This window comes from Tenrec ecaudatus, chromosome 4 (genome assembly GCF_050624435.1).
Source record: "Tenrec ecaudatus isolate mTenEca1 chromosome 4, mTenEca1.hap1, whole genome shotgun sequence".
NCBI lineage: Eukaryota > Metazoa > Chordata > Mammalia > Afrosoricida > Tenrecidae > Tenrec > Tenrec ecaudatus.
The window spans coordinates 108,219,843-108,364,021 of record NC_134533.1 but is presented as its reverse complement, the minus strand read 5'-3'; the positions used below and the strand labels follow the sequence as shown (position 1 = coordinate 108,364,021).

General features: G+C 46.4%; 2 protein-coding genes across 2 annotated transcripts; both read right to left on the bottom strand.

The window, feature by feature from the left end:
- Positions 1–41,961: 41,961 nt before the first annotated feature.
- On the bottom strand, positions 41,962–51,845 carry POU2AF3 (POU class 2 homeobox associating factor 3). The gene is made up of 7 exons (XM_075547817.1): positions 51,839–51,845; positions 51,278–51,555; positions 50,919–51,066; positions 49,872–49,966; positions 45,580–45,634; positions 43,987–44,216; positions 41,962–42,333 (listed from the first exon to the last, which is right to left on the bottom strand). The coding sequence occupies exons 1-7, from the start codon at positions 51,843–51,845 to the stop codon at positions 41,962–41,964; spliced, it is 1,185 nt and encodes a 394-aa protein (XP_075403932.1).
- Positions 51,846–63,073: 11,228 nt separating this feature from the next.
- On the bottom strand, positions 63,074–98,627 carry POU2AF2 (POU class 2 homeobox associating factor 2; the record flags this gene model as incomplete). Its single annotated transcript, XM_075548754.1, is given in 4 exon segments — positions 63,074–63,475; positions 66,050–66,348; positions 69,799–69,841; positions 98,514–98,627. Coding segments are annotated over 4 exon segments (858 nt in total), but the record flags the coding sequence as incomplete, so codon positions are not given.
- Positions 98,628–144,179: the final 45,552 nt, after the last annotated feature.

Below are 144,179 nucleotides of genomic sequence, written 5' to 3'. Positions count from 1 at the left end.
TACGCCCTTTTGGCTGTGTGTGTGTGTGTGTGTGTGTGTGTGTCTTCATCCTGGTTTCCTATCAGAAGCACGATGTGATGTACGCCCTTTTGGCTGTGTGTGTGTGTGTGTGTGTGTCTTCATCCTGGTTTCCTATCAGAAGCACGATGTGATGTACGCCCTTTTGGCTGTGTGTGTGTGTGTGTGTGTGTGTGTGTGTGTGTCTTCATCCTGGTTTCCTATCAGAAGCACGATGTGATGTACGCCCTTTTGGCTGTGTGTGTGTGTGTGTGTGTGTGTCTTCATCCTGGTTTCCTATCAGAAGTGCGATGTGATGTACGCCCTTTTGGCTGTGTGTGTGTGTGTGTGTGTGTCTTCATCCTGGTTCCTATCAGAAGCACGATGTGATGTACGCCCTTTTGGCTGTGTGTGTGTGTGTGTGTGTGTGTGTCTTCATCCTGGTTCCTATCAGAAGCACGATGTGATGTACGCCCTTTTGGCCGTGCTCCTTCAGACTGGAGAGGACGTAGAAACACTCCGTAAGGAGGGCAGGTTGGCAGAAAGCAGCAGAGAATGAAGTGCTTTACAGCGTGGCGAAGACTTAAATGGCAGCTGTCTCCTTTTGATCTTGAGGTCAAACGCCCTGACTGCCATCGTCCATCTACATTTCTCCTTGGTGCATTTTGCTAAGATAGAAACACTTTCAATAATGATTTTTCAGAGCCTTTTCTGGGCTGGGGTGTTTTTTTTTCTCTCTTATCAAGTTAATCTCCTTCAGCATCCAGCCCCACGTCACGTCAGGCAGTGCCGCTCTGGAAGGAGCTGATACTTGTCTTGTTGACATTGCCACTTGATCTTCTGTAGGAGAAGATAAAACCAGCTCCCGCTGGGCCCACAGAGTCTGGGGTGGTGTGCTGCTGAGAGCACTGCCTTCGCATGGCTGCTGACTGATAGGATGGAGGTTCAAGTCCACACAGAGGCTACTCAAAAGAAGCCCTGGCAATTGATTCCAGAAACATCAGCCACTGAACACTCGGTCCCACCCGGGGTCCCCACGGATCAGAGGTGACGCCTCAGCTGGTGTGGTTTTCCGTATTTGTAATGCCTGGCATCCTGTTCTCTGAGGTCAGTTGGCTTCAACCACAGGAGTTGGGGTATCTGAGAAGAAGAGGAGGGTTGTTTTTCAACCCTGTGCAGAAGTGAAATCACTTGGGATGTCTTTGTAACTTCCATCAAAATGATTGGGTGGGGCCGGGTAAGCAGGGTGAATGGAAAGGCCAATCGAGGGGGTAGCTCAGATTTGCCCGTTCACTGGGTAGACAGGAGTGAGTCATCGCCGAAGCAGGGAGAGAGAATCCCATGGCTGGAGCATGTGAGAGTCATGCCTGAAGCGGCAGAGAAGACACCAGAGGCCACAGCACTGAGACCCTGAGCCTAAGCAGAGAAGGGATGCAGAGACCGTGAGGCAGAGCATCCCATGGACCCATGGGGACCGAGGCCAAGTATCCCCATGACTGCAAGGCTGTACATCAGAGGGAAATGCCTTCCAGCATGGCTGAGAAGAGCATCTTGGGACAAAGAACTGTATCCTGATGATCTTGTAACCTGCCAGCTTCCCACATAAAACCCCACACCCATGAGTGTTTGCTGTGAGTTCTGTATGGCCATTGCAAACATTATCGCACCCAGCAGAGGAACAGAGTGCTGTTGAAGAAATGTTAGACTCAGAATAGGGAGAAGAAGGCCAGAGGAGGGAGGCATACGTGACCTCTGCCTTGTGACTATCAGCCTGGTATTGATGTGGAGTTCAGTTCTTGTACCCCTTTTGTGTAGCCAGTGGAGGCCATGTATGCCCCTGATGCCATGTCTTCAATCTCATTGCCCTCTCTATTACTCATGGTATCAGAGTGACATCTCACAGTGCTGAAAACCCAGGGATGAGTTCTGTCATGAGCTGTTCCTCACAGGCTTTCATGGGGCATCCACTGGAGCCGAGGGCTTGGGCCACAATGCAGGGCTCTCTGCTCCCAGGAAACTATCCCTTAGGGCCAGCACGCACCATGAAATGGAAAGTTCACATCCCTAGGCAACTCCCCTTTAAGACCAGTCTTGTAAAGAGAAACAAGTGCTGCTGAGTCTGTGCCAACTCCCAGGACCGAGAAGAACCGCAGCACAGGGGTTTCCAGGCTGTGCATCTTTATAAAAGTAGAATAGCGCATCTTCCTCCCTCAGAGTAGCTAGTAGGTTTGAACCTCAGACATTTGGCTTAGAAGCCTAGTGACCAACCACTGTGCTACCAAGGGTCCACCTTATTTGTCAAAGTGAATACTTTCGTTTCCCTTGGCTATGTGAGTTCCTAAGAGACTCTGAGCTCACTGCTTTCATCATTAACTGCTGCTGGAGTAATTATCATTTACTAGTCACCTTATTCTGAGGCATGTCTTCTTTACAGATTTTGGGGAGGTCAATGATACAGTGAGTTAGCTCAATTTGGATTATTTTCTTTTTTGCTTATTTTCACGTAGATCCTAACCCATTGGGGGTGGGGGAGGGGAGGGGAGAGATTTTGTGAGGCTCAGCTTTAGGGGAAGATCTTTTGAAAGTTTACTTTTCACTAAAAACCCAGCTCTTACCCCGTGGGTCAGAACCACCTGGAGACCCTTTGGGTGTCAGAGTAGAACGGGCCGCCATTGGGTTTTGATGGCTCACGTTTCAGAAGCCAATCTCCGGGCCTTTCTCTTGAGGCACTTGGGGGAATACTCAAACCTCTAATCTTTAGGTCAGCTTCCAATCACATTAACCCCTCTTTTGGGATCTCCAAGCTTCAAAATGCAGAGAGAGGCCCACTTGATGTCCATCGGTGCTTTATATGATTCTGACCCACAAGGCTGTCCATTTCCGGCATAAAATGGTGGAGAAAGTATGAGGTGGGTAGGTGCTGAGATGAAGAAGCAGAACATGTACAGACAGAACCACACTGCCAAGGGGTTCCGATTCTCTGATCATCAGGCTGGACCCATCTTCCGTGGACGCTTGAAGAGACGCTCTTAAACTACATTTGAGCGTCTGGAAACCAGGGGCCATATGATAGCTTCTTGTGTATCACCTTCCGTCGTGAGTCAAATACACCGCACTCAATAATGTCTCTTTGAAACGGAAATTCTCTATGACATTTCACCGCTCCTAAATATTGATATGGATGCTTACAAGTTGATGAGGTAGGGTTTATTTTCTTGGGATTTTAGATAGAAATCTTTCTTGAGATTCTCAGCTAGAAACCTGGATAGAAACATCTATAGGCTATTGCTTCTAATCTCTGTGTGTTTCTATTTACGGCTATGGCATCTGAAGAATGAATTTTATTTACTCATTCAATATCTATTTTACTTAGGAGAACCTGGACCAGGCAAGCACCATGAATTATCACAGATACCTGTTTGAGACCGTTTCAGTATGAGTATGCATTTTCCTATATGCATGTTTAGTTATTTATAAGTTGTATTGCTGAACCATTTTAAGAATATAATATGCATTATAGAACAGTCACAAAAATAAAAAAATGAATCAAGTAAATAGAAAATAAGTCAATAATTATTTTATGTATGAATAGTACAAAACCTTTCAGTTTAGATTTCATGAAACTAAAAATAGTATTTCAGGGAAATGTAATTATGCTTCATCCTTTTTAAAAATCTTTGTGCTACATCGGTTGGAAGACCTGTATTCTATTGTTGCAGGCGTGAGTTGCTGAGTTGTCATTCTTCACTGCTGAGTGTGTATTCCACCGCATGACTATGCAATGAATAATTGATCAAATCTCGTATTGATAGCCACTTGGGAACTTCTAGTTTGGGGTTATTATGAATACAGCTGCTATAAATATTCTTATCTACTTTGTGTGTGTTTAGACATATATATATTTACTTTTCTTGGCTAAATAGATAATAGAATCATTGGCTCATATAATAGAACTAGGAATATGTTTAGTTTTATAAGAAAACTGATAGATCTTTTTCCCAAGTGGTTGTGCCATCTTACATTCCCACAGATCCTATAAGAGAGTTCTGGTTACGCCACATCCTCTCCTACTTCAGTGTAGTTCATTCTTGTTTTTATTTGCATTTTTGGATGACTAATGGTGTTTATATTTTTCAGGTATTTATTTGCTGTTCATTTGCCTTCTTTTGTGAGATGCCTGCTCTAATATTTTGACCGTTTTTGAACTGGGCAGTTTGTCTTCTTATGTATACATGTTGTTCTTGCTGCTGCGGAGTGCCACTGAGTCATTTTCAACATACAGCAGCCCGTGCACAGCATAACAAAATCCCGCCCTGTCCGCACCGTTCTCACAGGCACCAGTTGGAGCCCATCGTTGCAGCCCCGGTGTCACTCATCTCCTTGAGAGTCTTCCTCATTCTTGCTGCCCCTCCACTTTACCAAGTATGACGTCCTCCAGGAACTGGTCCTCTCCCGATACTATGTCCAAACTCCCTGAGATGAAGTCTCGCCATCTTCCCTTTGAAGGAGCCTTCTGGGTGTACTTCTCCCAAGATGGAGGTGTTTGTTCTGGCATCCATGGTATTTTCAATATCATTTTCCAACAGCATAATTCAAATGCGTCAGTTCCTTGGTGGTCTTCCCAATTCATTGTTCAACTTTCACGTGCAGATGAGGTGACTGAAAATACCACGGCTTGGATATTATGTATATATAAACTTTGTATATTTTGAATACAAGTTGCTCATTAGATAGATGTTTGGTGAATGTTTCCCACCCAGGCCGTAGCTTGCCTATTGATTATTTTTAATGATGTGTATTGATGAGGATTAATTTAGTGTAGTACAATTTATCAGTATTTTTTTCAATATTTATATTTAATTCTATGTAAGAAAACTGCCTGGCCCCTAGTTGTGAAGATAGTTTCATACTTTGCTTTAGAAACATGGTGATATTATTTTTCACATTTAAATCTGCAAGAATCAAGGTTCATTTTTCCCAATATGGATATTAAGTTTTTCTAGCACCATTTATTGCTAAACATTTCCTTTCTCTCATTAAATTTCCCCAATTGTTTGGTTGAAAATTAAATGACTGTTTAACTGTTACTCTATTTCTAGACTCTATTTTCTGATCTATTGATTTATCTATCCTTATTCAAGCACTATGTTGCCTTAATCATTATAGCTATGTAGTACATCTTGAAATCAGTAAGTCCTCCAAATATTGACTTTGTAAATTTTGCATATTGTTTTCCACTTTTTAAAATTTATTTATTTATTGTTGCTGTATCTTACACCATCCAATGTATCTGTTCACTTACCTTCCTGTTATTCGTTCCCCTCAATTGAGGTTATGTAGTCCTCATTGCTATAGGTTTCCTGCCCTGCCTCTTTCTGTACCCTCTGGGAATCATTACTCCTGATACTATTTCTCAAGTTTATCTATTGTGGGTTTAATGCATCGAATAATCTTAATTATATAAATGAACATACGCAGGTATCACAAAATTAAATGAGATAAACCTAAGACCATAATAGTAAGGGGAAGAAATATTAAAGAACTAGGGGATAGTTATGTGTTTCATCAGTGCTATACTGCACCCTGGATATATCATCCCTTTCATGTGGCCCTGACATGAGAGACTGTAATTATCTTACAGGTGTATTTTGGGTCTTCACTTTGTCTAGGCTCCTTCATGTCAATTTGATTGCTTGTTTTTGAACTTCTGATACCCATTCCAGTCCAAACCTTGTGATCATACAGTTTGGTGTGCTTCTTCCATGTGGACTTTGTTATTTCCCTGCTAGCTGGCCGCTTGTTTAACTTCAAGTCTTTAAGACCTCAGATGCTATATCTTTTAATACCCAGGCACCATCAGCTTTCTTCACCACATTTGCTTATGCCGGGCACTCTGCTTTTAATGTGACCATGTTGGGAAGGTGAGTATCACACAGTGCCACATTTTACAACAAACCATTCTTGTACTGAGGTAAGATTTAAGTAGAGGCCCAAAGTCCATCTGCTTCCTTGTATTTATTTTTGTATATATATGTATGTATATATACACACACACATAGACAAATGCATCTATCTTTATATATTTACACTTATACCTATATATAAATTTAATTTTTACTTTCTTGTTCTTTTCTTTTTCTTTCCTCATGCCCACTATCAGGTTTACCCACTGTTCACCTCTCAATAATTCCTCTCAGATACATTTTGATTAACCAAACACCACCAGGAATGCTATACACGCCTCACCATCAATTTTAGCTTCCTTGTTATTCCCCTGGCCCTGTCGTTTTTGGCTCATCACTCCCCACACCCCTTCTCTCCCATTGCTCCTTTCCTCCCTACCCCTGGAATCGAACTCTTCAAATTTTCAAAGCAAGCCTCCATTTTTTAAATGATCTATGTGATTATAGTGTATATTATAGACATCTGGGGAGGAAAAGGCAAGTAGCTTTGACAGTCAGGCTACTTGTGCCAGTCCAGGGAGGAGGCTGCATACTTTACAAGTTTATGTCTGGCATTAGAATTGTCCCATGGGCTGTGCGAGGGACTGCAAACCACAAGAGCAGCAGTTTGAAACCACCAGCTGCTCCCCGGGAAAAGGATGAGGCTTAATGTTCTAGTAAATATTCACAGCCTCGGAAACCCCAGGGGCAGTTCTACTTTAGGGTCCCGTAGGATTGCAGTGAATTGGAATGGATTCGATGGTATGAGTTTTGTACTGTGAAGATTGGCTCATCATTTTATATGCCTAGCTATTTTCCCTAGCTTATCTTGTTTTCTTTTTTAAATCATTTTATTGGGGGCCCATACAATTCTTATCACAATCCATCCATCCATCCATTGTGTCAAGCACATATGTACATTTGTTGCCAGTTAGAGTTAATTAATGTACTTGATCTTTCTCGATCTTTACAAAGAACCACCGCAGGCTTTGTCAAGCTGGCCTTTATAAATTTTGCACATTGGTTTTCACTTATTTTCTTCATTTATCTCTTCTTCTTTTCCTTCCTACTAATGCTCTACTGAGTTTAGACAAAGATTTCTCAGATTCGGCACGATCCACCGACATTTTGGACAGGATAGTTCTTTAGGGGGAGGCTGTCCTGTAGAGTGCAGGATGAGCAACCCTGGCCTCTACCTACATAATGTCGGTTCCTCTTCTCCACCTAGTTGCAACAATAAAGATGTCTCCAAACATTGCCAAATGTCCCCTGGGAACAGAATTGCTCCTGGGTGAGAATCGCTGCTGTATCTTTTCAAGATCTATTCTTGGGTCACAAGACCCGAGCTGATACAATTAGGTACTTGACTTCTAGTCCAGAGGTTGGCAGTTCCAAACTACCCAATGGTGTGTTGAGTGACAGGCCTGGTAAGCTGCTTCCAGAAGGGCACAGCTTTGGAAACCTATGGAGCAGTTCAACGCTGCCCATGTGGGATCGCGGAGAGTCAGAGTCAACAGAGGACGATGCCCGACACCAGCAACAGCGAAAACAACGCCCTGAGGTCAGTTTCCTTTAATATGTCTTTGCTTTCTTCTTATATGCATTTTTAATAAATCATTTTACTGGGGGCTCTCACAGCTCTTATCACAATCCATACATCAATTGTATCAAGCACCTGTACATATGTTGCCCTCATCCTTTTCAAAACATTTTCTACTTGAGCCCTTGGTATCAGATCCTCTTTTTTCGTTACCTCCCCCTTGATAAATTATAAATTATTATTATTTTCATATCTTACACCTTCCACTGACTCCCTTCACCCACATTTCTGTTGTTGTCCCCCTGGGGGGTGGGGTGGGATTGGTTACCTGCCAATCATTGCAATTGCTTCCCTCTTTCTCCCTATTATGTGCATTTAAAACCTGTACATTTCCTTTCAACATTGCCCTGGCCACATTTCAGTAATTTTGATATATTGAATTCTTGTTTGCATTTAAATGCTAACGTTTTCTGAATTTCATTGGTGTTTCTCCTTTCATCTGTGGGCTAGTAAATGTGTATTGTTTAATATCCAATTTCTAGGTATCTAAATATCATTGATTTGCAATTCGTTTCGAGTGGGAGAGACTACAACTCTGCATGATTTCAATCTTTTGAAATGTATTGAGACTTGTTTTGGAGCTCAACCTTTCTTGGTGAATGTATCATGATCTACTTAAAAGAAAAAAAAGAGTAACCTTTGCAATTGTTATCATTGTTGGATGTAGGATTCTATAAATGCCAATGTCGTTAAGATGCTCGCTGGTGACAGGTCTTCTATGCATGTCCTGATGATTTCTGTTTGGTTATTTATGAATCACTGAGAGGAGGATCCCAAATTATCCATGGCTGTGGATTTATTTTCCCATTTAATGCTGTCAGGTGCTTCATGGGCCTTTAATTCTGCTAGCAGGTGCATACATAATTAGATTGCTATATATCCCTTACCAATGGACCCTTCATCATTATGAAATGTCTCCCCACCCCCCTTTATTTCTGCTCATATTCTTTGCTTCAATGTCTACTTGATCTGATTTTAACATAACTCCTAAACTGGCTATTTTCTCAATAGTTGTGGCACTACTTTGTAAGCAGAAACAACACTATGTCATTTTATCCTTATATAGTGCATTTTTTTGAAGAGAGCTAGCTCCTGTGCTGTCTTTTGATCTTCTCAGCAATCATAAAGGCAAATGATGTTCTTCTCTCCATTTTATAGAGAAGAAATGGAGTCCAGTGGAGTCATTAGTGAGGGCCAGCATGTGGTTTCTGGGTTTCTGTCTCATTCCAATGCCTGGGCTCTTGGCCATTATGCACTGGCATTTTCTGCCCAGATAAAGATGAAGGAAAATTGGAGGGACCCAGTAGCCATTGAGTTGACTTTGATTCATGGCAACCCCAGGTATTTTGGAGTACACCTGCACTCCATAGGGGTTTCAGATAGCTGATTTTCACTTGCAGATCGCCAGGTCATTCTTCCTCGGCACCTTGGGGGTAGACTAAAGCTTCTAAATCTTCAATTAGCAGCTGAGCATGTTAATCGTTCATAGCACCACAGACATGTCAAATGATAAAGCCCAGAATTGATTCTGAGTCATTGTGACCCTTCAGTTTCTGACTCATAGTGACCCAGGGGATTTCCAAGACTGTCCATCTTCAGCAGAGCGGACAGCTTCCTCTTTCTCCCACAGAATGACTGGTAGGTAGGTTTGAAACACTCACCTTTTGGTTAGCCTCCCAACATCTCACCACAGTGCCACCAGGCTCCCTGGTCAAACGGCAAGTGAGGCAAGTGGTGGGCACATGTGTGGAGAAAGTGGCTTATTTCCCATTGTCTGAAGACACGAGGGCTCCCACTTGGGCTCCAGGACTCAAAGTTGGCTCCGAAGAAAGAGCATTTGGTTATGAAACGCGGTGAGACCCTGCTAGGGTGACTGGGATGAATGGGATCACAGAGAGCTCTGCGTATCAGAGGAGGGGCTGGGCTGCCAAGCTCCTTGTCATAACACTCGTCAGTGGTCATCGGCTCTTTGTTGTCATCTGTTGAATGTGGCCCAGTTCTACCTGGAGGCAGAGAGCTGGATAACATGATTGCTTGTTGGTTATCTTCCCTCTGATTCCCCGACTTCCTCATGGAATCCACAGAGAAGCTGACGTCTTGAGCTGTTGCTCAGATGAGGAAATGGACTTTACCTGAAAGGAGCCTTCCTTGCCACTCAGCTGGCCTCCTGGGGCTTTGCTGCCCTCAATGGTGCCCTGGGACTGAACTATGGTGGTTTTAGTTTCCTGAGGAAACGAGGCAGTCTACCCCTTTTCCCATGCCAGAGTGGCATAAATGGCTAATGCACTCACGTACTAAGGGAAAGGTTGGAGGCTGAAATCTACCCAGAGGCACTGTGGAAGAAAGACCTGGCGACCTTTTTGAGAGACACGAACCACTGAAAACATGATGGAGCATACTTCTACTCGACACGCAAGGAGCTGCCATGAGGGGCAACTTTTTTATTGTGAAGCACTGCCATTTCTAAAACAAGCTGTGGGCCTCCCTGTTTGCATGTCTTTGACCTGCTCCCTTTCTCCTTGTTGACTCAAGGAGAGGTCAAGTTCAAATACCCACTTCTCTGGAAGCCCCTGCCATCTGTCAGTCAGACTAAAGGCCAGAACTTGGGAGTGAGTCAAATTCAAAGCTCGTTCCCCTTCACGGGGTATCCTTCATGACTTTGGTCCCCTAGAGATGAAGACAAACACCCTGGGTGAGCGGTGTGCCTCCTCACTGTGTGCATCGACCTCTGCTCATGAACTTGTCACGGTCTTGGGAAACATCTTTGCATTGACCAACAAGGTCTACTTTTGCTCTTTGGAGAAGGCTATCAGGCAATTCCCCTGTGGCTTGGGGACTTGGAAAGAATCCTGGCAGAAGCAATTTGCATGATTGAGACTTATCTCCTGGATGATACAGTGCCTGCAATCTCAATGCAAATACAATCTAGCTACAATTAACTCCAGGCTTAGGGGACTGGTCTTGGGTGATTTCTGGGAGTCCTTGAAAATGGGCAGCGTGTTCTATTCCTTAGGACAGAAAAATTGTAGACTGAACCACAGCCTCACTTGGTGGGGTTAAGAATTATGCTGGAGTGAGCTCCCAATTCCTCCCCAGTTGAAGTGACGATTAAGGACTTGAGGCAACAAGGGAGGAAAAGACCATTCTGGTGAGCTGTACGCCATTCATCCATGTGTAGGCTTCATCCCAGCCACATGGACCCCTTCTCCTGTTGTCCCAGAAGGCTCTTCATATTTAATGAATACTATATAGTGCTTGAAGGCGTAGTGGTTACAAGTTGGGCTGCTGACTGCCAGGTCAGCAGTTTGAAACCACGAGACGCTCCTCAGGAGAAAGAAGGGGCCTTCGACTCCAGTAAGGCGTTAGTCTTGGAAACCCACAGGAAACTTCTACCTTGTCCTGTAGGATAGCTAAGAGTCAGCACAGACTACATGGCAGTGAGTTTTGAGTCTAATGCTAACCATTGTTCTGAGTCCTTTACAAATGACGCATTTCATCCTTAGACGATCCTTAGCAGTCTGGCCCTGGAGTCTGTAACTGGCTAAGCAGGTGGCCTGGGAGGTCAGACACACCAAGTTTCAAATCTTGGTTCTGCTACTGCTTAGTAGCAATGTGACCAGGGGCACGTTTCTTGGTGCCACATGAGTCCCAATAGCTCCATCCAGAAAATGGGCCCTTAAGGAGACCATACAGGTAAAGTATTTGTCTAGAGCAGTGGTTCTCAACCTGTGGCCGTGACCCCTTTGGGAGGGTCAAATGACCCTTTTACAGGGGCCACCTAAGACCATCAGACAACACATATTTCTGATGGTCTAGGAACCGAGACACCGCTCCTCTATCCATCTCCAGGGGGGCCACCCATAGGCAGATATGCCCACATATGAGTAGAGTACCCCGAGTGAAGAATGTTACCCTTGCGACACCAGGTTTCAAGACAAAATTTCACTTATTTGTAATTAGAAACAAATATTTCACAGTATATAATTAGATATTGTTTTGCGATTAATCACTATGCTTTATGCTCAATTTGTAATTATGAAAATACATCCTGCATATCCGATATTTATATGACGATTCTTAACATTAACAAAATTACAGTTATGAAATAGCAACAGACATAATTTTATGGTTGGGGGGCACCACCACATGAGGAACTGTATTCAAGGGTCGCAGCATTAGGAAGGGTGAGAACCACTGATCTAGAGCTTGACGTCTTGAAGGATGGGTGGCGCTGATAAGGAGGAGGAAGAAAACGGCTCCAAAGCCCTGTTGCCAAATGAAGCTCTCACCCCTAAATTGAAGACTGTTCACCGTGTCCCAGAGGAGGTCCCGCATTTACAGCAGTCCCCTCTCACTGGCCCCCAGCACCCCCTCCAGCAACCTGATGCAGGTTGAAGAAAAGAAGAGATCAAAGATTGGCGCTGAACTCGAGATCTAACCAGAAGAGATTTAGGACTTTCTGCACAGAACACTCGGTCTCATGCACTTAAGCTTTTGATCAGGTTCTCTTCTGAGTCTGGGGGAGGCAGAACGCCCTGGCTCACACCTGCGGAACAGAGCCCTCACCTGAGACCATTTAAAGGACCGGCGCTCACCACCCTTCCCAATAACCATCCCTGCGGTGAGAACCCCTGGTGGGGAAGACCTCTTTGGCCTTCGTGAGCAGGAGACTCAGGGTGTGGGCGGGGTCTTTTTACCTCCTGCTTTTCCTCAGGGACATTGGGAGCTGTGGTGGCGTCATGGTTAAGTGCTGGCCTGGGAGGCACACAGTCAGCAGGTGGAACCCACCAACGGCTCCTTCGGAGAGACACTGGACCTTCTGCTCCCGTAAACAGCGACGGTCTCAGAAACCCAGAGGGGCTCCTGATGAGCCCATATGACTTGACAGCAGTGCTTTGTTGGTTTGTTTCCTCCAGGGAGCTATTCATAGTCCCATTTGATCCTTTTGCTGGGTGACAAGGACTGCAGTGTCAAGCTGGGCCTAGGGGGCCACGGTGTCCCCGGGGAAAGCCACTCGAGGGGCCAGGGAGACAGAAGAATCTGCAGACCAGTCTGTGGCATGGACGACAGAGTGAGCAGGGAGCTGAAGATAACTATGGCAGCTTCCTGACTTCATATTGAAATCCTAGTGGCTTAGTGGTTACGAGTTGGGCTTCCATCCCAAAGGTCAGCAGTTCAAAACCACCAGCCTCTTCTTGGAAGGAAGACCAGGCTTTCTCCTCCCACAAACAATTACAGTCTCAGAAAGGTACAGGGGCAGTTCTACCCTGGTGCGTCGCCGGCAGTATGTTTGGTTGGGGTTCACCTCACATCAGGCTGGTCTTCTGATCTCCTTGAGGCCTGGAATGTTAGCCTCCCTTACACCTCCTCCCTGCAGGCACCACTGACTGCAGGCTTGGAAGGATCTGGCTTTGGTCAGCTGCCTCAGGAACCAGCGAGCCCCTGAAATCAGCTCCTCGCCCTTCACCCTCAACCCACATGCCCACAGGTTAACCGGCTGGTAGAAAGTTAATGAGTGATTTATTAAGTTCCACAGGTGACATTCCTGCTAATTTCCCCCGCCCCCACCCCCACCCCCAAGCCCAAAGATTGAAGGAAACTTTAATTTCAGGGTCACACAAGTCAGAGAATCCCCAAAAGCATAGCTTTGGATTCAATGTATTCCAGAGCTGTTGCACGACAGGCATGGCTCCGGAGAGAGGCGATGGCGTGCGGTACGTGAGATTAAGTTGGGTTCTGCAAAGCCCCTCAGGAACCTAGTCTCCATTGATAAGGCAGGCTGAGCTACTGTCAATATTTAATCAGGATGCAGCGACTCGGCTCTGTAAAGGCAACCCTGCAGGACCTGTGTTGGCAGGCGGCTGAGTGCCAGGAAAAGTATTAGTCCTTCGGCCCATGTTTTAAGGGTAAGATTACATAGTTATTTCCCCCAACTCAGGCACGGGGTTCAGCTGAATATGCTGTGTTAGCTGCAAGCCGCAGACCGGCAGCCTGAAGAGCAGTGCTGGCCTTCTGCACTGAGCTAGGAGGGACAGAGCCTGGGGTCAGCCTGGGGCCCTCAGTGCTTACTCCCCTGAAAAGGGTCCTTGGTCCCCCAACTGGAGGAGTCTCTGGGTGTTGCAAATGGTTAAGGACTGAAGGGTTGAAAGTCTGAATCTACCCAGAGGTACCTCATCAGAAAGTCCTGGCCATCGACATCTCAAAGAGCAGTCAGTGACGGAAGCCCTAGGGAACAATTCTACTCTGAAGCACAGGGGGATGAGTCGGAACTGACTTGATGACAAGAGTTACATCTTCCTGGAAGTCAGAGGACCTTCCCAGACACCCTCGTTCTGACTGCACCTGTTCCACTCGCCTCTCCTGTTCAGTCAGCGCTCGGTAGAGCCACCCAAGCTGTGGCTTTATAGGAGGGCAGGCAAGCTTTCTTTAAGTTTCTTTATTTGCATATTTGTTTCCAAATAGGAGTCCTGGTGGCGCAGGGGGTTACACGTTGGGCTGCTAACCGCAAGGTCAGCAGTTCAAACCCACTGGTCACTCCATGGGAGAAAGGTGAGACTTTCTGCTCCCATGGTGATTTACAGCCTTGGGGAGTGGAAGGGGCCATTGTACTTGTGCTAGGGGATCGCTGTGACTTGGAATGGGATGGCACTGAGGGTTTTTTGTTTGTTTGTTTGTTGAGTTTACAAATAATTCTTTCCAGGGTTTTGGTTTCCCCCAACTGGGTGCAATCTCCTGATTTCAGAGAAGAGGGATTTCTTGGGCTCTGTCAATGGCGGGATGCAGGTTGGATGTTCAAGTCAGCGTGCTGATTTTCTGCTCTGTAAACGTCCTCTGATCTCAACAGAGAAATACCATGGCTCTTGCTTCCCAGTCATGTGGTTGCTAACGGAAAGGCTGGAGGCTGACTTAGAGGGGCCTCCGAAGAAAGGCTTTCTGCTGTCCTTCTAAACAACCTGTGGGCCACAGACTGCCCTTCCCTTACAACGTGGTGCCGCCATAAGTCAGGGCCAACTCCACGACAACCGGGCTGTTAGTGCGTTTTTATCCTCTTGGAGATGGCTGACTCTTCCAGTTCCCCGTCTACCTGCCTCCCGTGATTGACACCCTGGGCCTTGTGCTGGGATGTGAAATATGCCCCCAGACCCCTGGGAGCTCCCTGGTACAGATCGATGTTCTTCTCAGGGCAGCAGAAGCAAGAAAAATTGCCAAGCATTGTTGACCACTTACTATTTTCAGGACCAGGGATAAGCATTGTATGCATTACCTCATTGGGCTGACAGTGAGCAGGACAACCATAGTTGCCAATGAGGCTATAGACATCAAGAGAACTTATTTAAGGCCACACAGGTGTTTGGGGAGCCAAGCTCTGAGTCCACACAGCATCCCTGGCCACCATGTGCTAGCATTTTTGGATATGTCATTTCAACACGCTATTTTACATTTATTTTAATTGCACAAATAACATGGTGTTATACAAAAATTAAAGATTAGTATCCCTTGTGTAGGGCCATGTACACAGGAAACACCTGATAACAGCTATGGGGTAAGAAGATGACTATAGGGAGGCTCGGGATGGTCTTCCCTGCACCGTCTTTAGGGTCAGTTGCCACCTGCTTGGAAACAGAGAGCTGGACAACAGGGCATGGACATCCAGGCAATTTCAGAGCAGAGATACCAGCCTCACATCATGGCCTTGAGTTGACCACTCATCGGAGGAGTGGTCGACTGTTACATAACTTGAGAGTCATCACTTGCTAGAGAGAATTACAAATTCAACAGAAATGCTCTTGATGTTTTCACCTTTGAGCTAACTTTTCTATTGTCACCCTTTCTTCCTAACAGTCAGATGGTGTGATAGTTAGGTTTATTGTGCCAACCGGGCCAATAGGAACATGTAGGATTAATCAGGTCACAGTTTGATTGGAGGGCAAACAGATAAAAGGCTCTGCAAGGCCTGCCCCCCACCCCTTTCTTGTTCTCTGGTGACCAGAGCCTGCTGGAGCAGGTGTGCTGCTGCTGCTTTAGCTAGTTCTCTGCCTCAACCTGTGAACTACACTACCTATGGTCCAGGCTAACCGTGGATCATGTCACTAGAGCTTGAAGCTCCATCAAGACCTGCTTCCCCATGCTGCTAGTGTCTACATTGCTTGAGCTAGAGGCTGGTGGATCCTGTCACCTTCATTGCTTGCATTCAACATTCCATCCAGATATTGAGCCTGTTTCACTCAGCTCCCGAGCTACTGACTGTTGGTAACCCACCCTGTTGCCTGCTGCCTGCTGCCTGCTGCCTGTGGGAAGACAGTGCTTGTCTTGCCACAGGGAAGACTCTGATGTCTGCTTCCTTGACCTTGGACCCAGCAGCCCACATGAGTTGAAGGACTTCCAATATATTAACTGTTCCATGGAAGTGAGTTGAACTCAACCCTGTGATATGGACTAATTAGCTGTTACATTCCTTCTCGCTGTATACATCTATCTATCTATCTATCTATCTATCTATCTATCTATCTATCTATCTATCTCTCTATCTATCAAATCACACGTGTCCTGGTTTTCTCTAGAGCACCCTGCCTAACACAGATGGGAATGCTGAGAACACGATTCCAGGGTGGCTGGCTGCTTCTGTTTAGTCAGGACTAAAGTGGGCGCTGGTATGCAGGATTTTCCATGTTAAGATAGGGCATGCCCTGAGCAAACCAGAAATGGATCATGCTCACCTGTCCCTAAACACTCTGCCCTGAGGCCTAGGGCTGACATGCAGCCTTTTGGTCTTGGGTTGATTACAAGCCCTACACCCTTGGCTCTGACCCCAAGTGTCTTTTCTTATTCTTGAACTTTGTGTCAATCTCCTCTGTGCCTCAGTGACCCTATTCCTCCCTACAGTCTGGGAGTCAGACAGCCCTGGAATTCAACCCTTGGGGAGGCTATTTGACTCATTTTTCTCATCTGTTTATTATAAAAGGACAGTGTGTTCATACAGACAATGTTCTCAGAACTTTATACACACCATCAACTGGCCATTCCTTACAAACAACCCTGTAAGGGAGAGATCACCATCCCCCCAGGTCATGACTTTGGACACTGAGGGGCAGAGGCAGTAAGAAGAGAAGCCCCAAATTGAACCCAGGCAAGTCTTTTATTTGTTTGCTTGTTTGTTTCAGAGTCTATGGTCCTATCTATCACAGTAAGTGGCCTTGGTAAAATGAGGCTGCTGTTACTTTACTTCTATAGTTGAGATCCTGGGAGGATAAAAAGAGGTGTAGTATTATTGGAAAAGAGTTGGATGGTTTTAAAAAAAAAGAGTTGGATGGTTGAACTGCTAAGGGAAAAGTTAGCAATTCAAACCCACCAGCTGCTTCCAGGGAGAAAGACAGGGCTGTCTGCTCCTGTAGAGAGTCCCAGCCTCAGAAACCCTATCTAGGGCACTATGAGTTGGCATTGACTGGGTGGCAGTGGGTGGGATTTGTGCACAGCACAGACACCCAATACTTATTAATGGCCTTCGTGCTTTCGCTATCACAATGCAGCATGTGGGTGCCAGCGAGCTCAGGGGAATGCCTGTTTGATGCCTCAGTATCCTTTAGGAGTGAGGAGTGAGTTTTCAGCAGTGGAGTGGGACGTGTGCTTTGTATATGTGTATTTATAATGGGGAGGGCTGGTGGCGGTGAAGGGGTTCCCCCAGCCACCAGCATTCCTCTGTGTATCTCCAGGTCAGACCAGAGCCAAACCTCAAACAGACCCAGGAACGTGGAGAGATAAGAAGACACAGCGCTGGCCTGTGAGGAACCTTTATGAGCCTGTCTTCTGCCCCTGTACAGTGCTCCATTGCCCCAGAGGCCACGTACTGTCTTTAAGACATAGAAACAGTTAGGCAGTGGTCCTGTGGCCATCTCACCTGATTTCCAGCTCCAGTTATCGGTCCATCTGACCTCGGGGTCAGCATGAGCTGACTGAGCTCAGGGTGATAGGGTGCAGGTGGGGCTCCTGTGCCTGTCTTGGCTGGTGCTGACCACCAACATCTTTGGGTGTCAGGGGCTAGCATCCAAGTGCAGTGACGAGCACTCTGGTGCTCTAGCCTCAGTGAACTTTATGACACTGGCCACTTGGTCCCTCTCAGCCTCAGTTTCTTTATTTCTGAAGTGGGAGAAGTATTATGAACTGCTGAGCATCTGGTCCAGCTGAAGGTGCTATCAGAGGTCATAGGCACAGGGAGGGAGGTAGCTCTTTCTCCTTGGAATCACATCCCGTCTGGTCCGAACATTTGGCATTCCTTGTTCCAGGGGCCACCATCTCTGAACACCTGCTCACTCTTCATTAAGCTAAGACACCTCCAGGAGGCTCTAAAGGACTACGGGGCTGGTCCCAGTCCTGGGACCCTGGGCTTCGGGCACCTGGCAAAGCCAGGCCAGATTCCTTTTCCAGAAGCCTTAAGAGGGGAGGCCAGACTTGGCTAAGCCTTGGACAAAGGAGACTGTCTCCCTGAAGGAAAAGTGCTCCAATCACTGGAACCGCTGTGGTGGATTCCCGTCAGTTCTATCTCCTGGGGACTAGTCTGGGCTTGCTTTGATTGACTTTTTCTTTTTTTTTTGGCTTTCAAGTTATAGCGTATGGATTTCTGAATTTCAAAGCCCTCCAGGGAATATGCAAATAGTTAAATTTGAGGTGGAACAGACAAGTGGAATCAAACACTCCAAAGCCAGCGCTGTCCTGATAGTTACTGCGGTGAGGCTGGGCTCAGGAGCAAAGTTGCTTGTTCCTAGAGAAATCCTCTGGGTCTCTTCCATCTTGTGGTGTTTCAGGTGGCAGGGCTGAAAAGCAAAACACGGATGGAGAAAATTCTAAGAAGGCTTGCCTCCCTCTGCTTTAGAGTGTGATAGAATGGCTTCTGAGTGGGGTGCCAGTGGGTTCTATGTTGGATTGCTCACTGAAAGGCAGATGGCTCAAAGCCACCAGTCACTCCGCTGGAGAAAGCTGTGGCAGTCTGCTTCCAGAAAGATTTGCAGCCTCGGGAAGCCTGCAGAGCAGTTCAGCTGTGTCATAGGGTCACTGTGCAGAATGGATGGAATGGCAGTGGGTTTGGTGTGGTTTGTCTATCAGGAGTAGGTTGGGCTTGCCGTTTAGACCCATAGGTGGGTCTCTCTTGGCGACACTCGGACCAACAGGAGGATGGACATTGACCAACTTGGATTGAGCCAATGGTTGAAAGCCTAGGCTTTATAGACAGACAGACAGACATGGATTCCAACCCTAACTTTTCCACTGGCCTTATGATCCCTGGCACTTCACTTAACCTAGACGTGATTACTTATAAAATGGAAAGGAAAGCACACTTGTTTCTTGTTGCCAGGGTGAAAATACATAATTATGTAAATCACACAGTATATATGACATAGTACTTACAAAAAAATCTCAAAGAGGAGTTTTTAATCAATACATTTTATCCATAATATGTGGAGGTATTCTAACCCACCATAATTGATGGGCCATCTTGTGGTCTCAAACGCTGCTGGGTGCCCTGGGAGGAGGGAGGCTACATGAAGACCAGCCTTGACAAGCCCTGGGAGAAACAAGATTTACCCACCAAGAGAAGAGGATCCAAACCACCCCAACCCACCGCCATCCCACCCATTAGACTTACTCTCCCCTCTAGGGTAGAGTAGAACTGCCCATGTGGGTTTCTGAGGCCGTCAGTCTTTATGGAAGTAGATAGCCCCATCTTCCTCCCGAGGAGTGCCTGGTGATTTCGAACTGTTGACCTTGGGGTCAGCAGCCCAATGTGTGACTCACTAAGTTACCAGAGCTCTTGAAAAAGAGCCAGGCCAGTGTTTAATAAAATGTTAAGTAACAGGTAAGTGCCTGATGAATAGCCAAAGGTTGGGGTTCAGGTGCCACAGAAGATGGCTAGAGATCGCTTCTGGAAGACCGCGGCCTTGGGAATGCTACAGAGCAGTTCTGCGCTGCACTTGCGGGGTTGCCTGGATTTGGAACAGACTTCATGCGCTAGCAATTGTAATTAAGATGCTGAGTTGAGGGGGCAGCTGGTAAGAGGAATTGAAATGCCAGGAAGAGAGGCTACTATGAGGCGCAAGGAGGTGCCTGGCATTTACAGAGCTCTGACTACGTGCCAGGGCTCATAGGACTGCGCCCTTCCATCCTGTCATTCTCCTGGGAGATGGCCATCATGACTGTTTTATTTCATAGGGCACCAAGGATCAGAGATGTGGCATAACTCACCCAAGGTCATGCAGCTAGAATTGGCAACGGTTGGCATGGACCTGTATGATGGAGGGTGGGCTTGGGCCGGACTTGAAGGCAGAGGTGAAAGGGGGAACTTTGTTCCTTGGTTGGCTACTTTGGGTCAAGAGGAGGCACTGTGGAGGCAGAGCAGGGCCTGTCATGCCTGGAAGACTTCAGACATGGGTGCTAGCCAGTGCTGGCAGGTGGAGCCCACATTCAGCTTCAGCCTTACCGCAGCTCAACAGTGAAGCCAGACACGCACTCTGCCCCACAAGTTGCCAGACATTTGCCTTCTTATCGGAGTGGTCACATTCCATGGTCAAGTGGACACCTGGGTTGCCTCTGACGGGGTAGAGCCACTTCAGGCTGAGTGTGCATTTGCATTGCTGCCTCTCCTGGGAGGTTTGCATTTTGAGAATCTGGTCTGGCTACAAGGGGTCCGGGCACCATGAATATGCTCCTGAGCAGCTGCTTGTTGACAGCGGTGAGCCAGAGGGCATCTTGGGGCCAGCCCCTGCTGTGGGGCAAGAGGACAGGGTTTAAATCTCATGCTTCCCGTCTGCATGGCGGGACCTCGGGCTGGCTACCTCTGGAGGCCTCAGGTTCTTTTTTTCAATAAAATGAGATTGTTGGGGAAAAAAATCCTACCTTGCCTTTCGTTGTGAATATTAAACATTATAAAGAGCCTGCCTACCTCCCTTTTCTAGTGCCGGCTGCCATCCAGTCGACCCTGGCTCAGAGGGAGGTCACCAGAATCTTCTTTGAGGTGCCCTCTGGGCGGACCTGAGACCGCAACTCTTCACAGGAATCTAAAGGCTCATCTCTCCCCCCCAGTTATGTTTCCTGATGGGGCTCAGATCCATTTGAACGGCTTCTGGAACGTGGAGCGTTCTGAGCGCTCCCATGGTGCGCAGGCCATGCAGAGGCAGCAAGGAGGGGAGTGGCCGAGAGGCCTGCGTGTTTAGACCTGGAGGAGCACCAGCTGCAGACCCTGGAGTCCCGGAGGGCAGTTTTGCCGAGTTTGTGCTGGTGGAAATCCCGTGAGTCACTGGCCTCCGCAGGAAGGGTAGTGTGATGCAGGAAGGTAGTGTGATGCGGATAAACCTTTGCCCCCTCAAGATCTTTGGCTGGGCTGCACCTGGGCACCAGGAGCATTTAGCTCACATGCTGGGCACTGCTGTCCCAGCTGGGAGATCTTAGCGAAGGTCCTGTGCGAATGCCCGAGCGAGGTGCTGCTCACCGGCTGTATCCAGGGAGCACGAGGAAGAAAACGCAGCATGCGCCAGCCAGGCCTGGGCAGGAAGCCTCAGTTTGCCTGCCACCTGCACGTCCTGCACCACTTTCTCCTCTTCTCTTGGTCCCTTTGCTCTGGTGAGGTTTGTATTCCTTTGTGCCTAGCTTTCCCTTGTGGATGACAGTAGCCCTGCGGGGCTGGAGGTATTGTGAGAATGGTGGCAATGAGCAAACCAAAGTGCAGATCTCTGCAGTAATGTGCCCAAGGTCACACATCAGAGAGAGAGAGAGTGAGAGAGAGAAAGAGAGAGAGCGAGAGAGCCAGGCTGGGAACCAGGTGTCACATAGGGTCAAGGTCCCTGGGAAGAGCATCTCAGCTGGTCCCAGCAGTCCAGTGTGAGACCTTGAGTCCTCCTTTGGCTTCAGAACTACTTGGATTTCCCAAATAAAATTCCTGTTCTCTGGTGATACCAACTGCATATTTGCATAAAATATCTCTAAGAACAATCTCAGGCCCAAACCCTGACGTTTTATGAGAGTTGGCTAATTATATGGGGCACCCGTGGTCGGTGCCACGGAGCAGATGGAGCACACTGATTATTTCAAGGGCTGTAAAAATTCCCCAGTTGGCTATTGCCAAAAGACTTCTACTGTGGCCTTGCTGAGAAGACACTTTATGGGGTCAGGGTGGGCCTGCCTTCATGGAGCATCTACATTTTGATTCATCCTGGAATCAATTTTATTCTTACAAGCCTAGTGGAGAGCTCTGAAGCCCCAGATAGATAACAAACTGCAGAGTTGGGGGAGAGGGTGAAGAATGGATCTGGTTCAAAGGAAGCGCCTTTAGAAGAAGCAGGCATGTGGATTGAATCCCATTGCGTTTTCCTCCAGCAAGTGGGGCAAGGGTGGGTTGTTCAGTGGTTGGAGATTAGGTGTGGCTTTAGTGAGTGTGTCCTTAACGCTCTTCCTTTCCCTTGGTAGCCTGCGGAAGCCCACCTCATGTGAGGTGAGGTACAGATAGGTATGCAGGGATCTGCAGGGTGAGCTACACCCGGTTGGGAAGTGCTGTTCTTTACAAATTAGCTCCGATTGAACACATCTAGGCCCAATCACTATGACACTGGAGAAGTTGGACAAGAGAGGCAGGGAGAAATTCTCTCAGCCAAGGCACAGGGGTGTGACTGAGAGGTTGGGAGGCTGCTGACAGGGCTGGGGCTATCTGACCTCATAGTTTCAAACATTTCCAGGTCTGACCCATTCCCTCAGCTTTGAACACAGAGTATAGCACAATTGTTCCTTTTAAGAAACCAGTCAGAGTATTAAGAAAACAGATCGACAGTGGTCCCCTGCCCAAGTACTCCCTCAACACAACACATTGTTCTAACAATTTGGCAGTCTGAGATGCTCACCTTCCTGGCACGATAGCTGAAGACAATGGGTGGATAAGCAAATGTGGTGAAAAAAGCTGATGATGCCTGGCTACCAAAAGATATAGTATCCGAAGTCTTAAATACCTGAAGTTAAACAAGCAGCCATCTAGCTGAAAAACAGCAAAACCCACATGTAAGAAGCATTCCAGCCTGTCCCGACTCAATCGCTGAAGATAAATGGGTGCATAAGCAAAAGTGGTGAAGAAAGCTGATGGTGCCCGGCTATCAAATGATATAGCATCTGGGGTCTTAAAGGTTTGAAGACAATCAGGCGGCCATCTAGCTAAGAAACAACAGAGCCCACACAGAGGGAGCACACCAGCCTACCCCGACACGAACGCTGAAGACAAAGTGGATACACAGGCAAGTGTGGTGAGGAAAGCTGATGGTGCCCAGCTGTCAGAAGATATGGAATCTGGGGTCCTATAGGCTGGAAGATAAACAAAGGGCCATCTAACTGAGAAACAACAAAGCCCACGCGGAAGCCCAGCCTGTGAGATCACAGACATCAAAGGGATCAGGTATCAGGCATCAAAGACCAAAAAACCACAAAATAATGGCATTGTGAATAAGGGGGAGTATGGAGTGGGGAACCCAGGGCCCATCTGTAGGCAACTGGACATTCCCTTACAGAAGGGTCACTGGGAGGAGACAAGCCAGTCAGAGTGCAGTGTAGCAATGATGAAACATACAGTTTTCCTTTAGTTCTTGAATGCTTCCTCCCCCCCACTATCATGACCCCAATTCCTACCTTACATTTCTGGCTGAACCAGAGGACGTACACTGGCACAGATAGAAACTGGAACTATAAGGAATCCAGGACAGATTAACTCCTCAGGACCAGTAGTGAGAGGGGTGATATTGGAAGGGTGGAGGGAAGGTGAGGGAGAAAGGGGGAACAGATGACAGGGTCTACATATAGCCTCCTCCCTGGGGGATGGACAGTGGAGAGGTGGGTGAGGGTAGACGTTGGATGGTATAAGATATGACAAAACAATAATAATTTATAAATTATCAAGGTTTCGGGGGAGGGGGGAGAAGAGACGGAAAGGGAAAAATGAAGAGCTGATACCAAGGGCTCAAGTAGAAAACAGGTGTTTTGAGAATGATGATGGCAACATGTACAAATGTGCTTGACACAATTGATGTATGTATGGGTTGTGATGAGAGTTGTACGAGCCTCCAATAAAACTATTTAAAAAAAAGAAACCAGTTGGGGTGGGGGCTGGATCACCTACTCCATCTAAGGCAAAGTAGAAGCATGCATCATAGAATTGACAATGGCTGATTTTTTTTTTCTGGAAGTAAAGCATTAGGGCTTTCTTTCAGTTTCCGCTGGTTAGACTCAAGCTCTCCAACTTTGCAGGTAGCAGCTTTAATGAGTTGCATCCAACACACACTTCCCCATTACCAAACCAAACCAAACCGAACCAAACCAAACCAAATCAAATCGAACCAAAGCAAACCAAACCAAAGCAAACCGAACCAAACCGAACCAAAGCAAAGCAAAGCAAAGCAAATCAAACCAAACCAAACCAAACTGAAACAACAACAAAAGACAAGCTCACTGCTGTCAAGTCAAAGCCAACTCATTTTTCAAGCCCATAGGACAAAGTAGAACTGCTCCCTAGGATTTTTGAGACTATCCATCTGGAGCAGACAACCCATCTTTCTCCCATGAAGTGCCAGGTAAGTTTGAACTGCCCACCTCATGGACAGCAGCCCAATACTTAGCTCAGTGTCCCACCAGTGCCCCTTCATCTGTACCCAGAGATACCCCTTTAAGAAAGGATTACCTGATTTCTGTCCTTCCTAAAACAAGTAGCCAATTCCCACTAGATTCCTCTTATCCTGGCTTCTGCTGGGGGTTGCTTTCTTTTCCTGGGATTGGGCAGGATGATCCCAGAGTGATATTTGAGTATCCTTACTTTTTTGACCCCATCCCTTTCAAAACTCAGCGTTTGTAGTGTCTCCTTGGAATAGAGTACAAAACAAAATTTTCTTTCTTCTCCCTTTAGTTCCCTTCTCCTTCTTAGCATTCTCTTTTCCTTCTTTTAACCTCTCTTGACTTCTGGGTGGTCTTCTTCCTCTTTCCTCTCTTCCCCCTCCTGTTTCTACTTGCCTTTCCTACCTTGAGACTGGTCCCTGTCCTCTGACTGTCTTGTCTCTCCACCAGGACTGCGGATTGACTGAGAGCAAGGGCCTGGTCCTGAACTTGGGCCTGCCGTACACTTGGACTCGACCAAGACAATGCAAAGATTGCAGAATTCGTCAACACCCCCTTCCGTGAGACTCTGTCCTTCCTGGCCTGTGACTGCTGCACAGACCAAGGCCTGCGTGCTCCCCTTTCCGCACGAAGCATCCTGCTGCATTGCTTGCTCTAGTTGTGGCCACGGCAGTCATTGGTCGTTGCTGCTCTTGCTCCTTGGCCCAGTGTTGTCCAAAGCTGCTTTACTGGAGCTGCACAGACGCAGTCTTCGAGGGAACAAGGGGCCTTGGACGGCAAGTCGGTGAGGCCAAGGCTCCCACTTTCCCTGTTGACATCCTAATTCTCAGTGGCTGGAAAAACGAAAAGCATCTCACTGGCTTGCGTTTCTGAGTCTGTCCGCTTGAACACAACAACACCCAATGCAATTGAAACCAAAAATGAAATTCTTGACCTCTGCCTGTAGGATATGATTGTATTCTTACATGTACCATTATCTTGACAGTAAATGCTGGATCCTGGCTTCTCATCACTATGAATTGGTTCTACCATGCCCAGTTGATTGAAGTGGGGGAGACAAGAAGTAAGTCTGCATGGATTCACCGGAAAGCTGAAGGTGGGGTTAAATGCTTATGATCACTCTCCTTTAGTCCTCTCACCCTGTAGGAGCCCCTATGATGTGTGTGCCATTTTTCAAAGGAGCAAACTGAGGCCAGGGAAGAGGTAAGCATGTTACCCAAGTTGACATGCCTGCAGATTCGAATGTGAGACTGAGTCCGGCACTCAGGTTCTTGGTCTACCCATGAAAAAGCAGTTACTGTTGAGTGGACTCTGGCTCATGGGACCACTGCTGTGCTCCCCAGAGTCTGTGGTGTCTGATTATTTTGGAAGCAGACAGCCACGTCTTTCTTCCCAGGTGCCTCTAGGTGGGCTTGAACCTCCATCCTTTCAGTCAAATGAGTTCACCATTTGCACTACCCAGGGATTCTGTATGTATTGTCCTCCCTCCCAGAGGGAAATCTTAGTTTTAAAACTTCAGACAGCTTTCAGGAATCAGGCCCTATGGTCAGAAGCTTCAACCTAGAATGAGCTTTCAAGATGAACAAACAATGACAGAGTGTAGAGATGTTTGCCTTTCTTTTACAGGCTTTTGCTAAGCTAGCCCTGTAAAAGGATAGTATTTACAGGAAGGCCCACCTTTACTGGAACGGGTTACCATATGAGATCAAAAGGGTAATGTTTGCAGAGAGATCAACCTCAGGAGGCAAGAAGGGATAGGAAAAAGGAGGAGTGGAAGCCAGGAACGCAGGGAGGAAGTTGGGAGGGCACTGTGACATTGGGGGGCTTGCAATCAAGATCACAACCCAAAGTGTACATGTATTGTTGAAAGTCAAACCACCTTGCTCTCTAAATGTCACTTAAATCACCCACACCGCAATTTTGTAACCGTGCTATTGGCTTCAAGATGCTCAAGGTTGGGCGGCTATCACACAGCGTGAGGAGTGATATCGTGCCTGCGGTCTGCACCGTCAGCAGTACGAAACCACCAGCCTCTCCCTGGGAGAAAGACGATCTTTCTACTCATGTAAAGAGTGACAGTGTTGGAAACTCACAGGGACATTTCCACCCTGTCCTATCAGGTCTGTGTGCATGGGCATGGAGTCAGTGGCGGGGAGAAGGGTGAGATCACTCGCTGACACTTGTGAGTGCCAGGGGGCCATGATCAGTAGCATCAGCATCAGGAGGGAGCTCGGTAAGAACCAAGGATCTCAGGTGTTCTCCATTCCTCCTCAATTCGAAGCAGGACCTTGACAAGACATGAGCCCCCATCCCCAGCTGTTCTCCAGTGCCCCCTTCCCTGCCCCTGCCCCTGTGGTCTGTGCGCACAGGAAAGAGGAAGAAGCCTTAGGATGAGCTGTGTGGTCCAACCAGCTGGGCTTGTCGAGGTCACTGACTCACAGTGCAGTCCATCCTTTTGTCTACAGAAACAGAGACTGTGCATCTGGTAGCATTGGTAAGCAGTTGGCTGCACTCTGCAAGCTGAACAGTTTGAAACCAGCAGCCTCTCGGTGGGAGAAAGACAGGCTTTCTACTCCCATACACAGCAATTTTTTTAATGAAAAACTCACTGTAACCACAGAGACCCTTCCCAGGTGAAGTCAGTAGATGCCGTAACTCCCAGCAAGTTGCTCAATGCTCACCTAGCATGACAAGTGTGTACTACAAAAGCTCCACCCAGCAGAGCTTTTTTTGGGGGGTGGATACTCCCTCTAACATATGATGCAACTCAGGATACTGATTAACTCACAACACCTGATCATTTAAAAATACTTCTTTGTAATGGTGGCATTTACCTGACACCAGATACCTAGGCTCACTTCAAGGACCCTAGACTCCCCTGGCCATTACTTGTTTGCAGTCCCACACTTACCGACTTTCCAAAGCAGTTCACAGTGAGTCCGGTCCTTCTAAGTAGGTCAACAAAAGCATGTAGACACCTGTGTGCACTTACTAGGAGAATTAAAAACAGCAACCTTTTACTAAATGCTTCTATTTAGAGTCAATAGCGCTTTATTTGCATTTCGATGAGTTTATTAATTTTTGGTACTTCAAGTTTTACATCTCCTCTGATTTGTGCTAGAGAAGAGGATTTCATGTGGGATTGGGAGGCCCTATCGACAGAGACCATTTCCTCACCACCTGTGCACCCGCCGAAGGCCAGGGGTAGCACTTTGTGTTCAGCAGCGGTACCCTACTGTCCACTGAAGGTACAGATTAGCAACTCCTCACGTGGTGGTGACCCCCTAACGATAACATTATTTTCATTGCTACTTCATAACTGTCGTTTTGCTTCTGTTATGAATCATAACGTAAATATCTGATATGCAGGATATATTTTCATCGTTACAAATTGAACATAATTAAAACATAGTGATGAATCACAAAACAATATGTAATTATATGTTGTGAAATATTTATTTCTAATACCAAATAAGTGAAAATTTGTCTTGAAGCATGGTGTAGCATGGGTAACAGTCTTCACTCTGGGTACTCATATGTGGGCGTATCTGCTTGTGGGCAGACCTACCTGGAGACGGATAGAGGAATGGTGTCTCAGTTCCTAAAACCATCAGAAATATGTGTTTCCTGATGGTCTTAGGCAACCCCTGTGAAAGGGTCGTTCGACCCCCAAAGGGGTCGTGACCCACAGGTTGAGATCCACTGCTGTAGCACAATGCTACACGTTTGAGTGGCTTAAAAAAACAACCCTCAGAAATGAGCTTTCTCACCATACGAAAGTCCAAACTAAGGTCTCAGTCATGACCATTTCTCCTCCGTCAGTAGGCCTGGGTGTTCTTCAAATGACCTCTGTCTTCCCCTAGAAGCCTGAACTATCTTAGAGGAAAAGATCACAGGCTGTGGAGTTAGACCGGTTTGGAAAATGAATCCCTCCACTCTGTCTAATTTTTGTAATAACTCCGAAGTGTAGTGATTAGATCTAGAACCCATGCTACTCTGGCATGATCTAATTACCAAAACAAAGATCATCCTAGCTCCAGGTAGAATTATAACTACAGGTGTGGAAGCTAGTATGTCAACACATATTTCAGGGTGACAAACTCAGTAGCAGTCTTTTCGTACATTTTTAGGACATTTGAAGTTAGAATTCACTGCCATTTTCACTTACGACACAGCAACATTGAAGCAGTTCCTTCTTAGAGGTTGCGACGATACCCTATCAAGGTATCCTACTTGCTCATATGTTGGGCACTGTACTTTGCTGCCGAGTTTCCAAGCTAGCATGCAGCTGTGAGAGCCAATGGCAGCCCCATTCTCTCGATGGGCAATGGGAGGAAGAGTAGGCCAGCTGTCAGAATCCCCCACTCCAGGGGAATTTTAATCAGATAGTGCATGCAGATTATCAAGCAGAGGACAACAAACACGTGAATTTATTCTCAAAGCGCAAGGAGAACGTTAAAAAAAAATCAGATAGGAAGGGGAACCTTTCCCAAAGGAATAATGTTGCTTCATCTCAGACTTTGGTATTATAATGTCCACAATCCCCTTTCCCACCAAGACAACCATATGCCCTCTTGACCCCACCTCATGGAAGATTTGAAAAGGTCTAGTTGGGCAGTTGGGGGTGAGCAGTGTGACCTGCCTCCGGGATGACACTTGTTGTGCCCTTCTTGTGATCAGTGTAAGAGGAAAACCACAGTCCACCCAGCTGTCCTCAATAGCAGTTCTGAAGGGGGTGAGTTTCACTCCACTGATGTAGGTGCTTTGGCGAGGAAACCATAGCCCTGACAAGTTAAGGCACGTCCCCAATATCAGGCAGAAAATAAATGGTGGACCTAGAAATCCAACCCGCTCTGTCTGGTTCCAGAGCTCTATAACTCTGGGCCACACTGTTTGGGTGGGAAAGGCAGAGGCGGTGAAAAGCCTCTCTTGTCCACCTGGAGGGAGGAGGACTAGAGAAAGGGGTGCACCTTCTCCCACAGTGGGAATAGCAAGGGACGCCAGGACTCAGGCTCCACGTGGCTACCCAGAGCAGCGGGGCTCAGGTAGGTCTTCCACAGGTGGCCTCCCTCAGTTAATCAGTGTGTACCCAGCTGGGGAGAGGCAGAGGGCCAGGACCCAGGGTGGCACTGACTGCTCACTTGGCAGGGGCCCCTCCTCCATCCCTTCCTTAGTCACCCTGGAGACTGGAGGAGCGATGATGCCTTAGAGAGGGGCAGGTAGCTTGGATTCTTCCTGATACCTGCTGGGACGTTCCGGGAAAAGAGGGAAGACATCATGTTTTCTATTTTCACATTCTCAGAGCTTGGCTGAGAGTGAGTGCTTCAACCCCTTGACCGAGAGGCATGAAGCCGCTCTTGGGAGAGTCCACAGCAGTCCTGCGATGTCAAAAAACCAGTTGTCATTGAGTTGGCTCTGACTCAGGGCCACCCCAGCTGTGTCTGTGTAGAACACGGACACAGTGATTGTTCAATGGCTGATTTTTGCTTTTCTCCTGAGACACCTCTGGGTAGACTCAAACCTCCAACCTTTGGGTTAGCAATGGACTATGTGAACAGTTTGTGTCATCCAGAATTCCTGCAGTGTCTACTGCTGCCCAGTACATCACGGGCAGAGGACACAGGCTGCTCGTGAGGACCTCACTCCTCAAGCTCAATGCAAAATGGCTGGAGCTGATGTCCCCATCAAGGGAAGTTGGTTTGTGAGGCGGGAACAGGTCCGTATTCTCCTGAGGCGACGTGCAAAAACAGATTTACAGAGAAGAGAGAGCTGCTTGGGCTGTGACTAGCTTGGACTGTCCCTGACCCACGGCTGTTGTCCGCACACTCGTCCAGATGTGCCAACTCAACAGAGGAACCATGTCAAAGCCTGGTGTCAGGATCGGGCACCCGAAGAAGGAAGAGACATTTCTGCTGCTTAGCCCAGGATTTCAGACGAAGACACTGACTCCTCTGGAGAGGGAGTGAGCTAGTTCTTCCACCTGCTTGGCTCAATGGCTTAGTTGGAATTGGGAGCAGTGTCTCCTGGGAGAATGTGCCAGATTCTACTCTCTGCCAAGTGTCCCCAGCCACTGGGAAGTCCTTTGCAACAGGACAGGAAACAGTCACAGTCACGTGGAGAGCCAGGGGAAGATGGTGAACACTTGTTTCCATAGGACCCTGGCCTGATGACCCTCCAGGCCAGAATTCTCTTCTAATAACACTAGTCAACACGGAGAGATCATTACTACGGGTAAAGCACTGTGCTATGCTTTCTTTAAAAAAATGTATCCTAAAAAAAGCCCTTTTCCAAGTGCTGCCTGGTATTCCGTTGTGTACAAGCACCAATGTTTATGCATTCTTCTACTGATGGACATTGAGGTTGTTTCCGCCGTTTGCTGTTGTGAACAGGGTTGCGAGGAACCTGCGGTGCCGATGTCTCTGTAATATGGCTCTTGATATTTTTTTTTAAATCATTTTATAGGGGGCTCCTACAATTCTTATCACAATCCATACATACACCCATTGTGTCAAGCAGATTTATACAATTGTTGCCATCCTCATTCTCAAAACATTTGCCTTCTACTTGAGCCCTTAATATCGGCTCCTCATTTTGACCCCTCCCTCATGAACCCTTCATAATTCTTAAATTATTATTATTTTGTCATATGTTACACTGTCTGACATCTCCCCCCACCCACTTTTCTGCTGTCCATCTCCCAGGGAGGAGGCTATACATAGATTCTTGTAATCGATTTCCCCTTTCCACCCCACATTCCTTCCACCCTCCAGGCATCGCCACGCTCACCTCTGGTCCTGAAGGGGTCATCTGTCCTGGATTCCCTTTGTTTACAGTTGCTATCTATACCAATGTACATCCTCTGGTCTAGCCAGATTTGTAAGTGTAAGGTAGAATTTGGATCATGATAGTGTGGGGGGGCATTTAAGAACTAGAGGAAAGTTATATATTTCATCGTTGCTACTACCCTGAACCCTGACTGGCTTGTCTCCTCCCCACAACCTTTCAGTAAGGGGGTGTACAGTTGCCTACCGATGGGCTTTGAGTCTCTACTCTTCACTCACCCTCATTAACAACGATATGATTTTTTGTTCTTTGATACTTGAAACCTGATCCCTTTGACAGCTTATGGTCACACAGGATGGTGTACTTTTTCCATGTGCGCTTTTTGCTTCTGAGCTAGATGGCTGCCTGTTTATCTTCAAGCCTTTAAGACCCCAGACGCTATATAGTTTGATAACAAGGCACCATCGGCTTTCTTTGCCACATATGCTTATGCACACGTTTGTCTTCAGCGATCGTGTCGGAAGGTGTGAATCATGGAATGACAATTTAGTAGAACAACGTGTTCTTGCATTGAGTAAGTACTTGAGTGGAGGCCCAATGTTCATCTGCTATCTTAATACTAAACCTATAAATATATGCACATAGATCTATTTCCCCACCATCCTATATAAATATATTTACATATGTACATGCCTTTATTTAGACCACTATAAATATCTTTTGTCACCAAGTTCTTTCCTCTATTTTCTTTTACTTTCCTCTTGTCCCACTATCATGTTCAGTCTTCATTTGGGTTTCAGTAATTTCTCTCGATTACATTTCCCTTGCGGAATCCCTACCAGGCCTCTCACAGCCTCCTTGTCATTAATTTTGGATCACTTGTTGCTCCCCTGTCCCTGAGTTGGCCAATACCACCTCCTTAATCCCCCTCCTCCTCTCCCATGTCCTCCGGAGCCACTGGTCCCATTGTTTTCTCCTCCAGACTATTCATCCAGCCTGCCCTATCTGTAGAGATAATAATATGCACCAAAAAATCAAGGCACAGCAAGACAGGTGAGGAATGAGAATACAGCAATGATAACAAAAAAGACAACCAATGACCCATAAAAGAATAAATTAATTAAAAGAAAAAAGAAAGATAAACCTGTAAATAGATCAAGGTCTGAGTTTTGAACTCTAGGCATGTCCTCAGTCAGGTCTGATGGGGTGCCATGCTCTGGTCCCAGAGACTATCTTTTGTACTCCCTTGGGGGCTCCCTGCTCTGCTCCCACAGCTGCTCTGCCGTATGCCTTTACTGGTTTGTCTTGCTATCACGGGGTCAGTCCGGACTAGTCCTGACACTGAGTCTCCAGTGTTGTCCCCCTGAGGGCCCTAGGCCAGCAAGGGACAGTGTGTCTTCTAGTGGGATCAGCCATGTTGTCCACTCTGTGCATTGGCTGTTCAGAGAGGGGATATCATCCTCCAGACCTGGTGGGTCAGGATGTGCTCCACTCTTTCTTCCTCCCATTCATTTGCTCCCGTGTTCCCTGATCAGACATGCCTCTCTCCCCCAGCTGCAGATTCAGTGCCGTTGGCTCTTGCTCTTTTAGGACAACTACTCAGCTGAGGGTTTGCGAGATTGTAAGGAATTTCTATTCCCAGTTGTTTGAGGTAGCGTCATATCACTTTTTGCAACATATTTATAACAGTGGCAGTATACATTCATAGTCCCACTGTGTATGAGGATCCCATATACTCTCAAGGATTTGTGATTTTCTTCCGTTTGTTGTTTAACATGGTCTGTGTAAGGTGGTATCTTGTTTTTGTTTTCATTTGCATCTTCTCGATGGCTCCTGATTGTGAACCATATATACATATACCATATATATATATTTGGATGTCTTCTTTGGTGACTGTTTATGTCCTTTGCCCACTTCTTAATTGGGTTATTCTTTGTTTTCTTATGGAGGTATTGCAGTTTTCAGTAGATTTCAGATATCAATACCCTGTTTGTTGTGTCTTTGTCCACAGAGTTCTCTTTTTACTTATAAAAAATCATTTTATTGGGGCTCTTATCACAATCCATCCATCCATCCATGGTACACACTTGTACATTTGTTGCCATCATCATTTTCAAAACAGTTTTTTTCTATTTGAGCCCTTGGTATCAACTCCCCATTCCCCCCCTCTCCACCCACCACTTTCCCTCCCTCCCTCCCTCATAATCCTTTGACAATTTATAAATATTTTTTTCATATCTTACACTGACCGATGTCTCCCTCCACCCACTTTTCTGTTGTCTGTCCCCCAGAAAGGGGGTTACAGGTAGATTATTGTGATCATTTCCCTCTTCCTCCCCCATCTTCCCCTTCCCCTCCAAGTATCGCTACTCTCGTTATTGGTCCTGGATTCCCTGTGTTTCCAGCTCTTATCTGGACCCGTGTACATGCTCTGGTTTAGCCGGATTCTTTTTACTCTTTTGGTGTACTTAAGTGTCTCAGTCTTAGTAGGTCCCGGTCATCAATTTTGTCTTCTGCTCTGCATGTTTCCTTCAGTCTATTTAACCATGGCTCTATGCCTTGCAATCGGGCTCTTAAATTAGTTCATGTTTTCTCATGGATAATCTTTATAGCTGTAGGATTTAGATTTAGGTTTTTGAGTTTGCTTTTCATACCTCACATGGGTTGAGATATGAGTCCTGTTTCATTCTTCCACAGATGGAAATCTAATTTTGTCAGCACCACTTGTTGAAGAGATGCTCTTTCCCATTCGATGTTTTTTGGCCCTTTGTTGAGGATCAGTTATCTGTAGGTGGATGGGCTTTCTATTTTATTTTATTGGTCTATGTATCTAGCATTATACCGGTGCCAGGCTGTTGAAACTACTGGGGCTGTGTAATAGTTTTTGAGGTCAGGAAGTGAGAGGCTTCCTACTTTGTTCTACTTCTTAAGAACTTCTTTGTTTATCCTGTGTCTCTTTCATCTCCATATGAAGTTAGTAATCTGTGTTTCCATTTGTTTAAAAGAATGAAGTTGGGGCCTGGGTTGGAATTGCATTGTATTTATAGATTGTTTGGGGCAGTATTGATATTTTCATAATATTAAGCCATCCTATCCACGAACATGGGGTATTTTTCCATTTATGTGTTGCCTAAAATCAGTGATGAAACCATGAAGCATCTGAATGGGCCTGGAGAACATCATGTAGAGTGAAATTGACCAGCTACCAAAGGACAGATATCACACAAGACCGGTGTTATAAGGGGCAAAAACAGGAAAAATACTTTCACACCTAAGGACACAGACTTGGGAGTTTTCAAGAAAGCAGAAGGAAAGGGAGGGAAGATTAAAAAGATAGCTCAGACGGTTGACGGATGTAAACTTGGGTGAAACAGAAGATGGTGGTTCACAAGAGGGAGAAGAGAAATCAAGCAGCAGGTGAACGGTAAACTAGTGATTACTAATCATTAAACACTAGTGACTAGTAGTTTAAACTGTTGAAGACAAAGTTGACGACATCAAATGTAAATCCCCACCTGATTTACAATAAAAATATTGTTAAGAGAAAAACAGCTTCTTTCATTAACCTTAGCCAAAGGTTGTACTTTGTGTATTTCTGTTTTGTTTTTTAAACTCTACCCTCACTCCACTCACTACTATTGTGTTGATTCTAACCTGTAATGGCCCGTAGAGTTTACAAGATGCAAATCTGTATGGGACCAGACAACTCCATCTTTCTCCCGCGAAAAGGCTGGTGGGTTTGAACTGCCAACCTTGTTGTTAGCAGCCTGATTCCTAAGTCACACTCAGCCACCTCAATAATTAGGGACCCCGACCTACCCCCTCTGCTCCCAGACCATCAGCTCTTTGTCACTAGTGCGGTATTTTGACTGTAATCCACAGGTCAGTGGAAGAGACTGTACAGCAGAGCACGGGGCTAAGAAAGTTAAATGGCTTCTGTGCTAAAAGGTGATTGTGTCCTTGTACAGATCACTTTGTCTCTCTGGACTCAATTTCCTCACCTGTGAAATGCAGGATGGTTGAACCAGGCCACTGGTTTCAGCTCTGACCAAAACAAACTCACTGCCATCAAGTCGAAGGTGACTCAGTGCGACCCTATAGGACAGGGTAGAACTGCCCCTGTGAGTTTCTGAGACTGTAACTGTTTAGAGGAGTAGGAACCTGCTTCTTTCTCCCGAGGAATGGCTGGTGGTTTCGAACTGCTGACCAACACATAGCCACTGCACCACCACGGCTGCTGGTGTTAGGGTCCACAGGGTAGCAAATCCAGGAATGCCTCCTGCATAGGAAAGTGAGCCCCTGGTTGTGCCGTGAGGTAAACAGGCTGGCAATTCAAACCTACAAGCTGCTCGGAGGGAAACAGGTGAGGCTGCCTGCTCCTGTGAAGATGTCCCAGCTTGGAAACTGTAAGGTGAAATTCTCCTCTGTCCTATAGGATCACTGTAATTTGGAATCAACTAGATACATAGGAACACAGGCCTACCCACGTACTAAATAAATGCATGTAAAAATAGCACAAACCAAGTAAGACCTACTGTCTAGGCAGAGGTATTTCCTCAATGCCTTGCTCCTGGCTTTGGAGGTAGGGGTATTGGGGGAAGGGCACATGGGACACGATGCACTATTTTTGCAGCTTCCTGTAATGTCAAAATCAAGAGTTAAAAAAGCGAGGGCTCTAGTCCCATCCCAGAGATTTAAGTCTAGTGGTTGGGGGCTGTGTGGACAGTGTTTCACACCTCCCGCAGCTGATCGGACTGTGCGGCCTGGCCTGAGAACCACTGAACTCCATGATCGCCAGCCACCTTTCCAACCCTAAAATATTATCAGTCAAATGGATCTAAACCCTTTTTGAATCGATTTCGGTGTTCAGTCTGTAGGGGTAGCATGTTTTTAAGAGTGCCACTCACTGCGCAACCACTTCCTTTTGTTTGCCCTAAAGTTACCCCTTATTTAAGGCACCCAAGCTCCACTCTCTTCTACTCTCCAGCATGGATGCCCTTCCCATGAGCCCCGCCTCCCCTGGGGCTACCTCTCACTCACTGCAGATCACCTCCTGCAAGCTCCGGACCACAGGCACCTTCACCAGCTCCGGGTGGATCTCAGTAGAGAAGGATGGTCATCGTGGGTAGGCCTTGCTTCACGGTCCCTTCCTTTTTATCTGTCTGCTTAACGCCCTCAGCCCCCGTCCCCGGGCTCGGGCATGTGCCAGACTTGACGGGACAGTCGGGATGGCTGCTGTTGGGTGCTGTCAACTTGATTCTGACTCAGTCACCTCTACGAAGGGAGAGAACTGCCCCAGAGGGTGTCTTGGTGGTAATCTTCACGGTAGCAGGTCATCAGGTGTTTCTCCCACATGGCTGCTGAGGCTCTTGTAGTCGGTTTGCAGAGGTGGGGGGGGGGGCTGTCAAATAGTATGCTAACCAGGTCTGAATTTACCCTTCCAATGAAAAGGCCTCCCGGAGGGATCCCACCAGGGACACACCCCTATTTCTTACTCATCTCCCTTGGCTTCTGCTTAGACTTCATTTCAGAAGAGCACTCTTTTATTTTTTTTGGCATGGCCTTGGGTGGTTCAAAGGATTCATGCTCTTGTCTGTTAACGCAACCATTGGAGAATGGAGTCCATTCAGCGGTGCCTTGGAAGACAAGCCTGAAAAAATCTACTTGAAAAATCAGCCATGGGCTCGATTGACCTGGAAGGCCACTGGTACTAGATGGGTGAATGGGGACCAGCTCCCAAACCGATCCCTCCCGCGGGGGCCCCAACCCTGCATCAAGGCACATCTATTCTTGGAATCGGTGTTCTCCAATCAGGACGGAGGAGGCAAGGTGGTGGCTTCAGTAGGACAGTCCCAGGTGAGCTCTGGCACAGCAGGGCCGACACTGGCAGGTCCTGATGATCCAGCTGCTAACTACTGGACTCTCTCATCATACACACACAGACACAGTACGCTAAAGCAAGAGAAATACTGTTCGGAAATACAATGTGATATACACAGATGCCTGCCCTCAGTGAGTTTGGGGGTGCCTTGTTTAATGTGAAGTTTCTACATTTTGCCTAGAGCTGCCTTCAAACATAAGAAATGGGGCCAATTAACCACCTTTTAATGCACAGAGCCACTTGGCGTTCTCTGAACACATGGAGACCTAGCCCACAAGACTTAGAGATACCCCATGGGTCCATCATGCCAAACAACGACCCACTCATCAGTGCTCAAATCCTGGGTGGGATTCGAAAGTCTAGTGAAGGGCGGCAGAGTGAGGGCTACTGACTTCTCTGAGCGCCCTGGCCGGCAGGTTGGGCTGGGGGATGGGGCGTGGGGTGGGGGATTCCACAGCTTTGAGGACTGGGAATGCAGCGAAGTCCATCTTGCTTTGATCTGTCTTAGTCAACACTTCCTTGGCTTTCATCGTTACTGTTTAACTTTCATTTTTCTAGACTAAATATAATGGTTTTATAAAACATTTTCTATCAAAAGGCATCATGGCCCTGCCGCATCATTTCAACTCCCTTATCTATGCCTCCCCCACTTGATGTCCACCCACCTGCAGCCTGGGCTGCCTGCCAAGACTTTACTGCCGTGGGCCACGACTTTAGGTAATCATTTCCAAATGTTTACTACCTCCAGCTTTGTCTCATCTGAATTCTCTCAGCTGCCAGGCTTGGCTCCTAATTTGTTTCCCAAGAATTTGAAACACGGTCCGTTCTACGTGGAGTGCTCACAGTTTTATAGTTTTGAAAAATCACATACTCCTTTAATGTCTGACTCTGCATTTTGAAGGCCTGGAGTCAGCCTTACACAGGCCAACAGCTTGACTTGCATTTTGTTTTCTTTGTCTCTTTATTGGTTCTGTGTGAAAACAATTAGTCATTCACTCAGTCTTCCACTTATAATCTTAGCCATGCCTCTGTTGTTCATGCGGCTCGTTAGATTGATACAGGTGACATGTTAGGCCAAGGACCAAATTCCAAGTAGTTGATTCCTTTCAGAACCATGCTTGGAAAGTTTACTGGAGTAGCTAACGGAAGGACAGACAGGCTAAAGCCTCGGCTTTATCATTTATAAAAAATGAGGACGGTATTTCTTTTATGTGGTTGTCTGGTGAGGATTACATTAGAAACTGCATTCGGCTCTGACCGACTGCAAGGATGTAGTCTATGTGATCTGTTTGTCTTGTGTTGCTAGTCCTCTCAAGGTGTCCATGGGTGGTGGGAAGGTTTAACAGACTGGGCTGCTAACCGAAAGGTTAACAGTTTGAGTCAACCTTGCAAGAAATCGAATTCCCTGAACATCAGTCGTTGGCTGATGGACCGCAAATCTACTCTGACACACGAGTTCCCTGTGAGCCATTCACTGGCAATATTTTTCAAATGACAATACAGACTTGAATAGGTTGGTGTTTTTCAAGTGTAGCCTGCCTGGATCCAAATCAACTTGGGTCTGTGGAAAACCTGCATAAGCCTGGAACCCACTGCTGCCCGACTGACTCATGCTTCCTTGCACCGAGGCTCTTTAATCCAGGTTCCACGATGTGGACTATACCGGGGGGACACGCATTTCTCTGCCAAAGGCCACTCGGACATTTATAACGTCATTTGCGGGTCACATTTGCCTGAGAGTTCATTAGCTCACTCCTACGGTGATGGCTGGAACTGCTTTCCTTTGGTGAGGTGTGCGATGTTAGCGGTGGTGATGAGCTCAGCAGCATTAGCAAGCCCAAGGGCTGGACATTCCTCACCCCCATGAGCCTCCATGGTGCCCATGCTGATGTTTTCCCTGCCGACACAGGACTTTGCATGCAAAGCCTGGCTGCTAAGAGGATGGGCAGGCAGACCGAAGCAGACCACTTGTCATAGCCTCCTGAGGCCAGAGGCCACAGGTCAGAGGTAACATTAAAAGGACGGCAGCTCAGAATAGGCTCTTTGGGTGCCAACCACTGGCCATCTTTGAGCTCTTTGCTTTTGGGGGACAGCTGCTGGGGTGGAGTGGAGGTTATGCCGAGGCTTTGGGTCCATGTGACTAGATATTTGTTGACAAGAGGCCCGATTCCATTTAGTTTGGCGCTATTAAACTTTTCATTTTATTGGCATTTCAGAAAGGCACCAGCTGTTCTGTTTTCCTGGTACAGCTGCTGATGAGGCAGGCTGCAACTTGCTCTGTTTGCCCAAGCCTTAGCCGTGGCCCCAGGCAGAGGAAAATCAACTGGTGTCATGTTGAAAGCACATCCGTCTGTCTCCTGGCAGGAAGAGGCACCGAGGTGGCGGTTACTCAGCTTCGTTCCCGAGGTTGCCAGAGCTTGGATTCAGCAAGTTGTCATCCTTGGCATCTTGGTTGGTGGAGGGCAGGCTGATTTTCTGGGGCAGTCTTAGTTAATGATGGCGACACATCTTTGTGTGCAGGAGGACGCTGGGGACTGTTCGCTGAATAGTCTTTCGCACAAGGCAGCTCAAATTCCCCAGTGCTGGAGAGTTAGTCATGAGCAGGGGTCTGCTGTTGCTTGGCCGTGTGCGTGGGACAGGCTACTTCACTTTTGATCATGCGGGAGACAGCCCTTAGCCCGATGTTGCCACCCAGATAGGACTCATACCATAGTGGCCTGTGCTAATGGGGCCGGCATGGCCGAACCCTGGGATGTGTAAAATTCTCTGAGGCTTCACGTTGGGATTAAGTCCCGTGTTTTAATGCCCTTGGCAAATGGGATATGGAAAGATATCTAGTTGAGTCCTGGTGGTTGTAGTGAGTGGTTGTGCACTGGGCTGTGATCCACATGGTTGGCAGTTCGAAACCACTAGCAGCTCCTCGGGAGAGACTAGGCTTTCTACTCCTGTAAAGAGTTATGGTCTCAGAAACCCACCGGGGGTCACTATGAGTCAGCATTGACTTGATGGCCATGAGTGAGAAACGCCATTCAAGAAACCCTGGCATGCTGTGGGTACAAAGCGGTAGATGCAAGCCCACCAGACGCTTCACGGGGGAAAGAAGAGAGTCTCTGCGCCTGTAAAGATCTCTAGTTTTAGGAACCCTACTCTGTCCCATAGGGCTGTGTGACTTGGAATTGACTTCATGGTAGCGGGTGTTATCCATCTGCAAAAGTGCGTCACTAAGTATTGCTACTCGGGTTCCAGTTCCTACGTGCATGGGACACATTGAAACATGTCCCTTCGATCAGTGACGACTGGCTGTACCCAAGTTCTCTCCGTAATGGTCCCATCAAAACAGTAGCTTTCTGGAGAATCTGGTGAGTCCAGTCAATTTATGTCAGAGAGGTGAGCGCCGAAGGTTACCGTGACTCTCATCGCTTGGCTTAAAGGACATAGGGCGGTCCTGGGGCTGATTATAAAGACTTATTAAGAAAGTTGGAAACTGTATTTGTGAGGGAAAGGCCAGGGAAATTGTGCCGATGAATTTTTCCTCCTTTTTTATTATCACAGTGAGGATTACAAGGTGCTTCTGTAGGGTTTGTTGCCAGACCTTCCCTCATCCACCCTGTAGCCCTGACCTTGTTATCCCCATAGATTTCTCTCTGTCCCTGAGACCCAAGTGCAGTACAAAGGAACACAATTTGAGGCCTTCCAAGCAGTAGCCAGTTTTACATAGTATAATCGAAGAGGGCAGGATTCTTCTGGGAAGGGTTGTTAATTGCCGGCAAGTCAGATGTGACCCACAGTGATGCTTCGTACAATAGAACAAAGCACTCCCTGGTCCAACACAGGGGCCATTCTTGTGCGTCTTTCTAGGTTTGAACTCATTGGTGTAGCCACTCTGCCAATCCGACCCACCCAGGGTCTCCCCCTTGTCTGCTGTCCCTCCATGTTACCAAGCCCGATGCCGAATAAGGGTGTGTACCGTGGAGCAACGTCAGAGAGAGGCACAAGTAATTAGTCTCCCATCTCTTACATTGGTCAATGAGATGTTCCCATGACCAAAAAGCACATCTTACCACAGCTGTGTAAAACCCTGACTGTGCGGTAATCGTTACGGCTGTTTCGAATATAAAACAATGAACTCTCCTCCTCGCATCACTCTAGGTCAAGGGTTTGCAAGTTTACAAAACAAGACCTTGAAAGCCCAAATCCAAGTTCACTGCTACGGAGTTGATGGTGACACACGTGACCCAATAGGACAGGGTAGAGCTAGCTGCCCGTGAGCTTTCAAGACTGTTAATCTTCACCAAAGTAGAAAGCCCCGTCTCTCGCTGAAGTGGCTGCTGGTTTCGGACTGCTGCCCTTGTGGTTGACAAGGGATTAGGATTCCTGTAAACAATGCTTTAGCGATGAAAAAGAAAGGGCTACACGTTAGCTGCAGGTGAGGTGTCCCTTCTGGTGAGACGAACAGCTCACTGACTAATGTACATTATGGAGAGCAGCCATCCGTAGCTGTCTTCCTCTGAGTCTGCTCCAAGACACATACACTCATTTGAACCGAGGCTGCTCTTCCATTCTTGTATCATCGTGGCTGAGTCTAGCCTCCATCCCATGGGAGCTAAGGTTTCTCAGCACATCAACTAATTCCAGCCTCATGACTAGGCAAAAGGAAACCTCTGAATTAGTACTTTTTGATTTCTAGAATGAATCGCTAATGTTTTAATCGATCGGGAATTATTACCAGAAAAAACCCCAGAAATGAAGCAAAACACACACACACACACACACACACACACACACACACACATTAAACAACCAACCAACATTTAGAAATCCAAAATTATTTATTAGTAAAAAAAAAGAAGGAGAGAGAGAGATTTGTTCATTACGGAGCAAAGTAAAACAAGGGGAAGTTCCCTATATACATCTGCCCTGGAAGCGACAAAGTAGGCGTGGCAGTGTGGGGGGATCTGAGGGCCCTGGACCTGCGAAGACTCAGGGTCAGGGCATGGAAAGCGGTGACGTGTCAATTGCCCTTGTGACGGTTTGTTAATGGACTGCATATTTCAAGGCGTCATCTAGGTGTGGTAGGAAAGGGGGTGAAAATGCCAGGCCTTTTGCACTCCGATGTCGTTCGCTCGTCTCTGTTAACTATAGCCGATGTCACAGTTTGTTTCCCTTTTGTAGAAATCACTGGCTGCTGCTGTGGAGGAAGCAAAGTCCGTGCAGTCTGTGTTGGGATAGGAACAGTACTCGGAGGCCCGCATGCTGTCCACGTGCTCTGTCTCACAAGCTGCGCAGTAACACATGGGGGCGGGGACCGACGAGAAGCAGTTGTACTGGGCGTGCGAGGGCAAGTGATGGCAGGAGTAGTCTTCCAAGGGATACCCACAATTCCGGGTGTCCAGAGACAGGGGAGATGCGTAATTCTCTGGAGCGTATGAAGGGAGTTGAGCTGGCGAGTAACTGTAGTCCAGGGAGCCAGAGAGCGTGGAGGAATCTGAAGGCGATCCTGGGGTCTAGAGAAATAAAAACCAAGGGACAAAGAATAGCTTTAGACAGGATCAAACGAACCAAATAGCGCACTAACGTAGAATAAGACGATTAGACCCAAACAAAATGAAGGAACAAAACCAAGCACCAACCCAAGTCTGCAGGAGTAATCTTAGTTGCTGACTCCATGATTTCAAGACAGCACATTCTCCATTTACCTATTTCTTTTCCAACAACACATTGCCTTGCTTCACTGGCTTCCTTTGTTATCGCCATACTTTAGAGGAGGCTTTGTTCTGAAACCACATGCTCCCATTGTGCACCTGCACATCGGATCTTGCTGTGGGGCACAATGGAAGCTGCAGGTGGAACAGTGGGGACTTCTGTACACTCTGATCATGGAGGCAGCGGCGGCCACCAGGAAGGGGGAGTGGGTCATTAATGAGACTGAATGTTTGGGACACTTCAGTAAACAAAATGGGGGTGGTTACGACTTGGGCTGCCAACGTCAAGGCCAGCATCTCAAAACTGCCAGCCGCTCCAGGGTAAAAAGACAGGGCTTTCTACTCCCGTAAAGCATTCTGGCCTCTGAAGCTCATGGCACGGATCTCCTCGTCGGGTCTCTGAGTCAGAGGGACTTGATAGTAGTGAGCGAGTGCACATCTACTCATGGAAACCTCCCTTCGGTTTAAAAAGGGCAACACATGCTCAACCATTTGACATGCATCCAGCAGACATTCATCCAAATTCTTTCCAAGATTAGAGCTTCCTTGATGCTAACTGTGTCTGGACCAAATGAGTTCTGGTACCTGGATGGCAGACCTAAAGAACCAGCCAAACTCCAAACAAACTCACTGCCAATGAGTCAATACTGACTCACGGTGACCCTGTAGGGCAGGTTAGAACTGCCCCATGTGAATTTCTGAGACTCTTAACTGTTTTCGGGAGTAAAAAGCCCTATCTTCTGTAGAGCAGCTGGTGGTTTTGAACTGCTAACCTTGTGGACCACAGTCCAACTTGTAACCACTATGCCACCAGGGATCCAAGACTTAGCCAACAGAGCTAACCCAAGCCAGCAGTGACAAAACCAAGCTGAAGGTTACTCTTAAATGACAATTTGGTACCATGTCCAAAACACTGCCACTGAGTCAATTCTGACAGCGGCCTTATAAGACAGAGTAGGACAACCTTGGTGAGTTTCTTTATGGGAACAGAATGCCTCATCTTTATCCAAAGGAGCAGCCGGTGGGTTTGTACTGCTGACCTTACTTTTAGCAGCAATGCGGAACCCATGACATCACCTTAATTCCATTTTCAAGAACTCAAATTTCCACTGATCAACCTCTGTGTTGGGTTTCCTAAGGGCCACAGGACAAGTCAGTGATTTCCAATTAACAGGTGTCTTAACTTCTCCATTCCAAAAAAAAAAAAACATTCCATAAATATTGCTAGGAAGTCTCTTTTTATTGCCACCTATCAGTTTCCTTGGGAGTGACTTACTTGGGAAGTCCTAACTACGTAGGTGTGGCTTTTTCTACTCCCTTTGCTTAAAAAAAAAATGGTCCCCTGGTCCTTCTGCGGATTTCCCTCCCTCCACAGAGGATGCTAACTCCCTTCAAAGCATTTCTAAGCCCATGATAAGGAACAACTGAGTTTTGTAAAGAGCGGAGCGAAATTACCAGACTCTGGTTGAAGCAGAAAGGGGCGGCCTGGGAGCTGTCTGGGAAATAATGTGATGTGCTTTGCATGGAATTGAGCGAAGGGTCCAGGTGTGTCTCCATCTGAAGGTAGGAATCAAAGATCTGATCGATGCAGCTGGGGTTGTCTTCGCAGGAAATCCAACTGGAAAACTCTCGGGGTTGAAAATAACTGGGTGTGGAAGGAACTGGTTCAGGCTCAAAAAACAGTCCTAGAGGAGAAATGAAAATGGGAGACCTTGGTTTAGCTATGTGCTCACAGACTCTGAGGGAGCTTTCTCCTATAGTCTGGGTATTTATCACCTCCAGGGAAAGGGAGGCTTAAGAGTTCAGGGGAAGTAAGCTGGCAGGCCATTTGGAGTTGTTAGCTGCCTTGTTAGAGTCCTAGTGAAATGAATCTGGTAGGTCTTGTGGAAATTGGCTATAAAACATGGCTGGGGGAAAGAGCAGAGAACGATGACCTGACCTGTCCCGAGTGATCGAGTAATGGCTTCAGCCTAGACTTTCTTGGACTATAAGGGCCAACATCTAGCCCTACGTGCGGTTGAAGCACATCTCTCTGAGGTAAATTAGACGAGTGTTTGAGGCTTGAAGAAAACTTCTGACCCTGTAAGGAAAGAATTCTCCTGATTTAGGCTTTTTTCCACACTCCGTAGCTTTAAATTCTGAGAAGAGAGTTCTAAGAAGTGGTATCAATAGCAATGCACCCTTGAGAAATCGGGGCTGGAGATTACACGGTAGTCCTGCTTGTTTTGCATTACATAAAAGCAAGACAATGATCTTCCTGAGCATGCCCAGCCTATCCTACAATGAAAATAACCTGTTCAACACCAAACAAGAATAATTCTGCACACACCACAGCTTCTGGATTTGATTATTAAGAGGCCCAGTGGGTCATTATGATCGTCAATTATTCCACAGAGAGAGATTTGGAGGGTGTCCCTCACAAGGGGCAGCAGGGCACTGGAGTCTCCTGAGTCTTAAGGTTCCTTTAAGGTAAGTTTACGGCACACACTCATACGGTGCTACCATCAACATAGGTTTCCTTATATGTGACCTCCGCAGAAGGCTCAGCTGTTGAGTGGCATAGGTAGGAGTGTTTATGTAATAGTTCCTTCGTACTGGGCTGAGAAAACTTACACTGTTTGAACTATTTTCTGGGACGAGAGAAAGGAAGGGGAGGGAAGCCCCTGTCGGCTAGAAACAATGAACAAGAGCAAAGAGCATGATTCTGGTGTCTCAGGGTGGTCTGGAGCCCACCCACCAAGACACATTATAACGTAGACCACATTTCTGAAGCAAACAGTTCTGATTTTTCAGTCTAGGGACTTGGTGCTGAGGACCTGGAGGGAACGGGAAGAATGAACCCAGACGACAGGAGAGACAGCTCAGAAGACAACAAAACGTGAACTTGTTCCCTCGCTGGGCTGGCATGTGGGCACTGTGCCTTTTGCACCCTCTGATTGGTTGGAGTCCAGTGAAATGGTGGTGCCTCTCTGAACCCCTGGATCAAGCCCTTCGAGATGGACTTTTGAAATTCGTTTTTGAGGGAACTGTGATTGTGGCTGGACTGACCTGCAGAAGATGGTACGGCTGCGTCTGCAAGCTGGGCACTGCTGCTCCCGGACAGCTGCCAATGCAAGAACAGAATCATCACGCCACAGGGAAAGATGTTGGATGCAGAAAACGCTATGCAGAGAGCGCGCGGGCATTGTGGCGTGAGCCGTGTTTCCTCTGCTATAAGGTAAAGTCATTCTTTCTTTCCAAAAGCGCTGCTGGGCATGGCATTCAATCAAGGCTCTCTGTCCTGTAAACTAATTTTAATATTGGTGTGGGGTTCTAGGGGGTCCCTCCCCATGCAAGCCCTCCAACTTAAAATGGAAAGGTAATTGATTTTGATTTTAACCCCACGGAACTGTGAAGAGTTGTTAACAGCCAGCTCAGTACACAAGCCTCACGGTGACTTAATCCTTCACCGTTTGAGAGAGAGGCAATCATTTTCCTCAAACATCTTTGTCTGGTGGTTTAACCTCGAGAATTGTTGTTTGTTTTGTTGCCCCAAAGGCAACCATTGCTGACCGGGCTGTCTTCTGACTAGCCATGCCCACAGCTGCTTCTTCTCTACCATCCATTTAAATAGAAAATGCTGCCTCAAAACCGTCATCAGTGGGCAGAAACCTGTCGATGCGCTCCCCAGTGGTGGGGAAATATTTAAACTCCTTATCCCCCCCTTTATACTATATTTTAGAAAAATTTCTTTTCCCCCCCTTTTACCACTGGCTCTAAACACTTGAGGTTTAAACAAGGGCTCCTCTTGACTGTGTAAAGGTATGCAACCTGCCTTTTACACCTGAATTGATAAAAGTCATGCAGATTTCTTTCCACACACTACCCCCCCCTCGCCCCTCCCAGTTGGTTTCAGCTGGTGCCTTTAAATTTTAAAGGGAACCTCATCCCTCTGTGATTCTGAGCTGCCAGGAAGCCAAGCTTACCACCACACCTCTCTCTTGGGTTACAGGGCGCTCGCTCCGTACCCAGGCTGCACGGTCTGCCACTGCTGAAACAGGAGGTGGTGGTAATTTTGAAAACGATCCATGCTGTAATGTCATGAACCAGGAAGCTGGAATCAGTTACCAGCTCTTTATGCAAATATTTGGCTGCAGCTTGGGCGAAAGGACTTGGAAGGCGTGGGCTTTAAAAAACCGGCTTGGAGCTCGCGTTCACCCCATCCCTCCCCCGGATTGGCCTGTTTGTCTGCCTCCCCACGTTATCTCCCTGAGGTATGTTTACAATATCCTACTTGATATTATCTTTCTAGCCACGGGCTCCCACAATACAAAGAAAGGCACCTCTTTATGGTTTCAAACTGCACCCAGATCCACAATCTACCATTTATAGAAACACATCAAGGCTCCTTCAAAGTGGGGGTGGGGGTAGGGGAAAGGGGTAAAAAAGCCAGAAACATAAAGGTAAATTATATCTTTTGATAAGTACTTATTCCAGCTTTCCTTTGCCCTACAGGTACAGAAGTGTGTGTGTGTGTTTGTGTGTGTGTGTGTGTGTGTTTGTGCGCGTGCGTTTCTGGTGTGTCTGCAAACCGATCTGGCTGAAGTGTGTTTTTGTAATCAAATGTACCTGTCCGCTGGCACACACACGGTTCTGCTGGCACTGCCTATGCCGAGCGCCTGATCTTTGGCCTCAGTCTAGGATGCCCATTCACAATTGCCTTCTGACGCTATCAGAAACATGAAGACAAACTCTTTCCTGCTTTTAGCAACATTTGCAAAAAGTTAACTACCTTCTTGGCTTAGGGTTTCCCAAGGCCGTCCTTTACCGTGGGAACCTATTGGTGGGCATCTTCATCTCAGAGTGGGCATGGAATGACCCCTGCTACCTGCCATTCACAGGGGCTGTTCGATCCTGTCTTAGAGGGTCGCTATGAGTAGGAATCGATTGGAGGGCAGTGAGTTTGGCGACCTGCTTTTCTGTTTGGTTTGATTTACCTGCCACTGCGGGTGGGGGTGGCGCACGGAACACATGGTTAAACATTCCAATATAGGCAGTTTGCGCCCACCCAAGAAGGCAGGCCTGCTGCTCTACTCCTCTGCACGGCCAGTCATCCTGCACACTTGGGGTCGCCACCAGCTGGATAGACTTAATGACACCTGTCAAGGACTTCCACGATCCTGACCGCAGACTTCTCAGCATCCACGCTCCTCCAGAAGGCTCTGAGGGAAGGGCTTCACGGCTGCCTCCTGTATTTAAATGACCCGTATTCACTCTATATGCCTGTGACGGCGTGGCTGGCCTGATGTTCCAGGAAGCAAAAGGTAGCCGGGACCTTTCTGCATGTTCTTGTAAAGTATCAGTTCAGGCAGACTGCTTTTTTTCCTTCTCCAGGGAAAATGCAGAAAAAAACCATATTGAAGCCAAGACTGCTTGAGGGCTCCGAAACGGGTGCTCACCTCGCAGAAGCTGTCTAAGGAGGGGGGGAGGGAAGGCAGGCGGCTGAAGAGACCAGAGCAATAAAAAAAGGTCATGGCCAAATGGGGGCTATTTCAAGTGCATCTGAAGCCAAATTCTACCCTGTACATCCAAACTTGTTAACGAGAGATCGTATTTTTTGCCGTGAACAGTTTGATAGTTCTGTGCTTTGTTTTGTTTTCCTGCTCCGGAAGCATCCCTCAGTTTCTTTGTACCTGGTTAGATTAATTTTACAACCATCTCTGAGTTACAGGGGATGAGGCTTCCAGACACCTGCTCCCTGCACCTGAACTTGCAGAAAGATGAATTGTTTCACGGGTGGAAGGCTGTCGTACACTAAGACTATGAAGACTTTGGTTCTATTCTTAGCTCTTCAAGACCTTAAACTTCGCTGTAATAAAGACATATGGATCCCTGATTCCTTACCTGACCTGGTTGGATCAGAGGGAAATGAAACTGTAGAGGTGCGCAAGTGCTTTAAGGGAAGAGCCACTGTAAAGCCGTCTTCAAATGTAGGGACGTTTTCCTGTGTCTGATGAAATACTGGTGGTATCTCCAGTAAAGGCAGACCCTAGGCGTGCTGTGTGCCATACCTCCAGGCACTCCTATCTGAACTCTAAACTCTGAGCACTGGGTGCCAGGGTACATTCTCTGCATAGTTGGCTGCTAATCCCTAGTTGGAATTTTGTGTTAGTTGCCATGCACAGGTAATTATAATAGCTAACATTAAGCACCTAGTCTGTGAGAAAACACCTGTCTAAGTGCTTAGCAAGCAATACCCCATTCAATGCTTACAAAAGCCTATTATCTCCAATGGGAAGAGGAAGTGCCAAGATTAGGGAGAGTAATTTGCTCACAGGATGGAGGAGTTGGAGGAGCCCTGATGGCATAGTGGGTTAGGAATTGGGCTGCTAAATGCAGGGTCGGGAGTTTGAACCTGTCAGCTGTTCCTCAGGAGAAAGATGAGGCTCTGCTCCCATGAAGAAGTACAATCTTGGAAACCCACAGGGAAGGCCTACTCTATAGGGTTACCATGAGTCGGCACGGGCTGGATGGCAGTGAGTTTGGGTTTCTGGGGGAGCTGAGAATCTGACCCAGTCTCTCTGGTTCTAAAACTTGGGCTCACAGCTCCTGAATCATGAAGACCAGTTTCAGGAAGAAAGGGAAGCTGGGTGTGACACCCAGACAGCACCCGGCCCCAAACCCACTGCCGGACAGATGCCAACAGGCAATAGAGAGGATCAATCTGAAGAGGCAATTTGGTCTGCAGCTGTTGGGACACTGGAGCCAGTCCTTAATGAAGCAATTGTTTGAACAGCAAGACTACCTTCAGGGGAGAGAGCCCCACTGTATTTGACCCTGATGCTGTGTGCCTTTGGTAACAGCTATCTGCTTTTTCAGAAGGTATCGAATGTGTCGGGGCACCTTTCTGACTGTCCAGATCCGTCTGGTGATAACCCAGCCCTGCTCAAGGCCAAATTACACCTTCAGGACGGGGCTCTGGATTCCAAGGGGTCCAGGGATGGGGCTCCTAGTGGCTATTGACGTACAGAAAAATGGCCTCACAAGTGGAGTTCTAGTAGGTGCTACCATTGGAAGACTGTCTACATACAATGACTTGACGTGTGTGTGTTCTGTGTTCCTCCTAGAACAACAGCCTGTTGCCTCTGGCTGCTCCTCTCCCTCCAGGGGACCTAAAAGCCCAGAGGAGGTCAAGATCATGACCCCTAAGTGCTCTCTGTATCTTCTTGTGGAGAGCTGGGATGAGGCAGCACAGAAATGACAGGGACAGCTGAGGCAGGCTGGGTTAGGGGATGGTCACAGGGGATTAGGGGGACCTCTGCGCCCTTCCTGACAAGGGGTGAGTGAGGAGTTCTGCTTACGGTTCCCCCGGAGGCTGCCTGGTGTGCCCGCCTCTGCTGCAGCAGCTCCTTCACGGTGATCTTCACGCGGACACCTTGATACACCTTTGCTTTTTCTGGGGAAAGGCAAATGGAGGCATTGGTCAGACACACACTTGGAGGGTCAGAGTGGGCAGTGGCCACTTGAGAGACTATGGCACCTGCAGCCAGGTTGCTAGGTCTGAAGAACGCGCAAAAAGTCAGCGGGAGAGAAACCCAGATCTCTCAGACTTGAAAAGTGAAGAGGCTGGGGCAGATCTCCAGGCCTGCTAGGACCGGCCTCCTCCTGGAAATCATTGGGACCTCAGCCGTAAACTGACAGCACACAGGTTTCCCTGCTCAGAAATGTGGAGGTAACCCCTAGAGGAGCTCCCACCTGAGGCTAACTAAGCCTGGGGACCACCAGGATATGGGTCCGGGGCCAGAATCGGGGAGCCCTTTCTATATAGGCTGACCTAGCCCATCTCTCTGTAATGTTCCTACTGGGTCTTTGCTTCCTTCTCCAGCAGGCCAGGCGTGGCTTGTCTGGAAGCTACGACCTCTAGGTGCCCTTGGTCTGGAAGCCAGTCCTGGCGGCTAGCGGCAGGCAGGTAGTTTGGGCAAGACCTGGCCATCGCCCGGTGAGGGGCTGGCCAGAAGTGACCCCAGGAAAGGGGCCGGCCCCAAGGATCACCCCCTCCTTTGGCATTGTCTCTGGCGGGTCTCGCCGGGCCCTTTGCCTGGCTTTTCCAGGCCTCCATCTTTTCCTCCTCCCTCTGGCGTCCCCCGCTGCCGCGGGCTCTCACTTCTGCTAGTCTTCCCCCCACCCCTCCCTCTCGGGCAGGCCCTTTCTCGGCTGCGCGCCGCCCCAGCGCGCGGAGACTCCGGGTGGAGTCCGCGCCGCTACAGCGCCTGGGAACCGCTTCGTCCCCAGGCTCCCGAGGTTCACGGGCTCCTCTGGGAGAACTCCCCGGGAAGGGACCGCCACCTGGGCTGGCGGGGCCAGGCCTCCTGGGACTGGCGGGCTCGCGGGAGCAGCCCAGCGCGCACCGGAGGGCTCTGTGGGGACGGAGCCCCGGTGCGCCGGGAACCTGGCCAGCCGCGGCCCCGGCTCCCGCGGAGCCACAGTGAGTAGGTTCGACCGGGCTGCTAGGCCCAGCCGGGCCGCCAGAACTTTCCCGGGTGCCCTCAGGACCCCCTAGATCCCCGGCCCAGACCTGGACCCGGGAGAGCGCATGCACTCGGGGAGGGGTCGAGCCTCGCGTTCCTCCAACTGAGAGTCCAGCTCAGGGCCGGGAGACGGGTGTCCAGACCGGCAGCGCCTCGCCTGGTCACTATGGGGACCGCAGCTGGACAGCAGTGAGCCCCCCGGGCCACCTCCCGGAAGCTGGGGGGTCTCCCCAGGAAACGAAGTTGTCTTGGTCCTCCTCGCCCAGCGCCAGGGCAACCCGCGCCGCCCCATGGGGCCTGGGCGCCGCGCCCTGCGGGCGGGCCAGTCTCCCCGCAGCCTGCTCGTCCTGGTCGGGGCTCCCAGGACAGCGAGGTGCACCTCGGGGTCCACACAGGGCCGCCCAGCCCCACACTGTGCGCACTGGGCGCCCTCCACGGGTCCCAGGCTCAGCACGAGCCTCTAGCTCCCCCCGCTGCCGCTTCTGGGCGCGCAAAGCCCGCGCCCGCCGGGAAGTCCCTGGGACGCGACTGGGGGAAAGTGGAAGGTTGGGCAGGGGACGGGGTACACGGGCAGCCGACGGTCGGGCTGGATCGGTCAACGCGGCCTCTGGGCCTCTGCCCTAGGGAGCAGGCGCCGAATGGGAACTGCCACAGCGTGGCCTTTACCCGATCCCGGGCCCTGACTTGCACGCCCTGACTTTGTGCCTCTCTGTTCCATGCAGGAAAAGCTGTGGGAAGTAACCCGGATCGACTCGCCCCCGACCCGGGGGACCCTGGCCCAGGAGAAGCAGTGGAGTTACCGGACATGGTGGCCAGCTGAGGCTGGGTCGGTGGCTGGATGCTGCAGCTGCCGGGGTTCAGCGCCTGGCAGGGCTCCTGTGCAGGAGAGAAGCAGAGATGCAACATTTTTAAAGTTTCACAAAGCATCCGGCTGCACCCGGGCCCCGGGAGCAGGAGACAAACAGAATTAATGTTTTATACCTTCGGGTATAGGTTTGAGATTTTTCCCCCTCATGCCAAGTATTTAAAACCTCTAGAAACCCATGATTTGACAATCAATGATTGCGCGATACTTTCAATTTGAATATTCAAAGGGCAGACAAAATGGACTGTCTTCTGCAGAAATCTTGCACACAGGCACCCCACAGGGAGTCCAGAGAAACAGGGAGTGAGACCCCTTGGGGTCTTGGTCTTTGCTTTTATTGTATTTTGAGCATTTTGTCCACCTTCTCACAGAAAGAGCAGGTGTTCTCAAAGATGCTCTCTATTTCTGCCCCGGAGGCAAAGCCAGCAGCCCCGAGGCACTGAGGCTGCCCTCCAGGACCACTTGAGTCAGGCTGGCTGGCCAGAAGGCTGACTACAGCCCCCCCATCTTCATTTTAAGGGAAAATCTCAGGTTTCGGGGAGTGAAGATGGCAGTCAGGGGGTGTGGCACCACCAAGAGTGACTGGGCCCAGGTTGCAGGCCCCAGGCCCAGTGGCGGCCAGCGTTCTTCACCTGGTCTCCTTCTCACTACACCTGGCCACAGGCAGGCATCTCCCCCTTTTTATTCTGCTCTCTGTCTGGGCCCGAACACTGGAGTTTCAGCACACTGCCTGCCCATTGAGCAGGGGGAGACCTTGGCCACAGCCTCTGACCTGGGAGATTTTCTGAGGCCAGTGGCCCCCTCAGGGTGAAGTTCCCTCTCTGTCTCCCTCTGAAGCCAATCCTGCCTTTTTTTTTTTTTGACTACAGGAAAGAATGCTGGGAAGTGATCACAAGCTCTCCTCCTGACTCATTTTAACTGAGAGATCAGGGATCGGTGATCACAACTTCTCCCTTTGGAGTGAGCATTTGGGGGGCGGGGGGGTCTCTTGGTCCTAGCCTGAACCCTCACAGGCTTGGGCTTGTGTTGTGTCTTCACCAGCCACTCACTGGGCAGCCTTCCTGTGGCTTAGAAGCTGGAGAAGACAGGCATGGTCCAGAAAGGGAGGGAGAGGAAGGGCAACTTCCCTCATAGCCCCGCTTCTAGGGAAGGAGTTCCAGGAGACAGAGGGAGAAGGGGTGCAAATAGGCCCAGCTTTTCCCAGCATGCCAGGCCAGGCGACAGGTGATGGGCCTCTGAGTTCTCTGCAGCACAAAGGTATAGTTAGCCTCAGAAAGCCATCTCAAAGCCCCCCACTGTGTGGGGCAGGGAGGAATGTTGAAGATGATGATGAAATGGGGCTCTCTGAGAGCAGAGTCTGTGCTGGGCAGGAGACACTCCCGCTGTGTCCTTGCGGGAGAGGGTCAGGGATAGGGAGACTGAGGGGGCAGCTGGCAGTAGAGGCCAGGATGGAGTGTGGACTTCCCAAGCCAACTGCATTCTGTCAACCTCTGAAGCCGCCTGCACCTGCATCCTGGATCTCCCTGGTGGAAGACAGTGCTGAAGACCAGATCTTAGGAGAGGGATGGATGCAGGGAATGGAGAGAGCCCATAATCCCTCTCATCCCCGCCTGGCCTGGGCACTCCTCACCCTGAAGGACCAGGGAGCAAAGTAGCATCTGAATCTGCCCACTGAGGCCCAGCCTGGAACGGGGGATGGCCTCTGGTCTTGTCCCTTCGCTGCCTTTTCTCTCCTGCCCTCTTTTTCGCTTTACTCTGATTTCTCTGGATGTGGTGTGTCCTCTCCGTCTTCTTCCATGGAGCTTTGTATTTGTAGTTGGCACTGACTTGGTACTCTGCAGGCAGCCAGGCTAGCAGAGAGATGAGTTCTCCATAAACCATGGCATCTGTGGGGACAGCGAAGAACTCTGGTCCTTTGCCCCCCAGAAGTCCTTGCCTGAGCCTCATGGCTCAGGCAGAGGCCCTTGTTTCAGGGGTGGACAGTCACTTGGTGGGCACTGGTGCTGACCAACAGCTTTAGACAACTGGGCCTCTCCAGGCCAGAGTCCTGCTTTGAGGAGGAAATCCCTTCAGGAAGTTTTGGTCTCTGCTGTTTGATCATTCCATACCCGTAGCTCCTGTGTGGAAGAACCATACACCAAACTTAAGGGGGGTGGGGAGGGGGTAAAGGAGACTTTTTTCTAGCTCAATCCCATCAGACCACCATGAATAGGTGTTTGTGTGATGAAGATGGATTAACAAGATTTGCACTAAGACATACCCCGCCCCCGCCCCAGGTATCCACCAGACTGGATAAGCCTTATAGACAGCCTTTAAAAGCTTTGGTTGATGGGGTGCTTGCTATCTATCAGGCACGTTTATCAGACAATGCCTCCATCTCAAAATGAGGAAAGGGGTGTGAGGAGGTAGGCAGCATGCCTAAAATGATGGAGCACATAGGCAGCAGAATTGGGATTAAAACATTGATAAACCGGCCTCCAAAGCCCTTGTTCTCCACCACCGATGGGGTCTGCCTGCTTGGCCGTTTTCTGACAAAGGCTGCCAAACCCTTTTCAATACATAATAACAAATCCCCTATTCATGCACGGGGTCAAAAAATAAAGCAGGACAACCCCCCCCAAAAAAAAACAACCTCAAAAAACCAAAACAACCAACTGAGTCAATTTTGACTAGAGCTTCTGAGGCTGTAAATCTTATCATGGTCAAGGCTTCCTCCTCTTTCTCAGAAGGAGCAGTTGATGGTTCTGAACCAGGGGCCCTCAAACTATGGCCCGCGGGCCACATGCCGCCTACCGAGGGCATTTATCTGGCCTGCTGGGTGTGTTTTTCCGCCGCTGCCTGTCCTGCTTAGCAGCTGACTTGTCCAGTGTGCATAGGAATTTGTTCATAATTTTTTTAAAACTACAGTCTGGCCCTCCAACGATCAGAAGGACAGTGAACTGTCCCCTGTTTCAAAAGTTTGAGGACCCCTCTCTGAACTTGCTGGTGGGTTTGACTGCATGGCAATCCAATGCTTACTAAACTTCCTAAACGAATGCATGTAGATGTATGGGTGGCACTGCATTTTTTATGCTAGTTCCTCTTTTTCTGATTTATTCGATTTATTCAACATTTATGCTGTTGGGTTTCCTAAAGTTCATCTAATGACTCACCCATGAGCTATGAGGTGTATCAGCAATTCAGCCGTAGAGAATCCACCGGCCGTGTAAGAGACCTGGATTCAGTCCCAAGCCAGTGTACTTCATGTGCAGAGACCACTCAACTGGCAGTGGAGGTGAACATGTGGTTAGGATCCTGGGCAGGGTTCAGAAGAGCCGCTAAATTAAAACAGACTAGGAAGAAAGACCTGACTGTCGACTTTTCAAAATCAGCCAATGGAAACTGTGGATCACAATGGTTCCATCTGCAACAGATCCTGGGGTGTGTGTGTGCTAGACTGGATGGTGTTCTGGTCCGTGACTTGAGGGCTTCTTTGAGTTAGAGGCTGGCAGCAGCTAACCACCACAATGACTTATTACTAGCCTGGGAAAGCATTCCCTGTAAGATATGTAAGCATACTTCTTAATGTTGTGCACATGACGTATTTTCGGGATGCTGTTTGAAGCCACCAGCCCCTCGATGGGAGAACTATTAGGCTTTCTAGTCTTGTGACCATCTCAGAAACCCACAGAGGCAGTTCTACCGTGCCTTGTAGGGCTGCTATGAGTTGGCACAGACGTGATGGCAGTGATGTTGAGTGGGTGGCAGACTAGGCAGCACCCTGATAACATTGTTCTGTAAGGGCAGCGAATGCCAGAAAGTCGGAGAGAAGGCTGGCCAAGGTGAGTGGGAGGCTAATTATGCTAATTACATTGGATGCCCCTGACACAGGGAACTCTTCCTTCTTGTCAGCAGCAAGGGTGTCTGACATGATGACCGGATCGTCTCTTGGGGATAGTCATAAAAGACTGGGGGGAAAAACCCCAGAAAGCCATTGTGGAGTTTCAACGGGCTCAACGTGCTGGGGAATATAACAGAATCTGGGGGTTCACATGCTAGGAGGGGTCTCACTGCAACGAGCTGGCTGGTGGTGGTCCGCTTTGGGTTCACTGTTTGGGCTGAGCACTTGGGCCACAGTAGATGTCCATTGTATCAGTGGGCACTCCCGATTGGATGCTGTAACCCCAATGATCAATCGAGCCAAATCCCAGTTAGGTATTTACTGAGCACCTGATGTGGTGTCGAGCACAAAGGATAAAGAGATCAATCGGCTATAGTTTTTCCAGCAGCGCTCTGTGAGCAACATGGAATACCTCTCCTCCTGCATGCAGACGTCTGCTTTTCCATTCTGGGTGTGCTGGGTCCCCTCATGTGTTCAGCATAGACATGAGCATCTCGAGTCTGGCCCAGTGCCAAGTCCCTGCAGACCCCAACCCTTCTCTCTCTGAAGCTAACACATCTCACAGCTTCTGGACCCTCCTCGCCACCGAGTGGAGAAGCCCTTGGGTTTGTGACTGACCCTCTTCTTAAAGCCAGTCAGCGCCTAGGATGATCCACACGGGATGCTTTTCTTGGTTAAGGTCTAACCAGGATACTGAGACTTTAGTGCTGTCCTCTGTGCGTAAACGACGCTGCAGGGTGTTAGGTTTCTCCTCCAGATTCAGAAAGCACGGGACTTTATTGTCTATAGACATAGACAGTCAAGACGCATGCACGTTCAATGGGAGGGAAAGGTGTAGCGTTTTCCCTCTAAATTTGACTACCAGCTCCAACTTCTTTACTGATGCAAAGTACTTTCATCATCTTGATTTGAGACACTGTTACCAAACGACGTGGTAAATATCAAGTTCCAAAACTTGAATACCTGGAGGAAACAAGGGCATATTAGGCCTTAGAGTGAACGTTTGGTTCTTATGGAAATGACCGGGAAGCCTATTAAATGAAGGTTATTGAATAATGTGCGACCAATAAGTCTCTACCGGTGAGATATATTCAAAGTTTTAACTTTTCTTCATGATGCTTCCATGGGGACAGCATTTAATCATTTATCATTTAAATAAGGAAACAGCACCGCACACCGCTATCAAAGGACATCTTTCACTTAAAAATTATTTAAGACATAAAGCCACCTGTGATGAAAACCTGTGACTACATGTCCAGGGCTAAGAAATAGAACATCACTTCAGCTCGAGTGATCTTTACTTAGGATTAACTTTTCAAGCACTGAAGCGTTTGGAGCACTCCGCTAAAGACATTCGGCTAGGGGAAAGCTTGGAAGGGAAATCGGCCCATTTTCCTAATATTTAAAAATCATTCTTAGTATTTGTTTTTTCTTCATTTTTTTCTTCTCATTTTATAACTTGTGAAATTCTTTACTTTTCTTTTGACATTACAATATCTTACAGTATATAACAAATTTAGGGGGTTATGGTTTATTAGGGATTATAGTTAGCAGATACTGCTGTATGAGAGACTAAAACATAGCCTGTTGTCATCATTTATAAATAACCCAGGAAGATTTTACAGTCTTGGACACTCACAGGGGCTGTTCTACCCTGTCCTACAGGTCCACTGAGTCAGAACTGACTCGATGGCAGTGAGTTCTTTTTTTTATATGTTTAGTGGAAGATTTTATTATTATTAGTCCCACTTTTGAGGATTCTAGACCCTGATCTATATGGCATATCTATTTTAATCACACCAGGGATAGTGCTAAATATAAATATAAATAATATTTATTCAGAAGACCCCTTAGCAAAATTCATATGTGTGTTTTTTTTAATTCATACTGTTGAAACCTGCCCACCATAGGTGACTGCCCTGGATGAGTCCCAGCTGACATCCTTTCAGTGAAGAGCACTTAACCATTGTGCCACCAGGGCTGGTTAACATCTGGCTCTAGAGAAGTACAGAACCATATAAAGGCCCAACTCACTGACATCCAGTCATTGCTGACTCACTCTGTGGCTTTCCAAGACTAATGGTTTACGGGAGTAGAAAGCCCAGTCTTTCTCCTGTGGAGCTGATGGTGGTTTTGAACTGCCGACCATTTGGATCTCAGTCCAATTTGCAATTACTTTATGTTTTCGTTAAAGAGAGTCCTCAAGGGAAGGAGTTATGAATGGTTCACTGTGTCGCCAGTACCTGGTTTTGAGCCCAGCACTTTAAAGATGCTCAGTCAATCTTGATCAAATCTTTATCAGACCACTCAGATGAATCATAATTAAGACCTTGATTCAGAGGGTGACAAGTCTCTGAGATCAGTTTGTGCAAACTCTTTAGTCATTTGTACTTCTTAGCTTTTGTCTCTGGGTATTCTGACAACAGGTGGACAGTGACTTGCATTAGGGATATTTGTCAAATGTCTAAATAACTGATTCCTGAAGGTTAGATGCAGCACCTATATGCAATATATTGCTAAGTTGTCGTTAGGGGCCACCGAGTCCGTTCAGACACAGTGACCTTCTGCATGACAAAACAACACCACCACTCAGTGATCCGTTTGCTGTTCTGTGGTGACTTGCATGGCGCTGTGAGGCTGGACGCCGTGCCACTGGTATTTCAAACGCCAGGAGGGCCACCCTTAGTGGACGGGTTTCAACAGAGCCTCCAGACTCAGACAGACTAGGAAGAGGGAAGACATGATCCTTCTGGTAGGCATTTGCTGGAACTGAGATAATGCAGTATGATTAAACCGTGGGTTTCCTTTGTTATTTTGTTTTTTTAACACGTGACTGATGTTTTTATTCCAAATGGATACTTGTAACTATTAAGAAATGAACCACCACGAAAGATTTCTGTGTGTGTGTGTGTGTGTGTGTGTACACACACATAGGACAGATAGAGGGAGAAGAGGGGAGAGGGAGAGAAGGTCTGTGTAAGGTTATTAATTTCTTTCCCTTTGTGGAACTTCTTTATAAAGGTCTTTAGTTTTCTTGCTCTACCACAACAACACCATTGTATTGTATTATTTAGCTGAGCCGCGGAGAGTCATCCTGAAGGTTGAAGCGTTCCTTCCATAAAGGCGGCAGGGCTGTGGTTTTCTTCTCTCCTTCGCGGGGGTTGAATAGCATTGGGAGGGAAGCATGCACCCTTCCAGCCGCGTGCTAGGCTGTCCGTTTACAGGGCTCTCCTGACCAGGATCGGTAGGACAGCCGTGCATGGGCAAATTTCCTTTTCCGTTTTTTTTTTTTAACTTTTGACATTCTCATTTGGTCAGTTTTCTAAATCTCTGCTTATTTTTCACCTGGAACACATCCCGTGCCCTGGCAGGAACTGACAAAGGTGGGCTTGTGAACCGCTCTGCATCTTCCCTGGCTCTCCCAGGGAGGGGAGTCAAAGTGTAGCAAGTTTAGGGATGGGGAATCTCAGTGGAGTTGTTGTTGCCAGTCAGTGTGTTGTTATGAAAAGAGACCAGCGAGTGAAAGAGAATGAGGCCTGGAGTGAGGAAAAGAGGCCCTTGGGGGAGGCCCATGGTTGACACACTTGGCCGCTAAGGGGGAGGTATGTGTTTACCTGCCGTTCTGAACACGGCCATTGAAACCCCGATGAACACAGTTCTTCTCAGACACAGGTGAGGCTGACAGCCAGTGGGGGAGTGAGCGATGTCCTAGGAAAACATGCATTCCCAGGTCTGTAACTTTGCAGCTTGCGTCGAACCCAGTGAACATACATGTCTCATAGAATCCTCTTTGTATGCTAAATCTTCATTCTGAAATTTTTCAGCTGCCATTTGGAATTGGACTGCTAACCGCCAGGCCAGCGGTTCAAAACCACCAGCCACTCCGTGAGAGACAGATGAAGCGTTCTACTTCTGTGCAGTTACTGTCTTGGAAACCTGCCGGGGGTTGACCTACCCTATCCCACCGTGTCCCTATGAGCTGGAATGGACTGCAGGCACAGAGGAGCTGGTTTTTGTTGGCAGACTCCCTGCCCTTGTAGATAACTGAAACGTATCTAACAGCGCATCTCCTTTCTTACGTAAGTTAATTTGCAAAACACACAGAAGACCATACGTAGAGCTCCCTCACTAAATCCATGGAGCACCCCACAGGTGTTCAAGAGCCAAGTTGCTCAGGTATGTGTCCATGGTGTCCGAGAGCCATCGCGCCCTCCGGCGGCCGCGAGGAGATAGCAGGATGCAGGAGTGGCCGACCTCAGAGAAGCGAGCATGCCTGCCATTTAGCGTTACCATCCCACCAACAGGAAAGCTCTTGACGGGACCCGCCATTCTGATGCATACAATCGCTGCGGTGTTGGGTGCACCTTGGCAGCACACGGTGAGTCGTGGATGGCTATGGCGATTCACACGTACACAGTTGAGACCCCTGGACCCAGACACGGGCCCGGACCTCGTAATCTTTCATTAGATACGACGGCCCCCAGGGGTTGGTGGGAGCGGAGCGAGAACTGCAGCCAGTCGAGCAGGGAGAGGGACACCCAGCAGCCAAGGAGCACACAATCATTCCTCAGTCTCTCCTTATGGCCGAGGCAGAGAAAGGCCTGTGTGTCCAGCATTTCTGCTGGCCTTGCATGCATTTGAAGTTTTCTTAGAAAGTACCCAAAACCCTGGAGAAGAGGAATATTAATGATTTTCTTTTACCCAAACCCACACTCAGGGCCAACCAATCGATTCTGACTCAAAATACCCCAAGAGGTCAGGGTAGAACTACCCTCTGAGGGTTCCAAGACTGGAACTCATCTTTACAGGAGTGGAAAGCTCCGTCTTTCTCCCCCAGAGTGGCTGCTGGTTTCAAACTGCTGACCTTGTGGGTTAGCAGCACGAGTATCCACCACACCAACAAGATTCCATATTTGCTTTTAAATGTGAATTAAATTCATTACTTGAATTTCTGGACTCCTACCGAGCTGGCATAAAGTTTTCACTGGTCCTTTTTTTTTTCTTTTCTTTTTTTCCCTTAAAGAAGGTGAACACCATGTCCTTCTTCCTAGTCTGTCTCAGTCTGGAAGCTCCACTGAAATGTATCCACCATGGGAGATTCTGATGGGTTTTGAAACACCACTGGCCAAGCTTCCAGCGTCACAGTAACATGTAAGCCACCACAGTGCGACAAACCGACAGCGGAGTCACGGACCAATAATAACATCATGATAAATGGAGACGGTGTTGAAGTTACCAAGAATCTCATGTTACTGGGCTCCATCATTGACACTATGTAAGCAGCCATCAAGAAAGCAGACAATGAATTGCATGGGGCTAATCTGCTGCAAAAGACCTCTTTGATGTACTCCAAAACAAAAACGTCTGTCACTTTGAGGACCAAAGTGTACCTGGCCCAAGCCATGGTATTTTCAATTGGCTCGTGGGCATGAGCACGTGGGGCAGTGAATAAAGAAGCCTGCAGACGAATGGACAGGCCGAATGACGGCGTTGATGAATACGGACGCACCCATGGACGGCGGGAGAAGAACCGGACCTGTTTTCAAGAAGCATCGCCAGAAAGCTCCTTGGAGGCAAAGATGGCTGGACTCTGTCTCACATCCTTTGGACATGTTCTCAGGAGGGACTTGTCCCTGGAGAAGGACATCACGCATGGGAAGTAAAGGGTCAGTGAAAGAGAGGAAGGCCCTCAAGGAGATAGACTGACCTGGTAGCTGTAACAATGAGCTCAAAACAGAGCCAAAGGACCAGGCAGGGTTTCGCTCCCTTGAGGATAAAGACCCAATGAGTCAGAAACCATTCCATCACCACCGGGCTGGGACAGAGTGCATGCGATGGCAACAAAGACTGTGCTGAGAAGGAGAGTGTCATGGGTGTGTGTGGTGAATCCGGTGCAGGAGAGCTTTGTGCTCTCAGGAGACGGAGGAAGAGAATTAGTGAGGAGGGAGCAGAGGGGCTCAGAAAGCCAAAAAGCTAGAAAGGAAGCCAGTAGGAAGACAGGAAGGGTGCAGGTGTAACCTGCACACCTGGACATTCCTTGATGGGACTTGCTGTGCGAACTTAGTTTTTCAAAGGAACCATCCTAGGAAAACCTGCACAATATAGACGTTTCAAAGGTATGCCTCCCCATTTATGCATAGTGAGAGTCCCTGCGTGGGACCCATGTTAAAAGTAATGCCTTCAGTGACTAGCCCAAAGGTTGATGGTTCAAACTTACCCAGAAGCTCCTGGGAATATTGACCTAGTCATCTGCTTTCAACAGGTTATGACCTTGAAAACCCTAGTGGGCAGTGCCGTGCCACACACTCAAGGTCATCTGAGTCAGAATCTCCTTGACTACACACCCTTGAACCTATGACAGTCAAGAGATTCTGCATGCTTATGCTATGACCTGCTGCTTTGTCCTCCAAAGCCCCGGTTCTTTCCTGTTTCTTATCAGTAGTCTGTCCCTGTGCTCTATAGTATTTCTTTAAAATACATGTCGTCCTCTTTGATTCCAAAATGCCAATTTTATTCTTCTGCTCAGATCACTGATCACCCACGCCATCAAAGAGACAATGTCCACACGTTGAAGGCTGTCATGGATCAGAGAGAGATCTTGTCGTTACTCTTTGGGGCTTGGATTACTTTGGAGAGATCCTGGCAGAGTTGAGCTGGTGTGCTTAGGAAGCCGTGGCCTCGTGACTTTGTTCTGTTTGAGTGACGAGACGGCATATCCCCATGAGACTGCATCTTGTCCCTCGGCCATCAAAAGGAGGGAAGTACAAAGTCACATGGTATAAAATGAGCTTCGTTGTATGTGCCCCTGTTAGCTTGATAGCCTGTACACTCTCTTCACTAAAGAACACACATATTTTATAACTCAGAAAAATCAAGCAGGAACATTGTCATGGATCATGATCTCCATGTACATTTTAATGCAATTTTAGGAAAATAATATCAGTGCAAAAAAAAAACCAAACCCAAAACAAAGTCCCAAACCAACCAAAAATGATACCCGGAGGCTAACAGAAGATTCAGTAATGGGCTACTAAAGTTTCAGCAGGGCATCATGGTTTGATGCCTTCTAGAATGGGGCCCAAGGTATTTACTCAATATTCGGTGAACTTCAAAGTTGCTGCTGGTGGAGGCAAGGTTAGACGTGCACACCCTCACTTGCTCACAATAGGTGTCAGTGTGGCTTATCGTGAAAACTCAGTTCTTAGTGCATCAGCACGCATCCCTTCACCTTCCTGCTGAAGCAGGACTGGACCCCAGGGAGACAGGGTAGGAGTCCTGTCATCCAGCGCCTCAGTAGGCTCGGCGGCACTCGTACGACCCCCACACCATGCCCCCGTCTTCCTTTGTCCATGCAGCAGCGTCGGCAAGGGAAGGAACATCCGTCCCCTCATCTGCAGAGAGTGGCATCACCTTGGGTGCGAGGTCATTTGCCATGGTCATGAAAGGGGTGAATGGGTAGGAGGGTGTGGTGGGGTACCCGGGTGTGTGGTGCAGCTCCTCCAGCCCATGCAGAGAGTAAGGCTGAGCCCCAGTCAGGGTGGTCCCCCAGCTTGAGCTCCTGTGCTGGGGGGTGCTCCCGGCCTCAAGCTGTGACAGGCAACCGGCACTGGGCAGCAAGGTCTGCAGGGTGTCTGTGGGCATGGGGTCTGGCTGGCTGAGACCATCGGGCACCGTCTGCTCCCATGAGTCCCTCTGGAGAGAATGGAAAGGACCGGGGTTATTCAAATGTGAGACTCTGATATGGAAAGACCCCTCCCCAGTGCTGGTTGCTAAGAGATTGCAGCTCCTAGAGTAGGTAGCGTTCCTGACGTCTTGCTGCTGCCTAAAGCCAAGTTCCTTCTGGGCTTTGACCCAAGCAGTGAGATTTTAGTTCCCTTCCTCCTCTAGGGTGATACTTCCAGGAGTGAGAAGCGGCTCGATGGCCGTGAGCTGGAGCCATAGATGTATACGAGGAGCCCTGACGGCAGAGTGCTTACGCCTTGGGCTGCAATTCACAAGGCCCACAGTTCAAAGCCACCAGCCTGTCCATGGGAGCAAGAAGGGCTTTCTACTCTTGCAAGCAGTTCCAGCCTAGGAAACTCACAGGGGCAGTTCCAGCCTAGGAAACTCACAGGGGCAGTTCCAGCCTAGGAAACTCACAGGGGCAGTTCCAGCCTAGGAAACTCACAGGGGCAGTTCCAGCCTAGGAAACTCACAGGGGCAGTTCCAGCCTGTCCTATAGAATCGGGACAGACTAGATGGCAGTGAGTGCTATATATGTACATACATACATACATGTTTTAATGTATAGAGAACCTAATAATCCCTGGTAGTGCAAAGGATTAAGTGGAAGGCTGGTCACTGGAATCCACCTAGAGGCTCCTGGGAATAAAAGCCATTGTAAATCAGCCCTGGGAATACCCTGTGGAGCATTCTATTCTACGCACACTGCGCCGCCACGAGTCAGAATTCCCTGGATGACAGCTCGCTTGTTGCTGATACGATTCCTCTCTAAGAAAACAGCATTGAATCAGTGAAGTGCTGATAGGAGATTAATAAAATGACAATGTCCCGTCTTGTACTTTTTTATGAGGCTCACAGTGATCTGGGCCTTACAATGCATTGCCACCACAGGGAAGGTGAGCTCCAGGCTTACTCGTCAGAGAAGTAGGTCTCCAACGACCTAGTAAGCATCTGTATCTAAGTAGGTCAGAAAGGCTGACCTGGACACAGTGAGAAAAAGAGGGCGGCTTTGAAAATTTCTACATGTCGTGACAGTGTGAGTCCGACAAGAAAGGGGCTGGAAAGGTCTGGGTGTGATTCACGGCTGGGCCACTTACCACCTTCTGATATTTGGGCACTTCACTGTACTCTGAACTAAGTGAATGAAGGTGTCTGCTGTCCTGGGCACAGAGCCCAACCCACACCAAACGCACTGCCACCAAGGTGATTCCAACTCAGAGTGACCCTCTACCATAAACCAAACTCACTGCCATCACGTCAGAGCTGACTCATCGCAACTCCCTGTGGGCTTCGAGACTGTTCTGTTTACAGGTGTCGAAAGTCCAGTCTTGCTCCTGTGGAGCTGCTGGTGGTTTTGAACTGGTGGCCATGCGGTTCGCAGCCCAACATGCAACCACTACACCACCAGGCTCCTACAGGACAGGGTAAAAGTGCCCTGTGGGTTTGGGAGACTGTAACCCTTTATGGGAGTGGAAAGCCTCCTCTTTCTCTCACAGAGCAGCGGCTCGTGGTGGGTTTGACTTGATGTTGGAGTTGGCAGTTCAATGCCCACGCAGTCCACTATGCCACCAGGGCACCTTGGCATGGACTCTGTACTCAATAGTGTTAATTGTTACTCTGTGCCTAAAGTTTCATACTTAGAGATTGATTCTCTTGTGGCCAAAGACTTTACAGTCCTCGGCCTTGTTGCAGATTTTTATGAACTAACCTCTCTGGAGGTGCATAGGGTAGAAATATTGTGAGGAACAGGGTGGCAGGTAAAGTCTGATTTTTTTTTTTTTTGGTCTGGGGGTAAGGCGTCAGAAGGCCCACCCTGGGAGATTACCACTTAGACATGTCTGAGTTGTTTCTTCAATATGCCAACCAACCTCACTGTCATGGAGTCGATTCTGACTCATAGCAACTCTGTAAGACAGGGAAGAACTGCCCCTGTGAGTTTCTGAAACTGTATCTCTGAGGGAGTGGAAAGCCTCATCTTTCTCTCACAGAGCAGCTAGTGCATTTAAACTACTGACCTTGTGACCTAGTCACCAAGGGCTCCTTCCTTATACCCTGGGGCAGGGGGTGGGGGTGGGGAATGGCCCAGAAACATCTGTTAAACCAGTAGAGGATTCTCAAAAGGGGTGTACATCCTGACTTCACAACTAGGTATACCCTCTTGGTGTTAAGATCAGTCTATCAAGGTTGAGACTCCTCTCCTGGCGCCACTGGATGGGGCAGGGTGTGACAACGCAGGCTCCCTCTCTGGTTGTGGGAGATCATTCAACGAGGCCATGGTTGCTATCTGCTGTAGAAACTCACTGCCACAAGTAGATGCTGACTCATCATGAACCTATAGGATAGGATTGCACTGTCCCTGTGGGTTTCCCACACTGTTACTCTTTATGGGAGTAGAAAGCCTCGTCTTTCCCCAGCGGAGCGGCTGGTGGCTTCGAACTGCTGACCTCTCTATCGGTTAGCAGCTCCTGAGCTGAGGGGCCCTTGAAGACGACTCCCTGCCGTGTGGACTCGGGAGGGGGCGGGGGGTTGCTATTGGGGGCTCACCAAGACGAAGTGTGCTGGGTCGCCGGGGAAGGGCGGCGGCAGCAGCGGCGGCAGGGGCGAGGCGCTGAACGCGGGGCCCGCGCTGGGCGGCAGGGCGGCGGGCCGGTAGTCGCCGCAGGGCTCCTGGAAGTAGGGCTCCAGGAGGCCCGGGAAGCTCTGGCCCGTGGAGGCCTCGCAGGAGAAGGGCTTGGCCACGCTGGAGGGGTAGGCGTCGTTTGAAAACGGCTTCGTGTTATGGAAGTCTGAGTCGGATAAGAAAGGCCGTCTGACTCCGTAGTAACCTGACAGGACTGGCGAACCTGTAATGAGCCAAAAACCACACAAAACCCCGAATGAGCAGAAAAGCATCTCTCATCGTTGCTGCCAGTGGTGCGTGCACCCGGGGAAAGGGCTTGCTTCTGGAAGGCACGTGTCTTGCTTCGCATAAAGTATTTGTGCATTAACTCGTTGAACTACCCTGCCAACGAGTTCCTATAATTCAAGTCGACTGCCTTTGGCGACGCATTCACTCCTGTCACCCACCAACGGGTCTCGGGGCAATGCCAACTGATTTGGGCCAAGCAACGTGCTGGGAAGGGGCTGGATTCCAGAGAGAACGAAGAGGCATGTTTCCTTCCGCTGGGTGAAACGTCGATTTTACGGCATCCGTGTGTGCAATAGATCTATATAGGGTCTCGTACAACCAGCTTCTTCCGGGCTGCAGAACATTCCAGAAGCCTTGTTGCTGATTAGCTAAAGAGCTACCTAGAACCTGGTCTCCGCTCAAAGGCAAGCTGCACTTGTCTTTTACGTCTTGCACGCTGACCTTTATCTTTGGGTTTTGCACCTCTGGATTCAGGGCTCGCTTTGGGGAGAGCGCTCCTGGCCCGTCCAGTTAAGAGAGCTGCAGGAACAAGCCCTCTGGTTTCTCCAAAAAGTTTGGAAGCGTCTTGTGTTATTTGCTGCCCTCTTGCGGCCACACTGGGGAAAAGATGAGTTAGGCTCAGAAAGGCACAGGGGCTCTGCTACCTTGTCCTTCTGTGAGTGGGAAGTGATGCGATGGCAGGGAGGTGTATTTTTGGTTGGTGGCCACACTGCATCCCGCACCCAGCTCTCCAGGGCACTGCACGTTGAGGAAGAGTGCACTTGGTTTTGAAAGCGTCCCTTGAAAATGGAATGAAGCTGAAGCCAAGAGGTAATTACGGCCACTGAGTGCAGTAGGTCAAAAAGAGAAGACTCGTGTTTGCCAAACACTCTCTGACCTTGTCGTTTGGCTCCAGCAGGAGACACATGGTCGTTAATAACGTGGACTCCGTATTCCAACTAATTCCAACTAATGTCTGGTGTGTTCTGAGTAGCCTCCCTAAGACCACACAGGGCTGAGCTTGGGGAAGTTCAAAGTGCTTGTCTTCTTGATACTCCCTCTGGCCACAGGGCTACCCTAGGATTAGTCCCTGCCCACCCTTGTTTGGGAGAGAAGAGGGTCCCATCCCTGGTTATCATGACACCTTTCCCTGGTCATCATGACCGCGTCATCCACAACTCAACATGCCCAGGATTCTGGCCTCACCACACAATGTAGCAATTTATATTCAATCCGCTAAGCTTTTGTGTCAGTCAGACTATCACATTTCCAATTTAGAACCCCCTCTCAGGGGAAAAAATAATGGAAAAGTGGGTAAAAACTCGAGGGGAGGCATGCTTTACATTTTTAGTCAACCCATTGGCATAGTATTGTGCTCAAAACAACATTTCCATGATGTATATGCATTTGTATATGGGAGAAGTCAAAGTTCTCCATGGAAATTTATAACACAGTTTTCCCCATGCCATGATCTCTCAACTGCTCATCTGCTCCTGTCTTTGAATATTGCAGTTAGAGTTTTCATCGTAAGCAGATCAGGGTCAGTCAAAAAATATTGCTTTGAGCGTTCCAGTTCACATATTCATGAGTTTATTCTAAGGGAAACGTGTTTAAGCATGTCTCCATAATCCGATGAGGACTGCAGCAGGCGAGTTCTCTCAGAAGTACACTTGTCTTAGTCTTGTTAAAGCCAGACCAAACTCACTGCCAGCCAATCTGTTCACAACCATATGACAGGGTAGAACTGTCCCTGTTGGGTTTTCGAGACTAACTCTTTACAGGAGTAGAAAACCTCATCTTTTCTCCCTTGGAGCGACTGGTGGTTTTGAAGTGCTGACCAAATGCACAACCACTTCACCACCAGGGTTCCGTTAATCTTGTTAGAATGCCTTTCCTCTAGCTCTTTGGTGCTTCCTTCCCTCCACTATCATGACCTCAGTTCTACCTTACAAATCAGATTAGACCAGAGCATGTACACTGCTACAGAGAAGAGCCCGCAACACAGGGAATCCAGGATAGATAAACCCCTCAGGGCCAACAAGGTGAGTAGAGATACCAGGAGGATTAGGGGAGGATGGGGAGAAAGAGGGAATCGATCACAAGGATCATCTAGAACCCCCTCCCAGGGGAACAAGTACTGGAAAAGTGGGCGAGGGGTGATGGAGGAATATGTAAGATATGGGAAAAATTATAACTTATCAAGGGTTCATGAGGAGTGTGGGCAGGGGAGGAAGAGGGAAGAAATGGAAAGCTGATATCAGGGCCTCAAGTGGGAAGACAATGCTTTGAAAATGATGATGGCGGCATATGTGCAAATGTGCTTGACACATTGGAGGAATGTATGGATTTTGATAAGAGATGTAAGAACCCCCAACAAAAGTATATAAAAAAAGTTTCAATAAAAAAATGGCTTCCCAGGGAAGCTGTGGGACACTTCAATTCAGAGCACTGGAGGTCAGCCCAGAAGTTTATGGTGATTTTATTTTATATTTTTTAGTCCTAAGGGGTGATCTTGATAGATTTTTCTCTAAGGGTCCCAGGGGCTTCTTAGAAATAAACTTGAAGAATATTAAAAACTGCATTAGTGAGGAAAAGACCAGGAAAACTGCATCAAGAACTCCCCTCTTCCCCCCACCCCCTCACTGTTCATTCTCTGAGGGTAGGTAACAAGTGCCATCCTAGGAGAATTTTGTTAGGAAACCTTACCCCGTCCATCCTGCAGCCCTGCTCTTGCCCCTTCAGGCTTCTTTTTGCTCCTCAAATCCAAAGAACACAATGTGAGTGCCATGAGGACACCAAACTGCCTTGTGGACATCAGAGCAAAGACTTTGAGGGGGAACGGAGTAGAGAAGCGGCTCCCGCCCGACCCTAGGTTTAATGATGCTCAATTTGTAACAGTGAAAATACATCCTGCATATCAGATATTTACATTACGATTCATAACAGTAGCAAAATTACAGTGATGAAGTAGCAACAAAAATAATCTTATGACTGGCGGGGCGTCACCACAATATGAGGAACTGTTTTAAAGAGTCGGGGCATTAGGAAGGTTGAGAACCACTGGATTAGAGAGTTGGAAACACTGCCTTTAGAAGTAGATAGATGTAGGTAGAGGACATGTTGAGAAACAATGGCTTCACATTTTGATACCTTTGTTTACTAAAGGGATCTATGAATTTGCACCAAGACTTTCTGACTTCCCTCATATTTAAAAAATAATATTTTTCCTTTGTCATTTTTTAAATTGTAAAAATGTAGGCGAAACACAGCATTTGTGCATTCCACATTTTTCATAAGTAGTTAAACAAAATTAATTTCATGCTGGAAGGTGGTTTAAAAGAATAGAAGCCACAATGTCCAGTTTCAACTCAAAAACGGGCCCAGTGAATTGAATCCCAGTACTCACCTGGCACCTGGACAAATGGAGCTGGAGAAGCACTGGTGCTGCCCTGGAAGGCAAAGAGAGGGATTTATGTTCTTCCTTGGTCAAGAGTTTAAAATAAAACAAACAAACCAGACCAGGGGTATATTTTATAAGCTTTCTTTTCTGGTACTTGGTGGACTGTGTCTTGGGATAGGGTCCAACTGAGAGTGGAAATTCAAATATCAGCGAACAAAGACTAAGTTTAGCAGCAGAAAGATGCTAAGCTTTCAGATTGTGGTAAGTATACTCAAAAACATTGACTAGATGAAATTTAAGAATGTATTCTTTGCTATATAATGTTTGTTTACTCATCAAACATCTATCTATGTATATAAGCTTGTACTTCTACATATAGGAAGAAATGCATATTTTATACATATATTAAACCAATAAAAACAAACCCTCTGCTGTCCAGTCCATTCCAGTGTACAGCAAGACCCTATAGGAGAGGATAGAGCGGCCCAATGGGGCATCCAAGGCTGTCATCTTGATGGAAACCAATGGAAGCACCTTATTCCCATGAAGTTAGTAGGTTTGAACTACCGACCTTTGTAGTTAGCAGCCAAGCACTTGGGCCCAAGACTATGAGTCAATTCTGGTTCTTAGCAACTCTACGTAGGTTTGCTGAGACGGTAACTCTTTATAGGAACAGACAGCCTCATCTTTCTCCAGCAGAGCCGCTGGTGGGCTTGCACCGCTGACCTTGTGGTGAGCAACCCGCAGTGCCATCAGCTCTGTTTGTTCCATACATGCCTGCCTTTAATAATCTGAGCACGTGAACTAAGCACATATGCGAGTCAGAATTGGCTTGATGGCACAGGATTTGTTTTTTATAATACCTTATTATCTTACCAAGATTGAAACTTGACTTCAACAAAACAAACTGCTTTTGTACTGTCTCTCTGTAGAGGAGAATGGGCTTTCTATTCTCATCAAAGTGTCAACTGTCTGTAACTTAGAATCATTTCTGGAATAAAGTAAAGAGTATATGAACATTAGCTGGTATTATTAAGGTGTATTTTGTGTGTGTAAAAATAAGATTTAAAGTTTAGTTAGCATTTTACTATATGTATTTTAGTTATTAAAACCATTTTATTTGGGCTTGTACAACTCTTGTCACAATCCATGCATCAATTGAATCAGGCATGTTTGTACTTAGGTTGCCCTCATTCTCTTCTAGACATTTACTTTCTATTGAGCCCTCGGTACCAGCCCCTTTTTTCTCTCTCCCCTCCTCCCCCACCCTCATAAACCTCCGACAGATTGTACATCTCCCACACTGACCGCTGTCGTCCTTCCCCCATGTTTTCTGTTGTTCTTCTCCCTCTAGAGGAGTGTATGGTTATGTGTCGATCATTGTGATTGGTTCCCCCTTTCTTCCTTCCTCCCCCTTTTCCCTTACACTTCCGGCATCACCATTCCCACCCCTGGATTCTGTGTGTCATGAGCTCCCATCCCTTTCTACACCTCTGTACATGTCCCGGTCTAGTCTGAATTGAGAAGCAACACTGGGGTCATGGTAGTGGGGGATGAGGAAACCTCAAGGAACCAGAGGAATATAGTGTGTTTCATCGATGCTTTACTGCACCCTGGGTGACTCATCCCCTCCCTGTGGGCCCTCTGTGGGGAGATTGTTCTGCTATCTACAGATGGGCTTTGGATCCCTGCTCCAACCCCCTCGTTCTCAACAATAGGTTTTTGTTTGTTATGTGTCTGCTGATGCCTATTACCCGGTCCCTATGGCTCCTCATGATCACACCGGTGGTGTGCTGCTTCCATGTGGACATGTTGCTTCACTGCTGAATGTTGGCTTGTGAAACTTCAAGATTTTAAGACCCCAGACACTATATCTTTTTACTAGCCGGGCACCAGCAGTCTGAGATGTTCACCCTCCTGACACAATCGCTGAAGACAAAACGGGTACATAAGCAAACGTGGTGAAGGTGTATTTTTAAGTAGCTTCAAATCTGCAATATAGCCCGCTGAATATGCACTGGTTTACGTGGTTTCCTGTTCAGCAAGTTAGCATTTTTAAGTAGTAGTCAACTCTTGGGCATCAAAAGGTGGCTGTAACTGAGCGCTCCCTGACCCCTGGTATGGAAGAAAGGGAGACAATGGCTAAACCATGGAAGCACTGCGGCTTGGCAACATCATCTTGTGTTGCCAGGGCCCATGTGGCCATGTTCCTCTCTGAGCAGGCTGGGTCTTTGCTTGAAGATCTGTGGCAAGCCCTCCCTGCTCTGACCTCACCCTCAGCCTCCTTGTCCTGGGAGTAGGGTGTGTCTCAGTGGTTGCTGTCCTGGGTGCTGCCTAGGGAGCCGGCCCATTGCTATCTCCCAATGTCTTCCCTTCCTGATCTTTAACTCCCCTAGACAAGGCTCCTGCGAGAGACACTACACAGACTCACGTGGATGAACACCAGCATCAGCACCTATCTCAGCATCGTCAGCCACCTGTACATTGACTACCCAACTCTCTCTCCGGCATCTGTCCGAAGCACGCAGAATACCCACTTCTTCCACTCTGGCTGGCTCCAACCCTGCACATTTTGATATGTCTGCTCTAAGTTTTTCCCCTCCTATGTAAACAATAACCCATAGCATCATTTCTCCCCCTCTTTCTTCTTCTGAAGGAGCCGTAGTGGGGCTCAGGTAAGCGCAGGACTGCTAACCGCACCATCTGGAAAGACGAGGCTGTCTGCTCCCATGAAGATTTACAGACTTGCAATCCTAGGTAGGGCTGCCATGTGTCATATGGACCGGATTGCTGTAGGTTTGGGTTCTTCTTCTTCTTTCTTGGTTCAATGTTACTCCAGGCTTACCAGCCCTGCACTCGACCTAATCCACATTTATTATCTTCAAAGTCCACAAAGATGAAGAACAGGTCTCGTGGCTTTTGATTATTTCTTTAATGAAAAGAAATCTCTTCTTTGTTTCTCCTAGGTAACTTCTCCCTGTACCTGCTTTGGAAGTTGCATACACGGTTTCCATTCTTGTAGTGGTTAACTCTTGACAGGACTAGAAAGTCCCCTTCCCTGGCCCCCACGGAGAGCAGCTGGTGGTTTCGAACCGCTGACTTTGCAGTTAACAACCCAGTTTGTAACCACGATGCCACCAGGGCTCCTAAAATTTTACTATGCATGTTTAACTAGAAGGAGTCCTGGTAGCATAAGTGGTAAACACTTGACTAGTAATCCAAAGGTCAACAGTTCAAGTCACCAGCCACCTCAGAGTAGATAGATGGACAATCTGCTTCTGTGAAGATTTCTATCTTTAGAAACTTTGTGTCAAGCACATTTGTACATATGTTGCCATCATAATTTTAAAAAGCATTTTTTTCTACTTGAGCTCTTGGTATCAGCTCCCCTCCCTCTCCCATCTCCCACCCTTGCGACCCCTTGATAAATGATTATTATTGTCATATCTTACACTGTCGGCTGCCTCCCTTCACCCACGTTTCTGTTGTTCATCCCTCTGGGGGCTGGAGGTGCTATACATCGATCAGTGCCAGATGGATTGCTTTTTTATCTGGTCGCTCCATCTTCTCTTGATGCTCCCTGCGTCATTAAATTGTGTGTCCTTCAATATTGCAACTTTACGTTTGAGCTTCCGGTTTCCATTTCTTTCGGCTTGCCAAATGCCAACAGTGCTATTTTCTTTTAATCTTCTCAGTCCGGTCATTGCACATTTCATTTTAAGGCTTTATGTTCTTGAGCTACCCTTTGGAACCCTTGGCTCAGCTCGTTTGCTTCATCCTTTCTTTCGTCTATTGGCTCCAGTTACCTATGTTCCGGGGCAGGTTCCAGTCTCTGCTGACATCCATTTGGGTGTTTTCTTTCTCTCATGTCTTTTTAATGACTGTTTTCTGTCTTCATGTGTGTTGACCTTGGTGTCATCTCCAAAACTACCTGGTTGTTGGTCATGAGTGTTCCATGTATCAAATCTATTTTGAGGTGGTCTCTGAATTCAGGTGGAATATACTCAAGGTCATACTTTTCCTGTCATGGACTTGTTTTAATATTCTTCAGCTTCCACTTGAACTTGAATATGAGCAATTTATGGTCTATTCTGTAGTTGGTTCCTGGTCTTGTTCTGACTGATCATATGAACGTTCTCCACTGCCTTGTGTTCACACATAGATATGGTCAATTTGATTCCTGTGTATTCCATCCAGTGAGGTCCATTTGTATAGTTTTAATTCATATTGGTAGAAAAAATGGTTTTTGCAATAAACAAGTAATTGCTTTTGCAAAATTTCACATACACTCTACAGCATTGTTTCTGTCACCACACCTATTTTCCAACTACGAATCCTTCTTTTTTGTTTCCAAGTTTTACATTCCAATCATCAGTAATTATCAATGTATTCTGATTGTATATTTGATCAATTTCACACTGCAGCATTTGGTAAAAATATTTAAATTGTTCATCTTTGACATTTGGGGTTGGTGCCTAAATTTGAATATTCATGGTCTTGAAGGCAGATAAATAGTATCCTATCACTGATTACATTGCACTACAAGGTAGATCTTAGTTTGTTCTTTTTGTCAATTCATATAACACCATGTTTGTAGACCATAACACTGTCTGATTTAGTATACTCAATACGAGTCCATTTCAGCTCATTAACACCTGTCACTAATCATCTATTAATCCTTATGGGTTCCATTTTACTTCTGCTGACTTCTAATTTTCCTGTCTCATGCCTTGTAGATTCCACTGTCTGTTTTTATTTATTTTAATTTTTAAAAACATTTTATTAGGGGCTCATACAACTCTTATCACAATCCATACATATACATACATCAATTGTATAAAGCACATCTGTACATTCTTTGCCCTAATCATTTTCTTTTTTTTTACATTTTATTAGGGGCTTATACAACTCTTATCACAATCCATACATATACATACATCAATTTTATAAAGCACATCCGCACATGCCCTGCCCTATCATTCTCAAAGCATTTGCTCTCCACTTAAGCCCTTTGCATCAGGTCCTCTTTTTTTCCCCTCCCTCCCCGCTCCCCACTCCCTCATGTGCCCTTGGTAATTTATGCATTGTTATTTTGTCATATCTTGCCCTATCCGGAGTCTCCCTTCCCCCCCTTCTCTGCTGTCCCTCTCCCAGGGAGGAGGTCACATGTGGATCCTTGTAATCAGTTCCCCCTTTCCAACCCACTCACCCTCCTCTCTCCCAGGATTGCCCCTCACACCCTTGGTCCTGAAGGTATCATCCACCCTGGATTCCCTGTGCCTTCAGCCCCCATATGCACCAGCGTACATGCTCTGGTCTAGCCAGATTTGAAAGGTAGCGTTAGGGTCATGATAGTGGGGGGGAAGGAAGCATTAAAGAACCAGAGGAAAGCTGTATGTTTCATCAGTGCTACACTGCACCCTGAGTGGCCTGTCTTCTCCCCATTACCCTTTGGTAAGGGGATGTCCAATTGTTTACAGATGGGCTTTGGGCCTTAGCTCTGCACCACCCCTCCCCTTCACATTATGATTTTTTGCTCTGGGTCTTTGATGCTAGATACCTGATCTCATCGATACCTCAAGATGACACAGGCTGGTGTGCTTCTTCGAACTCGGCTTTGTTGTTTCTCAGTTAGATGGCCACTTGTTTACCTCCAAGCCTTTAAGACCCCATCCAAGCCTTTTGTTAGCCTGGGACTATCAGCTTCCTTCACCACATTTGCTTATGCACTTGCTTTGTCTCCAGCGATCGTGTCGGGAAGGTGAGCATCTCACAGTGCCGGATTGTTAGAACAAAGTGTTCTTGTGTTGAGGGAGTACTTAAGTAAAGGCCCAATGTCCATCTGCTTCCTTAATACTAAACCTATTAAGGTTTAGTACATTGATCCATTTCCCCCATCGTCATATATAAATATATTTTCATATGTACATGGCCAATATTTAGATCTCTATAAATGTCCTTTGCCTCCTAGTTCTTTCCTCTATTTTCGTTTACTTCCCTCTGGAAAAGTACTTTTGACCTACATTAATTCACTATGAGTTGGCATCAACTGAAGAGCAGTGAGTTAGAGAATTTTCTATCCAATTATAGTTAATTTTATGTTTAACTCATATATTAAGTGTTGTTGCTTTTCTTTTAAATAGGTATTTTCTGCCTGTTAACATCTATAAATTGTGTTTGAGTTTTTAAAAACCACTTGGTAAGTTTTGGTAGTCTCTTGTTGCGTGATTATCAATTAGTTAGTTATGTTAATTTTGTCTGATGGCTTTAATATCTGAAGTAGTTCATTGTTTACACTAACTCTTACCCATGGTGACATGTTTCCTCATCTATTTGGTAAATTTTGATTAAAAATCAGATCTAGTTAAACTTCATGTGTACTTTCTTTTTTTAATGTTTTAATTTAAAAAATCACGTTATTGGGGCTCTGACATCTCTTATCACAGTACATACATCCACCCATTGTGCCAAGCACATCTGTACATATGTTGCCATCATCATTTACAAAACATTTTCTTTCTACTCATGTGTAAGTTCTTCAATTGAGAGCGCCTTTCTCCAGAGGATTTGTGTTTATATTTTTGGAGATCCTAACCACTGACAGGTCCCCCAGATTCATCTTGGGGTTATTGGCTCTGCTCAGCCTTGCCAACAGCTCAAGGACTAATCCTCTCCATATAAAGCGAAATCTGACACTTGGCTCAGGGGAACCTGCCATTTATATTTTAATTTAATTTTCTATGAACTTTTTGAAATCCTGAAATATGGAGAGAGAGCATTGTACGAACACTTAATCTGCTCAGGTGCTACAAAAAATTAGGAATTTAGCATTCACCCAGAAATAACGCCTTGGAAGAAAGGCTTAGTGATCTATTTCTGAAAAACAACAAACAAGCAAACAACCTCTGTCCTTGTAAACCTTATGGCTCTCGGTTCTACTCTGACACACATGAAGTCTCCGTGAATTGGACCGACTGGATGGCATCTGTATGTGCATATGCACACATGCGCATGCACGCACACACATAGATGCTACACACACGTCTGTGTGTGTTTCTAAATTCTTCAGTGAGTACACTCCCCTTTGTTACCTGTATTGAGTTATAATTTACACATGATAAAATTGGCGAATTGTAAGCGTTGTCACGTGTTATTGAATCAGCTCTGACTATGCTGAGGGGATGTACCACTGAACGCAGCACTGCTTGGTCCTGCACGATCCTCACAACTGTTCCATTTGAGCCCCTTGTTGCAGCCACTGTGCCGATTCATTACACCCAAGGCCTTCCTGTGTTTTGCTCCGACTCTACCTTACCAAGCATGCTGTCCTTCACCAGGTACTCTTATCTCTAAGAACACATCCACAATACGTGAGATGCCATCTTCACATCGAAGGAGCCCTGCTAGTTTTGCTTCTACCAAGACAGATTTGTCTGTTCTTCTTGTAGTCTAGGAAACTTGCAGTGTCCTTCACCCGCGTAGTTCAAATACATCAATTCGCCTTCAGTCTTCCTTATTCATTGTCCAGCTCTCATATGCATATGAGATGAAAATACCATGGCTGGGTCAGGCACCCTTAGTCTCAAAGTGACATCCTTGGCTCAATTTTAAATGTGAAATTTAATGCATTTTCATGATGGTGTGCACTTGTGTGCCTGCCACCACAATCATGGTGTGCAAGAACATTGCCATCATATTAGTTTTGAAGCTGCAAAAAACTTGCAATTGCGCATGGCTTATTCCGTTTATTCGCTCTCATTAGGGCTGCCCTGTCTGGGGTGACTGGGGAACTAGCTGGATGGATCAAGGCAGAAAGTGGTGGTCATGCCACTATCAGTGTGTCTCACAGAACTTGGGAGAATCCTTAAGGGTCTACATTGGACCTAGGGAGAGTCTCACTGGACCAATTTGAGATTGTTTACTTACTCCATCATTTCCTAGATTTTAAAGGCTTCGAAAGACAGGCTAAAATGTGAGCCTTTCCCATATACACGAGTCCCCTCCTTCAGGTGGAGCAAATTCACATCCCTTCCTTGCCCAAGATGCTCCGCCCACTCAGGTTCCTCTCATCCCAGGAATCCTTCAGAAATAGTGAAATTAATGTTGAAGAGCTCCTAACTTTTGACCAAGCAAGGTGGTATATAATTTTTATTTTGCATACTGCAAACAACAGGATCCTGCAATGCCAGGTAGCCAAATTTGGAGGTTTATATTTGAATGAAATTTTCCAGCCTGCAACTTCCTGTAGCGCACACAGCAGCCTCCCAGCTGCCTCCCAATCCCCTCCATGAAAATGAGTTAATTTGAACTAATAGGTCACCAAGGTAGTAAAGTGATAAGATTAGCAGTTTCCTTTCATCACATTTATAGTCATTTTTATGACCGTATAATAACAATTTTTAGGCGCCAACTTAGTTGAGAGACTATATTCAAATATGGGGAAGAGATCTCAGACTCGCATACATTTTTCATTCTAATTCTATAGTTTAGAAAATATTTCCTTCAGCTTAAAAGTATATGTGATTCAACAATAGTAAATCTTGTACTTTAAACATTGAAGTACATTTAATTTTTCATTGTCATTTTAAACTATGGTTGCAGGGGAGGGAGGCATGCGGGGCTGATGACAGTAGATTGAACACTCTAACCCCACATTTTAATAGGTGAGTTGAGACTCAAAATAGGGCATATGACTCTTCTCTCATTTAGAAAATAATGCGAAATCAATAAAGTCAATATCAAAGGCTACACTCAACTCATGTTAGCTTGGTACACCCACCCCCTCCTCCCCTCTCCCCGTAGAAAATGATGAGTCTAGAGAATTAGGTGATTTAATTAGATCCTTAACTAACTGAATAGCAATGTGACAAATGTGTAGGAGAACCAGGGGTATTCTTTCTGATGCTGTGGAGTTTTACGCAGTGATGAAACTGTGTCAAGCATGTTTTAACAATTCCTACTACTTCCCCCAAAGATTTAAAACAGGGTTTGATTTATTGGTCCTTTGGCTTCATGGTTCCCCATTGGGCAGCTCACCACAAGGTCAGCAGTTCGAAACCATCAGTTGCTCATTGGGAGACTCATAGGCTTTTCATTCCTGTAAATAATTACAGTCTCAGAAACCCGGGGGCGGGGGGGTCTACTCTGTCCTATAGAATTGATGGCAGCCAGTTTGGTTTGGTGTGGGTTTGACTGAATTACAGTGAAACATAACAGGTTATTTTTGTGCACCGATGAGTTGATGCTTACTCATAGTGACCTAGTGCACCCGAGTAGACTGCCTCATAGTTTCCCAAGTGGCGTTTTATGGGAACAGATTGCCAGGCCTTCCTATCCCAGTGTCACTTGAATCACCAGCCTTTGGTTATGATCCAAGTGCTTAACCATGACACCAGCAGGGCTCCTTCATTCAATCATAAATAATAGCTCCTCCCTAAGGGATAGCAGTTACAGTTACGACCATCCACTATGTGCCGGGTGTGTTCTATCATGCTGTCTTATTATTACAAAGTCGGCATTATCTTCTCACTTTTATGAAAGAGGAAGCTAAGCATCAGAGACCCACGGAGCGCAATGTGCTCTGTTGGGCACAAGGTTGTCACGCGCTGGGGCTGACTCAATCACAGTGAACAACAGGAGCAAGCATCAGGGAAGTGAAGGTACATGCCCAGAATCACTGGGATTCAAACCAAGACTCGACGACGCCCCTCCACCTTTCAATGACATAACCAGTCCTCTGTATTGATCCCCGAGTTAAACAGCAGATTTTATCAGGTGCCTCTGAGGGGCCGGCGAGGTGCTTGACCCTGCAGGTGCTGGAGAAGAAGCAAACACAGGCCTTTGCTCAGGATCTGCTGTGGGTCGGTGAAATAATGGCGGCACATTCTTTGAGGCTCCTCCCATCAAGATGGGCTATTTCTCTGTCCCTTGAATCTGGCTTGGCCTTATCATGTGCTTTGACCAGGAGAATGTGGTGGAAGTGACCTTGTAGGCGTTCCACTGTCTAAGCCTCAAGAGGATTTCCACTGTCCCTTTTACCTGCTTGAAGAACTAACCCACGACCTTCTCACAAGGAAGTCCGTCGTGCCGTCTGGAGGAGGAGTGGAAGGAAATTGCGGTGTCAAGTGTTCTGTTGATAGGGCTACCACTGCGCATTGGACGTGTGATGGAGGCCTCTCGGGCCTTCATCCCAAACTGCCTGCCCAAGGATGAGCCAGCCCAGGGGTCCAGCAGCAGAGTTAGCTTCCAGCCAACACAGAATTGTGAGGACAACATCTTTGTTGGTATAAATTACTAGGTTTGGGATTGTTTTTTATGCAGCCATAAGTAATCGATACAGCTATAAGTTGGGAAATAGCTCTCAGTACAGTTTCACAGAGAAGGTATTTGCATAAATATATAATCTCACTGCAATCTAGCCAATTATGGTGCCTAGTAACCCTATAGGACCTGTGTGTTTCTGAGACTGTAGTTGTTTATGGGAGTAGAAAGCCTCATCTTTCTCTTGTAGAGCAGCTAGTGGTTTCGAACTGCGGACCTTGGTTCAGCAGTTAACTGATGACACTTAATCCATCACATCACTAGGACTTCTATAAATATTTAATATACACACTTAATTCGTGTAATAATCCAAATAAGCATGCATCAGAGTTAACATTTCCCGCATACTACTATGTCAGGTACTTGACTGATGTACGGGTGCAGGTATGTGGATTGAAACATTTTTAAGAGCAATCAGCTTTCGTGTGCTTTATGTCTGCGCTGTATTAAAGGATCCACACATTATTTCTCATTGTTGCTATTTTTGGTCGAGTTATCCCCCTGCTTAAGTCACGAAACTAAACACGACCTAGTCCTGCCCCTTCATCCACAGGGCCCTCATCGGCTGACTTTCAGAAGTAGTTTGCTCGACCTCTCTTCTGAGTCAGTCTTAGATGGGTGCCCCGCCCCAAACGTATCGGCATCACAACACTGACAGCCCCACGGACAGGTAGATGCTGGCTGTGCATGAGTTAAACCTGGGACTCTACGTGGATGGTGTGCATTCCGCCACGGCACTGCCGCTAGCTCCATCACCTCCTGGCTGGCCTGTGCTGGCGAGTCCGTCTCTACTCAAAACAACCATGTGCACAGCCGAGCGGACTCCTCCCGGTTTCTGAGCCCTGCCCACAAGCGTGGCTTCCTCTAAGCCCCTTGTTTCGGCTAGTGTGTTCATTCATCACACTGAGGGGATCCCTCGGGTTCTGTGGCTCTCTGCTTCACCTAGCATTGTCTCATTAATCCTTCATAAAATCTACCCATGAGACAGACTGCCACAAGTGATTAGAATGGATTTGCCGACTGGGAAATGAATGGGCAGTGTACAGCACTTGTCCATTGTCACCAAGTTACTCAGTGATGATGTAGCTTGGCTTTGCCAACTTAGATCTGCCCTAACTGGGTAGCAGGCCGATGGGATGAGGGGTGTGTCTTATTGTTGGGGGGCAATGGGGCCAAATACATTTTCATGTGGGTGCTAGCTGAGTTCAGCTCAGCAGGCCGGAAGGAAATCAGAAGGCAGACAGGGTAAAAGGCCCTGTAGGAGAGAGAAAAGCAGGCCACAGACTTGGGCGTGCAAGTCGGAGCTGAAAAGACTGAAGGTCAAAGGGCGGGTCAGGGCCAGGTTAATGCCAATCTCTATGGGGAGGTTGTGTCCTGTCCTAAAGCAGACCAGTATCCTTGATGACGTGATGCGAGCGCCACTCCAGGAACCTGAATCTGGTGTGAAAAGGTGAGCAAATGCCTCACTCTTGCAGTGCAATGGGGCTCCTGTGATGGGGTCCAACCCTGCCTTCTGTGAGGGTGGGAGTTAAAGTGATCAGCAGGACACACTTACACCCACCTCCACTTGGAACTGTTTGGGAGCTTGGCAATGGCTGATACTTGACCCCTAGGTGCTCAGGGCTTCTGGTACCAGTCCTGGGATTCCATCGAAACCACGCTTTCTCTCTTTCCTTCTTTATCGCTCTCTAGCTGATACCGGCACACCTTGCTTTTACTGCTCTATTTACAAAGGAAACCAAAACAAAACTAAACACCCTATATTCTTAAGGGCTTTAATCTAATAGCACATTGTATAGGTTTAATTCTAAGGCAAATACTTTTTTTTTAACCTGAGATAAATGTATGGAAACATGTATACCAAAGTCATTTAGCTTGGGCTACTGGGGACTTACCTTGCATAGAAAGAACCCACTGAGGTTTTAGGCACCTTGTCCTCATCCTCACCAGCCTCTAGAGGCAGCAGGTGGGAGGTTCTCCATATCCCACTGAGATATTGAAAGGATGAAGTGATCTGCTTCTGGCCTTGAAATGTGTTATGGCAAAATGAAGCTTAAAAGTCACAATTCCCCCCTCTCAGGGGAAGGGAATTCATTAGGGAATTATTAAAACATCACAACGATGTAATATCACAGGTAGAGATCTAGCAGGGGGTGTGATGCTCACGGAGGTGTGGCTGCAACAACTTATTTCTAATGAGCTCTCTCAGGAGATTGCTGAAAGAACACCAGGTGAGGCTGATGAGCAGTGACCTTGGAGAAGTAGAATTAAGGTACCAGGGTCAGGGGAGGTCTACAGGTGCCCAACTGTTACCATCGACTCCTACGCCCTTTGAAGCTTTATCCTGCGTGACTTTACAATTAAAGCCACTCGTTGAGGAACATGAAGTCTAGACGCTGGAGCTTAAAGCTCTATTATAAATCTCTTTGAGAAAAAAACTGATTCCAAGTGTTATACATTTTGGCATATGAACTATTTTTTTAATGTCTTTTGGAAGGCTAACAGGGTAACATCCAACTTTCTGACAGTTTTTTTTTTAATTTCACTGTTAAAACTCCCCTGCCTGGCACATGAGTATGTGCAGGCTATCCCCAGGAGGAAATGATTTCTGTTGCCTAAGGCACAAAATGGGGCGCATGATTTTAGCCCTGGGTCTTGGTGTGCCTTGGAAATGTTGCCGGTACCTCTGCAGCGAAGCCAGAACAGCAGGAATTGCTGGGATGCTCTCTGCTACATGGTCCCGGACAGTACACTCTGGTCAGAACAAATATGTGCAGAACTTCTGGGACATCAGATGGTTCGCCATGGATGTTTATTGTAAAAACCTGATTATTTTCGCAAGCGGCGTGAAAGATTCTACCACCAGGAAACATTTAAAGCTTCACAACATTTAAAATAAAATCAGAACCAATAGAACAGCCGAAAAAAATAAATTGCTGGCAATGGGTTTGCTTTTTAAAAATTTTAAAATTCTGCAATTGTAAAGGAGCAGGTAGTTGGGTGGGGAACATGGAAGGCGTTGGAAATGTAGCTCCTTTGTCTAAGCAGGGCAGGATAGTGGGTTAATTAAGGTCAGACAATGGGTCATTTTAGAAGCATTAGAAAATAAAACAGTCATTCAAATGACCGTGAAGGATATTCTGTGGACCTGTGTATTCAAAGGTTGATATTTTGGTTTCAAAAGGTATTGCCTGATCAGAGCATTTTCTTTTCTTTTCTTAAGTCTTCTTCCTGGACTCACGAAGGTTAATTGCTCATGTTGACCAGTAATACGCAAAGCACTGCAATAGGAGAGTGACCCAAGTTCCGGAGGAATCTCTCCCAGGGTGAACACTGATTCCCTTTCCCAACAACCTACCAACAGCCCCAAGAAGAAATGGATTCTTCTGAAGCCAGTTCAGACTGAAGAAATATGTACTCAGGAATACTAACTTACACCTTAAGAAATTTAGTACTCAGATTGACCACAAAGCGGACAGGTGCTTCTTAAAATAGTGTATCGGGAGGGGGAGGGACTACACCCACGACCACATAGAAATCTGGCAAAGGATGTTTCTACATATGCAGTTGGACGTTCTATAAATACATGCATGACCACAGTTGAGCAGACACTGGGTAAAGTTAGGAAAACGTTTTCTCCATAACCGAACACTTTGAGGTAAGAAGTCACAGGGCTTGGGGGCTTAAGATCAGAGGCTCTGGGGACAGCCAGTTCAGTTGGTACAAGAGGGCTTACAAAGACAATGCTCTGCCGCCTGCTGTGGTGAGTAGTGCCTGGTGGTCCCCAAAACTAGTCATCAGCCATCTAAGGTTCCGCTATTGGTATCTCCCAGGCAGCAGCTAAGACTCATGGAAATGAATAGTCCAGAGGATGAAAGCATCACGTGCACCTCAGCCTCCTGGATCCTGAGATCAAAAGAATTAAATGGTGCCAGGCTACCGTGACCCACCGGTCTGAAAGGGACGGCAATAGCAGGTCCCATGTAGTGTGGGAGAAAAATGTGGAACAAAATTCAAAATAATAATAAATATCAGGCCTCATAAGTTGATAGCGACTGAAGGAACTTCTGATGCTTAAAACACTTAGACACCTTTCAAGGCCAGCACTGAACTCCCCTCTAAGATTCAACTGTCAGTAAAGCAATAGCTAGACCTATGAGGGGGATCACGCACCAGGGAAGTACACACTCGTAGAACAATCAGCAGTGTCAGATCAAAGGGCAGCATTTGCCCAGAGAGGGAGCTCGGAGCCAGGGAGGAGTGGGTCAGAGGATGAATGACCATGGGAAACAGTTGGTGGAAGTGGAAAGAAGGCTGCACTATTGGGAGGTGGGGGGGTCCTGCAATCAACATCACAGAACAAAACGTGTCTGACTTCTTCAGTGGGCAGCCAATTGGCTGTGAAAACTTCCACTCAAGTCACAATAATAAGTTGGGGGAAATAATTACGAGTCACGAAGACCATACCCACCCCACCCCACCACCCCCTGCAATCAGAAAGAAAAATAAAATAAGAGTAAAGTTTGATAACACACGTTGGGATCATTGGGTCATGTGAGGCCTGTTTGCCACGCCCAGGCAAGCATGGCAATCTTGCTGAAGCCAGGACATTTTGCATGGTGAGTTAAGTTAATGAGTGTCAAAGAGAAGAGGGCTGTTTTGAAGGGTAAGTTTTAAGTAAGAATTCAGCGAAGCGCATGGGGACTTTCTGTAATGGCGGGGTGCTGACTTCTCCCGCTCTGACAGGTGCTCAGAACCTGGGATGCCCTTAAGCTCCATCTGAAGCTCAACCTTTTTCCATTCTTGGATTCAACATAATGTACAATCCCGTGTTCTTCGTTATGATGACGTTGACGTCATGATGGTTGCAGTGGATGGATTTTCTTCCTGGAATGTGTTGTATACAGTCAACTTCCTACTTTTAAGGCCCAGGGTATCAGTTAGTGGACTTACTTAAACTCTGTTTGTCTTTTGCATGGTTCTTTAGCACCACTATGAACAAGCCATAGAGAAATGATATATTGGGTCCAAGTTTTAGCAGGTTTTTGAGGGGAGTCAATTTTGATTAAAATTGGATTTCCATATTAGTAAAGGGTTCCATCTGTCTTTAACAGAGAATACTAAAAAGTGGGTCTGAGTGCCTAGAAATGAGAGCATTTGCAGTTTGTTATACCCATCTTCTTCATTTTTTGATATGAAGGCAAAGGAACATGACCATTACTTCCCCCCTTCTCGCCTGCTGGTTTGGTGGCTATTTTGTCAATCCATCTCAGGGAGGGTTTCACTCCTTCTGACTGGCCCTCTGCTTCATCAAGCAGGGTGTCCTTTCTAAGCAATGAGTGGGGATCAACTCACCATCAGGGAGTTTGGTGTGTGGGTTGGTTTTGTCTGATGGTGTGTCCAAAGTAAGGGAGTTGAAGTACAAGATAAAGTTTTATGATCTCTGGAGATTTCATTGGCTAATTTTCAGAAGCAGATCACCAGGCCTTTCTTTCTAGTCTATCTTAGTCTGGAAGTGCCTCTGCCCACAGTCACCAACCAGGGCGCCCTTGCTAGTATTTGAAACTCTGGTGGTAGAGCGTCCAGCATCACACAACCACACAAGTCACCTTGGTTCACCGAACTGACATATGGGTAGTGGCACCTTGACTTAGTTTTTTCCCTATATTTATTAAGAATATGTTCCCAATAAAATGATCTTAAAAAAAGTATATATATATATATATATGAATATGCTTAGTGTCTGTTCATATGTACATTTAAGATTGCTCGGTATGTGGTAGTCAAGATAGATGACCCCTGAGACACTGAGGAGTAAGAGGATCCCTGAGGCGGAAGTAAAGGGACGAGGGAGTGGGGGGAGAGCAGAGTTGATAGTATCGATGATTTTATAGTCTCACCGGATGGAATTGAATAACAAAACTGTAGGGAAATGGAAGGGATTTATTAGAATGAATAAGATAAGTGAATAAAAATAGTCTCCCCCCTCCAATAGAATATGCTTACGGTACTTTAGTGTGTCAAACTATGAGATAATGTTGCATACCACAGAAGTGGAGACGGCACCGAAAAGGTGGGTCAGCAGAGAAATTCCAGGTAAACCGAGTCGGCAAGTTGTTTCATTGGGTCTAGGTATCTCTTCCAGTGCTCACGAGGTAGCGCCTATTGTCTCTGTCTTCTCAAGTAGGAGACAGTGGCATTGGACACGCCATCACAGGAGTGAGCCCTGTGCTACCAGGCTTGGCAATAATCAGAAAAGAAATCACCCTTCACCAAAGGGCAGGAGGATAATCACCAGGCAAGAGGAATAAAGCCGAGAGAAATCGTTTGGGTCAGGTGGACCTTGGAGTCTCTGGGGGAGGAGCAGCGAGGTCAGTGTGGTGAGTTTAGACTCTGGTTCTGGAAAGGCTTTCCTCTTGAACCTTGGGGGCCGAAAGAGACCAGGATGTCCAATAGTGGTGGGCATGGGAGAGAGTGACTAGATGCTAGAAACAGGTTCTGGTAGAGAACTATGGACAGATTTTAGCAGGAAACGAAGACCATTTTATGTGTTTAGTTTCTTCCAAGATGTCTGGGCATCATAAGAAAGCAAGGTCCTGGGTTCTGAGCACTAGACAGACACACTGCAGGGGTGGGTGGGGAGATAGACAAGTGACTGCGAGGGACCACAAGTCGTAATTGAGGCACACCAGCAAGAGAGGAAGCTATGCATTTGAACTACGGGGCGGGCGGACAGCATTGATAGTACTGTGTCCTGCCCAAAGCACACCCAGATCTGTGTTGGAAGATGTAGAACCAGGACGCGCTTTAGAAGCCAGGATGGTGAGATCAGTCTCAGGAGAAGGACATCATGTTTGGAAAAGGAAAAGGGCTGAGGAAAAGAAAGCGACTCTTGGTGCAATGGATGGACACAGTGGCTGCAACAACGGGTTCAAGTTTAACAACTGTGAAGCGGGTGCCGGACCGGGCAGTCTTTGGCTCTATGGTATGTAGAGTTCAGAGTCAGAATGTCCTCTACAGCACCTAACAGCAACCATCAGGAAGTGATGAGTCTTTGGGTGGGGAAAAGGGTGTGAATATGCTAGGCAGCTCATCAAATGTTCGGGGGTTTGAATCTACCCAGAGGTGCTGCAGAAGAAAGGCCTGCCCACCTTCCGAAAAAAAAAAAAAGTATGCCATGGAAAACTCTGTAGAGAACTCTGCCCTGTGACACACACATGGGCTCCACGGGCTGGGTTGCTTGGACGGCAGCTGGCTGGATCATGTATTTTATCTGATGAATGAGATGATGAATTAGCCGGACTTAGCCGGATGGCCCGATGCAGCGTGGTTCGAGTGCTCGTCTGATACTCAAGCTAGTCCACCTTTGGACCAGGTTTGTAAACTGAACAAGGCAATGGTGCACACTTTTGGCAAATGTAGGCCTACATCTAAGATATACTGCTTTCTATTTCATCCTTAAAAGAATATATATATCTGCATTTTAAAAATCGATGGAATAATGGAATTAGAAAGTGGAATTTTCTCTCTTTTTTCATGAAATTTTTGAAGCTCCCATATAGATATACCAACCTCCTAAGGCTCTTGTGCTTTTTTGTTGATAAGTGGAATATATTTTAAAGTGGAAAAATTAAAATATGAGAGATTCAGAATGAATGAATGGCAGGTGTTATTATTAAGAACCTTTATTTATGTGAAAGAGATTGAGGTGATGAAAGGAGGTCTGGCTTTCGAAGTCACCTCAACCGCTCCTGTGTCAGCACTAAGCAGCTGCCAGTGCTGGTGTCAGAAATTTTAACTCCATGTTATTACCCGCATACTGTCTGTCCCCGCTTCTGTTGCAACCGCAGTAGAAAACGCCAGTTAAACTAGAAGAAATGAGTGTGTCTTTCTCAGAATAAAGACAGGGTTCTTGTGATTTGGGGTAGGGATGCCAGGGAGGGGTGGGGCATGGAAAAAGCTACCGAGTCACCAAGAGAAGCAGGTGCACCCAGTGGGGAGAAGGGCACAAACTGAGAACCTTGCTGAGCCTTGTACCACCCAGACCCTGCACCTCTCAAGATTAGGTGCACCCTTTAATTGAGGAAACTCCAGTTTACAAAGTAACATTGCTTGTTAGGTCAGTAAATTGGTAGCTAATCCTAAAGGAAACATTAAGACGTGTATTTCCTTCTTCCTGCCTTTTGATGTTGGGCAATTTCTGCATATTTGTTCATGATCGATAGGTATAAGACTTTCTGTGTAATCCAATAATGGCTATGTCTTTGGGCGCTTAGTATTACGAAAGGGCGCAGTTGAATTTGTGTGGACAAAACACATAGGCTTGGAGCTTCTGCTCTGGCCATTTTGCCCTCCCAGTCCTCGTGAGGGTAGTGCGGGACCGGGCAGGGTGTTGTTCTGTTGTACATTGGACTTGCTGTGAGTTTGAACAGTGGAGGGTCAGCTGGCTCCCTGCAGTTTGGCAGACCCATATCTAAGTCTGTATTCAGTCAGGCCAGCTGGTTGTTTGCAGGGCACTTGTAACCGGGGTTCCCTGTAAGCCGGGCAAGCTGCCCAATGAGGAAATTGCAAATGTATCTTCCTTAGTCTTTTTCAACATTCACCTGCACCACAGCGTATTCTAAGTGTTTGTAGCAATGTTCATTCCCTCCACAATTATAACACTTTGGACGGAACTATGCTTAAAATATGTATTCATTAATTTCATGTAATTTGCTATACTTTGGACGAAATGTTACGTTTTTGTTCCCATGCATGTTACTACAGTAGACAAACTTATAACCTAAGAGAAAAAGTGCCCAGCGACCAGAAGGCGACACGCTGTCATTCGTTGCAGCTTTGCCTTATGCTCCAAACTGCCACGAGAGATTAGGAGCGAACGGTGCCATTCCTGAAAGCGCTCAAAGAGCCAAACGGACTATCAGAACAATTGCTGGAAGTTCAGCAGAAGCGGAAAGGAGTTTTCCAAAGACGAGCAGAATATGTTCAGAGAAGAGGAGTCGCTTGCTTGTCAGGCAGCCAACACAACGACTGTTGTCTAGTTGGCCTACCTGGAAAGGAATGAAACCCTACTCCTGGAGTCAAAGGAGCGTTAAGGATCAGTCAGTCCTACAGCCGGTGATGCTTCGGTGAAAGCAAAGGCTATTCCAAGTGGGGGATGGCACATGCCGGGCCGCGCTTTGCTCTGTGTGGTTGAGGTACCTCTGAGTTGGACCCAGCACCATGGGGCCTCACAAAATAGGACTGAAAGCAGGGGCATCTCAATTCTCCATGCTGCTCTTCAGAGCTCCCTCAACCTTGCCCACAGCCGGTTTCCCACACACACCTTTCCCGGGACGTTTATCAAGCGCGGCCATGTGCCAGATGCCATAAAAACGGTGACAGCTGTCAGGTATTGGGCACTTGCAAAGTACCATGTGCTGGACCGGGGACTTGATACACGGAATCAAATTGCATTTGCAAGACATCTTTGTGGTGGACACCACTACCCCATTTGCCTGGGAGGAAACTGAAGCCCAAGAGTGCCCGAGTCAGAGCCCCGCATGGCTGACTCTAGAATAAAAACAAGATCCATCCCCCTCCATGGTCCTTTCTCTTGGACTGCAGGTTCCTAAAGGACCAAACAGCATTAGGAAGACAACCCCAGCTGAGGGAGAGAGAAGAGAAAGGAAGCAGTTCTTGGGCAGCAGCAGTACTTCAGCAACAAGTGATGCTGGATGCTCTGGGAACCGAGGGGAATGTCTGGGAGAGCATGACAGGCCATGTGGGACCTGCTTGAACGAGGACCTGTAGGCAGACCATCCAACCTTCTCTAGACCAAGTCCCTCTCCTCACTGGGAGTCACAGACAGACTGGCTCCTTTCTTGTGGGACTGTGCCCTTCCCGTGACTGCTGGGCTTCAGCTCCTCTTTCACCTCCACTGTCTTCTTTCTCCAAAGCTGAGCTCAGAGCCCACTGTCCTTCAGGACATCTTCCCACGACTTGGTCCACACTCTGCTCATCCTTCTCTGAACCCCCATCGTATTCACGGATCAGCACCGTCACGTGCTTGGCACTGGCAGCGAAAGCACACTTTCCCCTTTCAGTCACCTATTTTATGTGTGGGCGACATTGGTGGTTCCGTGGGTGGATTTTTGCCTTCAACAGATGGGAGACCCCAGGACAATTTCTAACCAATGCCCCTCATGTGCAGCTATCACCCATCTTCAGGGGATGATGCTATGTCACAGTGAGGCTCAGGCTTCAGCAGGGCTTCCAGGTTACTATGGATTTAGAAAAATGACTTGGTGGTCTACTTTTGAAAGGGAGAGAAGAATGGTTGTACCACTTGAGGAACATAATCTATGATACTGACTCATCCCTGGAGAAATGGTTACATTGGCAAATGATTTTCTATGTGTGTTTTCAACAACACTTTCTTTTAAAGAGAAAAAGTAAAAGAAACCCGTATGGATCATATGATCTGCTATCAGTCGTAAGACTGGCATGGAAGTGGGCATTCATGGGGTGGTCATGACCAACTCAGTGTCAGCGACAGCACTCAGGTAGGCCCTAGCTCTGCAACTGCACGGTACCTTTCAGAGCAAGGGATTTCTGAAGGTGCTTTGAACCCTAACCAGCATCATTCTTTGTAAGCACTGTTTAGTAACGAGTTTATTGAACACTTTCCATGTGGCAAGCCCTTGATAAATATTAAATCGAATACTTTTGATAACCCTGCAAGGTAGGTGTGATGATCCTCTTTTCCCAGCAAGGAAAAGTGGCTTTCCCATCACCACGCAAGTGACAGTGCTGGGATTTGAACCAGACCCAACTCTTCCCTGTGTTGTGTTGTCCCCGTACTAGATGCCAGAGAGATTCTGCTGGCAGACACATTAGCTGAGAGTTGATTCAAATTGGACATGGGCTACTTTTTCTGTCTTCAGATCTATTTCCCATCCTAAAGTGTGTGATGGTTACTTTTGAATTAAGAATAGTAAAAACAAAGAAGGTTAAGGGATGGGACAAAGTTTAAATAAAGGTTAATTATTCAAATTGAATCCTGAAATGGGGGGGAGAGGTGGAGATGGAGTCCGACTCCCTAGACAAGGACACTGAAGCCCAATGAAGAGAAGAGAATTGCCCACGACCGCTTGTGTGACATATTGTGGTGACAAGTGGGCCTGCTAACTGTTAGGTCAGCAGTTCAAAATCACCAGGTGGCCCTCATCAGAAAGACGTGGTTTCCTACTCCTGTAGAGAGTTACAGTCTCAGAAACCCATAGGGGCAGGTCTGCTTTCCTATAAGGTCCCTATGCGGGAGAATTAATTGGATAGCAGCGAGTGAGTGAGTAAGGAAGGAATAGTTTCTCCCGCATCACAGGCGAGCTGTCTCTGCTGTGTTTCTCAACATATCAAGCAAGTCACAGAGAATTTGAGCCTCTGTAACATTCACTGTCCGGGGGTGTGCTTTCTTGTTCTCCTACTTCCTAAGAAATACAAATGCAAATCACAGATATGGACAATACGATGTTTACGCGAATTGGTTTGAAGTGTGCAGGTAATTGGTGCAGCCAAATGCAGCTGCGCAGGTAGTTAAACAAATCTCTGATTAGTAGCCCCGGCGGGAAGACAAACAGTCACCGGGGACTGAACCAGGTAGCACACATCTGTTCCACATGGCATCTGCCCATCTCTGGACACTTTCAGTTCCTCTCGGCCATAAATGACGACGCGGCACCCGTGTACCTTCTGCTCGTCCATGCTTTCCCATCACACGTGCGCTATTATGATGCTTCCAATATCTCTTCCAAAAGTAACTAGGAAAGATTATTAACAAAGAGACCAGCTGACAAGGCGGCCTTATCCTCTGTGTGCCCAGAGTAGCTGCTCAAGGAGCTACTGCTCAGGTTGAACTGACGTGGAAAGACTTAGGAACACACAGATGAAGAGAACCACTCAATTCTGGTTTGAAAACCGAATGCTTAAAGCGAGACCATCCAGAAATGGGCGTCACTTATTTTTTTTTTCCTCTCAAGGGCATGTAAAAGTGGGTATAGAATAGTCACTGAAAGGACTTGCATAACGATTTCCTTATTGTTTCTCCCTGGATCATTTTGATGGGAGAGGATAGTTATCAGCATGTCTGCAAACCAACGAAACAGACTTAACAACAAAGTGACTCCCCAGTGCGTCCGTCCTTCTTCTCTCCGCCCTGCAGAGCACCCCTCTCTCCTACCGCTAGATGTTCATTTCAAACAGGATTCTGGTTTGCACCTAGCACGTTTAAATCACACCCCCTCGTGCCAGCTGTTGCACATTCAGTCTTTATGAGGGCTTAAGAAAAACTTGATTAGGAAGCTCCAGAGGCCTCATGTGGCTCCCTGAGTTTGAAAATAAGATGGAAACCCTGTAGCTGGTCGGCCCACTGCTTCCCTTTATTGCAGACAACCGGCAACCCCTGAATTGTGTGATGTCTTTCAAACATTTTAACATTTTAGCTTTCATGAAAGGCCATTGAAGTAGTGTAATTAAAATAGAAAAAGACAAGGCAGCGCAAGCCCACATGCGATCTAATTGTACTTACTACCAGGGGTCCTCAAACTTTTTAAACAGGGGGCCAGTTCACTGTCCCTCAGACTGTCGGAGGGCCGGACGATAGTTAAGGAAAAAAAAAAACTATGAACAAATTCCTATGCACACTGGAAGCTGCTAAGCAGGACAGGCAGCGGCGGCAAAAACACCTGGCAGGCTGGATAAATGTCCTCGGTGGGCGGCATGTGGCCTGCGGGCCATAGTGTGAGGACCCCTGTATAGACGCACTAGATAGACAACAGGGAATGGTTCATGTTTTAAGCATTCTGGCAGAAGGTCTAGTATTATGATGAAAAATGACCCAGAAATTTTTGAGAAAGAGTCATTATTTAACCAAATATGCACAAAGTTGTTTTAAAAAAACAACAGCATGGTCATGAAAAAATGTATAGAAGGAATTTTAATTTCCAGTCTTGGGTAGAAGTCTCTTTTGATCAAGGTTGTTGGTCTTCGCCCCAGCCAGTCCCAACCCTTGCCTCCCCACATAGACTTCTACTGTAAAAAAATGTGAAATACATTTTATAATATCAGGGGAAAATATGATAAAGATGGATTCAGACAGCTGGGTGTAAATGAAGGCACTAGACCTGTCACGTATTAACTATGCTTAGAAGCAATCACTTCCTTTCTGTTGTTCTCAACTTTTTAAATTAATAAAATGGGAAATAGCATAAATATGGATCTTCGGGGATTATTGTATCTATCAAATACGATCATATACCAGGAAGTATGCTTTAAGTTGTCATTAGGTAAGCATTATTACAGCCTTCTTATCCTGTGGCTATGGTGCCTGGGTGTATTAATCCCTAGAGCGCAGTCTTTTCCCCTGAGTTTTATGTCATTTGTCACTGCCGGCAGAGTGCCCAGCGGAACCTCTGTCAGTTGCACAGCCCTGCCGGTCTCTGTTCAGTGACTGCTGACGTTTTCTGAGTTGCGCTTGCATTCTCACCTTCCTTTGCTGAGTTGTTCCTGCCTCTTTATTGGAAGTCACTACCCTGCAGCGCCCCATCTCATCCGCCAAGTTGCTGTTGTCAATGTGAGTCCATTTAGGCCGTTCCCCCCTCCCCGCAAGAGCATAATGCCCAAGGGCAGGCATTTTTAAGCAGTTCAGCTTGTTAAGCAAGCCTTAGGGGATATTTTTGGTTTGAGGCTTAAAGATGACCTCAGCCAGCGTTTCCAGTTCATTCACCCTCCATGACCCCGGGAAGTCTAGTCCATGGAAATGAGAAACTCTCTTCTGCACTTCCTCCCTTTGAACTGGTGTTGCTTGCTCTATGGAGTCTTTGAGTCTATGAAGTCTTTGATCAAGATCCTCTGTGTAATCTGTCCTGCTTGTCTCAGGGAAAAGGGGGCACTTAGTTGTTCAAGGACGCTGTGACCCACACAGTCTGTATCCTCCTCCTCCTCTTGACTCTCCTTCCCTCTCTGTTGCTGCAGGTTAATAGAGATACATTATTATGCCCTATGGCTTCTTGAAAGCTTTAGAAACCCCAGGCACTAGGGGCAGAGGTACAACAGAGGCCAAGTAATGAGGATGTCCCAGGAATCCATGACCCTGAACTTGAAAAACCAATGAGCAAAACCCCACAAAGTGTTTGCTTGAACGTAAGCGACCTAAGCAGTTATTTCCCTACCTAGGGCTGTAAATATAGCTATCACAACACTTTTGCCAATTCCATTTTTTATAGCTATACATGTACAGATTTTTAATCACAATAATCAGCTGTGCTGACATTAATCAATGCAGTTTCTCCATCACCATTAGCCTTCATTTCCCCCTTCCTTCTGTCTTCTGGAGCTCTGGTGAGGTAGTGGTTACACCCTGGGTTTCGAACCATGTGGTCAGCAGGTGGAAATCACTAGCAGCTCTGCTGGAGAGAGATGATGCTTTCTACTCCAGGAAAGAGTTACAGTCTTGGAAACCCACAGGGACAGCTCTACCCTGTCCTACGGGGTGGCTATGAGTCCGCGTTGATTCAATGGCAGAGGTTGGCCTATCCTCCCACACCTAGTAACCACTAATGAACTTTGAGCTCCATACATTTGCCTTTTCTTTTATATATTATATAAATGAGATAAAATCATCTCATTCCTTTTGTGATGGGAACTTGTTTCTCTCAGCATAATGTCTCCATCTATGTTGTCACACGCATCAAGACTTTGAGTCTCGATGATTCATTTTTCCAAAGCTTTTTATTGTGCATTAGGCAAAGGTTTCCAGGACTGATCTTCAGTTTTACATATAATTACTTATACACATGCTATTTCATCTCACTCTTTACAATTCTCTCAGCGGAACTCTATGTTTCCTCTTTCCATTCCTCTTTCTTCTCTTCTCCAACCCACCTGGACTTTTTACTCTGGTGAGTGCTACCTGTTTGGTTCTAAGTGGTCGATTATTCTCAGGTGTGGCACCCCTCATTAGTTTTGTTGATTTCCATACGGAATTGTCCATTGCTTGGCTGAAGATTAAGCCACAGTTCGGTTCTAGACCTGAAGGCTTACCAAAGGCCATAGCTCTCAAGGGTCCCACCGGTCTCCACCTGAGCACCAAGCACAGTCTCCTTCATCATTTCAAGCTTTGTTCCACATTGCTCTCCCACCCTTCCCAGGATCTTTTCACGCGAACCTTTTCAGAGCAGTTGGCTTTGGGAGCCAAGCGCCATCTACTTCTGGTCTCAAGGTCATGGAGAGTGACCCAATACTTGGTTGGATGGTCTTACATGTTTTCAAATGCACAAACATTTTCCTTTCCCCTGAGGTTACGTAGGGCATAACGGTGCCAGCTATGCATTAGGTGTTTCCTGTACTCTCTTGCTCCGTAACACAATCCCAATAGCAAAAGCTCAATAAGGGAAAGCAAAGGACATCAACTGTGACATGGGAAGTTTGGGCACTTGCTCTATGCTGTGTGGGAAAATTTTCAACTTGCTGAGTGAGGGCTCACCCAAGGAACTTGTGAAAAATGGCCATCCCCTGGCCCTGGCCCTGGCCCAGAAATTCTCTGACAATAGACACGGGACAGGGCCCAGGAATCCACATTTTCAAAGATAATGTGACTTTTAATTAATTGTGTATGTTGTTATAGATCATAACATAAAAAAGTAACAAGAGGAGACAGTACTTGATAATCACAGATTTTTGTTGTTGTGGTTTTGATAATCACAGATTTTGAGTGCGATGTCATAGTGAGCAATTTTAAAGAACAAATTCTTTATATCTGCCACTTCTCAACATGAGTTGAGGTTGATTTTAGGAGCCCTGGTGACGGGTGTAGCCGCGTGGCAGGTTATATGTTGGGCTGCCAACCTTGTGGTTAGCAGTTCAAAACCACCAGCTGCTCTGTGGGAGAAAGATGAGGCTTTCTATTCCTCTAAGGAGCACCAGACTCAGAGACCCACAGGGGCAGTTCTACCTTGTCCTACAGGGTTGCTATGAGTTGGAATCAACTTGGTGGCAGTGAATTTGTTGATTTTGGTATTTTTAAAAGAAAATTTAAAAAGTTTAAATGCAAAATGCAATAAATAATATCTTATCATTTGTGTCTCAAAATCTCAAATTCAAACTCACTGTCATCGAGTCGATGCCAGCTCATAACGGTTCTGCAGGAGAAGGTAGAACTGCCTCTGGTTATAGGTATAATGAGCTACAAGGAAATCCTGGTGACACCAACAATTAAGTGCTCGGCTGCTAACTGAAAGGTTAGTGGTTTGAACCTCAGCAGCAGCTTTCTAGGAGAAAAACCTAGAGATCTGTTTCTTTAAAGAGTGTAGCCAGGAAAGTCCTGGGGCAGTTCTACTTTGTCACGTGGGGCGCCGTGACTTGAAAGACATCGATCTGATAGCATCCAACAACAACATAGTTCACGACCATGCCAACCTCCTTGCTCATGGCAGGCAGAGAGAGATACAAGGTCTGCTCCTTGAAGGCAAGTGTTGTTCTCACGTGTGACTCTTGTCTTCCCAACGCATGATCAAATTTCATGTTTCAATTGCTCTCTCATCTGGTAGCCAAGTAATCAACTTTACTTTCACTTGAAGTTGTGGTCCATTTAGAGTCGACTCTGAAATTACTCTTTCTCCATTCTTTCTCTCTCCCCTTCTCCCTTACTACTGGGTTTGCATTGATTGTTTAACACACCTTCTAGATGATTCTGAGCAGGCCTTCTGAGAAACACTATACTAGGAGCCAGTCATTCTGATGTTTCGGTATTAGCTAAATTCCACTTGTTGAACCGGAAAAGAAGAGCCAATTTCAAAAAGGAAAGCAGAAGGTATATGATAAAATGTATCAGGAGGTGGTCCACTTGAACCAATGGCTCGCAGCTTGTTTTTGGAGTAGTGTTGAGCATGGTGTTGACCTTCTCAGTAGGCATGCTGGAAGAGCCAGTAGCCGTGTCTGTTGTGTACTAGCCCCTATACTAGGTATTAGGCATGTTTGCTTCATTTGTTCTTGGGCATGTTTGGGGCATCTAGTGATTTCCCAACATACGCCCATCATAGACTGATGTTGGCAGCCAAATGCGATTTCCATTCTAGAATCATTCTTGGAGGTCTGAACGTAATTACGTGTATACTCGAGTAGAAGCCGACCCGAAATTTTCAAACTAAAATTTTACAATGAAAAGTTTAGTTGGAAAATTTCGGGTCGGCTTCTACTCGAGTATATACGGTACTTAACTCTTTTAGGCACACAGGTCTTTCATAAAGACCTGAGAGGAAGGAAAGGTTTTAGACTCGTGCCATTTCTTATCAGGATTAAAAAAAACCTGATGGTGACTGCTACAGCTATGATTTTTTTTCCTGAGTTGTCTCCATGTCTGCTGTAAAATAACCTCTGGCTAATTGTCCAGTAAGGCACCTCGGTGGGATAGTGGGTTACCCTTTGCTGCTAAACATGAGGCTCACAGTTGGAACCATCAGCCACTCTGCAGGAGAAAGACAAGACTTTCTACTCCCCTAACAATTTACTGTCTCAGAAACCCACCGCGGGCAGTTCTGCCCTGCCCTATAGGGCTTCCAAGAGTCAGAATTGACTCGATGACCTTGAGTTTATTTGCAATTGTCAGCAGTATTCCCACTAACTGAGCCAAGGTCAAGTCATTGCTGGGAAGAAATGAAAAAGTCAGGCCATCCCATCTTTTCACTGCTCTTAGCCGGAGTGGTCAGTGTACAAGATCATGGAGTCGGTGCAATGGTAAGTTGTAGCTTGACAGGTTTGCCGGAGTGCTACTAATAGTCAGAGTTTAATGGCTGGAAGGGACCCATGGGGTAATTTTGACGGACTCGCTTCAGCTTGGACCCAGGGCAGAAAGTGACTTGTCCCGGGCCTGTCTCAGGGCTGGTGTGTGGCCGGGCGGTGGCTCTTGGGCTGCTGTCCCGACAAGGGGCACGCTCGTTAGTATTTCCTGACTGCGATTTATGTGGCATGCAGTTATGAGGAAAACAAACTCCATTTCCAAGGGCATCTAATCAATAGTCGACAGATAGAGATAAGGAAACTCTTCCAAAAATGGAGACGGAACGCCGTGTAAAATAGACAGGAACGAAGAGGACAATAGAAAGGAGGGGTGAGTCCGAGTTGGCACCACTCAGTGAGAAACAGAAGCCACTAAGCGAGGGAAACGTGAGACATCAGGAGGCGTCATGAGAAACCCAAGTAATTATAGCGCCCTCCTGCTGAAGCAGGGCCCTGCTAGCGCCAATCTCAGACCCCACGGCGGGGGGGGGGGGATATTGGTGTGTGGATAAGACCGAGGGGCATAAACTACCTTTCAGAGAAGACTTTGACACCCCAGACACTTGACAATGCATTGAATGGGCACTTACATTATATCTTGAATTACTTGTCTGCCTCGATCGTTTTTCTGCCAGTAGATCCTTGACTGTGTGTTTCACTCTCACCCCCTGGTACACTCGTTTGCTGTAGTCGCCTGGGACTTAACACAGATGAGAAGGAAGCGTTAACAATCAGAGTGGCTTGGGGTAACTAGGTTAACCTTTGGAGGGACACATTCAAGGATATTTTGATGGTCTTTTCTCATGAGCATGATAGGCTTCTTGGATTGGAAGTGGTTTGAATTTCAACCAAAACCATTTAGCCCCATCCCTATGGCCTCCAGGTGAAGCAGCCCATGACCCAGAGAGGCAGCCGGTGTGGTGCTAGCCTTTTACTGAGGACTATGAGGGCCCGTGGTAGAATTCTTGCTTTCCACGCAGATGCCTGGCCAAGGCAACTCAGGCACAGACCACCACCCATCTGCCAGTGGAGATGTGCAGTGTGCCACAAGGCTCTAGGTGTTTCACCTGAGATTTCATCCTAAGATAGACAAGGAAGGATGCCCCGAAGACTGAATTCTGAAAGCCCGTCAATGAAAAACCCTGTGGATGCCAGCTGTCTGCCCTGAGAACTACTCATGGACCAGGCAGCCTTTCCTCTTGCTGTTCGGGGAGCTGACAGCACACCGAGCAGGCACAACCTGAGAATTGTTGGTTCTCTTACATTTTGTGTCTTACGATCGACTTCATGGTTGCCCATTCTAGTTTTGCTTCCAGAAGAAACAGTGAACGGATCTGTTCTATCTTTGACAGAAAGATCTTTGACCCCCCTGGGGAGAATGTTTTCTTTTACTCCTGGCTAAGCACCCCTGGTTCCTCCAACCACTGTCCCTGGGGCACCACCCTCAGACTCTTCACTCACTTGGTGCCTTCTTTTTGGTGTGGTGATTGATCAACACGCATTCCAGCAAGGCTTACAATGTATGCTTTCATCACGAAGTGAAGGGCTGGTGTAACCTGACAGCATGCTCCTCACCCGACACGATGCAAAGGTTAGATTTGCATGATCTGAGTTACAGAGTGAGCGGGCTCCTTCCGTCGTCCTGTTTGTGCTGATGTAAGCGTGCGGGTCACCTGCTCTAGTCTCAGAAGACCATGTCCCTACAAGAGCGCCTGCTTTCTGCTCACTGGTTTCTAACCCAAGGACTCAGTGTGAGGAGTCTGAGGCTTTGGGACTAGCATGGGTAAGGGAAGAGCCATTCACTCATTCAACACATATTTACTGAGCATTTTGCTGCATGTGCTTGATGACGATTCTACAGTGCAGGGCAAGTTACACGCATTGTTTCATTCGACCCATTTTACAGATTAGAAAACTGAGGTCTGGGGCTAAGTTATTTGCCAAGGTTGCAACCAACTGAACCCACTGTCATTGAGTTGATTCCCACTCTGGCTCGTATCGACTCTACAGAACAGAGTAGATTTGGCCCCTTGGGTCCCCTAAGCTGTACATCCTTATGGAACAAGTCTCCCTTTTCTCTGACAGAGGGTAAGGTGGGTTCAAACCGTGGACCTTGTGATGAGCAGCCCAACAAGTAAGCCACTACTTCCCCAGGCCTCCTCACGGTGCACAGTTTCTAGTAAGCAATGCAATTGGGATCCTGGCTTCTTGTGGCACTCAAAGTCAGAAAAACCATCATTCGATCATGAGGAAATGGCAGAAATAACTACGCAAGAGAAAAATCTTCCTTAAGTTTCTGCAACAGGCTCTCCATAGGGACAGCGAGTCCCTTGTCGATGACGATAGTTAAAATAGGACGCCCTCTTGTCTGGATTGTTATAGAAACCCTCTAGGGACTGAATTAGTAGTTCAACCAGAATAACCTAAAAGTATTTTTGAACTGTGAAGTTGTTCTGCAGTAGGTTAAATGACCCCAGAGCATTCTACTGGAGGTTCAGCTGGCCCAGAATTAAGTGTGTTCTGCGTGGGGCAGAATAGATGACTACCCGGATATTTTGTGTATTTATTTCTCTCTCACTGCCACGGAATTGATGCCGACCCATAGTGGCCTTATAGGACAAGACAGCGCTGCCCCCGTCGGTTTCTAAGATTGTATCCATTTACAGGAGTGGAAAGCCTCGTCTTTCTCCCAAGGAATAGCTGGTGGTTTCAAACTGCTGACCTTGCAGCTAGTAGCCCAGCAGGTAAGCAGTATGCCACCAGGGTTGCGGCATATGTGTATACATGTTAGGCACATAGCCAATAATGTTTTTGAATCCATTTATTGATAGTTTAGGAAGAGATGTATGATTTATGGATGCAATCATTTACAAAAAGAAGGAAGGGAAGGAGTCATGTTGGAAGGAAAGGTGGCATGTTGGATAGAAGAAGAGGCTGGCCTAGGAATCAGTGTTCACAGGGTCACATATTAGCCACTGCTTTGGGTAAATCAGAGGCTCCCGGCCCCTTTGCTTCTCTCATTAGCTGACTGTAGTGTTGTAAGAGAATACGTGATGTGCATGGAAATGTTTGGACAGCTCCCAGCTTTACACAGAACACCTGGATGGAAACACGGGCGAACACATAGGAGGGGGCTTCAAAAACTTGGTGGAAAAATATCATCTTTTAATTCGATTTTCCCATGAAATCTTTGAAGCCCCCCTCATATTTAGGTTCCAGGACAATGTATTATTTAGTTCAAAGAAATCCACATTCAACCAGATTTCCGTTTACTGATGTATTTGGATTGCTCTTTTGGTCTAATTTGGACCGAATCTGAAATAGACCTCTTTGTTCAAAGACTTGACACACCCCTTTAGATAATCTCACACTGGACCCAGAAGGGCTCCACGTTTGCGTCAAAGAAAATGATGTGTTGCTCTGAGAAGGCACAGGCTGTGTTTCCTTTTGGAAACAGCCCAAGGTTAACTGAAGGAGCTCTGGCCGTGTGGTGGGTGAGGCATTGGGCTGCTAACTGAGAAGTTCCCAAGTGATTCAAAAGCAATGCCCATTCCTTGGGAGAAAGAGGAGGCTGTCTGCTTTGGTCGAGAGGTCCAGCCTCAGAAACTCTGTGTAGGGTTGAAATGGGCACTTCATATTCCTATAAGCAGCCACTGTCTCAGAAATCCACAGGGGAAGTTCTGTCCTCCCCTGCAGGATCTCCATTCGTTGGAATCCACTTGATGGCAGTGGGTTCAGTTTGGGGGGTTGGTGGCCATGGGTGATCCCTACATTCATCAATTGTTTGTTGATTATTTTCTCTTTGTCATGCATTGTGCCAGAATTGGGAATACAAAGAAACGTGCTATCCAGTGGGTGAGAAAATCTTTAGGCATCATAAGCGCAGCGTAAGAGCAATGCCCAGGGCAGTCAGAGAAACACAGAATGGTGCCACGTCCAGGGGAGAAGGAGTCAGGGAAGGCAAGAGATTTTAAGGAAGAATCGAGAAGCATGTGGCAATGAAAAAATGGACAAGAACATTCCAGGTAGTGAGAAAAGCAGGGGTGGAGGCCTCGGGGCAAGAACAGTAATGGGCGTGGGGGAAAGTAGCTGGAAGTGGCGCTGCAAAAAGCTAGTGAGGGTCAATTGTGAAGTTCTTGTGTGGGAAGGCACTTGGACTTTAATCTATGGGCAGTGGGCCACTGGAGACTTTCGAGCAGGGGAGTGGCAGGGCTAGATTTGCATTTTAGATAGACTCTTGTGGCAGCTGTGTGGAGGGTGGATTTGAGAATAACAAGGCTGCAGGGGCATCCATCAAGAGGATTCTAGAATAACCCAGGCAAGAAATAATTGGCGTGGGCAGTGGTAAATGGGAGGGCAAGAAGCAGTCTGGTTAGAAAATGATTTAGATGTGAGAGGTGAAGGACAGCAAAAACTCACGGCTGTTGTTCAAGTCTCTATCATATGGTTGGTCTGCATGTATACGTCTTAGAACCATATCATGTTGGTGACAGTGAAACCGGGGAAAAGGATGACCATTGCTTGGGGGAGAGTAGGGAGGGTGAAATCACATTATATCACCTGGAAAACAATAATACATATTTGGCACATGAGGATGAACAGACCAGGTTATTCCCAGGGGACACACACCCTTATCACACCAATTTTGACACACTAGTTAGAAAGGTGGTTAATGATGGACGTCTTGGGCATTTTCAGATTTGAATCACCAGCAGATGAAGAGGAAAGAATTCCATGAAGGAGACAGGAAGGAGCAGTTTGAAGGAAACCAGAGGTGCAAGCCAAGACACACCCCGGGAGGAATGCAGGAAGCTCAAGGAAGGATGGCAGAGTATCTCTCAGATGCGGCAGAGGGCCCAGAGAGAGAGAGGCAGAATCGCATCCCTGGCTTTCGTTCAAGAGGCTGGTGGTCATGTTAGCCAAAGCCATTGCGGGGTGTTCCGGGTGGCCAGAAGTCCAACACTAATGGCTGGTGGGGGAGGAGTGGATTCAGGGAGGAAGGACTATTTCTTGAAGTTTCAGTGAGCAAAGGAAACCAACAAACAAATCCACTGGCATGAGGTCAATGCCGACTCATGGTGACCGTGGGACATGGGAGAACTGCCCCCGTGAGTTTCTGAGACTAACTCTACAACGAGAGTATAAGGCCTCATCCTGGATAGTAATGGCAGAGACATGCAGGGGTAAGGGGGATGCGTTTGTTTTTAGTGTTTATGTATTCAGGGATGGAAAGGACATGAACGCATTTGAACAGGATGAAGGGAGGGACTAAGGGTTTTGGGAAGAGGAAGAAGGTGACTGATGGGACCCGATATTGAAAGCGGATGAAAGAAATTGATATCAAGGGCACATGCTGACGGTCTCCCTCTGAAACAGGAACAGAGAAGGAGAAGAAGGGTGGGCAGGAGTCAGAGAGCTCTGCTGAGCCTGAAGCAACCTGATGCCGAACAATAACCCAACAAGGTAGGGGCAGAGGCAGACGAATCAGTCAGACTACAGCTCAGTGCTCCTCGCAGTGTGGTATGGTAGCATCCTCATCAAGGCAGAACGTTTGAGCAATGCAGACTCCCAGGCCTTACTCCCAACTAATTGGACCAGGGGCTGGAGGGTGGGCCGTGCAGTCAGTGGTTGACAAGCCCTCCAGCTGACTCCCTTGTTCCCTAAGTGTTCTTCTGGAAAAGCTTAGAAGGATCCTGCTGTGGGCCAAGTCTAGTGGAGGCCGTCCTGAGGAGCAACAAAGGAACATCTGGCTGATTGATAGGAGCCATGAATATGTGAGGTCTTTGAGGGGGGAAAGGGATACAAGATGAAGGAAGGAGTCCAGGGTGTGTGTTTGGCATTGTCTTTTAAAAAAAATTTCTTCTAAAGGGCTTTTTAATGGATGGTTTTGATCTGAAAGATCAATTTGTGTTCTATGGGAATCCCCAAAAAGCCTAAGGGAAAGTTGACCAATTCTAAATAAGTTTAGAAAATATGAATCACGTGGGGATTAACTGAGGAATAAAGTTAGTGAGACAACAAATCAACAGATTAAAACTTCTAAAGTCTTGTCATAAAACAATAAATTGTAGGTACCTGATGGCATGGATAGAGTGTAAGGCTTAGGGCTACCTGCCCCGGGGCATACCAACTGATGTTTAAAAATATTACACAGAGCCTCAAAAAGATTCCATTTTAGGGAGAGAAATAAGACATTGACACGTGAATGAGTAGAGGAAGGAGACGTGTGCAGTTTGGGGATGTTGATGACCATGTTGTGGGAAGGGCTGAGGCAGGGCTGGACTTGGAAGGAGGTGGATGGTATGCAGGGAGAAAGGCCTACCTGGCAGGTGGCAGGCATGGCATCATCTAAAGGAGAGGTGCAGGGCATTCCTAGAAGGGGAAGGGTCTGGCATACTTGGAGTGAATAGATTTAAATGCTATCGATATGGAGATGGATTTCAAATGGGTGTCTTTAGTCAAATGAGACCTGCCCACCACTATAGATGTGTGTATTCATTTTCTCTTAAATGCCTAATAGATATCTCAAATTCCACACGGCCCACACTGAATTCCACTTCCCCTTTCCTTACCGGTTTCACCTGAAACTCTCTGCGTCTAATCTAAGGGCAATTCCACGCTTCTCGTTGCTCAGGCCCAAAGCTATAACGTCACCATCGATACCTCTCTCGCTCCAGCTCTTGACACCTTATCCTTCAGCCATTTCTGAGGGTGCTGCCTACACAACAGAGACTGAATTGGGTGACTTTGCCCCTCCACCACTGCGAACATCCAGGTTCAATCTGCCACCATCTCTCATGGAGATTACTGCGGTACCCTTCTAACTTGGCTCCCTGTGTCTTCCTTCCTGCTTCCCATCCCCACGTCTGTTGTCTACAGAGCAGTGCAGAGTTATCCCGAAAAGAAAAAATATGCTCTCGTGCCACTCTTCTGTCCAAAATCCTATGATGGCCTTTCATTTTCATTCAAAGTGACCTTTCATAACCCTGTTTCCTGATTCTTCTTTGTCTCTGATACTCCTCGCCCCCCCAAACCCATTCCGTGCTCACTGCATTCCAGCCAGGTTCTGAAGTGCGCGGAGCCCACTGCTGCTTCAGGACCTTTACGCCGACTGCTTCATCTGCAATATTCTTCCTCTGTTACCCAGATGGAGAAATGTCCTGTGCCCTTCAAGTCCTGGCGCACACGTGCTTCCTCAATGAAAGCATATTAAAAACGGCAACCTCCCTACAAAACACTCCGGATCCCCCTTGCCCTCCATCGTTTGTCCCTTCTATCTAGCACTGGCCACCTTCAAAGAGACTGTATGGAGCCATGGTGATGAGATGGGTTAAGCACTGGGCTGCTAACCACCAAGTCAGTGGTTCAGACTCACCCAGGCACTCCTCGACAGAAGGATGAGACTCTCCACTCCCATAAAAAAAAATCTCAGAAATCTCAGCGAGCAGCTCTACTTTGGTCTACAGGGTTGCTAGGAATTGGAATGGACTTGATGGCACGGGGGATACAATTAATTTACTTATTAAGCTTATTGTCTGCCTGCCTCTTGCTAGAACGCCGACGTTGAGGGTAGAAATGTGGCTTGTTTTTGGCTCATGAATACCCTATAGATTTCAGTTACTGGAAACATGAGTTAGTTACACATAGTGGTCTCTCAACCAATATTTGCTCGAAACATTTTGCTTCTTTTTTCCCTCCTCCAGTTGAGAATAAAGGAAGGGCTTAAGATTTTGAAAACTGGGTTGTAAAAATCTAGACTTTATGCTAAGAGGGACAGAAATGACTATATTATATTTGGGGGAACTGAGTCTTATGATAGAATCATTTTTGGAAGGTTAATCTGAGAGGAGATTCTAAAAGGAGTTGAGGATATAGAAGCAGAGAAGATGTGGAAAGATAAAACAGTTTGAGGTAGTTTATTGTGCCAACCTGGCCGATAAACACATGTGGAGTTAATTGAAGGGTGGAGAGATAAATGGCTCGGTGAGCCTCGCCTTTCTAGTTCTTGGGTCTCTTGCTTTCTGATGGTCGGAACAGGGTGCAGCTGCCTTAGCAGTTCCCTTCTTTAACTGGCAAGGCTCACTTCCTGCAAGACATCCCTGAGGAGAAGCCACATGGACCTACCCCGATGCAGCCCTGGGTGCTAGAGCGCCTGTGTGGAGACCCCTGCCAGGCTGAGATGCTTACACATTCACTGACTTGGCTTTCCTCCTGAGGTTGGCATCATTGCCTGTGTTTTGTGGATTGGTGTTGGACATATGGGTTAATGCATTAATGTTGGACTTGTGGACTTGGGCGGCACAGGGTTGGGATGTTTTCTTGATGTGCACTTACCCTTTATATAAATCTCTCTCTTATACATGAGTTTCTGTGGATTTTTTTCCCTCTAAAGTACCCAGACTAACACACTGTTAAAGACTAACCCCCAAACATGCAGACTCCAGGAAAGGGCAGATTTGAAAGACGTGTTTGAAGGGAGATACACCCATCGGGAATATCACAGCGATGAGGATTCAAGAAGGCAAAGAATTGGGTTGGTGTTTGGGAGAAAGAACGAGAATTCCATTCTGAGTAGGCTGTGTGGTGGCATGGAACAAGGATCTGCCCACAAGGTGGGGCTTGGACTGGGTTTAGAGTGCTTGATCTGGAAAACATCTTGGGCATTACAAAAACTAAAGTGGTGAAAATAAATGAGAAGATCTAGGTAACAGGAACACAGTGGAAATTCAAGCACCGGGCCTTGGGAAATGCTAGAATTCTGATGCCCAGGAGAAAGGGAGTGGAGCTGAGGTGGGCAGGTGGGATCAGAAATGCAGGCTTGTGGCTGGGTGACTATTATGGTCAGATACTCGTGGGCATATTTTGACACATAGCGACCCCATGGGATGTAGTTGAACGGCTCTGTGGGGTTCTCCAGGCTGTGATATTTGTGGGAGTAGATTGCCCAATTGTCTTCTGTGGAACCACTGAATAAGTTCCAACCAAAAACCAACATCTAACTGTTGAACTTTATCAAGATGGATCTTCAGGGAGATAAAAGAAAGAGGTAATGTAGAGCAAAAGGGATGAGGACCAATGGTCAATACCTGGCACCTAATAGCACAAGCCTGCAGTTGAGAAAGGACAGAGGGTGAATTGAAATAAACTGGACGAAGACATGAAACCTAGTGTACATTCTTTCAAGTTTCATCTGGAATTTGCTCATGCTTTTGAAAAGTTCGGAGAGTTCCTTAACCTAGCCCACCCTTCTTTGGGGGACAGGAGTCACGTTTAGAGCTTTAAACTGCTGCCGACATCCCTCTTCCAAAACATCCCCCTCCTCCCTGCATTGTGTCTATTTAAAGAATCCACACCTGCATAAACCAGGGGATGCTTAAGAGTTTTTATTCAAATACTTTAGATACAAACTTGCATTCAGATCAGTTGTTGAGAAAACAAAGGCATGTGTTTCCGGAGAGAAAGCACAAGCAAATTTATTAATAGGAATGGGTTGATCCCTTAGATTTGGGAAACATTTTATTCTTTGCATCAGCAACCAATTGTCCCTTTTAAAATTCCCATTTGCCTCTGATGAAATTAGTTCATAGAAATAAGATGCTATTGCTTTCATTCTGGTTTGAAAATTTTAAACATTCCCCATCAATCCAACTAATATGTCCTGAAATGGATTTAATTTTTCAAATGCACATGATTCCTAATTTGCTTTTAGTTATTGAATGGCAATACATTTATGGTTTTTGAAGAATAGTCCCATTGTAGGATTTCTAAAATATATTAAAAATTTCAGACAAACAATATTACATTCACTTTTTCGAAGCGTGTTGCTCAGTGGCTTTCAGCATGTTCACAAGCTTGCTCAGCCCTTGCCGCCATTTCTTTCCATTTCTTTATTACCCTAAAAAGAAACCCTGCACCAACTCATGTAATTTACTCCTTTTTTATTACATTCTCTGGAATATGTTTTCTTGCTTTTAAAATCTAGTGTCTCTCAGCTGGTATTTCCTGTATAACACTCACTGCCATGCCATCAATGCTGACACCCAGGCCCCTGTAGAACAGGGGAGACATGCCTCTGTGGGTTTCTGACACTAACTCTTTGTGGGAGTAGAAAGCCCTGTCTTTCTCCTGTACTTCTTACATAGGATAAGGAAATCTGCTCTTAAAAAGCAAAACGTTGGGGGAAAACACCTCCAACAAAGCCATACGATAAGCTTAGCAAAGAATAATTTATATTTTGTATTTTACTGGACCACAGCAAACTTAATAGCTCTCTCTGTAGTCTAGTCCCTCAGGAGACTAGAATGTAGGCACCCTCTCCCTCCTTAGTGGCTCATGAATTGGACTGCGACTACAAGGTCAGCAGTTTGAACCCAACAGCTGCTCCTTGGGCGAAAGAAGAGGCCTCTTTGCTCTTACAAAGATTTACAGCCTTGGAAACCCACAGGGGCAATTCTACCCTGTCCACAGCATCACTGGGAGTCAGCGTTGGCTCGCTGGTAGTGAGTTTAAGATTACGTTCTATCTGTCTGTCTGTCAGAAGAGTGCTGCGGATGAGACCGTGGGCAGCCCAGGGGCAGTGCAATGCTTGTCACTGTCTGACCCAGGGATGTTGCTGTGGGGGCCCCTCTCCTGACCCCTCTGAGCAGCAGCCTACCGGGGAAAGGCAGAGATGTCCGCCCAAGAATAAATAAGACTAGCTCCATACCCATCTATCGCTCCACTCCCGACTTGGGGAGGGATGCCATATTTACTTCAGCATAGGAAGCCTTTAGAAGGACATAAGGAAATAACAGAGGACAAAACCTTTCCAGTTCAGCAGCAAATCTGGACATGTTCAAAATAACAATTAAGCACAGGACCACATGTAAAACTTGTAAAATCTGAAGCTTGCAAGAAAGTGAGACCCTTTTAAGGACTTGAGACCAGCTTGGTTAGCGTGTCAGCATCTCGGAGATGCATTCCTTTGCCTACACCATAGGTTTCCAGGCTCCTCTCCTACTACCTGCCACCCTCCATCTTTCAAACTTCGTGCCTGTGTCCAAAAATGTTCTAATTAGAGTTTCTGTCAAGAACAAGGAGCCCTGGTGGTGTAGTGGGCTGCTAACCATGAGGTAGACCGTTCGAAGCCACCAGCTGCTCCATGGGAGAGAGATGAGGTTTTTCTACTCCCATAAAGAGGTACGGTCTCAGGCAGTTCTACCCTGCCCTCCAGGATTGCTGTGAGTTGAAATTGACTGCAAGGCAGTGAGTTTGTTCGAGAGTCGGTCACAAGTTCTAGGTTTCAGTCAATCCAGAACAAAACAAAGTAAAATAGTTGCTGACAAGCAGATCGCAACCCAAAGAGACCCTGTGTGTTATAGGGCAATGGTGTGCCAGGGGTTTTCAATGGATACGTTTCTCTCTCCAGGCCTTTCTTCCGAGGCTGACTGGGACTTCCAATAGCAGTCCAGAGCATGAGCTTCTTGTGCCACCCAGACGCCCCATAGACAGAGTCTCCTTCTGTCCTAACTTACCTTTTGAGATTGGATTGTGATGCACTGTGGCACTTTAAAAGAAACAACCACTTTTTTTCTGTCTAGGTTATTTTTCTAGGCATTTAAAAAATATGTGATTGTTATTCATATTTAAAATGTCGGCTTTTTAACTTTCAGAATTTAAATGAGACATTAAAAAATAATAACTTGAACTTGTCACTGAGTAATTGGATATTACTCTATCTTGATGCTAGCATTTGCCTTTATAGGATGAATAAACTGGTAAATCAGGTGGGTTCATGAAAAACAGCAAAAAAAAAATCTAGTTCAGGCTTTCCCTTGTTTTATGATCATAGACATTCTACCATCTTTAGCCTTCAGGACCTGAAAGCAAGATGCATGAATAAAAGATATTCAAATTCTATTTTGATATAGATTCTTCTGTACTTTATCATCAAGGACTTACCTGACAGCATCTTTTTTTTTCCAAATAAAATCTCATTATACTAAAAAAAAGAATGCATTCATCGCTAGCTCTGGTTTCATTAAAATGATGCTCATTAGATCTTCAATAGCTACCTACTCTCTGCAGCGAAAGGCTAGCGATGAAATGGGACTAGAAGTAGGACAATGTTACAAGAGTTCAAAATCGTTGCTTCTGGACTGCGTATTTTTCCTATTCCTTCTTTTGTTATGACTTTGTGATGTCCAAAATAAACATTAGGATTATATAAAAGGTTTTTTTTTTTTTAAGTAACTGACATTGACTTACCATTTTCCATTCTGGATGATTCTGGTGAATTTCTTCTTCCCTGCAAGGTCGCGTTCTCGGCGAGGCTGCGCACCCCGTGGTGAGCAGAGAGGGACCCTGGGACCCGGTAAAGGCTTCACCTGACCCTGATGCGAAAGACTCTGTACACCTTAGTGAGCGATGCTTCAGGAATGACTCGCCTTAGATTTGGTTAAATGCAAATCCTCTGGTGTCTGTTTCTCTACAATTTGCATCCCCAGGGTAGATTATATATGATGATATTTTTTTCTTCCCTATCTCTTTAGTTTTTATTCCGGACCAGTGTGTTGCCATGGGGACCAACAACCTTGCTACAAACTTTTTATGAAAGAAGGGAATCCCGAAATAAAGCTTGTCTTACAAACGGCAGTGGCCTAGACCATTCGTTCCATTTAGCGTTAGATATTTGAAAAATTGGGTGCACGAAGGAGCCTCTGCTGGGTACTATCACTGCAATACCTAGGTATGGGGCATCTGAATTTTTTTTTAATCAACATTTTTTTGTTTTATTAGGGGCTCATACAACTCTTATCACAATCCATACATATACATATATCAATTGTATAAAGCACATCTGTACATTCTTTGCCCTAATCATTTTCGAAGCATTTGCTCTCCACTTACGCCCTTTGCATCAGGTCCTCTTTTTTCCCCTCCCTCCCCACTTTCCCCTCCTTCATAAGCCCTAGATAATTTATAGATTATTATTTTGTCATATCTTGCCCTATCCGGCGTCTCTCTTCACCCCCTTTTCTGTTGTCCGTCTCCCAGGGAGGAGGTCTGGTGAAGGTGGCATTCTAAGAAGATATTTATGTTCAGAAGTAGAATTAAAAAATAGATGTCACTTCCATTCCATTGGATTTGTGGCACTGGGGGGCAAGGCAGGTGTTACATTGGGGGGCAAGGCAGCTCTTAACCACGAGGTTAGCAGCTCTAAGCTATCAGCTGCTCCTCAGGAAAGAGAGGTAGTCTTGGAAACACCCCACGGGCAGTTCTATGCTGTCCTCTAAGGCCACTATGCGTCAGTGTCCACTCCATGGAAGCGCCTATGAGTTTGATAAGAAGGAAATATCTACAGCAGAGGCTCCCAGATATGGTAGAGTATCAGAATTACCCACGGAGAAGGTTAAAATGCTAGTGGCCCAGCTCAGATCCCAGTCTAACGAATTCAGAATCATGGACCACCTTCTGATTGTTAAACAGTTTTCCAATGCATAGCCAGCACCGTGAACTTCTCTAGAGAAAAACTGAAAGACCCTAAGTTTTAGCTCCTTCTTCCTCTCACTCATCTTGAATCACTGACAATCGTGACCGATACTGTTTCTGCCTCCCAGTCTTGAGCTTGTTCCTGCCTTCCTGGCATCCTGAGTTTGCCCCACATTTGGTATTGATTCTGGTTGATAAGGTCTGGTTCGCCAGTCACTGTTTAGCCAAATACAGAACCTAGGTTGACTCGAGAAATTCTAAGTCTAGTTCTGCAAGCGCTTGGCAGAAGAATGCAGTGGGGTTGAAACCTCCCCAAACCCCTTAAAACATTCAGTGAGCCTCAGATAAGTTACCCCCCCCCCAACTATGTGGCAAGTTGAGGGAACGGTGAAGGGGGTTGTTACAATGAGCAGAGAGGGCTTCAGCAAGGGGACAAAGGAGCCCTGGATCACCGAAATGGAGTCATCCTGTCACCCCTTCTAGGTCTCAGGTTCCCTGGCTTCTCTAGAATGCCTTGTCTGTCCTGAAGGTTTTGTCCATCCAGACTTGCTGCATCGGAACATTCTTAAGTTTAAAATGGGAATTTTACTGTAAGGAGGGGGAGACTGTTACATTTGGGGCTTTTAGGCAAATCAAGTCTTAAACAAATCAGATCTCAAGCGATGTTACATTTTCCAGCATTGATTTACAATAGAATAGCAAGCTACTTCTATTTGCCCTGTATCAGTATTTCAGGACCTTGAATGAGTATCATCTCTCAGCCTTCCAGTTTGGCCCTGTCCCCTTTTGAGACTTTGGTGGCAACTGGAGGATAGCAGTTCTCAAAGTATGCTCCAGAGACCCCTAGAGGTCCCTGAGAATGGTGTAGGGACCCCTCACACCTTTCCTTTCTCATTTACTCACACAGGCCCATCCAGAGCTGTTCTCCGGAGGCTACCTGACACATGATATTGTAGCAGAGTGATTGGAGAGGCAGGTAGGAGACTCCTGCTCTGTTCCAGGAAGCCAGGCTTTAAAGAGAGGTGGAACGGTATAAAATATTTCTGGCTCTTCTCATTTAAAAAACATTTTTTAACATGTACGATGTATAGGAGTATTTTAATAAAACATGCTTTGACGTAGACATGGAATGACTTTAATCTTACTGTTATTTTAAATGAGAATGGGTTCGTTTTCGAAATCTTAGTTTTGGTTTCAACTACCACAGATAGATATAGATATCACTTTAAACATCAAAGACTTCATTGTCATTAATCATCGGTAAGGAGGCCCGATGGCATTGTTGGGTGACTGCTAGCTGCAAGGTTGGTCGTTCGAACCCGCCAGCTGCTCTGTGGTAGAAAGATGAGGCTATCTGCTCTGACAAAGATTCACAGTTTGGACCCTCTGTGGGGTTGCTGTGAGTCACAATGGATGCAGCAGCAGTGGGGGAACAATTGTTAAGAGAATACAGGGGTCGCATGACCAAAGTGTTTGAGAACTGCTGCTTTTGAAGGACAGCTGCGGACTGAAGGCTTTCTATGATTTAGTCTTAAAAACCCAAAGGTGCGGTTCAACTCTGTCCTATGGGCTTGATATGAGCCAGGATCCACTCACTGACAGTGAGTTTGAGTCCTGGTGAATATGGTGTTCGACAGCACAACTAGGAGAACATTCTGTCTGTGCTTGACTTATTCGTAAGAACACCCCGCTAACTAGCGGCCTCTTTCCATTTCTAAAAGCATATAAAAAGACCACACTTGTCCCGATTGCTGGGTTTCCAGCACCTGCTTCTTGTATTCCTCAAAGCACAGAGAAGGGATAAAACTTGGGGACCACAGCACCCTCCTGATACGGGGATTCATAACCTCTTACGGTCAGTCATCTTACCTCAGGCTCACGTAGCCTACGGCCAATTTTCCTACACCAAAATAAGACGTAGGATTATGAAGTGGATTAATTACAGTTTATGCAGTAACTGCCTCCAGCTAGAAGCTCCTTCATGTCCTCCTTTAAAGAGGCGGATACATTCTAAACCTTCCACGCAGAACAAAACAAAGCAAGTTGTTGTCAAGTCGTATTGATTTTGATTCACGGTGACCCCATGTGTGTCAGATTAGAACTCGACTTCACAAGATTTTTCAGAAGTCGATTGCCAGGCCTTTCCTCTGAGGTACCTCAGGGTGGATACAACTGTCAACTATTCTGTTTGCTCCATCAAGTTGCCACTTCAGGAAGACTAGAACCATTTAAAAACACGGACAGGACCCCCCATTGCTGATACACCAAATGTCAACCTCCTTAGCACGGAGTCCCAAGCTTTCCGTGCCTTAGCCTATGTTACCTCTCCCCTCATTTAAAATTGTTCCCCGCATTCCAGTCTGCTCCTTAGCTCGGGGTTCCGTTCAGTGTGGCATTAGACAACCTACATTAGACTCCGTGGGATGGCTCGTAAAATACAGTCTATGCCAGACTTCATGAGAATACCTGGGGTTTATACCAAAGAATCCCTATTTTAAACCAGCCCCTCACATGCTGCTTCATAAATACTGAAGGTGGACTGGAGGGGCACTGCTGTTTGCACCTTGGGCAAATGGGACCGAACCACCGCCTCCTGCGGCTCAGGAGAGGCCCCTTGGGAAGATGCTGACGGCTCAGCCATGGGAGCTTATGATGTACCAGAGGGTCTGACTCTCACCTAAGTTGAAGTAGGCACTCCTCCCCGAGTCCCTGGCAAAGCTGCTGAAACACAGCATTCTGCAATGTCTCCGCTGCGTCCTGACTTTATCTTCCCTCCGGTCTGTGGACAAATTGGCTAATGTATTAATGCGTTTCTTTATCAACAATCCCTTTATGTGCGAACTTATCACCAGATGCAGGTTACCTGATTAGGAGTGCAGGGCTCTGGTGCGAAGTACTTCCTCACACGGGAGAACCGTTCCCTCACTTTAAGCTGATGAAAATCCCCGCACATCTTTCGCGGGTCAGCACAGTGCCGCCTTGCCTTGCTTGTATGTTCATCTGCTGGGTGGTGCTTCTCCCTTGAGCCTTGGGTGACACTGATTTCAGGCTGCTTTCCAGGGTGTCTGTTGTTTGCATACCCACATTCCCTGCATCCCCCACGAAATCTCTCTCTCCCTCCCCAGATTCCTATAGCACTGAGCCATGTTTCGGCTGCTTGGCTACACAGAAGCTTCTGGCAGGTACCAGTTGGGCTGATGCTTGTCCTAGAGTTTGCCAGAGGTGGTGGTTTAAAGGGGCACGCCGCCGTGGATTAAAAAGAAGGGGGGAAAGTAGCAATGCAGATTCCCTTATTTTCCACTGTAAAGAAGCTTTCCCTTATGTAATACCTTTATTTCCACAAATGGACTGCATGGTAGAGCAGTGTGCAACCATGCCCCTGTGGGCTGGCCCCAGCCCCTCTCCAAGCACAAAGACGTGGTGCTCCAGGGAAAGTTCAGTGCAGACGTGACCTTTGGAAGTGGCCTGGAGAAGCGTTTCCGATCTTGAACGGCATCAGAAGAGCGACAGTAGATTGAAGCTGAGACACTGACTTCTAATCGAGAATTGTCTCCGTGGCCATGCATCCTAGCGGTGATGACCTTGTTGTTGTTAGGCGCCACTGTGTTGACTTTGACTCATGGCGACCTTGTGTTCAAGAAAGAAACACCAGTGGGTCCCGAGCCAGCCCCACAGTTGATCTTACGTTCGAGCCTATTGTTGCAGCCATGGTGTCAATCCATCTTGCCAGGGCCTTCCTCTCTGGGCTTCCCTTTGACCTCGCCAAGCATGATGTCCTTTCCTAGGGACTGGTCCTTCCTGATAACCTGCCCAAGGCCTGTGAGATGAAGTCTGGCCATCTTGCTTCTAAGGAGCATTCTGGGCATACTTCTTCCAAGACAAGTTGGTTTGTCCTTTTGGCAATCCATGGTCCTTTCGAGATTCTTCGCCAGCACTGCCATTCAGATGCATGATTCTTCTGTGGGCTTCCTTATTGCAGGTAATAGCTTTCACATGCACATGGCAACTATCATGGCTTGGGCGAGGCGAGCCTTAGCGCGTCAGCATTCTTTACATAGCACAAAACAAAATGATAAAAAATCCTCTCCAAGGTTCTTTTTCTTAGGCCGAGGAAATAGTCTTACGAATGTGGGTTGGTGATAGTTTGGGGCTGTGTTTGTTGTTGATAGGGTTGGCGACGTGGCACCTGTAGTACCAGACTTCTTATGGTCTAGTGCTGATGTGGGGCACCCTGTTAAGAAGGAGGGAAAACAATAGTAGTTTGGGGTAAAATAAACACAAATCCTGTTAGGGCACATACAATTAATATTTGTCTCCTTTATCTTGTATTGGGAACACCCCACAGATACTCCCAGTCACAAAGGCTCTCTATTAGCTTCCCTATTCGGTCTGGGGCTGAGCACCTGCCGTGTGGGTTGGGTAGCTCCTGAGAGCTTGGCAGGAGCTTCTTTGTAACATTTTCTGCCAAGCAGACCTGGTGGAGAGCCATTATAAGGGACCCAGGCGTAGGCACGCTGAGGAGGTCACTCATGCCCCTTCTACTCCCCTCCCCCACCTTTCCTTTGTCTTAAGGTTTTCTTATTTCTAAGGTCTGTGTACTAGATTCTACCATCCACTGGTCCGTTTGTTGCACTGTGGTGGCTCATGGGCTGCGCCAGTTCTGGAAGCTATGCCACCAACAGTTCAGATACTGGCAGATCTCCCCCCCCCCTCCCTGCCAAGGGCAAACATGCTTCAGTGGCCTTCCAGATCAAGACAGGCTAGAAGGAAGGATTTGTTAACATTAGCCAGTGGAAACTGTCTGGAGCACTGGAGAAGACTGTCTGATACAATGCTGGAGGAGGAGATCTCCAGGTTGGCAGACCCTCAGACAAATGATCGTGAGGATGGCTCAGAGCCAGGTATCGTTTTGCTATATTAAACACAACCACCACCAACAAGAACCTGTAGGAGGTTGGGCTGAAGGGAAAACGTAGGGATTCTCGGTGATTTGGTCCAAGGTTGCTTTTCATTTGCACCATGGCTGCGGACCCAGACACCTCCTTAACCACAGGGTGCAGGCAGGACCTCAAAGGGCAAGGTGCCCCTGGGAGGCAGACGAGAAATGTGCTATTGGCACAGGAAGTGCCTCTTGAGAGGGTAAAGAATGGGCATGGAAAAGCACAAGTAGTAGAAGCGGCAAAACCGCCAAACAAACAGAACCTCTTTTCTAGTCAAGAGATCGTCCTTGAACGCCCAAAGACAGCAACTAGAATGTCAGAGTCATGGGGTTTCCATAGATTTGATGTTGGTAGTTACTGTTGAGGCAGCTCCTAAAAGGACCCTATGTACAAGGGAACAAAACATGCCACTGGTGTCTCTAACACTAGAAGGGGCACCCAGGTTGGGCAGTTTTAGCTGAGCTTCCAGACTAAAGCAGACTAGGAAGAAAGGACTGGTGGTCTACTTCTGAAAATTAGCCACTGAAAACTCTTAGGGATCACAAAAGGCTATTGTCTGCTGCGGTGCTCAGAGATGAGGTCCCTGGCTTAAAGAAGGTCGCCTGATCCTGGCCCATCTTCAGATTGTTGGTGTGCCTGAGGGCATTGTTGCAGCCTCTTTGTATTTTGAGTGTCTTTCAACCTAGGGTGCTAGCTGCAAGGTTGGCAGTTCAAACCCACCAGCAGTTCCAAGGGAGAAAGATGAGACCACCGCTTCCCTTAAAGAGCTACATGTTGATGGAATGTTATAGGAGCTGCAAGAGCCCCAAATAAAATGGTTTAAAAAAAAACAAAAACAAAAATAGGAGTCACATATTGCAAACTCTATCTAGGGTCATTATGAGTTGGAATTGACTCTCTGGCAGTGGCTTTTCGTTTCTTCAACCCGGGGGCCTTCTCTCCTAGCACTGCATCAAGCAGTAGTCTTCGGTGAGCCGTAAGAGTTTTCCATGACGACTTTTTAGAAGCAGCTCTCCAGTTCTTTCTTCCTGGTCTGTCTTAGTCTGGAAGCTCAGCTAAAACCTGTGCACCATGGGTGACCCTTCTGGTACTAGAAATACCAGTGGCATGCCTTTCAGCACCATGTAATAATGCAGTCTGGCAAACCGATCGATTCGGTGTGATGGGTAATGTCGGGTCTTTCAAAGATACTGATTTTGGGCAGAATCATGAAGGATATAATTGTATATAAAACCCAAGGGAATGGGAAGTAAGCCAGCTAGTAATTGTAATTTTTAAGGTCGGAGGAATGGGGGAGGAGAGATGAAAGGTCTAATTTGTGAATAGTCAACAAGTAGTACTTGAGCACTTGCTATTTATAAGGGGCTGGGCACTAATCCGGAAAGGAATACCATTTCTTTTTGGGTCAAAGAAAGGCAGAATGTGTCCGAGAAACTGGAAAACAAAACCGTGTGAAGTAATCTGAAGAAAAAGAAATGATTCTTCTCAAGAGTCAATGGTGTCCAACAAACCAGTGAGCCCCGGGCTTATATGGACCTGTGAAAGGGCAGGCTACGGAATGGGGCAAGAAGTGTGTCATGACTTCCATGATGTCATCTGAGCACACTGGGAAGGGTGAAGGAAGTGGTGTGTTAGGAGAGTGAGGAGAAGACAAAGGAAGGGAAAACCGGGTAGTCAGTCCCCTTGTTTGGGTGCCTGTCTGAACTCTGTCCAGTAGTTTAGAGATTAGCTCAAGTTTTCCTGTTCTATGTCTTCCCAAATCACCGTGGCCTGAAGAATATCCCTTTGACTCTTTTTTTTTCAGGTTTTAATGTTTTGTTTTATTTTCAGAACCCACGGTGAATACTGTATTCATTTTGGCTTCTTTTATTTTAAAACAATTTATTAGGGGCTCATACAACTCTTATCACAGCCCATACATATACATACATCAATTGTATAAAGCACATCTGTACATTCCCTGCCCCAATCATTCTGAAAGCATTTGCTCTCCACTTAAGCCCTTTGCATCAGGTCCTCTTTTTTTTTCCCTCCCTCCCCCCTCTCCGCTCCCTCATGTGCCCTTGGTAATTTATACATTGTTATTTTGTCATATCTTGCCCTATCTGGAGTCTCCCTTCCACCCCCCTCCCCTTCTCTGCCATCCCTCTCCCAGGGAGGAGGTTACATGTGGATCCTTGTAATCAGTTCCCCCTTCCAACCCACTCACCCTCCACTCTCCTAGCATCGCCCCTCACACCCTTGGTCCTGAAGGTATCAGCCACCTTGGATTCCCTGTGCCTCCAGCCCTCATATGTACCAGTGTACAACCTCTGCCTTTGACTCTTTTATCTTGGCAGACACTGCATTTGGTTTTGAGTGCATCTTAAATGCACAAGATAGATTCTCAAGATGACTCAGTGTTGAGAGGCTACAGGATAGAAATGGATATGTGGGGCGCGGTTGTTCACTGAAGCCTATGGTGACTGGGCATATGATCATCCACTGAGTGATTGCAAGCCCCAGTTCCCTGTCATCTTTAAGGTGACCAGATGTCCTGCTTTTGGCAAGACAGTCCCGATTTTTAACAATTTGTCCTGCATCCCGCGACGTTCTAAAAAAGTCTTGATTTTTGGAAAGAATGCATGACAAGCTAGGGTATACAGTTTTCGGCTGCCATGTGGCTCTTTTGCCAGGATATGAGTTTTATCAATGGTATCCCGCTTTACCAATGTTAAAATCTGGTCACCTTAATTAATGGTCATGTGAGAAAACCCTATAAAATGGGAAAAAAATGGGTGCTATGGGAGCTACTTCCAGCCTTGACCCTTAAAACATCTTCACCTCTTCTGCCTTTCTGAGAACAACCTGTGGATGGGCTGATAACCTCTCTTCAACCCATGTAGATAAGAAAATGTCTACATGGATGGTTGGAAAAGTAAAACGGCCGAGTCAGTCCCTGAATGAATGAGCCCAGCAATGCCACTTGCCTACCTTTTTTGAACCCCATCGGCAGAGCCAAATAAACGTCTTTATTTTTAAGCACATGTCATTCTGAACCTCTTTATATAGCCATTTAGCCTTTCAAACACCTACAGTGGATGGTGTCTTGAGCACATGCAGAAGCAGCTCATTCATTGATTCATGGATCTCAGGGAGTGCTAATCACACTGAAGGACAAAGAGTAGACTTAGGGATTGTCCCCTCTGAGCCTTCGTGAGTGATTTTTATTTGGGGGTGGGAGAGTGTGTGTGTAGGGCAGGGGGTGCAGGCAGCAGTCTGGTAGCCACGGCAGATCCTTGATACAAAATACAGAGGCTATTGATTTCATGATCCTGATCAGTAAGGCCACATGGCCTTGACCTCAGTTTAGAACAACAGGTCAAGCAGCCACAATTTACCAGAGAGAACCAGAAAGGCGAATACTATAAATTGTGTCTGGAACTTACACAGAACAATAATAGAACAGAGCCAGGGGAGGCTGGAGTTTTAGGGACTTGAATATTTAGAGAGACTAATAGGACGGTGAAGGAGTGACCTGAATTGTGAGCTCAGGTTTTCCTAAAAGGGTGAAATTTCTAGAGGGTCAAATAGGGGAATTTCGAGGGAGTCAAATTTGGCAGTCTATGGGGCTCTCACCTACTCTCTTGCCATCCATTTTCCCCAGCACTATTTGTTAAACAAATGATCTCTTCCTATTACCATGAGTTTGCGGCCTTCCTCAAAGATCCACTGTCCCTGCGTGGATAGATGTCCTTTTGATTCTCGATTCTGTCCCATTGATCTATATGCCTGTTGTATTAGTACTAGGCTGTTTCGACCATCCTGGCTGTGTGGTGGGTTTTGAAATCAAGAAGGGTGAGGTTCTCCTACTTTGTAAGAAATCTTTAGTCATACTTTGCTTATTTGAGGTTTCCCTCCTTTCCATATAAAGTTGCTGAATTTGTGCACCCCATTTGGATGATCTGGGCAGCTTGTCACAAGTAAGCCAATTAACAAAATGAGTGGAAGGAAGGAGCCTCATCGTTCTCCCACAGAGCAGCTGGTGATTTCGAACAGCTGACCATGTGTTTAGTAGCCCCCGTAGCCACAACTCAACTGCTTCACTCTGACTTGGCTGTTCCTTAAAATGTGGCAAGTGAGAGGCTAGGGGCAGAAAACCACCAACGACTCATCCAGCCCCAATCCAGAGTCCCTCTGTGGGTCTTCTCTCTGTCGTTCTGTGCCTGGTACAGCTCAGCCCCACTTCGCCGGCCTCCAGCGCCTTCCTTCCCCGGCTCTCTCTGAACCGCAGTCCTCTGTTTTGAGTTTCCGCTGGTGGTAGGCAGTTTATTTGTTGTGGGAGAGTTGTTAGAAGACACCGTTTCCTGCTCTGTTGGAGAGGCAGTGTCCTGGAGGCTGATCTTTAGTTCTCCTGGATTCCAGTTCATTCTTTGTAGCTCATCCATCGAGTAAATCTATGTTTCTTGATCAGGCGGCTATATAATTATAGACACCTTTTAAAGTAGCAAGGAGCCCTGGTGGCTTAGTGGTTATGCTTTAGGCTGTGATCCTCAAGGTCTGCAGTTGGAAACCACCAGCCACTCTGCAGGAGAAAGATAGACTTTCTACTCCCCTACAGGGTGGAGGTCTCAGAAACTCACAGGGGCTATAGGGTGTTTGTTCTTATGATGCATATCTATAGTCGATAGGGGAAGCTAGGAAAAAAAAAAGGTCACGTGTGAGCAGCTTTTGCTTGTGTTGTCGTTTTCCTGCCTTGGGTAAAGCCCGGCTATCCTACCGCTCTCCTTGGGACCATTCCGTTGGGAGTAGTTCCTGTCAGTGCCACGAGGTGGCGACTCAATCCTATGCGTAGCTCATCAAAGGGGCGCTGTCTGATCCTCCTGTCTTTTTGTTTTTAGGGAGCTGCAGTGACATGGGAGAAATGCACTCTTACCTTCCCGAGGGTCCTTGGAGGCCACCTTCACGCTCCTTGTTGTCATAAAGGTTCTTTCCTTCCGTGAGAGTCTGTAGTGAAGGAAGGCCCACCTCCTCACCTTCCCCAGCTGTTTCCTTAAGTGGCAAAGAGAGGAGATGCCCCTTCTTTTTGGTGGCTTTGGGGTAGGGGAGCCATCTCTTGTTCCTGAGAGGCAGGAGAGCCAACTGCCTAAGAACCCAGGCTCCTGGTCAGGATCGAATCTTGGTTTCTCTTCGTATTAATTATGTAAACCGGGAGGAGTTCTTTCACCTCCTTTTCCTCAGCTGTAAAATGAAGGTAAGGAGGGCGACCTGCCTGATAGGATTGTTACATTATGGTAATAGAGCTATTAATGATTAGTTTTATCCAGGTTAGATATAAATCAAACCAAGCAAACATTGGCCCTTGGTAATGTCAGTTAGCATCACACTGGTCTGGCAGTGAGAAACTATCAGTCAAAGTCTTTTCGGGGTCTGTTCTCCAAGACAAACCTTGGCATGTTCCCCTTTACCTCTGACCACAAACTAGTATGAGACTGTTAGCTCTCCACTCACATACTCCCTGGAGATGGTACCGCGGGCTACCATAAGGACCAGTGTTGACACGCAAGGCTGCTGTGCCAGCAGCCTGCAGTTGGCACCTCCTCCCTTTGTAACTATTTTCTATCTAACTTTCTATCTAGCTATCCATATAATATTCTTTCTATTCATGTGTGGGTCTTTAGTTAGATATAAATACCTTTGAAATCTGGTGTAAACACCTTTCATTTAATGTTTCTAAGGGGCCCTGGTACAGGGTACAGAATTATAGCCAGAATGCCCCTCAGATTCAAGAACGTTGGACGTGTTGTCAGGAGACAGCAGTCCCTGGAAAAGGACATCGGGCTTGGTAAAGTGGAAGGGCAGGGAAAAGAGGAATACTCTTAACAATATGGATTGACCCAATGGCTACGATGATGTGTCAGTCTGGGCAGATTAGAGAAACAAATTCATAGACACTCATGTGTGTATAAGAGAGGTTTATATACAAGAACTGTTGAATACTGAGAAAACACCCCAGTCAGTCCAGATCAAGTCCATACTAGCCCATATGTCTGATACCAATCTATAAAGCCCTCTTCAGACTCACAAAACACATACAGTGATGCCAAATGCAGGAAGATCACAGGCCAGTGGGTGGGAATTCTTGTGGATCCAGTGGCGTTATGAGCATCTCAGTGCTGGCAGGGGTCTCCATGTGGCTGCTCCAGCTCTGGGCACCAGAGTAGTTCCACGTGTCTTGTCAGCTGCAGTGTCTCCCAGTCAGTAGAGAGAGAAGTATCTCCCACCTCCAAGGAGGAAAAACAGGAGTTTCCAGAATCCTCAGGAGAAGGCCATGGCCACACAAAGGCCTCATTGGCTATGACCTGATTGACAGTGTAGACTCCACCTCTTCACTCTTGATCTTCTCAAATTGGCAAGCGATTATATAACTACCACAGATGTTTATGTCAAACATCACAACAATTGTGAGGACGGCCCAGGACCAGGCAGTGTTTCATTCTGTTGCACATGGGGTTGTGATGAATTGGAACTTATTTGGCAGCCCCTAACAACACCAAAACTCACAATGAGAAGAAGCAGTTGCAAACATCTTTAACAACCAGAACTTGGAAATATGAAGTATGAATCTAGGAAATTTGGAAGTCATAAAAAACAAAGTAGAAACATACAGGTCAAGATATTAGGCATTAGTGAGCTGAAAGAGACTGGTACTGGTCACATTGAATCAGAAAATCATATTAGTTTGCTGGTAATGACATTCAAGAACAGTGATGCTACACACATTTTCAAAATGGACATTTTATCATGAGGTACATTTCTGTCTGTGATAGTATAATATCTATTCGTATACAAGGAAATCCAAATCAATGTAACTATTATTTGAATTTATGCACCAACCACTAAATCTAGTGATTAAGGAATTGAAGAACTTTGCCAACATCTTCTGAAATTGATTGAACATGCAATGAAGATTCATTGATATTTATTAGTGATTGGAATGTAAAAGTTGGGAACAAAGAGGAAGGAGCAGTAGTTGGAATATATGGCCATGGTGATAGAAATGGAGATGGAAATCAAATGGTGGAGTTTTGAAAGACCAATGACTTCTTCATTGAAAATATCTTTACTCAACAGCACAAATCCATGTGGACTTCTCCAGATGGAATACACAGAAAAATTCCATGGGCAAAATATTTAATGATATAGGAAGCATCAAAAGACGATGGAAAGCATATACCCAGTCACTATACCAAAATTAATTTGCAAACATTCAATCATTTCAAGAACCAATGATATTGAAGGAAGATGACCAAGTTGAAAACATTAGCAAAAAAAAAAAAAGGAACACCCCATAAAAAGAGGTTTTAGGAATTTATGTAATATCACTTGAAATATTTCAACAAGCTGATGAGGCTTTGGACAGACTCAATTTACTAGGCCAAGAAATTTGGAAAACAGCTACCTGGCCAATCAACTGGAAGAGATCCATATTTGTGCCCATTCCAAAGGAAAGCAACCGAGCACAATGCCGAAATGAGTGAATAACATCAGTAACATCACATGCAAGTACATTTTGCTAAAGGTAATTTAAAGCTGGTTTGTGTAGTGAAATTTTTCTTCATAAAATCGCTATGGACATCTGTGTACCAAGAGAAAGGGCTGAGAAGAAAATTTCAAAGGAGAGATCAAGAAGAACATTCTCAACTGAAAGAGCTGAAGAAAAAAAATTAGGCTTTGGATTATCATATTGAAAGACTCCATAAGAAAGTGATGCAGGCAGTGTCAAAAGAACATGGAAAGAATATACAGGGTCACCATACCAAAAAAGACTAGTCAACATTCAACAATTTCTAGAACAAGGACCAATGATAGCAGAGAAAGAAGTCCAGTCTGCACTGAAAACATTAGCCAGAAACAAGGCTCCCAGGCATCATGGAACCCCAACGGAAATGTTCCAACAAGAGGATGAAGCACCGGAAGCCAAGACATTGGAAACTACTTGTCCAGTTGATTGGAAGAGACCCATATTTGTACCCATACCAAAGAAAGGTGACCCAACAGAATATTCACATTATAGAATAATGTCATTAATATCACATGAAAGTAAATTTTTGCTGAAGATCAGCCAACAACAGTTGTGGGCAGTACATTGACAGGGAGCTGCCAGAGGTTTAGGCCCAAATCAGAAGAGGCTATGGAACAAGAGATATGATTTCTGGTGTTAAGTGGTTCATGGCCGAAAGCAGAGCATACCAGGAGGATGTTTACTTGTGATTTAATGACTATGCCAAGGCATGAGACTGTGTGGGTCATAGCAAACTATGGATAGCCTTGAGAAGAATGACAATTCCAACATGCTTCATTGTGTTCATGAGAACCTGTACACGGATCAAGAGGCAGTTGTGCAAACAGAACAAGGGCTTGTTGCACGATTTAAAGTCAGGAAAGGCGTGCATTAGGGTTGTATCCTCTCACCATACTAATTCAATCTGTGTGCTGAGCAAATGATCCAAGAGGCTGGGCTAGATGACAAAGAGCAAGACATTGTGACTGAAGGAAGACTCTGTAACTTGATGGCACCCATCAGTAACACCAAGGGCCCCTAGAGGCACAGAGCTTAACCATTTGGCTGCCGACTGAAAAGTTTTCCGTTGGAACCAGCCATCTTCAGGGAGGAGGGTCTGGCAATTGGCTCCTATAGAGATTGTTGTCTATAAACCCTGTGGAGCATTTTGACTCTATTCTGATAGGGTCACTATGAGTCAGAGTTGACTTGCCAACACCACCCCCTGACCAGGTGCCAACGATGAAGCACTCAACTACTAACCAGAGGTTGATGCTTGAACCCACCAAGAGATGCTTCAGGACAAAGTCTACAAAGACTTGGTAACCTGCTTCCATCAGTTCACAACTTTGGAAACCATGTGGTGTGTGTTCTCCTCTGTAACACAAGGGTCATCTGGGGTTGGAATTGGTTGGAATTGACTGGGTGACTGTGGGTTTTGTCTTATGCCTGGTACTGTGCTCATATGGTTTGTAGCTGCTGGGGTATTATTCCTGGAAGGCGACCTTCAGTCCCAGCAGTGCAGGAGGAGTGAGTGCTGGGCATCTTCTCATAGCACACAGTAGGAACTAAAAGGTCATCCACTCACTGAGTGCCCATTGAGGCTGCAGAGCTGTTAAGAGAGAGAATAGAATCCAAGATAGCTTCTTATTGTGTATCAAGCAGAATGAAATTCACCTCTTCCCAGTAGTCTACTTGGAAAATCACAGAGCGTGAATGTCAGCGAGAGTCTATGGGTGCCAATCTCCTTATGCCCAGACTTTTTGAATCCTCTGTGCTTTATGCACTTCAGGTTCTTCTTTCAGTTATCCAGCTCTTACGGTAATGTGGGACTAACAGACACCTGGAAAACGGAACTCGCCAGGAGTTTTGAGCATGTTCAAGTGTTAGAGGAGGGCATGACTGCTTGTGAAGCTCTGGGAGAGTGCTCTCTGCCATCAAGTGGCCGTTCAGTGTCCTGCAATAGAGAAATGTTTCTTCCTCCCTGACTGGCTGCCAGAGGAGATGGATTTTGCAGTTGGAGAGAATTTCTGGGCCTACACCAGAAAGAAAAAAGACACACAGACTCATTGAACCTTGGCAGATGGATGTGCACTTTAGAATATATACAGTGAGTCTTTTGTCTTTTGAAGAAGTCAGAGTATATCTTTTGAGGCCTGCTAAATGATGCTGAAGAGCCTCTTCTGCCAAGATCCCCAAATGGGCCGTGGAGTGCATGACGGAAAACAACAGGGGCGAACTACCTTCCATGGTAAGGAGAGGTCCACGGTGCGGACACACCAGGAAGCCACCGTCTCACACTTTGGAGGAAGCAGCAACACTAGCTGCCAACTGCCCAGACTAACACAGTACGGTACCTGGGGAAGGGGGTGCTGGAGAAGCAGATCATAAGATGGAGAGTAGATCTCTCCCTCACTGTAGATTTTCTTCTACATCTAGCCAGAGGTCAGATAAAGCCACACTGTTTACTTGGTTGTTTCTGGGGAAAATGTGGGAAGTATGGACATAGAAAGTTTGTAAACCCACTTACTTTCGTCCATTAAAATTTGATCTTTAGATGGGTTAGGCCACACCTTGAAAAAATGCTGTGAAAAGATCTGCTCCACCCAGTGCTTTGAAATACTTAGGAACCAATGGTCTTTGTCAGAAGTTGGGAAAAAAATCTTAAACCACGAAAAAAACTCCCTTCTAGAACTGAATATTAAAGGGAACCTGTGAGCAAGCTGAGATGCTTGCTAGGTGACCACCTGGATCTACTTGTTGAGTGGAAGATGGAGAAATGCAGCAATAAAGAGACGGGTTGAGTTTGACCACTGACACCTGTGCACTTGTTTACACGGGGGGAAAAGGAGAAGACGAGAGCGGGTTGACTGGTCTAAAGTTCATGACCTAGCACGAGGGGGCTAGGCTTGTTGATATTGGTGAGAGCCCATGGTCTAAAGGCACGGTGGCCAATGGGCACCCAGTGGAGGTTGAGTTAGGCAGCCAAGTTGACCAGAAACCAAGCCTGTGAACTGGCACATATTGTTGCTGACTTCATGGATGGCCTGTCCGGATTTGACTTTGCTTATGGATGTGGACTTCACAAGGTTCCAACTGGAATGAAGATTCTTCATGTTGAAAAACATGATTATCTCATCAGAGCACTGGGTTGTTGTAAGTGGGCAGTATAGAAATTGGATACCCAAAATTGGGGAATAAAGGCATGAAGTGGTTGGCTTATAAACTTCCATATGTAAGGGAACATATGCAAAGAATTATAGGTTTAAGGTGTAGGTGTTACTCAATTGCGAGGCTAAAGAATTATGTACAGGTGCCAAGTTGGTAAGGGGTGGATTGAGATAGTTAAAATTTTGTATCAACCTAGCCAATAAACATGTGAGGTTAATTGAAGGTGGAGAGGTAAATGGCTTGGTGAGCCGCACCTTTCTAGTTCTCCGGTCTCTTGCTCCTTGATCATCAGACCAGTGTGCGGCTTCCCTGCTTGTTCTGTGCCTCAATTTTTAAGCTACACTACCTGTGGGACACCTAACCCATGGACTGGGTCACTGTAATTTGAGGTTCCTTCTCGACCTGCTTCGCCACACCATTGGAATTTACATCTCTTGAGCTGGAGACTGTTGGGCCCTGTCATCTGGCTGACTGTTGGTGACCTGCCTTACTGTTTGTTGCCTGTGTCCAGATAGCCTGAGTTCTCTACAGAGGACTACCCAGTGGCCCTGAAAACTGGAAGGACTGCCAGTGTCTCATAACGGTCTCATGTGAGTGAGAAGCACTAAGGCATTTTTACTGCTTTATAATTTAATTAATTGTTTATTTCTTATGTTATCTATCTATCTATCTATCTATCTATCTATCTATCTATCTATCTATCTATCTAAAATTATTAGCGTTTTGGTTTTGTTCTCTAGAGAACCCTGTCTAACACAACTCCCTCCCTCAATTATGTATAAGAAAACTGGGAAGAGGAGTGGGGAGAAAGGCTATGGGTGTGTAGTGTCTATGTTGAGAAGTAAGTTAGTTAAAGTTTATTGTGCCAACCTAGCCAATAAACACATGTGGGGTAAATTGAATGGCGCAGACATAAATGGCTCGGTGAGCCTCGCTTTTCTAGTTCTCAGGTCTCTTGTTCTGTGATGGTCAGACCAGGGTGCAGCTGCCTTAGCCAGTTCCCTGCTTCAGCTGGCAAGGCTCACTTCCTGCAAGGCTCACTTTCTTCTCCTGAGGAGAAGCCACATGGACCTACCTCAATGTACCCCTGGGTGCTGGAGCAGCTGTGTGGAGACCTCTGCCAGCGCTGAGATGCTAACACATTCTCTGACTTGGCTTTCTTCCTGAAGGTCAGCATCACTATGTGTGTTTTTGTGAGATGGAAGAGGATTTTGTGGATTGGTTTCAGACATATGGGCTAATGTTGGACTTGTGGGCTTGGGCACACTGGGTTGGGATCTCTTATACATATGAGTTTCTGTGGATTTGTTTCTCTAATGTACCTAGACCAACACAAGAAGTTATTACATCTTCCTCTTGGGCTGAGTTATTTAGCTCCTGACCCAGGCAAAGTGGTGAAGAGACTTCAGGGAAAGTATTGGTAGAAATCAGAGGTATCTTTGAGAAGAAGGGACCAGTATCTGGGTCCAGAATTGAGTGATTTCCTGATTTGTCCAGGCCTTCCTGAGCAGGGGAAGATAGAGGAAGATGGCAGGGCAAGGAGGACATGGGGACCATGGCAACGAAGCACAGATTCCTTGGAGACAGAATGGAAGGTAGCTGGATCTGGAACATTTAACAGAACTTCTGAGTGAGAGGGGGTCCTTAAGTGTCCCAAACGGCTAACATACCTGGCCCCTAACCAAAGTATTGGTGATTTGAATCTACTCAAAGGGACCTTGTAAAAAGGCCTGACAATCCACATGGGAAGATCACCCACTGAAAGCCCATTGGAGCACAGTTGTATTCTCCGCTCCCACCCCACCTTTTATTATTTTTATAAATAATTTTATTGGGGGCTCTCACAGCTCTTATAAGAATCCACACATCAATTGTATCAAGCACATTTGTACAAATGTTGCCGTCATGGTCAAAACATTTTCTTTGTACTTGAGCCTTTTGTACCAGCTCCTCTTTTTTCCCTCCCTCACCCACCCTCCCACCCTCATGAACCCTTGATAAATTATACTTTATAATTGTTTTCATGTCTTACACTGATCGCTGTCTCCCTTTACCCACATTTCTGTTGTTCGTGCCCCTCGGGATGGGGGTGGGGATTATACATCAATCATTGGTATCCGTTTCCCTTTTCTCTCCCCACCTTCCCCCTACCCTCGTGGTATCCCAACTCCCATTACTGTTCCTAAGTTTAAATGTTTATCAGGTTTCTCTGTCCTGAATTCCGTGTATCAGGAGCTCTTATCTGTACCAGTGTTCATGCTCTGGTCTAGCTGTGTTTCTAAGGTAAAATTGATTCATGTTAGTGGGGGGCGGGGATTAAAGAACTAGAGGAAGGTAGTATGTTTCATTGGTGCTATACTGCACCCTGCCTGTTTTGTCCCTTCCTTGTGACCCTTCTGTGAGAGATGTCCAATTGTCTACAAATAGACTTTGGGTCTTCACTCTGACCCCACTCTTTCGCATCAATATGATTGTTTTGGGTCTTCTGATGCCTGATAACCTGATCCCATGAGCACCTCGTAATAACACAGGCTGGTGTGCTTCTTCCATGTGGGCTTTGTTGCTTCCAATTGTTTAACTTCAAGCCTTTAAGACCCCAGATACAATATCTTCTAATAGCAGGGAACCATCAGCTTTCTTCATCACATTTGCTTGCACATCCATTTTGACTTCAGTAATCATGTTGGGAAGATAGGCACAGGGCCACCAGGAGTTGGAGTCAGTTCAACAATGGGTCGTGGTACTTATTGCAATGGGAGAGGGGCCTGGAGAGTGAGTTCTTTTCTAGAAGTGGAGACAGACCAGCTGGAGAAGTGAAGACCAGGGGGAGTCAGAGGTGGGTCTCCCAAGGCCCAGCTTGTGTCAAGGCCTGGGTTCCTCTAAAAGGAACCCTGGCACATGATCTTTAAGAGAGCAGTTATTTGAACCCTGGCTACACAGAGGGCATCTAGCCAGAGAGCAACTGCTGGGGAGGGGATCCATGGTGGCTACTTAAATGAAGAGACACATCTGTCTGTACTTCTGCCTCTTTCCTGCCAAGTAGGCCTTGAAGAGAAAGCGAACACCAAACTCATTGCTGTTGAGTGGTTGACAACTCATGACGACCCTACACAACAGGGTAGAACTGCCCCCTCCGAGGCTGTAACTCTTAATGAGAGTAGAAAGCTTCATCGTTCTATCATGGAGCAGATTGTTTTCGAACTGTTGATCTTGTGGGTATCAGCCCAACACATATCCACTACACCACCCAGGCCTTGAAGAGAAGGTGGGGGAAACATCTCAGTGCCTCACCCCCCTCCTTCCTCTGTCATCTCCAATAGCCTCAACACAAAACCATGTTAATAGATGAAGATGTGATTGATGATTCAGTTTGAACTTAGTAACGTTTCAACTGGACGAAGTTTTAATAAGAGAAAATAACCCCCCAAAGTTTTGAAATCTGCCAAGGATGTAATTAGAGGATGCAAAAAGGCAGGTTTGATTGAGCTTGGGTGAAGGGATCATTAAGTTAGAAAAAAATTTAAAAAAACAGCTTGATGTTCATGCATCGCTGAGTTGAGGTAGAGCAATAAAATGGTTTCAACTCTCTTAAGCATCTTTTGTTCCCAAATGATGGCATCTTTAAAAAGTAAAAATAGTTCCCCATGCAAATTAGAAATGTCCTTAATAGTGGGATGTTATATAAGAGTATAATGATGGCAACATATATACAAATATGCTTGGTACAATTGACGTATGGATTGTTATAAGACCTGAAAGAGCTGCCAATAAAATGATCTTTTAGTTAAAAAAAAATCTGGTGTAAGACACAGAATTTTCCCAACACCCAATGTCTTAATCAAAAGCAAGTTGTATGCAGCCCCTTGGTGTTAGGTGTCAGAGATTTTTATGCTCTTTGAAGGAGTGGAGGATTGAGAGTTAGGATTATTGGCCTAAACGCCTCAGAGGGAGATCAGATGCTGCCAAGTATTCTAGAACTCAGGTCAATTCAGTTCACTTAGGCTTAGGTATTAAAGCATCTTTGGATCGTTCTAGAACCCACACCATCTCAACTTGTTTCCGTCCAAACATTCAGTATCAAGAGCTCCAGTTCAAGTTCTCAGGACTCGTTTGACCCTGAAGAGCTTTCACTGTCCTCTACCGCCCCCTCAAGTTCAGAAACTGCATCTACCTGGTATGGGCACCACACTTGTCTGGACATTAGACATGGCGTTTGTGGTAGTTACATAATTTCATGTCAACTTAAGATGTAAGAGTGTAGGGGTGGAGTCTAGCCTGTCAAGCAAGTCACAGCCTGGTAGTACCGCCTTGCGGGCGTGACCTGTTCATAAGGCGGGGCCTGGGCACCTTCTCCTCTCTCTGCCTTTACCTTCCGGCTGTTGAGTGACAGGGAGAGCTGCTGGAGCTACCCTGAGTGCTGCACCGTCCTGTGATGCAGTGACCCCCATCGGATCTACACAACTTTGCACCCATCAGCCCGTGACCTTTCTGCATCCTTCAACATTGCGTGTGACTGCCTGAGTCTGAAGAGGGATTTATGGACTAGTATTGGACTTATGGATTGGTATTGGACTTATGGACTTGATCTCGACCGGGCTGGGTTATTTAGTGGTATATAATTACGTCTTGAGATGGAGCTCTTTCCTAAACATATACTGAATTTGTTTCTCTAGTCTACCCAGCCTAACACAGCATCTGTTGGCCAAATGACTATTTCCTTTGCCTAGACACTGACCACCAACTCACTGTCAACTTAAGTCTGCGTGACAAACATTCCCTTCTCTACGGTCTCCCTCATCCCCCCCCACGGCCTCAATTGAATCTAATTAGTTAAATTCTCATGTTTTCCCTTGACTATTGCTCTGACCATTACACTCCCCCACGGGGCCACTTCTTTGTTGTCCAGCCAGTTCGCCTTTAAAGAATGCAACACAGGAAGTGACTAAGGACAGTTGCTCTTCCACAGCGCAAAGGACACAAATTGGAAAACATTCCTGACAGAGTTGTGTCTGGAAGTACTAATCATGTTTTCTCTGTGCTGTACACTGCAGGACAGTTCTGCTGTCTCACTCGTGTCCCGGTGATTCCTTCCCTTGGCTTCCTGGATGGCAGCATGAACAATGACTCCAAGGAGCCTACTTATGGGAGAGAATGATTCTGAGGCATGCTTGCATTTAAGGAGCGCCCCTGGTGCTAAATGTACTTGGCTGCTATCCAAACATTTTGAGGTTTGGATCCACCTAGAAGTACCTTATAAGAAAGCCCTAGCAGCCTCGTTTCGAGCAATCAATCCCTGGACATCCTGTGGAGCAGGCACCTTTGTATTGGAGCAGGCACCATTGTATTCGCCCATGCCTGGGGTCACCAGGACTCAGAGCCAACTCAACAGCAACTGTTGTTTTTGGAGGAAGAGGGGCAAGTGGAAGTGGAGGGACAATGCAGACGGAAGGACTGAAGTGCTGAAGGGCAGGAAGTCGTTGTGGGGAGGGGTGATTGGCTGGTCCTTGGTGCCCAAAAGAATCCATTGCCGGCGCACAATCTGTTGTCCTACAGGCCTGGGTCCCTTTAAGGTTCTGGACAGAGGGTAAGGCACCTGAACCCGTTGTGTGAGGAAGAGGCTATAACAGGAAAACTTCACCCCAGGCCAGTGAGGACCCATGCCATTCAGAAGCAGTGGGACATCTTTTCTATCAGTGACGCCACAGGCATGCACACATTATGACAGATAAATACAAGTAGCTCATTTCCTAGTTTGTGGGTAAAAATGATGCATTAACCCGGGGTTGAAGTTCTGTGACTGTCGGAGAGTGGATAGTCTTCCAATTGAGAGTGTTGTTTTCAAGATTTAATTGTGTTACAAGGTACACAATATACCTACTCCTCGCTTGTTATTAGACATCAGCAGCTTGTTATTAGACAGTTCACAGTTCCTATAATAGTCGAAAGTCTACTATCCCATTGTCTTGTGCCTTAATGATTTACCAATGACAGTAATGAGTGCTGAGGTACCAAAGGAGAGGAAGTGGCTGTGATAGATAAGACTGCGTATAAACTTGGCTGGGCCAGGATTCTCCATGATTTACCAGCCCAGCCAACCCACTGCGCCACCGGATTCCATAGACCACACTCAGGTTTGTGAATTGACCTGAAGACAGAATGTGACAGTTTCTTAGAGTCTCCTTGTATTTGATGAGTCGGTGATCCTTTTAAGAGGACTGATGAAGTAGTGTGTAGAAGGTCTCAATGCAGAGTTGTCTGTTTTTTTCTTATAATAAAACCGGGATGAAATGAAGCCATTTCATCATATGCTATCAAGGACACATATTGCCAACATGACATCACTGTTCATAGTGGCCCTTCATAGCTTGGCCTTGAGTCTAATTAAAGCTGTGGACATCACAGGGTGGATGAAGTAGTTTTTCAGGGTCCTGCACTATAAAGGAACTTGTGCACCTCTCTTCTCTCTTTGTAAAAAGTCTCTCCAGCAGCCTACACTCGAGCAGGGAGGAGTTCGTGTCTGCTGCCAAGCATCTACCTAGAGGACGGGCACTTTTCTGCAGGGGATGTTGGCCTCTACTTTGTCATTTAGCTATTTACTCATTTACTCATTTTAGCAGTATGGACTCAAGCTATTCATTTTTTCAATCCTTTTATTGGGGGCTCGTACAACTCTTACCACAATCCATACATACATCAATTGTGTCAAGCACATTTGTACATTAGTTGCCATCATCATTCTCAAAACATTTGCTTTCTACTTGAGCCCTTGGTATCAGCTCCTCATTTAAAAAAATCATTTTATTAGGAGCTCATAAAACTATCAAAATCCATACATACATCAATTGTGTAAAGCACATTTGTACATTCATTGCCTTCATCATTCTCGAAACTTTTGCTCTCCACCCAAACCCTTGGCATCCGGTCCTCATTTTTCCTCTCCCTCCCACCTCCTTCATCCCTCATGAACCCTTGATAATTTATAAATTATTGTTTTGTCATATCTTGCTCTGTCCCACGTCTCCCTTCCCCCACTTTTCTGTTGTATGTCCCCGAGGGAGGAGGTCACATGTAGATCCTTAAAATTGATTTCCCCTTTCCAACCCACCCTCCCTCTATGTTCCCAGTATCGCCCCTCACACCACTGGTCCTGAAGGAATCATCCACCCTGGATTCCCTGTGTTTCCAGTTCCCATCTGTACCAGTGTACATCCTCTGGTCTAGTCAGACGTGCAAGGTAGGATTCAGATCATGACAGTGGGAGGGGAAGAGGAAGCATTTAGGAACTAGAGGAAAGTTGTATTTTCCATTGTTGCTACATTGCACCCTGACTGTCTCGTCTTCTCCCCAAGACCCTTCTGTAAGTGGATGTCCAGTGGCCTACAAATGGACTTTGGGTCTCTACTCCACACTCCCTCACTCATTCACTATGGTAAGATTTTTTGTTCTGATGATGTCTGATCCCTGATCCCTTGACACCTTGTGATCACACAGACTGGTGTGCTTCTTCCATGTGGGCTTTGTTGCTCCTGAGCTAGATGGCTGCTTGTTTACCTTCAAGCCTTTAAGACCCCAGATGCTATATATTTTAATAGCTGGGCACCATCAGTTTTCTTCACTACATTTGCTTATGCACCCATTTGTCTTCAGTGGTCGTATCAGGGAGGTGAGCACACAGTGATATGATTTTTTTGTTCTTTAATCTCTTCAGCACCCCGTGGTCACACCGGCTGGTATGCTTCTTCCATGTGTGCTTGATTGCTTCTGAGCTAGCTATTCATTTTATATGTCGAATTATAATCCAGTACTACTTTATTTCTGCTGTTGTTCATGCTGTTTCAGCATTGGCTACATTTTGTGGCTACTTAATCTATTTTTAATCATAGTAAGATCTCATTGTACTGGATATACCATAGGCATCTACTCACTGATGCAAAAAATTGCTTCCAGTTTTTTGTCAATTATGGATAAAGTGGCTATTAATATACCTGTGCAGGTTTTGAGTGAGCATAAAAATTCAAACCATTTGAATAAATGCCTACCAGTGAGATTACTATATATACTCGAATATAAGCTGAACTGAGTATAAGCCAAGGTACCTAATTATTACCTGGGAAAGCAGAAAAACTGATTGACTTGAGTATAAGCCTAGGGTGGAAAATGCAGAAGTTATTGGTGAGTTTCTTTAATAAAAATATGAAAATAAAATTACTAAAAATTGAGACATCAGTGGGATAATGTATTTAAATATTTATTTTTAATAAAAATATAAATAAAAGGACAGGTAATTTAACATTAGTAAACCAGAACAGTAAGTGGAAAATAGGTTTAACAAAAACAGTAAGGTATCAACAATGATATCTTAAGAGCACTAATCCGTGAGCTCAATCAGCAATCAAGCTAAAATGTAAAGAGTTAAAATCCTTCAAAACTGGATTCCTCTTCCTCCTCATCCGTATCTCAATGCAGAGCTTCAGCTGGTGTGAGGTCATCATAGACACTGTCCTCACTGAGATCGCCATCATCACCTTCACTGCTGTCATTTTCATACAAAGCGCAGTCTTCACCGCCATCCATAGCATTACTAATACTACATTTCTGGAAGGCACGTCACATCATGTCTTCTGGGATGTCTTCCCATGCATCTCGTACCCACTTTGCTATTAACTCTATGTCAGGCTTCATGAGATTTCCTCCTTTTGTTAGTCAGGGCTTGACCAGATGACATCCATTCATGCCACATCCTTCGCGCACGGTGTTTAAAAGGCTTATTCAAAGATACACATCATAGGACGGCTCTGATTGGTTAGATGTGAGTAAGCAAACATTCACAGCCCTGCAGTGTCAGTGGGACTTTGAATGAACAGCGGAGGAACAGCAATCACCCGTGAGATGTTACACCTCACTGGGGTACCACTGAGCCGTGTATAAGCTGAACCCCAGTTTTTCAGCACATTTTTTTTTGTGCTGAAAAACTCGGCTTATACACGAGTATATATGGTATATATAGTTCTGTAAGGAACTGCCAAATTGTCCAAAGTGATGACCAGGTTGAATTTTGACCAACAAGGAATGAGAATTTCTGGTGGTCTGCATCCTCACCAACAGGCAATATTGTCAGATTTTTTTATTTAGGCTTTTTAGTAGGCACATAGTGATATTTTGTTGTTGCTTCAATCTGCATTTCTGCTCTGAAGAATGTTACTGAACAGTGTTGCGTATCCCGTGTGCCATGTGTGGATCTGCTCTGGTGAAATGCACAGATTCAATGAGCACCTGTTAATTTTAATTTCTGCTATTGTTGTTGACTGTTACATCTTCTTGCCTGTTTGGGAGGCAATTCCTTTATCACCTACGTACTTTGGAGATGTATTCTCAGACCTTACGACCTGTCTTTTCATTCTCCGGAGCAGAAATTTTATTCTTAATATTAATCCAATTTACCAATTTCCCCCCCTTCATCAATCATGCTTCTTGCGTTGTATCTAAAAACTCATTGCCCAGCCCAAGGTCAGCAAGACTTCCTCCTGCAGTTCCTCTTAGAGTTTTATAGCTTTGCATTTTATATTTAGATCTAGAGTCACTTTTTAGGTAGTCCTTGTGAGAGGTGCAAGGTCAGGGTCTGGGATACCCAGGGAGTCCCATTGCTCCAACACCTTTGATGAAAAGGCATTTCCTCTTCATTGAGTTGCCCTTGCTTCTTTTTCAAAGGTGAGTTGACTGCCTTTGCTGGGTCTATTTATGGACACGCTCCATTTTACTGGTGTCTGCATCTATTCTTTGCCAATGCCAGCCTGACCGGATGCCTTTAGTATTGCAGGGCGTTTGTTTATTTTAAGGTAATTTACACTGAATAGTGCATGATATATTTAGTAAGGGCTATGTGAGTATTAAGTGCAGGAAGATGGAATTATTCATTAATGTCTTGGTTTAGACTCTTAATTTTTGAAATAAGATTCGTTTGTTACTCAAATTGACTATGTGGATGTCAATTAACTTAGAATGAGTAGAAAAGTCTGTTAATTAATGCCTTGAATATTGATCTTCAAGTGCATCATTTCATTTTTCACAGCATCCAAGTTTCTATATACTTCTGTATACTGTACATTTTCATGTTCTGATAGTATATCACAATTTTACAGTGATATAACCAAGGTAAAATGAAGGTAGTTTTAAATAAAATTTTTTTTGATTTATTTTTATTTTTTTTATTTTAACAATTTATTGGGGCTCATACAATTCTTTTCACAGTTCATACATATACATACATCAATTGTATAAAGCACATCCGTACAGTCTTTGTCCTAATCATTTTTTTCTCTTTTCTTCTTTTACATTTTATTAGGAACTCATACAACTCTTACCACAATCCATACATATACATACATCAATTGTATAAAGCACATCCATACATTCCCTGCCCCAATCATTCTCAAGGCATTTGCTCTCCACTTAAGCCCCTTGCATCAGGTCCTCTTTTTTTCCCCCCTCCCTCCCCATTCCCCCCTCCCTCCCCATTCCCCCCTCCCTCCCCATTCCCCCCTCCCTCATATGCCCTTGGTAATTTATACATCGTTATTTTGTCATATCTTGCCCTATCCGGAGTTTCCCTTCCCCCCTTCTCTGCTGTCCCTCTCCCAGGGAAGAGGTCACATGTGAATCCTTGTAATCAGTTCCCCCTTTCCAACCCACTCACCCTCCACTCTCCCAGCATCGTCCCTCACACCCTTGGTAAAATTTTTTAAAGCATGAACTTTAGGGTGCTTAATGAAACTTAATTAATGACATGTTATTTTACAGTGCTTATGATCTCTGGGTGTGTAGTAGTTGTGAACTGGGCTGTTAGCCAAGAGGTCAGCAGTTTGAAACCACCAATTGCTCCTCAGGAGAAAGATGAGGCTTTCTACTCTTGTAAAGAGTTATAGTCTTGGAAACCCACAGGAGCAGTCTACCCTGTCCTATAGGGTTGTCATGAGTCAGAATAGACTCTATGACAGTGAGTTTTATAATCTTTCCAAACTGAGCCCAGCCCAGCATCAATTATGCCTTGCCTTACATAGGATATGTCATCATTTTCAAAACATTTTCTTTCTACCTGAGCCCTTGGTATCAGCTCTTGTCCCTGCCCCTCTCCCACCTTCATGAACCCTTGATAAATTATACATTATTATTATTTTCATATCTTACATCATCTGCTGTCTCCATTCACCCATGTCTCTGTTGTTTGTCCCCCTTGGGGTGGGGGGGTTATATGTCAATCATTATAATCGGTTCCCCCATTCTCCATCTTCTCCCACCACCTTCCCCCTACCCTCATGGTATCACTACTCCCATTATTGCTTCTGAGAGGTTTATCTTTTCTGGATTCTGTGTGTTGAGAGCTCTTATCTGTACCAGTGTACATGCTCTGGTCTAGCCAGATTTGCAAGGTAGAAATGGGGTCATGATAGTTGGGGGAAGAAAGCATTAAAGAACTAGAGGCTGTTGTCTGTTTTGTCTGTTACTATACTGTCCCTGGCTGGCTCATCCCTTACTGTGACCCTTCTGTAAGGAGATGTCCAATTGTCTACAGATGGGCTTTGGTTCTCCACTCTGACTCCCCCTTGTTTACATCACTATGATTACTTGTTTTGGCTCTTCTGATGCCTTATACCTGATCCCTTTGACACCTCATGATCACACAGGCTGGTGTGGTTCCATATGGGCTTTGTTGCCTCTCAGCTAAATGGCCGCTTGTTTACCTTCAAGCCTTTAAGACCCCAGATGCTATATCTTCTAATAGCCAGGCACGTTCAGCTTTCTTCACCAAATTTGCTTGTGCATCCATTTTGACTTCAGTGATTGTGTCAGGAAGGTGGTAAGCATCACAGAATGCCAGGTAATTAGAACAAAGTGTTCTTGCATTGAGGGAGGACTTCAGTAGAAGCCCAATGTCCATCTGCTACCTTAACACTTAACACAAACACACACACATAGACACACAAATATATAGACCTATATCCCTATCATTATATATTAATACATTTACATTTATACATATATTTATACCTCTATAAATATCTTTTGCTTCTTAGTTCTTTCCTCTATTTTACTTTCCTCCTGTTCCACTATCATGTTGGCCTTCATTCAGCTCTCAGTAATTCCGCTCTGCTATATTGCACTTGATAAACTTCACCAGATGTTCTACACCCTCCTTGCCATTGATTTTATACTTCTTGTTCCCTTGTCCCTGGGTTTGTTGCCCCCCCCCTTTTTCCCCACCTACTCATCTCCTCTGTCCCCGAAGAACCATTGGTCCTGCTGTTTTCTCCTCGGGTTGTTTGTCGTGCCTATCTTATATAGATAAGACATGAAAAAAAAAGAAGAAGAAGAAAGGAGGGGAGGCTAACAATAGTTTCAGGTCTGTCTGCTGGCCCTTATGCATGGTTTCCAATAGAGTCTCATGAGGTGCCAAGCCCTGCCCTCTGAGTCTGGAGTCTATTTTTGAGATTCCTTGGGGACTTTGTTGCTTTTCTCTCCTTGCTGTTCCCTTCGTGTGTGTGTATGGTAGGGGGGAGTTAGACTGTGCACAATCCCTGATTGTGTCTCCAATGCTATTCCCTACAGTGCTGTGAGTCGGTGAGGGGAGGGTAGTACCTTGTGGTGGCACTATAGTCCTCTCTGTGCCTTGGCTGCTCTGAGCAGGAGTGTCGTCCTGCGGGCTGGATGGGCCAGGATGTGGTTCTCTCTCTCTCTCTCTTTCTCTATCTCTCCCTCCCTCCCTCTGAGTTTGCTCCTGAGTTATCTGGGCAGACCCACCACTCTCCCCCAGGCTGTATGATCAGTGCTGTCCTCTGTCCTGCAGTCTTGGGAGGGGTTCGTCATCGCTGGGATTGGGGCCATCCGTCCCATAGACCTCCCTGTTAGTTGGCTGCTTCATGCCGGTATGTTGCCCTCAAGGCTTGACGCCCAGGTTGAGATCTGGTCCTTCTTTCCCTCTCCTGTGGAGACATAAACAGTACCCTCCCCGTGGGTGGGTTAGCGCCCTGTTCCCCACCCTCCATGTCCTCTTTATCCCCAGTCATTTTTCACCTGAGATGAAGATACTATGAGACGTGCCGCACTTGGAGGGTGCCATTTTCCCTGTCCCTAGAAGATGCTTGTGTAAACTGCTGTTACTCATAGCTTCCTTTATCCAACAGGCAAAAGGCCAGTCCTGAAGAACTTATGAATAACATTAAAGGAAGTCAGATAGTTGACTCTAAGCATTTCCCTCGTCCTCGTCTGAGTATTTACCCTGGTGCCATGTAGCAAACAAAGCTCTGGTTGAACGAGGCCTCCTTGTGGACATGAGCTTGTTTGCATGGAATGAGTCCTTAGCCTAAAGCAGGATTTGGCTTAATTCTGCTGTGCACATGCTAAGTTTGGTGGCGGTCTCTGTGACAGAGATTCCCCTGACTCTCTTCTCATGAGTACTATCATAATTGATGTGTACATCCACAGGTGCATCTGGGTTCCAGTACAATTTTATTTATAGCATCTCGCCAATGGGCCGTATAGTTTGCTGAGCCCTTGCTTTGAAGGCCAAAGGCCACGCCCAGCTTTTGTTTGGAAGTAAGTGGAATTAAATCCTAGGTTAGTTGGCTCCCAGGGAGCAGAACCCCTCTTTGTGGTAACCCCACCCACAAACGAGCGAACACCTGCCTGCTCTTGTGCCGAGCCTACAGTTGGGATTCATGGGGTGCTTTTCAGGATTAGATCACTGGACCCCTCCTCCTAGTCCTTCTGAGTCTGGAAGCTCTGTTGACATCTGTCCAGCATCAGACCAATACGCCGACAAGGGACCTCCACTGGCATGGGTGGCGGCCTCGCGGCAGGAACGTTGTTGGCTGGGAATGCATGCGGGTCTCCTGCAAGGAAGGGGAGGGTGGTACCCTGGAACTGCCAGGGCCTCAGGAACCGGTTGCTATGGAATTGACAACGTCATGCTGTCAGAGTAGAACGGTGCTCCATTCATAGGATTTTCTGGGATCAATTTTTCAATGGATGCATGTCAATCTCCACGCTTTTCTTCCTAAGGTTTCTCTGGTAGACAGGCTTTTCTTCCTAAGGTTTCTCCGACCTTTCCATTAGTGGCCCTGTGCATGAACTGTGGCCACCCCCCCACCCCCCCACCAGGAGGCCCAGGTGTTAGTTTCACTGCTGTTGAATCGACTCCCACAGCGATCCTATAGGACAGGGTAGTACTGTCTCCAAGGGTGTCCGGGCCTGTGACTGTTGCCTAGAGTCAACTGCCCCTATGGGGCGGTTAATCTGGAACTGCTGACCTCATGGTTAGCAGCCCAAAGTGTAACCACCACTCTGTCAACACGAGCAAGCAATTGATAAACCCAGCATGAAGTTGTAATGTAAATGGGGGGTTTTGTTACCAGTCTGCCTGTCAAGAGGCCTTTAAGAAAAATTTCCAGGTGTTAAAATTTGGATTGGAAAATGTTTTCAAGAATAAGAAAGAACTTTTTCTGTCAGGAGGTAGAATCAAAACAAAGGCAAATTCTACAACGTTGTCAATGCGCCACTGGGATTGCCTGAGCTCTGACCAGCAGGTGCTGCATCGTGCTTGGCAATTGTTCACCATCCTGGGGTGGGGGAGGGTGGGGGAGCCCTCTAGTTACTCAGTTACCCCGGGCCATTGCAGGGGAGCGTGGGATAGACTCCCCTGGAGAGCTTGAAAACCAATGTACCTATTTAGGCTTACACATCTCTCTTATAGGAGCCTTTCCATCAGAGCTGAATGATTCAGATGTTGAGAACGAAATGCCAACAGCCCAAGAGGGATCCGAATCAACAAACAAGGAAGGGAGAATAGGTAAGTGGGAGGTGCCAGCCTGAGAGCAGAGGAGGACAGGGACCCAAAACAGGCTCAACAATGGAAGCTCCCCAACCCTGGGATAAACAGTTTTTTATATACAGATCACTGCTGTTGATTTTGGTGATGATTGTGATGAAATAGGGGTCAGATCCATCAGAAGCGTTGGGGACATAACGGGCTGTTTCCCTATATGTGCTTGTAAACGGATTGACCAACATTAGGGCTTAGCGCACATATAAATAAAGAGCAATTTTCTGGAGAAACGCTCTGCAATTATTTCGCAGCCCGAGTATTCAGGGATGGACTACCCGTGTTGCCTGTAGACTACAGCAGACAGGGGTCTTAGGCATCCATCACAGAGCAACGGGAAATTAGGAGCCTGGGTCTTCCTGTGCCCACCCCATCCCCTGCCCCAGTTCAGCCTGAAAGTTTTACTCATATCCCGTGTACTGTCATAATAATGAAGGGGAAGGGCCATCCAAATGCATACGTAATAGCTTCCCCAAATGAGTTCAGTCCAAGTGGTTAAAATTATTATTATGATTTTTAAAAACACACACATAAAACTCTTGGCACTTAGAAGCGTGAAATTATTTGAAACACTTCATTTCACAAGGATGTTGAATAAATAAAGTGTTACTTGCTTAAGTAAGGCCAGGTGTAGAAACAAATCACTTTTTTTTTTTTTTTTGCTGGCCTTTGTAGAGATTTGTGCTTGCCCAAGATTGTTTCTGTTTAGTGCCCCGTGTGATGGAGGATTGGATGATGGAGATCATGGTGATTGGCGTTAAAGACACAGGTTGAATACTTTATTCTTTGCACGAATCAATCTCATGCAAATTTTAAGTTTCTCTAGCACTGGTGAAATGAACAAAACAGCTGCCACACATTTGTCCCTTTTCCTAATTAGGAGACATTATTATTGGTAAAGGCCTCTCTTGGTCCACAGGCTCAGTGCCTGGTGTGGTCAGTTGGTTGAATTCGGTGTTCTGTGGGAGATCAGACCTGGAGATCGGTTCCTATAAAGATTCCAGTCTCACAAACCCTGTGGGGCAGTTCTACACGACCCTCCAGGTTCTCTATGGTTGGAGCTGACTCAGTGGCATCCACCCACAGGATTGCTAGAAGATACTTAAAACCCTTATGTCATACAAGCTTTCGATATTATTTCCAAGAACAGACTAAGTTAATTTTTAAAATTTCCCTGTTATTCAGGTGTAGCACTTTTGTCTTAATTGCTTCATTCTCTCTATTTTAATGAAATAAGTAACATGTAATATCTACAGATGGAACTTCATGGATACCCAGCCCCAGTCACTCTACTCTCTCTCTAACTCTAAGGTCAGCTCTAACATCCTGCCTTTACTTTTTGTATATGTATTTTGGGGAAAAGATGAGGCTCTCTACTCTGGAAAAGAGTTATAGTCTTGGAAACTCAAAGGGGGCTTCCCTGTCCTATAAGGTCGCTATGAGTCTGAATTGACTGTATGGCAGCACGTATATATGTGTATAAGGTATATGTGCTTTATTTTCCGTGCACTATTTTAGGGTGTGGATGATCAAAATAACAACAGCAAAGCAATGTCATTGCGTTGCCTTCAGTGCAGGGGACTCCGTGTGTGTCAGCGGAGACCTGCTCCAGGAGGTTGTCAGTGGCTGATGTTTCAGAAATAGCCTTTCTTTCAGGATGCTTCTAGGTGAACTCAAATCTCCAGCCTGGGGAGCAAGCAGCCAAGCACTTACTCATTTCAACCACCCAGAGATACCAGCAAATGAATAAACCACAATCAGTTCTCGATTCATGGGTTGATGGACAGTTGTTTTGTTTCACTAGTGTAACTTGTACTGTAATCACTCTGTCACGCTTGCTTCCTTGTGCCCATGTGACAGCTCCCTTTGGGCGTAGATTGAGAAGCAATAGCAGCAGCAGCTCTGTGCATGCATGTTTTCTGTCTATATAGCTCTTATTGCAGCATTTTCTTTACGGTAGCTGCACCAATGTACAGACGTTTTTGTATATTTTGTAAATTTTTGTGTATCCCTGTTTTCATCATACTTTGTATTATTAGGCTTATAATGTTGACAATCTAATGAGTCTTTAAGGCTTTTGTTTTAATTTGGATTCTCTTGGCCACCTTTGCATATATATTTTCTTCCTCCATGTGGTTGTTAAAGTCACAGAGAATGATCACAGGTAGAGATGGCAATGCGTTCCAGGAACAGGAGTTTAAAGATTAAAAATAAAAGAGGACAACGATTAAGAGCTGAGGAGACCTCAACAAGGAAA

Excerpts from the sequence above, each read along its gene's own strand:
- POU2AF3 (XM_075547817.1), bottom strand. Across the intron at positions 49,967-50,918 it reads CGTCCCCACAGAGCCCTCCG|AAAAAGCAAAGGTGTATCAA; the intron begins GTGCGCGCTGGG and ends GCCTTTCCCCAG. Across the intron at positions 44,217-45,579 it reads AGCCGTACCATCTTCTGCAG|GACTGTTTTTTGAGCCTGAA; the intron begins GTCAGTCCAGCC and ends TTTCTCCTCTAG.